The sequence below is a fragment of the Schistocerca americana genome, chromosome 2 (assembly GCF_021461395.2).
Source record: "Schistocerca americana isolate TAMUIC-IGC-003095 chromosome 2, iqSchAmer2.1, whole genome shotgun sequence".
NCBI classification, from domain to species: Eukaryota; Metazoa; Arthropoda; class Insecta; order Orthoptera; family Acrididae; genus Schistocerca; species Schistocerca americana.
The window spans coordinates 869874380-870011159 of NC_060120.1; the positions used below are offsets into that span (position 1 = coordinate 869874380).

Here is a 136780-nt window from a genome sequence, read left to right on the forward strand (position 1 = left end):
TCAGCTAATTGGAGATAATTTGCAGCCATTCATGGACTTCATGTTCTCAAACAACGATGGAATTTCTATGCATGACAATTAGCCATGACAACGGGCCACAATTGTGTCCGATTGGTTTGAAGAACATTCTGGACGATTTGAGCAAATGATTTGGCCAACCAGAACGCCCGATATGAATGCCATCGAACATATGCGGGACCTATGCGGGAGGTCAGTTCGTACACAAAATCCGGCACCAGCAACAGTTTCGCAATTATGGACGAAAAATGGTTCAAATGGCTCTGAGCACTATGGGACTTAACAGCTATGGTCATCAGTCCCCTAGAACTTAGAACTACTTAAACCTAACTAACCTGAGGACATCACTTACGTCCATGCCCGAGGAGGATTCGAACCTGCGACCGTAGCGGTTGCGCGGTTCCAGACTGAAGTGCCTAGAAGGGCTCGGCCATACCGGCCGGCCTCAATATTTCTGTAGGTGATTTCGAACGACTTGTTGAGTTCATGCCAAGACGGGTTGTTGCACTGCGCCGGGCAAAACGAGGCCCGACATGATATTGGGAGGTACCAGCGACTTTTGTCACCTGAATGTAGGCATTTAGACAGAAATAAAATGCAAATTTATAATGTATTTCCTTTCCATTATCCTTAATCATTTGGTGTTTTCAAAGTTACGGAGAGTAGTGTGCATGTAAAGAAAACACTTTCTGAGAATGTAAATCATTGAAATGGTTTCTGGTACCAGTATTCTTAAGTACAATGAACCAATTCAAAGTGTAAGCACTGCTTAGAATTATTTTTCTTCTGCTTCACGTTGTGCAGCAGAACAGAGTATATTTGAAATAACTGGGGGAACTGTTGAACTACACGATTTGCTGAAACAACTGAACCTGTACTTGCCAGGCCTGAATACTTACCATGTGACAACGTTGAAAATAAATACACGCTTTTTTAAAATACGATATCATGTGTTAACAAATGATGACGATGAAGGCGACGGTGAGGGCACGGGTTGATTTCACTTAAATTCGCTATCGATGATTTCACAGTGAGTTTTCCTAATTTTCCATGAAAAACAACCTCAGATATTTTTTCTGCAGTGCAACGTTGAACGTCATACGGTTCTCGTAGCTGCAGGCTAACAGCCCGCCAATAGACCTCAGCTGTTTTGTTTTTTCTTTTCTTTACATTTTTTGTGCAGCTGAAAGTAACGACTGTGGCATCTCGATTAATCTTTTCCTGAATGTAAGGCAATGAGTTTTCTTCTTCTGAGGTTCAGAAAACTGCAACTGTTTCTAATTTCTGTGCAAGGATTTGTAATGCCTGATTTCCGGCATCCATGTTGCAATACTGCTTCTCCCCACAAACTTCTGAAGTCCTTGTGTGGTTCCAAGAACTCCATAAAGACTTGTCGCTCTGTTGCAACAGTCACCATTATTACGCACAGGCGCACGACCTTCTGGCAATGAAGTGCAGAGCACAACTGACAAGCGTTATCATAGGACAGAGCTATGGTGCGGTCAGGCGGTCGGGTGGCGCGGCCGTTCGACAGTGACCCGACTAGATAGGGATGGCGGTTATCGCCGATACAACCAAACTGAATGTTAAAACCGCTCAAAATGACCAGTTTCTAAAGTAACGATCTTCGATTTTTTTATTTCTGCTATTTTCTGTAATAAATGTAGAAATCGAACAAACACTGAAAAATTTTGACTCGCTCAGTTTCAAGATACATAGAATCGAAATACTGAATTACTCGTAAATAGGCAATCAAAAGAAAACTTAGTCCGTCCACCGTTCACAGGTTTTCTGGAAAAGTAGTAAGTGACTGAATACTACAAATAATCACCGGTATTCTCCTACTGATTCTATTTTTTTTTAACTCTGCTCAAAAATCATGTTCTATTCGGGGATCTTATTAGTATCTGGGCATTACGAATAGTCAGCATTAAAGGGTGAAAACTGATTCTGAAGAACTATTTCTGGTGATCATATGTCCGTTTTCAAAGGCTACAAGCAGATAAAGCCATACTGTGTACACACACCAGTAGATTAGCTACTTTACATTTTTATTGTATACTGTGAATTAATTGTTGTCAAATTTTTAATGTATTATTGATACCATAATTTCCTTTCTCTTCCATTATTTTATAGAAATGGCAGACAAATCTAATATTTTCAAGCAAATGAAGCACTGTACTTAATTGATACGTTACTTCATAAAATATTTCCAGCCGAGGGTTGGTGCCATTCTACAACATAACGGATTTCCCGCGATGACCGTACAAAACTACCGTGCAGACTAGGTGTGGGCAGTCATGCACATTGCACGTACAAGCTTACCTTAATCCATGACACGCCGAAACATTGACATTATTGTCTGGGCAGTGTTGCACCGATTTCTACGTCGTGTTTTCGCTCGTTTCCGTCGCCCTTGTTATTAAAATAGAACGGATGGCTTTTCCCATTTTTTTTAACGCAATATATCAAACTAATGCAAGTTTTACGAATCAAAATCACTCATTTAAAAAAAATGGTTTATTTAAAAAAGAAAAATTTTAGAATGCAGCTATAGCTAGCTGATAATTCGATTTTTTACGCGGTTATTAGTAAAAAATAAAAAACATCTACTATAACCGAGGCCAAGCAAATACCTAAACATACCTGTTTTTTAGATTTAAAATGCCGGCATCAGCTTTAACTGGTTGGTTTTACCCATACCTACGACACAGCTACACACGACCCGACAATGCGTCTGACTTGACCAAATGTGCCAGACCGCCTGACCAAATCAGATCGTCTGTAGGAGGCTTAGTTTACTATAGATTAACTGAACGTGGCACTATTAGCGGCTGACCTGATACACAAGACTCCTCCATATGCTCTCTCTGCAGCATCACAAAAAAACCGGCCGCGGTGGCCGAGGGGTTTTAGGCGCTTCAGTCAGGAACCGCGAGACGGCTACGGTCGCACGTTCGAATCCTGCCACGGGCATGGTTGTGTGTGATGTCCTTGGGTTAGTTAGGTTTAAGTACACTACTGGCCATTAAAATTGCTATACCAAGAAGAAATGCAGATGATAAGCGGCTATTCATTGGACAAATATGTATACTAGAACTGACATGTGATTACATTTTCACGCAATTTGGATGCATAGATCCTGAGAAATCAGTACCCAGAACAACCACCTCTGGCCGTAATAACGGCCTTGATACGCCTGGGCATTGAGTCAAACAGAGCTTGGATGGCGTGTACAGGTACAGCTGCCCATGCAGTTTCAACACGACACCACAGTTCATCAAGAGTAGTGACTGGCGTATTGTGACGAGCCAGTTGCTCAGCCACCATTGACCAGACGTTTTCAATTGGTGAGAGATATGGAGAATGTACTGGCCAGGGCAGCAGTCGAACATTTTCTGTATCCAGAAAGGCCCGTACAGGACCTGCAACATGCGGTCGCGCATTATCCTGCTGAAATGTAGGGTTTCGCAAGGATCGAATGAAGGGTAGAGCCACGGGTCGTAACACATCTTAAAAGTAACGTCCACTGTTTAAAGTGCCGTCAATGCGAACAAGAGGTGACCGAGACGTGTAACCAATGGCACCCCATAACATCACGCCGGGTGATACGCCAGTATGGCGATGACGAATACACGCTTCCAATGTGCGTTCACCGCGATGTCGCCAAACACGGATGCGACCATCATGATGCTGTAAACAGCACCTGGATTCATCCGCAAAAATGACGTTTTGCCATTCGTGCATCCAGGTTCGTCATTGAGTACACCATCGCAGGGGCTCCTGTTTCTGATGCAGCGTCAAGGGTAACCACAGCCATGGTGTCCGAGCTGATAGTCCATGCTGCTGCAAACGTCGTCGAACTGTTCGTGCAGATGGTTGTTGTCTTGCATACGTCCCCATGTGTTGACTCAGCGATGGAGACGTGGCTGCACGATCCGTTACAGCCATGCGGATAAGATGCCTGTCATCTCGACTGCTAGTGATACGAGGCCGTTGCGATCCAGCACGGCGTTCCGTATTACCCTCCTGAACCCACCGATTCCATATTCTGCTAACAGTCATTGGATCTCGACCAACACGAGCAGCAATGTCGCGATGCGATAAACCACTATCGCGATAGGCTACAATCCTTACACGAAGCATCACAACAACGCTTCACCAGGCAACGCCGGTCAATTGCTGTTTGTGTATGAGTAGGCCTATTCGGTTGGAAACTTTCCTGATGTCAGCACGTTGTAGGTGTCACCACTGGCGCCAATCTTGTGTGAATGCTCTGAAATGCTAATCATTTGCATATCACAGCATCTTCATCCTGTTGGTTAAATTTCGCGTCTGTAGCACATCTTCATGGTGTAGCAATTTTGATGGCCAGTAGTGTAGTTCTAAGTTCTAGGGGACTGATGACCTCAGATGTCGCCATAGTGGTCAGAACCATCACAAAAAACCTGGGTGAATGTTGTCCCTAAGTCCTCTATCCAGCGTTTTACATGAGTGTGTGACAATTTTGGAAGAGGTGAGATCCAAATTTGACGTCGAGTGGCCAGACAATGGCAAACCGTCACGTTCGAAAACCCGTAAGTACTGCGGTTACTGCAGGAGGGCCTGGTTTCTAGGGCATCATTATGTGAAGGCCTTTCCTTTTCGTGTGAAGATGCGTCGAACACGATTCGCCATATCACGCTTTTGTGTTTCTCCGTTATTACTATTCGGTGAGGCTTATAGAAGGCGTCGGCTCAGTTCTGTGGTGGGCCAGTTCGATGTGTTCGTTTTGGATGTAGTTTGACATTTGAGCCTCGTATGCGACACTAAGGACGTCATTCTTCTCCAGACGTCACTGCAACGCAAGGAAACGTTTCTCGGTGTTACTGAGGTTATTTGGAAGAATGACTTTCGATTTTCGTGGAAGACAGACTATGTATTTCGTTGATCCTCGACAGAATAGAAAGCGTGAAATTTCTCGTTGGTGTTCTGAATCTTTCGCACTCATTTTGCGACCTTGATCGTCGCATATCGCTATTATCCCAAAAGACCCTGACTGTGTTGTTAAATGCTTGGTTGCGTGGCAGGTTGGCGAGGTTAACGGGCTTAACCGATTTCGCTAAGACTCCAAACGATTTTAGAAGATATTAAGGCTAGAGATATGCATGGCACTCCGTGGGAAGATTATCATATTCTTCTGCCAAGTCGGCCAGTTGAAAATTAGTAACGTGTTTCGTTTAAAATTCTTGAGGTACGGCGGATAGGTTGAAAAGGAATCAAAACTGTCAATCGCAGTAACATCATTATGAGCATGGCTCCATGAGCTTCTCAGGGTCAGTCAGACAAAACGCCAAGTGTGTGTGTGTGTGATGTAGCAAATGAAGACTCAAATGTATCGATGGTTAGTGGATGATTTCCAGTGACTTCTAGTTTTAAGTAATCGATCAACAATCTACTGATAAAACTAGACTGGTTGCCTCGTCTAGAATGCAGCATGTGAGTCTACATACTCTGGCGGGCCCTATTACTGCATGCATAAACAGATGAGTCATCATTTTGAACACAATAATATACTCACCTCCTCACAGTGTGGTTTCAGATCTAGCCTTTCTACAGTCAAAGCAGTTGAGAATATGATAGCAAAAATATACAATTGTTTTTAAAATAAAGATATTATCTGTGCAACATTGTTGGACCTCAGGAAAGCTTTTGATATGGTCTCCCACAATATCCTAAAAAAAAAAAAAAAAAAAAAAAAAAAAAAAAAACTCTACCGCTATGGAGTGAGAGAGAATGCTCTATGTATAATGCACTCACACTTGCACAATAGAAAACCGTTAGTTAAGGTAAATAATCAAGTGTCAGAATGTCTCCCAGTTGTAAAGGGTGTACCTCAAGGCTCTGTTCTTGGACCTATCCTTTTCATTATTTATATAAATGATTTACCTGCAGTTGTATCATGTGATGCAGTGCTATATGCTGATGACACAACACTCATCACATGTGTTATCAATCGTGAAAATGTGCAACACAGCATGGCAGTGGCATCGGAGAGGTGCACTACTTGGTTTGAGGCAAATGTACTGCAGAAGAATGATAGTAAAACTGAAGCTATTGTATTCAACCTGAATGCTCCCAGTCATTGTAACAAAACAGTAAAATTATTAGGATTTCATATAGATCATAAGCTCAGCTGGGATATTCACATGGGGAACATATGTGGCAAATTGGCAAGTGCCATATAACTACTGTGCGAGCTGAGGAGCAGTGTCAGTAAAGAACTTGTGTGGTACGCATATTTTGCATTCTTCCATTCGCACCTGAGTTATGGAACACTATTATGGGGCAATTCTGTAGGCTCAAAATTAGTGTTTCAATGGCAAAAGAAAGCCATAAGGTGCATAGTAGAACTTAGACCATACGAATAATGTTGGGATTATTTTAAGAAACTAAATATAATGACAGTGCCTGGCCTGTACATTTACAACTGCCTTGTCTTCGTCAAAGAGAATCTGAGTAAATTTGACTTAAGGAGAACAGTTCATGACCATAACATAAGAAGTGGACATACAATTAATATGTGATATGCTAGGCTTGCAAAGACACATAACAGCTACAAACATCTTGGTCCTGTCTACTTCAACAAATTACCTGAAAATGACTACACAGTGCCAGTAAATATATTTAAAACTAGTCTATCGAGGTGGATCAAAAGTAAAGTAATTTACACTGCTCAAGAGTTCCTTGTGTATGTGACAAATGACCCACTTTCCTTATGAGAATGAACTATAAATTAACTGCAAACTATACATATGCCACACTGTGCAACTATTTTGTTACTGTTTCATGTACTTATCGTTAATTATCTGTTTGATTATTTATTTCTCATTCACTGAACTATGTAGTTCATTCATCCTAAAATTGATCTATTAGGAAACTTTTTGTTGGTATTTACATTTGCACAAATATGTATTGCATCCAACCTGGATTATTATATTGTAGTTAATAACATTTGTCTTGTCGAAGTTTATATTGTTATTATTATTATTATTATGTAAACACTGACGACACCAATCGCATGTAAATATGCTCAACGGTGGAATACAACATTTGTATTTGTATTACATACAAGCAGCCTGCCTGACTTTATGTGTATCCTAGATAACCAATGTTCACATTGCCGACAGAAATTTTTTCGGATGCAATAACTGGCGAAATAGAATGTTCGGTATTTGTACAGACTGACGTTTGATAACGTTTCTTGCAAAAGAGACAAAGCGATTTTCCTTTCTTTCTCTAGTCTTTTGCTGTACAGCCCTCATCAAGGAAAAGAAAACACCTATTAATGAATGTCAAAATTTTGAGGCGGTCCTGAACAAGCTTGACTGCCTCCCAGTGACCACACTGCTTGGAAAATACACAGTAGGTTCCTACCTCCAAAACTGACTTACATATTGTATCTCCTGACTTAGAGTGAGCATTGGGGCTTGCGTATCACGTGAAGTACCCTGGGAGATTCCCTTCAAATGCTTTATACCATCAGCCCTCCATTCACCTCATCTGACAAGAAATTCATTAGTTTCAGAATGTTTCCTTCAGACAATAGTATGCTTTTGATATGGATTGTCCAGCGCGAACATTTATCCTCTGGAAGGCACGAAGTATTTTAAAGTCTAGCTCTCGACCATAAGATTCTACGCTCTCCCCTGGCGCCTATAGGGTTCAGATGCACCAGTTACATTCAATAAATGATAAGTTCAGAGCTTTCAGGGAATCGGATGTTACCGGATGTTTCACGCATGTTGGCTTCCAGGTAATCAAGATGTACCTGAATAATTCTGGCCTTGCACCATAAAGTGTGAACAAAATTTCATTAGTGCACTTGTACTCAGCTGTAGTTCACAAATTACTTCTATCAAACTCTTGGGTTCCTCCTCAAGAGAGCCTCGAAGAAACACCTGATTATTGACAACTGTCAAGTTTGAGTCTGCCTCAATGGAAGATTCAGACTGTTCCCAGAAGCGAGCTCAATGCTGAAGTTCTGGAGAATGACTCTAGTTAATCTGTAGTAGTCAAACACTGTTCAATGACTGTGCAGAAACCCCCAACATCGCCCTGACAGCCGTGACATCTGAAATTGCCCTTAGGATAGCTCGTTTTTCTGAGTTTGTGTAATCTTCCTACGGTGTCTCCTGCAACCAATTGCTAACATGTTCCACCTCATTGACAAAGGGGTAATGTCGGAATGATGTGTTCCTCATCTACATTTTAGCTTGGAGAGACAATCTGCTGTTTCAGTATTCATGGTCATGATCCGTTACAGTACTCTGCAGGCTTCTGTGTTGACCTTCTCACTAGAGATAAGCTATGCTTGTCACAAATCAATTATCTCCTATGTTCTACTCTACTTCAACTACTAGCATGTGGGCAGTAATGTAGTATGTTTCAGTAATCAATAAAGGCAAACAGAATGCCACAATACGTGAATGACTTAGCTGGAGGAAAGCACTGCACATTACGTGAGAAGAGATGCTGCTGTGTAGTAAAACGTGTAGTCACTTGGAACTGGTGCATGCTCGCTCAGTATATCTTCGACATCCTCGTGATTCTGAAAATTCTCTCTTTGTTGTGGCCTTCCTATGTGTGACCACCAGAAAATGTTCAGGAACAGTTAACGAATTTAAACATCAGATACATGTACCTTTATTTGCACAAAGCATCTGTATCACAGAGATTACATAACATGTAATTGACAATTCACAGACATGAGGCAATGTGTAAGCATCATTTCAATGATTCTCCATATGGGGAAAGAGGACGTACAGTTTAACATGGAATCTGAATCATGTGCAGTTTCTAGTAACTCCTCTCATCACTGGGAGGTGAAAGATTGGTTAAAATGAAGACTGAAAAGTCTGTAGTCTGGCCAAGATTCAATCTCGCAACCTCTTGGTTTCCATGTACATGCTTTACTGCTTGTACACCAGGACCAATAAATATATACATAATTCAACTACAGGTTTTGATGAGTAAGTTTGCAAGTAACAAAATATGTGACATAAATGGCCATATCTTTTGATTGCATTGCTTTAGGCTTAAATTATTTGCACCCCCAAGGTACCCTAGATCTTATTATTTGACAGATTTCAATTTCATACCTCTATCCATTCTTGCCAAAAAGGGGTCTTCTGATTGTATTGACTTTGAAGCTTAAATTTTTTACACTGCCAAGGTCCATATAACTCAGTATTTCACATAAATTTCAGCTTGATACCTCTACCCATTTAGGGGGAAAGGGGGTCTGAACAGACGGGTAGACAGAGGGAGACAGAGAACAAATGGTAAAAAATGTGATACAAACACAATTTTCAGATTTTTCCTTTACTTTTACCATGAAACCTTACTTCTTGCCAAATCTTCTGATTCTAGGTCAACAGGAAGTACCCTATAGGTTTTAATGAGTGTCTTTGTGAGTATCAAAATATGTGACATACATGGCCACATCTTTTGATTGCATTGACTAAGAAGCTAAAATTTTTGACACCATCAAGGGATTATATACCTTAGAATGTAACACAAATTCCAACTTCATTCCTCTACCCATTCAAAATGGAATCTTAACAATTGGACTGACAGACAAACAGACAGAAGGACAAGAAAGTGATCCTATAAGGGTTCCATTTTTGTTGAATAAGGTATGGAACCCAAAAAGAGAACAACAGTATACACAGTGTGAAATACTATTTGTAAAATTGTATCTTCACTTTATCAATGAATTCAACTAAAGTGGAGAGACACTATAAGCAGAATTTCATATTAATTTTTTACATTCAGTTGTATATTTCCAGTTTTGTGGCTTCTTGTTGGTTATCAGTTCTATGAATGATCCTAAGTTTTGTTTTAATTCTTCACTGTGACTCAATTATTCTTCCCTGTCCAACATGCTGTATTACCAACATAGGAACCTAGAAAATAAGAATATAAAATATAGAACAAAATAGATAACTAATCAGTGACAGCACAGTAAAAATGCTCAAAATTGAAAAAATAACTATTAAAACTGTTTCTGAAACAAGAAAGGGCAGGCAATAACAATATACTAAATAGTACAGTACATTAGCCCTTTCTAGAAATGTTTGAATTATATACTCCTTGACTTCATTCTGGCTGAGCAGACTGATTACAGAATGTGTACAGAATACCATTATCACTTATGGTCTTCCAAATTACTGTTTACTTAAATAAGAGATGCTGGATCATGAAAGATACCTTACCTCCAAAATAGCAGGCTGTGAGAGTACATACACAACAGCATCTGCAATATGTTCTGGTTGAAGATAGGAAAGTTTGGAATAAATCCTTTTCTTGTCAAGTATCTTGAGGTTATCCATTATCTCAGTTTTCACTAATCCAGGACATATTGACTGAAATAATGACAAATTAATTGCTCTCATATAATTAATCATCAGTTTACTAAGGCAGCAAAGGTCTTATAAAAACAGTTATTATTTGAATGTATCTAACAAAGAAATAAAAATAAAACCAGAGGTTGCCATTGGTGGGGAGGCTTGCATACCTCAGCAATGCAGATATTTGTACCATAGGTGCAGCCACAACAGATGGGTTCTGTTGAGAGGCCAGACAAGCATAGGGTATCTGAAGTTGTTACAGAGCCAAAACTCTGGATGACTGACTGATCTGGCCTTCTAACATCGACCAAAATGGCCTTGCTGTGCTTGTACTGTGAACAGCTGAAAAAGAGGGGAAACTACAGCCGTAATTTTTCCCGAGGGCATGCAGCACTACTGTATAGTTCAAAGATGGTGGCATACTCTTGAATAACATATTCTGGAGGTAAAATAGTCCCCCATTTGGATCTCTTGGTGGAGACTACTTAGGAGGACATCATCATCAGGAAAAATAAAACTGATGTTCTACAAATCAGAGGGTGGAATGTCAAATCCTTAATTGGGCAGGTAGGCAGAAAATTTAAAAAGAGAAATGGATAGGTTAAAGTCAGATTTAGTCAGATTTTGTGAATTTTGGTGGCAGGAGGAATGGGACTTCTGATCAGTTGAATACAGGGTTATAAACACAAAATCAAATAGGGATAATGCAGGAGTAGGTTTAATAATGAGTAAAAAATTAGGAGCATGGATAAACTACTATGAACAGCATAGTGAATGCATTATTGTAGCCAAGATAGACAAGTAGCCCACACCCACCACAGTAGTACAAGTTTATATGCCAACTAGCTCTGCAGATGAGGAGGAGATTAGTAAATGTATGATGAGGTAAAAGAATTTATTCAGATAGTTAAGGGAGCCAAAAATTTAATAGTCGTGGGGGCTGGAATTCATTAGTAGGAAAAGGAAGAGAAGGAAAACTAGTAGGTGAATATGGACTGGGGGAAAGGAATGAAAGAGGAAGTTGCCTGGTACAATTTTGCACAGAGCATAATTTAATCACAGCTAATACTTGGTTTAAGAATCATGAGAGAGGGTTGTATATGTGGAAGAGACTTGGAGACACCGGAAGGTTTCAGATTGATTATATAATGGCTAGACAGAGATTTAGGAATGAGATTTTAAATTGTAAGGCATTTCTAGGGGCAGATGTGGACTCTGACCACAAGTTATTCATTATGAACTGCAGATAAAAACTGAAGAAAATGAATAAAGGAAAAAAATTTCAGGAGATTGGATGTGGATAAACTGAAAGAACCAGAGGTTGTAGAGCATTTCAGAGGAAGTATTAGGGAACAATTGCCAAGAACAGAGAAAAGGAATACAATAGAAGAGGAATGGGTAGCTTTGAGAGATGAACTTGTAAAGGCAGCAGAGGATCAAGTCAGAAAAAATCCGAGGGTTAGTAGAAACAGTTGGGTAACACAAGAGGTATGGAATTTAATTGATGAAAGGAGAAAATATAAAAATGTAATAAATAAATTGGGCGAAAGGAATATAAATGTCTAAAAAATGAGATTGACAGGAAGTGCAAAATGGCTAAGCAAGGATGGCTAAAGGACAAATGTAAGGATGTAGAAGCATATATCACTAGAGTTGAGATAGACACTGGCTACAGAAAAATTAAAGAGACCTTTAGAGAAAAGACAACCACCTGTATGAATATCAAGAGCTCAGATGGAAAACTAGTCCTAAGCAAAGAAGGGAAAGCAGAAAGTTGGAAGGAGTATACAGAGGGTCTATACAAGGGAGATGCACTTAGGGCTGTATTATAGAAATGGAAGAGGATGTAGAGAAAAACTGGGAGATATGATACTGAATGAAGAATTTGACAAAACACTGAAAGACTTAAGTTGAAACAAGGCCCCGAGAGTAGACAATATCCCATTAGAGCTACTGATAGCCTTGGGAGAGCCAGCTATGACAAAACTCTTCCATCGGGTGAGAAAGATGTATGAGACAGGTAAAATACCCTCAGACTTCAAGGAGAATATAATAACCTCAATTCCAAAGAAAGCAAGTGCTGACAGGAGTGTAAATTACTCAACTATCAGTTTAATAAGTCACAGCTGCAAAATACTAACACGAATCCTTTACAGAAGAATGGAAAAACTCATAGAAGCCAACCTCAGGGAAGATCAGTTTGGATTTCAGAGAAATGTAGGAACATGCAAGGCAATGCTGACCCTATGACTTTTCATAGAAGGCAAACCTATATTTATAGCATTTGTAGACTCACATAAAGCTTGCGACATTGTTGACTGGAATATTCTTTTTCAAATTATAAAGATGGCAGTGGTGAAATACAGGGAGCAAAAGGATATTTACAATTTGTACAGAAACCAGATGGCAAGTCATAAGAATTGAGGGGCACAAAAGAGGAGCAGTGATGGGGAAGGAAGTGAGACAGGGTTGTAGCCTATCCCCAATGTTATTCAATCTGTATACTGAGCAAGCAGTAAAGGAAACAAAAGAAAAATTTGGAGTAGGAATTGAAGTCCAGGGAGAAGAAATAAAATTTTGAGGTTTTCCTATGACATTGCAAATTCGTCAGAGACAGCAAAGGACTTGGAAAAGCAGTTGAACAGAACGGACAATAACTTGAAAGAAGGATATAAGATGAATATCTACAATAGCAAAACAAGGATAATGGAATGTAGTCGAATTAAATCTGGTGATGCGGAGTGATTTAGATTAGGAAATGAGACACTTGAAATAGTAAATAAGTTTTGTTATTTGGGGAGCAAAATAACTGATGATGATCAAAGTATGGAGGATATAAAATGTAGACTGGCAATGGAAAGAAAAGTATTTATGAGGAAGAGAAATTTGTTAATGCTGACGATAGATTTAAGTGTCAGGAAGTCCTTTCTGAAAGTATTTGTATGGATTGTAGCCATGTATGGAAGTGAAACATAGATGATAAACAATTTAGACAGGAAGAAAATTGAAGCTTTTGAAATGTGGTGCTACAAATGAATAACGAAGATTAGATGGATAGACCACATAACTAATGAGTAGGTACTGAATAGAGTTGGGAAGAAGAGAAATTTGTGGTACAACCTGACCAAAGGAAGGGATCAGTTGGTAGGACATGCTCTGAGGCATCAAGGGATCACTAATTTAGTACTTGAGGCAGGCTTTTGGGGAAATATCATAGAGGGAGACAAAGAGATGAATACGGCAAGCAGATTCAGAGGGATGTAGGTTGCAGTAGTTACTCGGAGATGAAGAACCTGCACAGGATAGAGTAGCATGGAGAGCTGCAACGAACCAGTGTCTGGACTGAAGACCACAACAACAATAACAACAACATTATAATGGTTGTCCTACTTTTACAACCACTTCACCCTTTATAAAAACTATATCAACTTATATCCTACTAAATACAAAGTCAGCTTTATACATAATTGACTTCTGTGAATTTGGAAACTGTATTCCCATGCATTTAAAAGGTAACAGTAGATTTTAAACCATTTTCTTTCTGTTCCAGCATATCCACAAATGCCAAAATGAAAAGCCGGCATGCAAGAGCAGAGAAGGCAGTGAAGAAAGGGCAGCCAATGGTGCACGGATTTGTACTGCTCTGCACCAGACATGTCCCTTGCAGCAAGTGAATATATACGCAGCTCCTGCTAGCCTCAGCCACTTAGATCAGTCCAAGTCTGCAGCGTATTTAGTGCTTCACTATCAGACTGTATTGTTTTCATGTCACCTTTCACTAGCAACATTTGCTATAGTCAAGTTAAGAATTGTTAATTTGCTTTTTGAAAATAAAGCTACTAATTTTAAACATGGCTGCAGCAGCAACTGTTAAAATTCTTCACAATAAAGGATGGCAGCCAAAAACAGTTGCAGGATAGAATTTTTTTTATTAATTTTTATTAATAAAAAAAAATTCTATCCTGCAACTGTTTTTGGCTGCCATCCTTTATTGTGAAAGCTACTAATGTTATTTGATTGAATTGTTGCATAGCATTCCGAGAACACTGCATCCCGTAAGCACCCTATTAGCAACGTGTGGGCAAGACACCACACTTTCCTGCCATTCTCTTCCCTCTGAAGCACACATAAGCTAATTTCTAATGATTTCTGTATCTAAATGCATTAAAAACATGTGAAGGAAGCAGAGGCTCCATCCACCTATTTGAACTTCCTGTGTTCCACATTTAGCTGGAAGAAGGCAGAGACCCTGAATAAACTGGTGCAGAAACTCTGCCCATCTGCCTATGTGACCAGGTCTATTGCAGAAGTACTATGGCCTGATATACTGTAAGAAGTAATGGGAGTAATGTATAAAATCCAGTCATTCAGCCAATGACAAAATGGCAGTAAGTTATAATTAGTATAGAGCTATTTCATAATAAACATTCCAGTCATGGTCATAGATGGAGAAGACTGTTAAGACTTTTTATTAACAAAAAGTTAAATACAATTTACATCTGTCTTCATGCAGCAAATATACTCAGAATATCAAACTGGCTATTATACACTCATGTATGGTTATTGTTAAGAACCCTCTTGACACTGTCAGTACTATTGATATAAATGTACCACATTCCAACATGCCTCCTTACATTTATATTGCAATCAAATTACATCCAACATTTCTCAAAATTTTACAGATTTACCCATGCACATGAATTTTGTTAAAGTGTCTGCTACATTGTTTACTAAATCCACTGTGCTAATGTCAGTAATTCTGTTCCTGTAACATTCATTCTAAAAATGGTAGTGTACTTCAACACATTTCAGCTTTTTGTAAAGTTACCATATTTAGCAATACCAACTGCCCCTGAGTTGTCTTCATATAATTTTAAAGATTCATCAGACTTTGCATCAAAATATCCAGAATCAACTTAATCTCAGTGACAGCTTCTGTCAGTGCTACTTACTCAGCAAAAGTAGAAGATTTTGTAACACTTCCCTGTTTCTTACATTTCCAAAATATTACATTTTCAAAAATCTAATTACATGGCCTGGTGTATACTTATACTATATAACTCCCCAATTTGCATCTACAAAACAATCTTTGATGAATATTTTCAGTTCTTCCATATGTTAATTTCAGACCTTTTGGTAGATACAAATATTTGGCTGCTCACAAAGCATTGTAACAATTTTGAAATATACTCAAATGGTTTTTTTGTCAGTAATCTCTGTCTTGCTTATTACCCTATCTCCCACCTTTAAGATCTCAGGTTTTCAAATCTCATCCAATGCATTCTCCAACAATCAGCCTTTACTTCTCATCCTATCTGGTAAGTCTCCCCTGACCAGAATTCTGGGCAACTTTTCTGAACTCTACCTATTTCCTAAACCTTTCCAGTCGTTTTCTTTCATCCCCCATCCTTTCCCTTCAATTCTTCTGCCAGAAGAAGAAGCCACTGGCTAAGAAAGCTTGAACATTTCTCTAACCTTCATATATATTTTCTCCTGCCATCACGTGGTGAATAGATTTTTTAGCTATTCAGTTGCATTATATTTTCTAATAGTTAGACATTTAGAATCTGTACTAACTCAAAATAAAATTTTTGTTGCCACTGCTAACATACAAAATTGCAAATTATCTGGCTTCGAGAACTGAATGCTCCTGTTAGCTGCATGTTAAGTTGCAATGTTTATTATAAACAGGCACCTTTGTTAAAAATGATGATAGTTCTTATTCTCTTTTTTGATATCAAATTAATTGTCTCTTGTCAATGTACATGCTAACTTGATCTGCAGCCCTGAAGTTCTCCTTTATGGTGGAATCTATGGAACATGATAAATGATTTAAATCAAACTAGCCCACATTATGAATGTCACCAGATTGAACTGCTGTGAACAATAATGTATTGAGGACAAAGGTCACAATCAACTATCATAGATTTTTAACACTGATACAATACTATAAAGTATTGGATGGAATGTAAATAGTGAAAGTAGTAAATGTATTCACTTACTGTATAGTTTAGACTTTACTAAATAAACACTGCCTTAAATTTAATAGAAATAAACTTTTCTCTTGTAACTAGTGATACACAGATATTTAACACATATTTTTCTTTTTGAGCTCACATGTTACAAATTTTTAATTAAAAATTCATCTGCAGAATAGGAGTTGCTCAAAAGAAATGAGTTTAGTTTTCCCATGACACCCCTGGCCTCAGCATTCACTAGCCTATACAGCTACATAGCCTTTTTCTCTTCTCTCCTCTCTCAATCTCCCTCCCCCCCCCCCCCCCCCCCCTTTTCCCAGCACACAGCACAGCAACCCAATGATTCACCTCCCTATCCTGCCCCCACCATACTCCTGCACACTTCCTCAGGCAGCACTAGCATGTTCCCTCATGTCTACACTGCTATCAGTCTCCCTCTCGACCTCATGCCTCTTACTCGCCCAGCTACCCAGCTAGATTTCTGCTCATGTTAGATGCAGTTGCAGTCTGGCCTTAGTGCCTGGTAACAGTGGCTATATGTGTGCCAGTTGTTGGTGTGTGAATGTGTGTGTTTTTTCTACTTCTGAAGAAGGATTTTGTCCAAGAGCTGAAATACAGTATTTCTGTTACCTTTCTTCATTGTGACTCTTTGAGACTCAACTTCTCCTCTATGTGGTGAGTTGCAATCTAACCTATCCATGTTGTTGTTAGAAATTAGTTTTATATTACAATATGATTTAATATTATTAAAAATTAATATTATTGGGCAACTGATCAAAGAGTTCTGTGACTATATTCTTTTCTAAGCCACTGACAACTACAGCAATGAGTAATAAATGTTATTTTTTATTTTACTGTTGTATTACAGGATATTAATATTCTTGCCAAGTTTTGATGGATTATTCATGATGAATTCCAGAAGCAAAGATGTCTATTGTGAAGGACCAGTTAAAATACATAACTCCTTGGTTAGATGACGATTTTCAGTGAACATCACACGTTATTCTGACTGCTCCCTTTTGTCTAATCAGTACTTTCATTCCACAAAATATTTGATCAAGTGTACATCACCAATTGAGGAAAGTATTTGTAGAATAAAAATCCACTTCAGTTGCTTCTAATTTTCTAAATTTAAGCCACAAGCAGTTTCAAAGCTTGAAGCTTCACCTTCAGGTGCCACGAAATAATTATGAAAACATAAATGTGGGGCATTTGGGCCAGTCAGTCATTGGGGATCACACTCACATCAAACAAATGCATGGAGCACAGGACCAGGAACCATAGCACTCACTTGACATCATATCAAATCTACTGCAGTCAAACAGTTCTGTCATGCCAGAAGACCATTTGATATCGCAACAAACATAATCCAAGATGCAGTGCATATACACAACATTTTTGTTTGAAGAATGCACTGACATGCAACCTTCACAGCTTTTCCAGCACCTCTGTGCCCTTACAGAGTCCATCACAATGCCCAAACAACTATTATTCCCAAACTAGCCCATGCACCTGGCCACCACAATCTGCATGGCACCTGGCCACATATGATTTCATAAACACTGTGGGTTAGGTCAACAGATCAGGTGTGGGTAGAGTAGGTGGTGATAACTGAGCCATTAGCTGCAGTGAGGAATAAAGAGAAAGTAGCGGTGCCTACTGCTGGTCACCACTAATGTTTGGAGCCCATGAGCACAGTGCTCAACAGTGCGTGGCATTGCTACTGAAATGTTTGTGGTATCAGTAGAGCAGAGAATAGCAGAGACCACAATGGTCACAAATGTCTTGGTAGACACCACTTCATTGGCGGGGGTGGGGAAGGATTGGGGGGAGGGAAGGGTGTGCCTTTTGCAGGCATGTGCACTGGGGGCTATCAGGCAGACAACCATCATGGGTGTAGGCATCAAGAAAGCTGTACATACCAAGCTCACAATGCTTGTGGATGATGGTTTGCTGAATTGGCATGGCACACAGGCGATCATGTTGAAGGGCTAGGCAATAGCTGACTTTCTGTGCTTCGCAGCCTTCAAGGAACTCCATCGGTTCCTCAGCATGACAAATTTTTCCTACTGTCATGTACAAAATGCTGCAAGTGTACAAGAGCCCCTCACTGCCACTACCAAGCAAAAGAGAATAAGCCTGTGCTTTGGAGTGTCCAATGATGGACAGTTTTGTGTGAATGAAGTGTGACCTGTTTGATATCACCCTTCTGACCCACCCCCACCCTACCTGCAGTCATCACTGATGCCTGATAATCTACCTTAGGCGCCATCCTCGAGCAACACATGGGTAAACCTGGCAGTTGGTGGCCATCTTTTCAGTGAAGTTGTCCAAGCTACAGCAAAAATGGGCCATATATGACTGCAAGCTACTCATAGTTTATGAGGTGGTCAAATACTTCTGTCCCTAAGTTGAAGGATGCCCCTTCACAGTCTTCACTGACCCCCACCATCTTATGATAGGATTTTGTCAGAAGGAAAGTCCCCAGACATCCCCCAGATTGTTGCACCAGTAAGAGTACATGGTGCAGTTCATGACAGACATCCAGCACATAGTAGGCATTGAAAATACTGCTGCTGACTGCCTCAGCCCCTCCTGTCTCCTTATCTCCCACCTAAACTATCCTGGCCTCCTCCAAATCTTCTGACCCTGAGTTGCACAAGTTACAATGTGACCTGAACATTGGCCTTGTCTTCCAACCACAAGAAGTTGCTACCACCAACCTCCATATATGATACGACTTCCTTACAAACCTTGATCAGTCAGATGGCTCAGCAGACCAGATCATAACCGTCCTTACTCCCCCCCCCCCCCCATTCTGACTTGTGCAAACTTGCCTATGACTATCTCTATGACCTGTCACACTGCAGTGTCTGTCTGTCAGTGGCTTTCATGCTGAACCACTTCTTCAGGCCTGAGATTCAGCAGGATTGCGGTAACTGGGCTTGTGACTGTTACTGTGCCAGTGCACCAGAGTTAGCATCATATGCATGCTCTGATTAGGCTGGTTTTCCCCCAATGGAATAATGTTTCTTGCATGTAAATGTTGACAACATGGGCCCACTTCGATGGTCTAATGGCTACCGATACACGCTCACCATAGTCGACAGGTTCGCTTACTGGCTGGAGGCTGAGCCAGTGCTGGGCATCTCATAAGATATCATTGCTAGGTCTTCGTTGAGACATGTGTCTTGCTTTTCGGTTTTCACCTGTCACTTAACTGCAGACTGCAGTCGACACTTTATGTCCTGTATTTTCAAACCACTGAGACTTGTGACACTTTAGTTCACTTAACTTCAATCTACTACAACGCCACAGATGAACTGGTGGAGTGGTTTCACATGACTTCAAAAGCTGTCCTCACCTGCCAGACTGTCACATGATCTGCCACCCTGTCACTGGTTCTCCTTGGTTTGCTTGTGGACCACAAGGGCAAATTGAGGACATCCACCACTAATTTTGTATTTGGGCATCTGCTTCCTCTGCCAGGTGGTTTTGTCAAGGCACAGCCCTTGTCTATGGCCACCTGTGCTTATGCCCAATGACCCCACAGCACCATGGTGAACACAGTCTGATTGTACAGCAGAGTAGTTGTACTTGCATGTCACGCTCCCCACAGATGCCTATCAGCCACAAGCAACTCACAGTACTTGGGCCCTCACTCATTCTCAAGCATCGAGAAAAGACCCATTTTCTGCATTTCAGTGGTCTCCATTGACTGGTTTAAGCTGGTGTATACTCCCAGTCTCCCCAGCCTCTCTGCACCTCCAGTCAAGGTCAAGTTGGCACCATACAAAGACAATGCCACCACCAATGCCACCAGCCCTGCTGGTAGCACTGACCCGAGTATCAAAGCCACCCTACCATTCAGTCTGCCACTACCTGTCCCGGAGGAGCTGCCTGCAGTATCTACCACCTCACCCCACCACCTGACCTGACCCCAGATGCCCCCACCCACAGTGTGTCATGCTGCCCCTGCACCTTCAGCACCAGTGTACCAATCACCTTCTCTGCGGTGCCAGTTGAACCCATTGTCACACTAAACCCAATATCAGCACACAACACCCACAGTGACATGGGAAGAGATCATCCAACTATATGCAAAACAGCAGCTACCCATGGCACAAGTATGCACCAATACACATTTAGCACACACACACCAGTGCACTGCTGCCCATGCACAACCTGCGCAGGTACTAGCTTACCAGCCTACAACCCCCACATGACTCCGTGACTGTGTTGCCATGGGCCTGCCCATTCCCCTGGCCACAGGACAACATCAACCCCTGCCACAGTTGGCAGTGTAGAGTGGCACCGCTCCACACCATCCTGCACTTTCTCCGCACTGCACCCATGCCATTAACCAAGCTTGCTGTGTGAGGTATACAAGCTCACCACATATGACATCACCACCTCCTCTGTTGCAGTACTGGGCCACCAGCCTACACCACTGGCCCTGACCTGACAGTGCTGTTGTTATCATATGCCCCAGTACACTGCCATGAACTCTACTTAAACCTACACCCCACCATTTCCTTCTCACAGGGAGAGAGGAAAGGAATGTGTGGTGGCATGCACCCTCCAACATTCACACCTGCCACTCGTTTTCCCTTCAGATGAAGCAAACACTTCAGCAGAAGATGCATGGGTATGTGACAAATATGTAACCAGCACCGTGGCATCATAGACTCTCTCCCTGGCTGCCTTTTTGCCATGGGCAGGTTTTTCTTGGGCTAGTTGTGGCTGTAAGCTTTTTCCCCACTGCTGGCACTCTTTCTTGTGGACACCGATCAAGTGAGTTCAGACACCACTGCTGAATGATGTACAGTGTTTCACCATATGACAACAGAACTTACAGGCTTGCTGTATAGTGCTACCAGATAAGTGTACGAGCAGCCAGAAGGCTACATACTAGTAAGTTGGGCTTGTGTGACTACATTGTGCGAGCATTGCAGGCTACTTGTACAATCAGTGAGAGCCACTGGGCCTACCCCTCTTAAATGCAAGCAAGCACCTGCAGCCACTCTTTCCAGAAAGTTATTCCAGGTGCAACTCCAGGAATCGCTTCTCGATTACTGCCACATTAACATTAGCCGGGACGGAAGATCAGTGTTCCAAGACCTGCCAAATGGCACAGCTTACAGGCCCATGCAAGTATGTTTGAGAGTCCTCACATATTTTTGACAAGTCAAATATGTACCTGTATGTGGGCTATGAACATGTGAAATAACATTATTGTATTAACCCTTTCACACAAAGTTATAGCTAGAATAATTCACTATCTAATGTGTTTATGGCTGAACAGTGTGTCCTTTTGCTCTGTGTAAATTAAATTCATGTAGAGATGACCCCCCAAAAACATTGTGAGTGAAATATTGTATATAGTGTTTTCAATGTCTAAACGCAAGTCATGTAGGAGGTCTCATTCATTGCACCAGTTTTGTTCTCTGCCCTGCAAGAGTGAACTTGTGACTGTGCCTTTATTTCAGCTCTTTAGTGATTTTGTTTCAGGCCAAGACATGGTAGTTCAACCATTGTACATGTGTCTTTCCTTACACTTTGTATAATCTCTTGATGACATCATGAGTAGCATGCCTGCATGTTAATTCATTTTATATCCCCTGTAGTAGCTATCTCTTATTCAATAAATACTGTTTACATGTCAGTGCAGTTTAATTGTATTTCCTCTTTCCCTACCCAGAAACTTGCCCTTGAGGAATCCAACTGTGATGGCAAGTAGAAAATCAATTCCTATAGTTTGTATCAAAGTTTTTAATATGTCAATGTTCCTCTAGGTACTGATGGAGTATCCAATTAACCTTATTGTCTAATTTGTTTGTTAGGCTAGCTACAATATCATGACAGGTGATCTGTGCCTTCAGTAAGAAAAGACTCCACCCCATCTTGCCCAGATTACTTAAGAATAATTTGAAGAACAGTCCACAGGCTTGTATGGTCCCTCTGGTTACCTAGTCTCAGTCGCATTGAGCACATCTGTAATGAGATGGAGCAAAATCTGTGAATACTGGTCCCAGCTCTGACCAACACTGTGAATTTTGAGGATGCAAGTCGTATTAAATGGTCTTCATTTTCATTTTCATAGAAATTTTATTGCTTTAAAATAATTATTTTATTTTTAGAATATATGTACTTTACTGAATAATTTATTTGCTATGAGTTTACAAATTGTTAGGTGCACACATTAATTAACTCATTGTGCCACACAATAACAACAACAATAAGCTCTTTGATTACAGCAACAATAAATTGGGATAAAAGATACATTTGATGAAAGATAAGAAGTCCTATTGGAAATAATACTGAGAAATGAGTACAGTAGCATAATCTTATTTACTAACCAGACTCATTTTTCCACTCTTTTTCATAAGTTTTTTTTTTTGAAAAAGTATCCTCAAATAGAGTGTAGAGCTTCTTTATGGTTAATAACTTGTAAATAACATCTTTATCCATGATAGTTTGAACTTAACAGTGATAAAAAAAATACAGCAGCTATGTACAATTTCATGATTTACTTTCCTTTAAATAATTTTCCAGTCTTGTTCCATCCCAAAATGGCAGCCAAAATGTAAAAGTTGTATAACAAAAATATGACACACTCTGAAGATGCTATTAGACCTGAAAGAAGTTACCAGAAAAAAATCATTCATATAGAAAAATTATAGTCAATTGTTAGGTCATTTTTAATTGTTATATAATTTTCTAACATTTTCCATTCGTTTGTTCAATGTGTTCCATTGGTCTGATCAAGTAGAAGAACTTTCCCAGATGTGCAAGAAATAAAGGCAAGGTAGAAGCGACACTTGATAGCCAATTGGGAGAATATCAGAGTGGATTTAGAAAGGGAAGATCTTTCTCAGAACAGACTTCAATCTGAAGTCCATAATTCATCACAGACTTACAAACTCCAAAGATATAGTTGTAACTTTTATAGATTTTCAAAAGGCATTTGACTCAGTTGATAGATCAAGTGATCAGAGAATTTGGCCTCAAATCTAAATTAGCAAACCATATTCATGAAATGCTCACAGACACCAAATCAAAAGTAAAGTTTCAGGGCGAAATATTGAAGCTAATCAACATAAATCCAGGTGTAAGGCAAGGTGATGGCCTGTCTCCACTCCTCTTTAACTGTGTACTAGAGAAAATAGTAAGAGAATGGAAACAAAAATTAAAAGAACAGAAGCTATCACCAATCAGACTGGGAATTAAAAACAAAGGTACTGAAATTCACTGTTTAGCACTTGCAGATGATTTTGCCATTCTTTCTGAAAACTTAACAAATGCTGGAATACAGATCAATCTCTTAAAAGAAATAGCCAACAAAGCAGGTTTAAGAATATACGTAGAAAAACAAAATTTATGACAAATATAAAAAATGCTCCCGAATCCCTAGCAACAGATATTGGCCAGATAAAGAGAGTAAATAAATTTAAATATTTGGGAGAAATTATCAAAGAAAATGGCTTCAAAGAACTTGCTGTAGAAGAAAGAGTGCATAAAATGGAGAGAGCTTATGGAATAACTGAGAATGTCTACAACAAAAGGTATCTGTCTAAAAATTTTAAAAAACAGCACTACAACACAGTAGTAAAACCAGAATGACTCTATGCAAGTGAATGTTTAGTACTGAACCACAAATTACACAAACTTGAAGTCCTAGAAAAAAATAATCATTCAAAAAGTACTTGGGCCACCAAAAAATACAGAGGTATGGAAATTAAGAAGCAATGAAGAAGTAGTTATCACAACATAGGAAACATAAATGAAATACTAAGAAAGAATTGACTGCTATTTTTTGGACACTTATACAGAATGAACAGCAACAGGTTAACCAAACAGATTTTTAAATATCTCTGGGACAGTAAGCCAACAATATCCTGGATTCAAGAAGTTAGGAAAGATTTGGAAAGAAACAACATAAGTTAAAAACATGTAACAGAAAGAGAGATTTTCAAGAGGAAAATGTTAAAAATGAAAGGATTACAAGGCAGGAGGGAGAAGAAGACAGGGTCAGAATGAACCGAAGAGAGAAAAAGGATACATAGTAGAAAAGATGAAAGAATACTGAAGGAAAAAGGAAGAAGAACAACAAAGAAGGAAGCATTGAAATTGGTGCATGGTCATTAGATGACCCAAACAAAGAAAGCAGAAGAAAGGCATAAATTTACAAAAGACAAGAAAACCCTAGTAGTTTAATTTGTATGCCGTATTTACAAGAAACTGTCACCATATTGCCTAATGTTATTCATGCTTATGATATCTAAATACAATCAAGTGAAGTACAAATAAAGCTGCCATTTTACAAAAAGCTGCTGATTCCTTAGGTACACTCTACAGCTGCTGTTTAATTGCCATCATTGGGTTTCATATTTACTTGCTTATATAAAACCCACTCTATGGAAGAAACCATATTTGACCCCAGAATAAGAAAAATTATCGCAATGACACATTCTGTTACATTCTGTATATCTGTCCTGTGACAATTTACACAAACCTCTCAAACAAGTACACAAAGGCTTGTCCAACATCGCAGTAGCAAAAAATGAAGCCTGTACTAACAATTTTCAATTAGAACTAATATTTTAATTTAGAATATGAACTTCCCGTTATGATGCTGATAACAAAAAATTCATGCATGTCTAAATAGTGGTGCCTATGACCTGTGATTTGAGCAGCTAAGTGATGTAGACATTGTGAAAAAAGTGTGAGAGCAAATACAAGACAGTTGAAAAATTCATTATAATGAACCCTGAGGTACTGAAATTCATTGATCTGTTATGAGTACATGCAGGACAAAATTAATTTGACAATACTGATACTTTGACTCACTGATGAATGAGAACTGTCTCGTCAGAGAAAAGGTGAAATAAAAACAAAAAGAAAGAAAACTACAATTTTCCCAAATGTGGATCAAAAGCAAGAGATATGAAATACATTGTGCATTAAGTGTAATTTTCTAATTAAGTTGTTTGTTTCTGGCAAGTAACCTGTCAGTAACACAGTGGGCTTTCAAATGTGACTTGTAGCTTGTTTTGGAAATGCAGTAAATAGCAGCTTCCAGTAAACACATGTATGTTTGGAATTATCCGTTTTTTTTTTTTTTTTTTTTTTTTGGGGATGTCTTGGGTCCACCTTAAGCTGGATAATCTGGAGTGTGCTGTAACATTTATAATTTATGGAGCAAAAACAAAAACCCACTTAATAGTTGAGGCACTGGGTCTTTGGTAGATACATAAATAAGACTGAGGGCTTTGTTATCTTTTGGATGACACACACACACTCACACACACACACACACACACACACACACACACACACACATTATAGTGCAACACACAGTATTAAAAGATACTGGCCAAATTCCTTATCTCAGCAGCCTGATCTGTAATAACAGGGGTGTAGATGATGCAGACATCACCAGTAGAATTGGAAAAGCTTCAGCAGTCCTCCAACAAATGTGATTAACATGGCACTAAGACTCTACAAGTATGTGCACAACATTTTGGCTGTACACCTCTATCATCCTACTGATAACCATTTATGCATATAAGACCTGGAAAATGCCACAAAATCAGTAAATAAACACGTTTTTCACCAAATATGCTTGAGATAAATTTTGGATGTCAACTGTCATGACTACATTTCTCATGAAGTTCTGAAAATAAGTGCTCTATGCAGCCTGCATAAAAGCATTGCTGAAAGAAGACTGGAGCTTAAGAGGCATGTTATATGCATGGAAGAAGAAAGAATCCCCAAAACAGCACTGTTTTGGAAACCAACAGATGGATACAGGTGTACAGAAAGACCTCACAACACCTGGAAATAAACTTTTGCAAAAGCAGCTGATCAGGTTTGCAGAAGGAAACTTGTTGCTCAATATGCTACCTCGCATTGGAGGAACTAAGTAACTGTCTAGCTTGATAATAAGTAATATTGTATATATAATTAATTTAAATATTTATCTTTTATCATTTTCTGGATTATTTTCTGTATTTACATTTTATACCAAAAGGATGAATGTCTAGTTCCAAAAGTTTAAAACTGCATTGCCATTTCACTAACCACATTCATTAATCATAGTGTTGTCTCCTGTGCTATGACACTTTGTCTTAAAGTCTTTAATTTTCCATTATACACAAATGTGTGCTTTCAAATTCTACACAAGGGTTGTATCAAAGACATTTGTACTGTTTATGGACTCCCAATGTAATAAATGTTGCTGAGGATTTTCAGGTATTGCATTTAATGATGTTTCTCAAGCTTTGCAATATTTTGACGTAACATTTGGTCAGAATCCCCAGATGGTGGTGTCAGTAGTTGTAGTTTTATTAACAATTAATAACACCACCCACTTAAGCACAGGTGCCCCATTGAAATATAGCAATCTCTCAGAATTTCATATATTATACTGCCTCAGTATATTCCAAATATCAATAAAGCTGCAAAACCAAACCAAAAAGGCTTCACTACTTACTTCATGATGTGACATTACTATGTGGAGCTACAACCCTTGGTATTCTTTCCCCTACTTTGCTCTGAAAAGAATTCAACTCATAAGTAAAGAACGTTTGAAGCTCTAAAGCTGATATCATACCGTGACTCTGATTCCAGATTTTTTGTCAGCCAAGTCTTTTCTGAGGCCTTCAGTGAGCACCTGAACAGCATGTTTACTTGCACTATACATACAAAGGCTTGGAGTAGATGGTGAACGAAGACCACCAGTGCTAAAAAATTACACAAATCTTGGTACTACAGGTTAAATATTAAGTGCATGAAAATTACAGTGGGCTATAGAAACTAGATTAAGACACTTACAACACTGAACATTTCAGGACAGAAACAAGAAACAATTATGAAAATTCTACATTGGATACAACAAACATTAATAGAAATTACATGATGGAAACAATAAACAATATTGGATATTCCTACATGGAAAAAGTAAGCAAAATTAAAAACTTTAAAATAGAAACTATAAGTCATGTTGGAAATACCCAGATAAAACCAATAAACTGCAATAAAAATTTCAAGAAGAAAACAGTCAGCTGTAATATAAATCTCAAATGGAAACAATAAACAATAATGGAAGGCGCAGAAAGGTTACAATAAATAATAAAGGAAATTCCACAATAAACGCAATGGTCACTTTTCTGAAACCCCATCATTTTCTTCCATGGCAATGCGGAAGTGTGAAATTTGTCTCAAAGGTGCCTAAAACCTCCCTCTATATTGTGCAAAAGCATGGTGCTCTGTGCTTTTACCCTCGGGCTCAGCAAGGTGTTGGGACATGTGGAAAGAAAGCTAGAGCTCAAAAGTTCACATGAGGTGTAAGGGTTGTTGATCACATTACATTGGCATCAAATTCCACCACAATTCTTCCCAATGTCACCATGGATATGTCACATGATGGGAACATCATCACACCCCTCCCCTTACCCACACCCACCCCTTCTCTTGGCACCTCTGTGATGGAGGTCATAACTGTGATGCCCAGCACTGAAAAGGTGGTTTTTTAATGGGTGACTGAGGAAAACATTTCAGAAACACTGCTGCTCAGAATCAACACAAATAGGCCCCAGGAGGGAGCATAAAGGGTGTCAATGAAACCACCCCTTCCTTGGAACCAAGCAAGGTAGCACAGTGCTTAGCACACAGGACTTGCATTCGGGAGGATGATGGTTCAAACCCACTTGCAGCATCCAGAGTTAGGTTTTCCATTATTTCCCTTAATTTCTTCAGGCAAATGCCAGGATGGTTCCTTTGACAGGACAGGGCTGGTTACCTTCCCCATCTTTCCCTAATCTGAGCTTGTGCTCCATCTCTAATGACCTCATTGTCAACAGGGTGTTAAACACTAATCTCCTCCTCCTCTTCCTTCCTTGGATTATTCTTTTAAACATATTTTGTGATAAAAAAATGACAGCTTACAGTACCATGTGCACAGAACACTTTTCTTGAAATCCTTTGGTGCTGTTGATGCCCCTGAATGATTCAACCCTTCTTCAAGCACATTGTGAGGCTGCAACACCACTGAATATGATCTGCCCCTTTAATGTGTATTGCTCTGGTATACAGTGTGGAACCACTAGGGACTGTTCAGAACCACTTGACAAAATCTGAATATGATCCAAAGCAGCAAAGAGTACTTACACTTTTTCAGCCATCCTGTTTTGCACTCTCCTGTGGCATGATCACAGTGGGATGTGACACTGACATGTGCAAAGAGTCTCTCTAAGACTTTCCGGTTTGGCAATGTCCTCAGTGCCTTGTATGCTCCTTTGTTGAGAACTTTACAAATTTGTCTATACAGAGACAACCTGTGACCAATTGTTAGGCACCTGCAGGCAGGGAATCCCTTGAAACTCTTCCTTCAAGTGGTACTATGCTGTTGCTCTAGTGCCTCCTTGCAGATATACAGAATCTGAGTGGTGTGAAAGAGATTGTCTGTTTGCAGGTGCATAGCAATCGATCAACAGTTGTCTGCGTGCAAGGATGTTATTTAAAATGCTTGACAAAAGTGTATGGGTTGTTCTGAGGGTGATAATGAATTGAGGGGTCTTAGAGTGACCTTTTTCTGTTTTATTCCTGCAGTGATTATGTCACAGGAAGGTCTGAAACAGGAAGCTTCAAAAGCATACTCATCTTTGCTGCTTCAGATCACATTCAAAGTTTAATGTATGGTATTGTAAAGTCCACAGTGATTCCACCCTGTATACCAGAGCAAAAATTGTGGGCATACGACACCTCAAAGGAGTCAGATCACATTCAATGTGGTTGCAGCCCCGCAGTGTAAGGGTGGATATAATGACCTTCCCATCATGTGACACATTGTGGTGGCATTTGGCAGAATTATAGTGTGACATCATTAACTCACTTAACACTTCACATGAACTTTTGAGCTATGCCCTTTTTTCGCAAGTGTTGACATATTGTTGTTTGAAGCACCACTGAGCCCAAGGATACAATGCACAAATTTCAGGCTACTGCATAACAGCTGAAGATAATAACTGCATTTCGAAAAAGTGATTCAACAAGTCTTTTGCACAGTGTAATAAGTTAATAACTTTCAGTACCAAAAGTAGAGATTTTGAATATCTTGTAAATGGTATGTGTTCCAACAATACTGAAAGCATACAGTACAAAATATAGTCATTACTTTGAGAGCCCTAGTCAAATGCTGAGCATCTCAGGGAACTAGGTCATTTGTGGCTGCGTTCATGTTTAAGGAATTCAGAGAACATGAGCTGGGATCTTTTGGCTGTTGAGGTAGCAGTCTTTCTTCAGATTAGCATCCTTCTCTCTAATTTGTGTGATTAAGTTCAGCCTGCATGAGTGTGACTAGTTTTAAGTGGTGTAGTGGAAGTTTCCTGTTAATATGTAATATATCTTACGGTTTTATTATTTCCTTGGCTTTTGTTAAGTATACATTGACTTGTTGCACATCCCTGGACATCCCCCTTCTTGATGGGTTTTGTGAAACATGATGAATGAACATGTAACGCTCAACTGATGACAAACCTCTAAAATTTTAAGCTTTGAATATGCTTTTTGACCCCTTGTGCCACAACAGTGAATTGCTTGTCACAGAGTACATGTTGCATGAATCAATGGAAAACAAACTATGTTCATTGAAACTGACTGTCCAACCAGGACACACAGTTCCTTCCAGTGACTGAGAATGGTGACTGAAGTCCAGTTATTTCACCTTTCAAGACAACATTGCATGGTTTCCTCCTCTGGTGAGATGATCCTTCAATGTTTCATGCCTGCGTGGGAGGGGTACACATTAATGGGAGAATGAACTGGAAGGGAGGGAATGTATTTCAGTTTTACATTTTACAAATATATTAACCAAATTTATATGGAAATATTTTAGTAACATCATCAAAAATCAGCTACTGAGCCACAAGTAATACCCTGATATGTGGAAGCTCTTGTGTCTGCAGAGCATCTCCAACCAACACAACTGATAAAACTAGTTACAAGGTTCCAAAAGTTACATTCCATAGCATTCTCAGGAGCAGGGTACAAAGATTTGTTTGCTGATGGAGACAGTTTCTATACTGGCTTTCATCCTGATTGACAGCTTGGTAGTGATCATACCAATACAAAATTTTAGATAAAATATTTATGTCTTGTCAAAGATTATATCTACATTTTAAACAGGTGCCAAATGCCTGACTCTTTATGTTTTGTCAGTGCTGTGAGGGAATATGTGGTACTGATGTACTACATATAATTAGGTTTTGGGATGGATTCAAGACTTACAGGCTGTAGCTAAAATGAAATAACTCTGTGATTCACAGATTACAGTTGTGGGAGGCAGTGTTCTCATGTACATTCAGACAAGCTTGGCCAAGTCTGAATTTACCTGTAAATCTGGAAACACAGTGAGCTTATGCCTCTAAAGAAAGAACTATGACTGACTGGTGGTTGGCCCCTACCACTCCACTCTCTAAAATGTCAATTACAACATCATTTTAACTTAAGAATAAGAAGACACGATCATGAGTGTGGTATGGCATAACAAATCTGCCACAGGTGAAAGCATATTTATGTGCCTCTGAGACTGCTGATAAAATACATATAGCAAATAAAGATTTGTTTCTTCAGCAGCTGTTGTCAGAGCATAAACATGCTGTGGTACACCACTTGTGCAAAATGTATTACAATGATTTGAAGGATAGTGATAATTAATTATGCAGAGTGTTATAAGGATGTTTTGTATAGTTGACTTCATCTCAGAAAATTATTTGAATGTAACTAACTTGATATGTGCTCTGATTATTTTATTGTATGTTTAGAACAGTGTATATTTACAAATATTTATGGAAGTTCATTTATAAGCTTTATAAGCACAGACATACTTCAGAAATTTCTCTTCAACAATATATACCTGTTAGAATACAGTACTTAAATTGTTTCTGATAGATCTCTGTCTCTGAATATTTTGACCTATTCACTTTCTTAAAGGTTGTTCTCTTTGGTAATATCTACATACTATGATGTTTTATTGATGAATGAAAAGAATCTACTTTATAACAGAGGTCTACACTTGTGCTAGTTATTGGCAAGGTTAAAATAATTAATAAAGAGGGTTTTGTGATATTTGCACTTCAAAGCTGATGATTGTACTCAGTAACCTAAATTGCTTACCTACTTATGTTTATAATGAAACCATCATTAACACCCCTCTGCAACATTCCTTGTACAGCCTCCCTTGTACAAATGCTTAGTCCGAGGACATTAATTTCAAAAGTTTTTCTCCACTCTTCTGTTGGTGCAGCTGAAAATAAATATTATTCTACAAAAAGAACATGCCAACCAGCACTTTCAGGAATAAATAGAAATTAATTTAATGTTTACTATGAAAGAACTGCATTCTAAAATAATTTTACTTGAATATTTTAATGAAGAAGAATTTAGGACCATTTTTACAAAACTCGCTTTACACATTTTTCAATTTTTTTTCTTAACAAATACTGTTGAACTTTCTCTACAAGCCTATGCAGCAGATTTTGGCAAAACATGTTTTATTCCACACTTACAGAACACAAAACACCACCTGTTTTTGCAAGGGACTGATGACCCTTTAGTTTGGTCCCATTACACACCAAATCAACCAATCAAGAGGTATAATCATACATTACAGGTTCAACATAAGAAGTCATGTATTAAAGTTTGACACTGAAGTTTCTTGCAGATCAACCAACCAGGTTTTTGCAAGTCTCACCTCATGCGTATGTAATGGTACTTCCAAAACTCACTTTATGCTACTTAGTTTGCCAAATCCATTACAGGTATTCCTGAATATATACTCTGAAGACACTGAAGGTTTCTTTGACATACAACAAATTGATCTCTGCCACAGATCTCTGTTGGAGAAGTCTTTTACACATGACAGGTATGGTTCTATAACCTTACTGAGTTGATACATGAACCAAAACAAGGTACTCATAACATTTCTCAGTATATTTGGTGTGAAACAGAAGCTGTAACAGGTGCAAATGAAATCGCATCTCTGCTACAAAATTTTCTCCTAGATTATTTGGAACAGGGGATTAGAGGTATTGGTAAGAGAGAGCTGAAACCTGAGCTGTTTTCAGGCTTGTGCACCAACCAGAACAAGAATTCTGTAATGCTCTTTATGCTGCCACATTTTATGGAACACACTATAGTCTTCTCCAAATTTACTCACTACTTTTCTATTCGCAGATATAGTTTCATGCTATTGGATCATACATTTGGTACAGTTTGGATTGACTATTGGAAAAAAGAAGAGATCAAATCACATTGTAAAGCTTGGAAAGTCACTGGTGTGGAGAAAAGACTGATTTTCCTACAACTTCTAATTGAATCTCTAAGGAATTATTGAAGTCTACCTTGCCTTTTAAAATGATGGATGTACAATCAATAACTTACAGAGAATGTTAAGATTCAATGTGCTGTTAAAATTACATATTTATCTGGAGCAGAAGTATGCTGTGATGTTTCAAGAAGAACTTTCATTCATTCAAAACCATGAAATGTGCTGTGATTATTCCCAAGATAAATACTTGAGTGCAGAAAAGGATATAATGAACCTCATGCATTTCTTTACCATTTCTAAGGATGCAGCAGTTTCTACAGTGATACACTCTCTGCAGGTGGTGAAGAGTATGACGATCATAACAGCTCATAGGGAATTTGAGGATGAAGGGTCCACTGAAGTGGTGCAGAAGAGAAAAAAGAAATATTATTTAAAAACTTTAATGTAAAAAACAGGCATTTAATATTCATACATCACTGATCTAGTTTGATCATAAAGTGAGTTTTGAAAAAGAAAACTGTTTTTCTACACCCAGCCACTGATAAGCTATAAAAATTTTGTATATTTTCAAAGACTATCTTAAAACATATTCGAAACTACACAAAATTTGCTAATTGTAAAAAAAAATTCTTCTCAACTTGCTTCTTAATTAAATAAATGTGTCTCCCATAAAATATTTATTTCTTGCATAAAGCAAGTGTTGCAAAAGTGGTCCTCAATTTTTCTGTTGAACAGAACACCAGGTCTTTCTACTTCCACAGTTTTTATGCATTAGTAATGGGACTGTATTACCTGTGTTAGGAGCACATTATAATTTGTCACTTAGTTTACTATCATTACAAAGAAGAACAAAATATATCCTGCAGAATAAGATGAAAAAGCCATCTCTTAATTTTACAAAAAGCTTATCCAAAGCAATTTCTGACACAAAAAAATGATTTAAATCTGCCATGAGTAGATATAAATAGGCATACACTACAAAAAACTCTGATAATGAAATTCCTAAGCATCCAAAATAATAAAAGTCTATGTTGGCACCAGCATGTAGATAAGACAACCAAAGAACGTAGTTCTTCCTGCTTTGCATTTACAGTTCTCTCTTACTGAGATGAATTGTAGACAAAGTGGCTAATGTGATTTTACTTGGCACTATTTTATTCTGTTTGAATGTAGGTAATGCCACAAAAGCATTTATTTTTACAGAATCTTGTGATAAGAATATTGTGCTAACATCTTGTGGAACCCTCTTCAGGAACCTTGGAATTCTTACTACCATATCACATGGCAATATGTTAAGTTCCTAATGATATTTGTCATTAATAATTTTAGTGAATTTAAAAAGAAATGTGAAATTCACAAACACAATATTAGAAGAAAAGTTGTGTAGTGGCAGTTGAGGAGCCCAACGGATGTGACTGGCGCAGTAGTAGAGTTTTCCGTTTTATACAAACGAATTTACTTTAGCTTCTGTTTTTCACAAACTTCTGTAGAGAAGTGAATTGTTTGAGTGTATTTTTTTACATAGACTAGTATTTACTAACTTACTATATGCTATCTGCATAAACTTCAGTGCATTATCTTTGTGTGAGCTGACTTTGGAGTGTGGTTAAAAATAAAAGTAGTGTAGTAGCTAACTTAGATTGTAGTCAGTGATTTCTTGGGCTAGTGTTACATTACTTGTGGTACAGACAAAAATCAATTAAAGATGGGTAGTACTACACCTGTTGTGTACAGACTCAAGGGGAAATGGCCATGGTCTGTAAACAACTGAATGCTATGTGGGCCACAGTTAACAGGCTTCCGGCTGCTACCCTGGGCTACAGTGGAATTGGGGCACCTGAGATAAATGCTTTGACACCTCCATCACCTATAGCATAGCCTGGGATCTCTGATGTCTTCACATATCCCGACCAGTCAACACTTACCTGACGACAATTGGTGAACAGTGGGTACTGGCCATATGACTGTCTCCTTGCTTCTTAAACACAGGTTTGAGATATTGCCTACTGCTGAAAGTACATCTGAGCCAGGATGGGATGCACTGCCTGTTGGAATGGTTCGATTTTCTTGAGAGGTCCGGACAAGCACAGAGAGTAGGCTGCCTGTCACTGGGATCTCCATTGTCAGGTGTGTGATGAAGATTGTCACAAAAATTGTGGGCAGTTTGGTAAAGAAGGCCAGTGTTCATTCTGTTTACTTGCTGGAGAAGAGGGGGGAGGTTAATTTCATCCAATTTGGTCGAAGTTGTGGAGAAGACTCTGTTGGCAATGATTGAGCACACTGGGTGCACCCAGCTGCAAACTGTGGCTTGTGTAGGTATGAATGATGTCAGGCACGTGGGTACAGAGACCATCCTCAATTCTTACAGGCTGCTGGCTGATTTGGTGATGACAGGTGGGGTGGAAGTAGAACTATCATTTTGTATCACAATCCCCAGAACTGATCATGATCTTTTGATTTGGAGCCAAGTGGAAGGCCTAAACTAGAGGCTCAGATGACTCTACGATTATCTTGGATGTGGATTCTAGACCTCCACTGTTGGGCAGAGAACTGTAGAATCCCACTTAACAGGTCACACATTCATTACACATAGGAAGTGGCTAACAAGTGGATCTTTTAGGACTGTGATTCCTCTGCAGGCCCAGTGAGATAAGTTCTGATTTCAGACAGGATAGCATTCATCACAGCAATTTGGAAAACGAAAATGCTAGTACAGTATTACTTAACTGCAGGAACATTTTTGGAAAGGTCCCAGACTAGTCTTGCTTACAAAAAGTGACAATGCCCACATAGTACTATGGACAGAAAGCTGGCTCAAACCAGACATTAACAGTAATTAAATTTTAAACACTGGCAGGAATGTATATCACAAAGATAGGATGGACCCTGGTGGTGTAGGTGTGTTTACAGTCAAAAAAATATGATATCTAATGAGAGATTAGCACAGATTCTGAATGTGAAATAATTTGGGTGAAAACAAGTATTAAAGGTGGCTCATAGATGTGTTACAAATGCTTTTATAGATCCCCGTCTCAAGAGCAGTAGTAGCAAAACATTTGAGGGGAAACTTGAATTTTTCATGTAAATTTCTCACTCATGTTGTAGTATTAGATGGGAATTCGACTTAGCAGATATAGATTAGGAGACTCAAGCAATTATGGCAGGTAGTAGCCACAGGAAATGAGGTGAAATTGTTCTGTAGGCCTTATCTGAAAATTACTTTGAGTAGTTAATCAGAGAACAGATCTTAGATCCGCTGGTGACAAACAACATGAACTTTGCAACTCAGTTAGCATAGAACAGGGTATCAGTGACCATAAGACCATTACAGCATCACTGAATTTGACCATATATAGGAATACAAGAAAAGGTAGGAAAATCACTCTGCTTAGCAAGAGTGACAAGAAACAGATTTCGGATTACATGAGTAGCCAGAAAAAAAAAAAAAAAAAAAAAAAAAAAAAAAAAAAAAAAAAAAAAAAAAAAAAAAAAAAAATGTCCAGCTGTAACAATATTCAAACGAAAGTGCTGGCAGGTCGACAGACACACAAACAAACACAAACATGCACATAAAATTCAAGCTTTCGCAACAAACGGTTGCTTCATCAGGAAAGAGGGAAGGAGAGGGAAAGACGAAAGGATGTGAGTTTTAAGGGAGAGGGTAAGGAGTCATTCCAATCCCAGGAGAAAAAGACTTACCTCTGGGGGAAAAAAGGACAGGTATACACTCGCACACACACCCATATCCAACTGCACATACACAGACACAAGCAGACATTTGTAAAGGCAAAGAGTTTCGGCAGAGATGTCAGTCGAGGCAGAAGTACAGAGGCATCTCTGCCGAAACTCTTTGCCTTTACAAATGTCTGCTTGTGTCTGTGTATGTGCAGTTGGATATGGGTCTGTGTGCGAGTGTATACCTGTCATTTTTTCCCCCTAAGGTAAGTCTTTCCACTCCCGGGATTGGAATGACTCCTTACCCTCTCCCTTAAAACCCACATCCTTTCGTCTTTTCCTCTCCTCCCCTCTTTCCTGATGAAGCAACCGTTTGTTGCGAAAGCTTGAATTTTGTGTGCATGTTTGTAACAATATTCAGTATCATCAGAAAAAGATGAAGAGCATTGTAAAATAAGGTATACTTTAGCCAGGTATTGATGAGCAAAGTTGTGAGGCATGGCAAAGACTGGCCATGGTTTGACAGCTGTGTTAGAAAGCTGTTATGAAAGCAAAGAAAGCTGCACTCCAAATTTAAACATAGCCAAAGCCTCACAGACAAATAAAAACTAAATGAGGCCAAAATCAGCATAAGGAGAGTCTAAGCTCTCTCCTCATAATTTTAAGAGAAGCACCATCTTATATTTTGCTCACTATTTTGTCAGTAACTCCCCAAACAGCACATGCATTGAGTATAATTTCTGATAAACCCTGAGCAGTTCTGTCTCTACAATCATTGTGAAAACCAATAAATCTTTCTACCAGACTGTCCTGTGTACAAAACTTGAGAATAATACTCATTTGTGACTTACAAGGAACAGCCAGTCTTTCATCTACCTGCACGCTAACAAACTCTTATGACTATAACTTCTTTTAATGTTATCATTAATAACATTGGTAGCCAATTCAGTTAATTCTTCTGAATTGTGCTTGACATTCCTTTAAAGCCAGAAGTGCAATGCAAATGAACACATAAAAACTGTTCCTGTCGAGACAAAAGTTCCACTAATTCAAGATAATTGTCTTTGTTGTTGGAACTTCCATATTCAAAGTATCCCCTGAATGCAAGCTCTTGCTTGCCCAAGAAACAATTAAAATCAATTGTCTCTCAATTAGGAATCTATTTTGTTTCATATTTGCATTATGTTTTATGGCTGTAGGTCTGGCTCCTTCAGAAATTGAATGTTCAGTATGTCCATGACACAACAACTGAGAACTGTCTTGATTCTTAAGGTGCCTTTTGAGTTTTGGATTAAATCACAGACAGGCAAAAATTCTCAAATCGTTGGACCGCAAGGCAATCCAAGGCCCAGATACAGACTCAGATCACAACTTAGTTATGATGAAGAGTAGACTGAACATCAAGAGGATTGTCAGGACAAATCAATGTCGAAAGAAGTGAGATACTCAAGTACTGAGACATGTTTGATGTTCTGTAAGGCTGTAGGAACTGTGATAAAAGATACCACGGTTAGCAGTTCAGTTGAAGGAGAGTGGGCATCTCAAAACAGGACAGTTACAGAAATAGGACTAACTACCAGGAAAGACAGAAATACAGCAGTCTAAGTCACTTAGGAATGAAATAAATAGGAAGTGCAGTAAAGTCAAGGTGAAATGACTGTAGGAAAAATGTGAAGAAACTGAAAAAAGAAAAGGGATGTTGGGTGGGCTCATTCAGCATATGGAAAAATCAAAGAAACTTTTGAGAAAATTAAAAGCAAATGTATCAACATTAAGAGTGTGAGATTAATTTGACTGTTAAAAGCAGAGCAGAGAGTGGAAAGAGTTCACTGAAGGTCTCTAGAGAAAGAAGGAACTGTCTGATGATGTGAAAGATGAAAAAATGTGTGTTGGTATGAAAGGCATGGGGAATCCAGAATTAGGGCCAGAGTTTAAGAAGATCTGGAACACTTGCAACAAATAAGGCAGGAAGTATAGATAATATTCCTTTATAATTCCTAAAATCATGGGAGATGTGGCAACCAAATGACTGTTCATGTTGGCATGCAGAATGTGTGAGACTGGAGCCATACCATCAGACTTTTGGAAAAATATCATCCACACTATTCCGAAGATACTGATGACAGATAAGTGCAAGAACTATCATACAATCAGCTTAACTGTTCATGCATGGAAATTTATGATAAGAATAATATACAGGAAAATGGAGAACAAAGTTGAGGTGTTGTTAGGTGATGATTGTTTGGCTTTCAAAAAGCTAAAAGCACCAGAAAGACAGCCCTGACATTGTGCTTGATAATGAAAGCAAGGCTTAAGAAAAATCAAGACATGTCCATAAGATTTGTCAACCTAGAAAAAGCATTCAACGGTGTAAAATGGTGCAAGACATTGGCAATTCTGAGAACCAGAGGAGAATGCCATATGGAAACACAGGTAATATACAATATGTAGAAGAACCAAGAGGGAACAATAAGAATGGGGGCCAAAACAAAGTGATCGAGTTAGAAAGGGTGTAACATAGGGATGCAATCTTTAATCCCTCCTGTTCAATCTACAAACTGAAGAAGGAATAACAGAAATTAAAGTTGCAAGAATGGTGAAAGGATATCACATTTTAAGAGTGATGAAAAAGTAGCAGTGCAAAGATCTGCTGGTAACCCTCAGTGAAAGTGAAGAAGAATTACAGAGCACACTGAATGGAATGAAGAGTCTATGAGCACACTCTACAGATTGAGAGCAAACCTGAGAAAGATTGAAGCAATCAGGAGTAGCATAAATGAGGTTAATGATAAATTTCAAAATTGTTGACCAAGAAGTAGATGAAGTAAAGGAATTTAGACCGTGAGGGAACTAAAAAAGTAGAAAATTAAAGTGTTTGGTGAGTGGTGCTCTAGAAGGATGTTGAAAATTAGGTGGAATGATAAGGTAAAGAATGAGGATGTTCTCCACAGAATGGGAGAAAGGAACACATGGGAAACACAGGCAAGAAGAAGGGTCATGATGACAGGATGTATGTTAAGATATCAGGGAATAACTTTCATGGTACTAGAGAAAACTGTAGAGTGTGAAAATTGTAGGGAAAGACAGAGAATGAAATACATCCAACAAATAATTGAGGACATAGGGAGCAAGTGCTACCCTGACTTGACACAGGAGAGGAATTCATGGCAGGCTGCCTCAAACTAGTCACAAGACTGAGAACTTCAGAAAAGAAGGAATTGGTCAGCTGATACAAATACCTGGGCTTAACAACCTTAGGGGTAAGAAATAAAATGATCACATGGCTCAGCCGTAGATAAAGTGATTGACAAACTTGTTCATTGGTAGCATGATACATAAATGCAATCAGTCTATAAAGAAGATAGCTTACAAGACACTGGCATGGCCTATCCTAGAGTATTGCTTGTGGAGTGCATGGGTGCCACATCAAATAGGACTAACAATGGATACTGAACACTTACAAAGAAGAGTGCCATGAATGGTTACAAGTTTGTTTGACATATGGGATAGCATAATGGAGATGCTGAAAAAACTTAATTGGCATGAGTCAACTAACTACAGCATGCTTGGAGACATTTTAGCAATCATTCTACCTGCTCTCCATTTGTCAATGGAATGGAAAGATGCCCTGATATCTGGGAATTACCTTTTGCTATGAACTTGACATTTTTTTGCAGAATATGGATGTAGATGCAGGTGTAGAATATTAGGTTATGGGCCTAGTTCTGTAACTGTTCTCAGGTAGATACTAACTTATTACATTCTTTTTGTAGTGTATTAATTTTGTAACATTTATATAATATGTAAATATACTTTACACATACCTGTAAAATTTCTAATCTCCATGTTGAGTCAGATGCAACTGAATGATGTTCATTGCATGTTGCACTGATCTATCCACATCCTATGCTTTCACTGTAATATAACTGACATTTAGCCACAGCTATCTATTTCCAGTTCAAGGATTTCTTGGGATTTTAAACATAAACAGTTTCCTGGACACATTCAAAGGAATGTGTATTTTATAGAGTGATGTAAGGGGTAGGCAGACTATTACCTGTAAGGTCTGAATCTTGAGCAACACCAGCATTATTAACCAGGATATCAACACCACCAAGGTGGTCATTTATCCATTTGAAAGCACTGAGAATCTGTTCTTCATTTCTTACATCACCCTCTAAGGCATACAGTTTCCCAGGTGCTTCATTACTTTCCAGAGCCTACAACAGACATTTACTGTAAATTAGTGTCTACATATGTGCAAAAAATAATTTAATATGAGCTTTTAATTCTGAATATATTACAGTGGTTGCTCTTCACCTCTGGATACAAGAAAGGTTCATGGAGAGTCATGGTAGGATAATCACTTCAGGCATACATAAAAATAATACAATTAACTCTGATTACCATAAAAAATTGTATACCAGTTCTAACCCAAGAATGCTGTAACTTATTGCTCTAACAGTAGGTCCTATACACACATGGAAGAGAAGGTACAACACATTTAGTGATACACAAGTTGGTAGCTGAGCATTCTACGATGGCCTATATAGTAATTAGTTCCAACAGGGGCTGCAACCAGCAGGCTGTGCATGCAACTGCTGTCATATTAGCAGGCTGAATGGCTTCTAGTGATCAAATTAAGCACAAACTTCACATGTGAACTATGAAGTGGCACACACACCAAATTGGTAGTTACGGCACTCCTCTTCCTTTTCATGGGAGTGAGCACTGTGCTTCTGTCCATTTGTTTTGTGGTTGATGTAGGCTGAAAAGTCATGCAACACACTACCATCGATATGTAGGGTCCGAAGCAGGGTGAGCACAGACAAGTGCGGTGCCTGCCCCCACATGAGAGGTCATGTGGTAGGACAGGCAATGTTGGTGCAGCTTCCAGTTCCACATCTGAGTCAAATCCCAGGGAAGGAGGTTGTGACAAAGATGGTGGAACAGGCAGCACCAGCTGTGATGGAGCCAGCAGTGGTGGAGCATTGCTGTGACATTGTGGGAGCCAGGGTCCTGCTGTGGCCCACAACAGCTGAAGGAGGCAATTACAGCAGAGGAGACTGTTGTGAAGACATTGGCAGCAGTGGTGGAACAAGGTCACTGGCTGCAACATAGGAGATGGCCAGGCAGACAGAGGACGCAGGGGTGGCAGAGGTGCACCCGGTGTGCAGTTGCTCATGCGAGGTCATAGCTAGTCAATATGTTGTCACGCCTTCCCCTCAGCCATGCAAATAAAGCAGAGGGGTCAGCCATGGTTACTCTCAGTTACCACCAGCATCTACACTCCTGGAAATGGAAAAAAGAACACATTGACACCGGTGTGTCAGACCCACCATACTTGCTCCGGACACTGCGAGAGGGCTGTACAAGCAATGATCACACGCACGGCACAGCGGACACACCAGGAACCGCGGTGTTGGCCGTCGAATGGCGCTAGCTGCGCAGCATTTGTGCACCGCCGCCGTCAGTGTCAGCCAGTTTGCCGTGGCATACGGAGCTCCATCGCAGTCTTTAACACTGGTAGCATGCCGCGACAGCGTGGACGTGAACCGTATGTGCAGTTGACGGACTTTGAGCAAGGGCGTATAGTGTGCATGCGGGAGGCCGGGTGGACGTACCGCCGAATTGCTCAACACGTGGGGCGTGAGGTCTCCACAGTACATCGATGTTGTCGCCAGTGGTCGGCGGAAGGTGCACGTGCCCGTCGACCTGGGACCGGACCGCAGCGACGCACGGATGCACGCCAAGACCGTAGGATCCTACGCAGTGCCGTAGGGGACCGCACCGCCACTTCCCAGCAAATTAGGGACACTGTTGCTCCTGGGGTATCGGCGAGGACCATTCGCAACCGTCTCCATGAAGCTGGGCTACGGTCCCGCACACCGTTAGGCCATCTTCTGCTCATGCCCCAACATTGTGCAGCCAGCCTCCAGTGGTGTCACGACAGGCGTGAATGGAGGGACGAATGGAGACGTGTCGTATTCAGCGATGAGAGTCGCTTCTGCCTTGGTGCCAATGATGGTCGTATGCGTGTTTGGTGCCGTGCAGGTGAGCGCCACAATCAGGACTGCATACGACCGAGGCACACAGGGCCAACACCCGGCATCATGGTGTGGGGAACGATCTTCTACACTGGCCGTACACCACTGGTGATCGTCGAGGGGACACTGAATAGTGCACGGTACATCCAAACCGTCATCGAACCCATCGTTCTACCATTCCTAGACCGGCAAGGGAACTTGCTGTTCCAACAGGACAATGCACGTCCGCATGTATCCCGTGCCACCCAACGTGCTCTAGAAGGTGTAAGTCAACTACCCTGGCCAGCAAGATCTCCGGATCTGTCCCCCATTGAGCATGTTTGGGACTGGATGAAGCGTCGTCTCACGTGGTCTGCACGTCCAGCACGAACGCTGGTCCAACTGAGGCGCCAGGTGGAAATGGCATGGCAAGCCGTTCCACAGGACTACATCCAGCATCTCTACGATCGTCTCCATGGGAGAATAGCAGCCTGCATTGCTGCGAAAGGTGGATATACACTGTACTAGTGTCGACATTGTGCATGCTCTGTTGCCTGTGTCTATGTGCCTGTGGTTCTATCAGTGTGATCATGTGATGTATCTGACCCCAGGAATGTGTCAATAAAGTTTCCCCTTCCTGGGACAATGAATTCACGGTGTTCTTATTTCAATTTCCAGGAGTGTATTTTGCCCAGCTGCCAAACCCATGAGCACAAACTGCTGTGCCAGGCCAGAACCATTGTGGTGCCCATGCCATTAGATGGCCTGGCATTGGCTGAAGCAGATGGAGCGGAGTCCAGGGCTGACAGCAGTGCAACAACTCTGCTGGTCTCTTATCACCAATAGGGGTGAACCTAATAGAACTGAGGAACTGGTCAAGAGCTACTTCTGGTGACACACCCAAATGTATTTTTTCATCTGAGTCTTAAATGTTTGTAGTAGATGTTCTGCTTCCCAATTTAATTGAGGGTGGAAGGCTGGAGCTGTGACATGATGAACACAATTTTTTTGCAAAAATCTTCAAGTTCCTGAGATATGAAATGGGGGCCATTGTCTGTAACTAACATATACAGAAGACCCTCCATTGCAAAAATTGATGAAGCTGAAAAGGTAGTAGCCTCAGAAGTAGACAGACAATGCATCATATATGGAAACTTAGAATAAGCATCAATTACAACAAACCAGTAGAAATTCAAAAATGGTCTCACAAAATCTACATGAATGCATTCCCAAGGCTGCTGCAGATCTGACCATGGTGACAGAGACACACGGGGAGCCACCTGATGGGTAGCACACTGTAGGCATGCTGTAACACCTTGTGTTACTTCCCAATAAGTACCTAGCCAAAAAACATGTCTGCATGCTAATGCTTTTGTATGTGATGTACCCCACTAGTCCACATGTAATAAACACACTACCTCATGCTGAAGGGCAGAAGGGACTACAACCGGGGAGTGGTGTACTCTACAGTAAACAGCAGCACTTCACCCCAAACAGGAAGACAATTTTGTAATGCAAAATAATTTATCAAAGGATCAGAAGTATGGCCCAGAGGTTTGTCAAGCCAGCTGTGTTGCACAAAGGAAACATCATTACTTAAAAGAGAACCTGCAGCTACCACAGCTGCAATTTTAATGCTAGTAATAGTAAAATCTACAATGATATTTTGAGCTTCCATGTCTAAATGAAAACAGAACAATTCTTCCTTATGAAACTCTGGATTTGGACCAGTCAGCAAATGCAATAAGGTGTCAGCATTTGTATGTTGGACTGTATGTTGGAAATGTATCTCAGAATTGTATCATGACAGGAAAAGAGCTCATCACTGCCAGCAGTATGTGGCTTTGTCCATCAAGGATGCCAAAGGGTTAAAAACAGATAAAAGTGGTTTGTGGTATGTGATCAGATGAAACATAGACCTATTTTTATAGATCATACATGATCACGAAAGCCTCTTTCTCTATTTGAGAATAACACTGTTGCACTGAATTTAAGGATTCAGAGGCACATGCAGTAGCACATTCAGATCAGTCTGCATTGAGCAAAGACATCACCAAGGCCAAACCAAGACATGTCTGCTGCTAACACAATGTGGTGGCCCAGCTAGAAAGTGACCAAACAAGCAGCCAACTGTAGCATAAATTTCACCAACTTGAATACCCTATTGCAAGCCAGGGAGCAGTGGAAATGAAGACCTTTACATAATAATGCATCGAGTGGTTGTGCCACAGTAGCACCGTCTAATATGAATTTGTGGTAGTATGTAATTTTGTCTAAAACTTCCTGTAATTCCTTGATGGATGTGCAGTGCAACACTGCATCAATATGCTGGTGCATGCCAATACATGACACTTCAAAACTCAAATAAGTAATAGATGGTTGAAAATCTGTCTTGTCTAAACTGCATTTTAACCCTGTAGACTGTAGAACAGAAAATAGAACCTGAAAGTTCGACAAATGTTCCACTGTAGAGGCACCAGACACTACTATGTCATCTAAATGGTTGATGCAGCCTGGGACTTATGCAATAAGTTGCTCAATATTGAAAAATAGCGGTTGCATAAGCCACACCAAAAGGCAAATGCATGTACTGATGAAGCCCAAATGGGGTATAGCTGACTATATAGAATTGGTTTAGATTTCTTGTCGAGCAGCAGATGTAAATATACCTCTGCCAAGTCGGTCTTTGAAAAATAATGGCCCCCAAATAATTTTGCTAACAGTTCATTAGGCCACAGCAAAGGATGGTTATCAATGATTGACTGTGCATTAACAGTTTTTTTTAAAATCATCCCTGACATAATTTACTGGTAGGGTTTTTGACTATTACCTGTGGTGCTGACAATTCACTGGAAGAAATGAGTCAAATAACATCAAGGGATTGAAGACAATCTAATTCTGCTTGTATTTGATCCTATAAAGTCACCAGTACCAGGTGGACCCAGAGAAAACAGTGACAGGCAGCTGTTTCATCATAATATGTGCCTTAAATTCTGTGGGACATCCCAGTCCTGGAGAAATTAAGAGATGAAAATTTAGCACAGAGAGCATTTAATTGTTGATATGGAAATTGATCAGAAACCAAATGCACTTCATCATTTAAGAGAATCCATGCAGTTTAAGAACATCCAAACCAAACAGATTTTCAGTGTAAGCATTGTCCACAACTAGGAACGTTAATGAACAAACCACAGTATTGCAAGTCACAGGCGCAGGAACTGTCTGAGAATGGGAATGTGCTTTATGTTATAACTCACCAGCCGCCATGGCATTAGCGTCAAGGGGGAGGACCCAAATCCACATGTGTCTGAGAATTCACCAATGTTGCTGCTGCACCAATGTCCACCTGCATTCTCTATGGTTTGTTAAACACATGCACTTCAATATACAGGGTGTACATAAAGTCCAGGAACATTTTCAATTATTTATTGCACAACAACTAAACATTGTACAGGTGTCATACGTATTGCATTTTGAAGAGAAACTTCAAAAGTTAATTTTACAAACATTCGATATGGGAACCATGAGGGACCTGGCAGATGTTAATACAGTAATCAGCATTTACCTTTTGGGAATCATGCTCAAATTCAATGCATTGGTGTGGTTGCTTTGTACCCCGGATTCGACAATTATGCCTCTACGCATTCCCATTAGTGGATGCTTTGTACCCTAGAGTCGACAATTATGCCTGTTCACTTTCCCATTAGTGTGAAAAGTGGCTGTGTCACTAAAAATTAAGCGATCAGCAATGCCATGCAACACCCAGAAAGCTCACACCATGCCTGAACTCGCCATGTTTGCGACTAGCGCTGACTATCAGTCAATTACCAAACTATGCTGTGGCAGTGTACATGAAACAAAACTTTCAGGGTTTCTCTTCAAAATTTCATATGTATGATATCTGTACAATATTTGGTTCTTGTGCAATAAATAATTGAAAGTATTCCTGGACTCTATGTACACCCTGTATAACTCGCTTTGAGACATCGTCACTGCTGACACACTGTTCACATCCATGTTCATGTCATCCTCACTCAGGTTTGGAAAGGATTTACACAGCAAAGCAATGTGTCCTTTCTTATGGCACCTATTACACATTGTCCAGTGCTTGGGACATGTGGTCCAATTATATTGAATGAAGCAGTATGGGCATGAAGGCAGTGGAGCACAAGGCTGTTGCTGTTGTGACATGGGCTGTTGTTGTCATGAACTATGATTACCTGTGTCATGCTGAGATGCCTTCTGGACTGCTACAATAGTGTCCACATTCTCTTGCAAACTGACTGATGGCTGGGAGGAGTGAGAGGAACTGATTTCTGAAACTTCAGACCAGGCTTCTATCTAGCTGCCTGCAACTTGTGAAACTTCAAATGACTGAGCTATGTGCAACACTTTCGTAAGCATAGGATTCCTTATGAACATTTGTCACAAAATTACAACAATGGCTAAGTCCATGTGGTTCTGCTGCCCATTATCTGAATGACTGTTTCAGCTGCTTTTGGCATTGGTAAAACCCCACACAAGCAGCAATAATGTGAGTTCATTTACAATGATGGGTAGAAAGTAACTCACACGTCTTATCAAAATGAAGACTCGAAGATTCTTGTAAGGGAGCAAGCTGACACTACAATTGATACCTAAGGTGAAATCCATGACAAAAACAGGACATTGCACAAGTTAACATCTGTTAATCAAAATGCCTGGAAATGCTGCCACAGGTATTCTTTGTAAGTGTCCCAGTCTTCTGTGGATACATTGTTGGTGGGGCCACAGGTCATGCAAATGTAGTTAAACTAGAAATAGCAACTGTCAGTTCCTACTACTGCTCAAGAAGAGATTTAAACACTGCCTCCATGGAAATTAAACTTAAAGAACAAATGACTGAAGTCAAACATTTGGAGTAAAAAAAAAAAAAAAAAAAAAAAAATGTTCTAACCCAATAATACTGTACTTTAATTCTTGAACAGTACACACACATGGAAGGCAAAGCACAACACAACCAGCAATACACAAGTGGCTGGCAGAGCCTTGAGCTCTAACCTAAATAGCAATTACATGCAGCTGATGACAGGCTTGGTGGCCTCTGGTAACTGAATCAAGCACTAAACTTCATGTGTGAACTATGAAGAATTGCATACAAAATTGTTAATTACAGCAGTACCTTAAATAAATACAACAAAAATTTACATGAGCTAAATATTAAAACTAAGTTCCATTAGAAGAGTGCAGTGGTAGTGATGTCTGTATATGTATGATATTCAGCAAATTTGGGCATCAGCACTTATATAGTCCATTATACTGCATATTAACTGTGATTCCATATCAACAGCAACCACAATAAAGGTAAATTATCCCCTCAGAATCTGACACTTCCTGTGGCTAAATCCACTGAGACTATCTCATTGGGTAACATAACAGGAACACTGTAGCTCAGCTTTCCAAATGCTCACAACATTTATTTTCAGATGCTCTGCACAATTATTAACAATAGTATCCCAAATTATTGGAGACAAGATTCAAATTTTGGTTTTCATGAAACACACTGATAAGTCAAAGTTTGTAAATTGAGATTACTCTTCTTCATTACTGAAAAATTTACAAATTGGCTTGCTGTTCTAATAGCAATTTTTAATTTGACAGCTTGATCTTTGTGTGAATCTCTCTCTCGAAACCTACATCCAACCAGAAGTGAGAAGCCCTCATGTAGCAACTAAATTATCTTTACCATAATTGGTAGCAGCATTGGCCATGAAAGACAAGGTTCCAAGTTTGAGTTCAAGCCCATGCACAATTTTAATCTGTTAGGAAGCTTCAGAACAGCAAACATTTTGCTGTAGATTAAATGTTTTATTTTGGTAACAATTCACAAGGTTGTGGCTAAGCTATTTCTTTGCAATATTCTTTTTTACTCAGGTACTAGTCCCGCATAGTATATGCCAGAGAACTCCTATTGAGTTTAGCAAGAAGCAGAGAGATGCTAGCAGAAGTGAAGGTGTGTGGACGGTTCACAAGTCACATCTGGATAATTCAGTCGGTGAGAACATTGCCCATTAAAGACAAGGTTCTGGGCTTAAGTTCCAGACTGAAATACAGTTTTAGCCTGCTTGGAAGTTTGGAAACAGCACACTCTCCACTGCAGAGTCATAATTTCAGTCTGGAAACAATCTCTGGGCTTTCGTATTTCATCACATCCTTTCTTCCAGGAGTGCTAGTTTTGCAATGTATGAGGAAGAGCTTCTGTGAACTAGCATGGCTCAATAGCAGTTTACTGTAGCTAACATGGAGCCTGTGGCCTCACGCACTACTCTCACATCATAAAGTAACAGTGTTCAAAGAATCTGTTACTAAGGTGCAATGTACCACATGAAGTTGATAAATGTGCCGAGCATGTATTGTAGCAGTGCTGAGAGGTCAATTCAAGTTTCTTTCCATACTTTTTAAATTGTTGTGATAATCTGTAATTAAAATGTCAAGAAATATAGTTTTAATCCAAAAGCATAATCAAATATTGACAATAGTGAAAATTATATTTATAAAAATTCATTATTTCCATTTCAGTCATTGAAAAGAATACAATAGATTTGGTAATTAAAAAAATATTCAATTCTGTAAATTATATATTATTATGAAACCACATTTTCTGTGTTTTAGCAATGTTAATGATACTCACTTGTTTCTTATTCTGGAATGTTAGTAACGATTTATCCATCTAAATTTTGCAATTTATCCTAAAAAACTGCACAAATTGTAACTGAATTCATCAAAATTAATATGTTAAACAATGTAAATAGCTATGGTCTGGTGGCTAGAATCTATATAAATCTGGACACCAATAGCCGGAGTCTATCAATTTCATTCTTGATTGTATAAGGCTCAGTTGTGTGTGATGTCCTCTTGAGATGTAATAATAGTGTTAGAAAACAGATTTACATGTTTTGGCTACATCATTTCTATAGAATTTGATTAACTAAGGCATAAACTTCCTGACAGTGTTGGGGAATCCAGGAACTAATAGTCAGGTGGAGCAAACTGCTGTGAACCCAGTATTTCAACATCAAGAACTGAAGTAAAATAACAATTGTCAACCTAAGAAGGTGGTTACATTATAATGTTTCATTGGTCTCACTTCTATGTAATTACTTGTTGACAAAGGCCGTGACTTTTCTCACTGTTGGCTAGAAGCTGAAGGTGCTTGTTGCAAGAGGATAAGGCCCTCTATCAGTGTGATTTTTCTTTCTTAGAGCTATGGTAGTAGGCTGACTGTTGACAGACTGAGTAACATCTGAATAAAAACAGACCGTTTTTTTAAAAATGCCCCGTTCACACAGGAGAGAAACTTTAATTTATAGTAAAGTTAGTGACACTATAACATTATTTTTTCCTTTTCCATGAATGTGATTTTTTAAATTTCCTTACTATGTATGATAGTTCCACTGTTGTGTGAATGTGTAAACTAAATATGAAAAATGTGTTTGTCATAAATGGAATATTGCGTGAAACAGTTAGAAGCAGTTTTGTAAATTTTTTAAGTCAGGGACTGTTTTACGTAGAGGTCAAAGAAACTCTCTGAGTGGTTCAAATGAAAACTTTGGCCTGTATATGGTTTCTGACAGCAGTGGACCATAAGAGAGAAGTTGTGCAGCTGCAAGTAATGAAGGACCTAGGAGGTTAGAATCTATGGAGACCCCTAACTCCTTAAATGTGAGGTCAGTGGCTTATGCACCCCACCATAGTTTGAGGACCCAAACACGTGAGTAGTGTGCATTTGTATTGCTGTGTTATTCACCAAAATGATAACACAAATTTGTGAAAAAATCATTACTTGTGTTGCTTGCGGGTCCATCAGAAGTGGAAAATCAGCTGCATGTAAATGCCTTGGTTATGTGGTGGTTATCGACTGCAAGAGCCGACTGCCTCATCTTTGAGAATGAACTTCTTTGAAAACTGTTGATCTCAGTGTGTTCCGAACTCTGTATTCAAGTGGATGTGCTTGTACCGACATGATCAAAATAAAGTTAATTCATTATAAACAAGCGAATACTTAATGTTGGGTTCAGTATTACCGTATGTAACATCTCAATCCCCTCACTGGTGACCCCGACGCTCACGAACGCTTACAACGCCAGAAATGTGTACTGGAACATCGCCATGAACAAACAATGCAGCAACCCTTTGTCGGATTTCTACGTCCATCGACTTCGCATCGCGCCGCATCTGGATGCAGTGTACAGGAAGTGTAATTAGTGTGTAAATTCCCGACTCTTGTGTGAGTCGTGGTTTTTGGTAACTTTCGTCGCCTTCTCACACATCAACAGTGCGACCGAGGCGCAAATGTCATCCGTCAAAACCCGCTCGACGAGTCGGTAATTTCACTTCCGGACAGTGCAGTGCTCCTTCGCCAATTAATTTGGACTATTTTGACTTGCTTTTGTGTAATGAATTAACTTTGTGCAGTGCTTCAATACCGGACAATCATGCCAAACAATGGACTGCAACAAACAGGGACTATGTTGCAAATCCCAGTTCGCACGAACTCCAAACTACGGCTAAATCACATGCCTGGTCGAATTCACAGGAACAATATCATCAAGGCCATCATACCGATCAACGATAATGCATCAATTACACCGATGACAATTCCAGCTGTTTCTCAGTGCAACACTGGACATGCCACGCCTCCCTCTACACAGCACCTGAGCCACACCAACTCTGCTCAACCGCTACCGACAGCGACATCATGGCCGCCGCCTGCTGGCTCACTGACCTCGACCCAGTCAAAACAAACAGCTGCATGACATACAATCCCACCATGGCTACCGCACCCACATCTTGTCAACGAGTCGCCGACACTATGCACGCTTACAGCCCGGCAGTTCACTACTCGATCGTCCCTGCAGCTTGTTCACCTGCCCCAGAAGACAATTTCAGCCGTATCAATGCTTCATACAGCAGTGAACGTGTTCTCACTCCACCACCACCGAATACTGAGTTTCACATTCATGATCGCACACACGATCTCTTCTACTCGAACTGTTACGTCAATACTGTGTCGCCGACCTTGTCTTGTATGCCAGGTTACCCTACGATAGAGACAGATTCTGATTTCGACTCCAACTTACTCAGTGATACACAGCAGACTGCTTCATGACATACATTTTCGCCTGAACAACTGCGACAGCTACATGAGCAAATTGCGACATACAGCTTGTTGGTACAAGATCAGTTACACATGCTGCAGCTGACACTGATCAAGCACGACATGCAACGAGATGCTCCTGTCATTGTTCCACCTCCGACTACTGACGATCCTTTGCCGTTACTACCAGCTACAACTAATACCCTGACGATCATGCTACATGGATCTATGTCCAAGATGTCACAACTGTCATCATCACGCTGCCTCAAGTGGAAATTCTACGTTACTGATGTGATACAAGCAACTTATTTACGCCGCTGCCAGCTTTCCTTGGTAGTTCCAGACACTTCGTTTCTGTACCACAGCATAAACAGCCGCATTCCAGTGCCACTTGTTTTGCCGCCCTCTCCACTACCTCAGCATTGTACGACCAACACATGTGCCATTTCTGCTTCGACGAGTGAGCATCTTTCCACTCTGACACATGACTGTGAAGCAGTTTTGCGCAAGCAGCTTGCAGCCTTACGACTCGACCGCAGCGCTGACAGTGACAGCACACACGCAGCTACAGTTCCATCGAACTGTGTGACCTCTCCGCCACGGACCAGTAGTTCATCCGCCGATTCGGCTTCTTCACATTCACATTACGTCTCATCGCCTTCCTGCTCCGACCACGGTTTCGCCGACCACGTCCACTTTCCATCACCTCTCGCCTTCGCCATGCCTCATGCACAGGGCTCATGGCCACGCCCCCAAACCTTCAATCACGGCTGTTTTGCACATCAAAACACCGACACTGTCAACTCTGCTCGGAACATCCAGCCATCTACTGCTGTAACACACTCACTGTCCATGGACTCTGAGGTGACACTTCCGTCTACACTGAAGTCATCCACCGCCAAGGTCAGTCATGTACAGCTTGCTGTTTTCTCCACTGCTGTGACATCAAGCGCCTCTATAACACCATCATTACTGCGAGTGTTGCTCATCCGGCATCTCTTATGCAACCTGTTAAGCCACAGCATGCTTGCTCCTTTATGTCATACGGCCAATAACAAACTGCTACCGGACACGTTGCACTCGGGGGGCAAATACTTTGCCAATACTTCGCATTGCATATTCGATGCACTCCGCACCTTTGATCGGATCAAAACCCCGCTGCACTGCACAGCCTTGGCACGAAGATGTTCTCCCCATTGGCATCTTCTGCTTCCACTGTGCCATCAGCAGCATGGCACGGTCAACCTGTGGACTCTTTCCGTGCCTCCTTTCCTCCACTGGCTGTGCCTACCAAGACATAGAGAAATGGTCTGATCGCACCTTGCACTAGCGCCTGCCACGGCACAATCGGTCATGTGCACCTGCGCCATCAGCCGGCCGGGTGCACACACGCCTCTCATCATCCTTACCGTGCTCCGCACTACCGTCGGGGGCTCTGTGGCGGTTATCGACTGCAAGAGTCGACCACCTCATCTTTGAGAACGATCTTCTTCAAAAACTGTTGATCTCAGTGTGTCCCGAACTCTGTATTTGAGCGGATGTGTTTGTACTGACATGATCGAAATGAAGTTAATTCATTATAAACGAACGAATACTTAATGTTGGGTTCGATATTACCGTATGTAACAAATTGATCCCCTCACTTAAATTAAAATTTTTGATTTAAAAATGGACTGCTTGTGTTGATGTTTAAATCCAGTGACTTTCAACCTTAATGTTTACAATATGTAAGTTAATGAAGGACAGTGAAATGAAAAGATTGAGAACTAAGCATTATGATAAAATATAGCACACCAATGGAATATAGCTCAAAATGTTCCAAGCGTATCTGCAAAGTTGATGTATATCTAACTTCAATATCAAGCATTTGCATCAGAGACAGCACAATGCCTTGCATTTTTCATTGTTCCTGTCATACATGCAGAGTGTAAGTTGCACAAGTGGTTTCATAAATAAGTGGAATATTTTATTCTATGGCTGGTACCTGTTTGACAAGATTGGCTGTTGACAGCTGGTGTCACAGCAGGTTTCCATGAACTGTATAGTTTTACCTCAGTATTTACATGTGAGACAATCCAGAGAGTGTGTGTTGTATTCAGGCGACAACCCATTAATTTAAAAATTTCAGTATATAAATTCTTTTTTTGAGTGTGTATGACTATTGTGCAATATGTTCATTGTTATGTTGGAAGATTTTTTTCTATCTTTTGGGAATTGTTGCTCTGGAGAGTAGTCATAATTTCTGTACTTCAAAAATGTGTCATGTTATGCTGATTTTGTTATTTTATGCATCTCTTTGATTTCTAGAGTGGTCAAAAGATGTTTCCCTTAATCCACAGAGCCCACCTCCTGACACATTTTGAGAGAAATTTGTAAGCCGTGTGCGTAGTAAACTTTCAATGCAAAGAGAAAATCAAAATTCTTAAGCAGACAAACTATTACCTCAATTGAATGTTATAATAATGGCCTTGAAAATAACATCCACAGACAAAGAGAATATTTCAAGGCTTAAGAGTGTATTCTCTGTAAACAAAGATTTGTTGTCACATTAGTTTCACAAGAGTAGGCCTACAGGTCCTGTGATTTTTACAGAATGTGGCTCGCCTTTGAGGTCTTTAACTTTAACAGTTAACTATTATTTTACAGGAGTGTATGTTTGTGTCTGAGGTATACTTGATAGTGGTTTTCCACATCTTGTAACAATAGGTTAATGTTATCAAAGTGTTCTGGTTTCACAGGTGATGCAATGTATATGTCCGCAGAACTGTATATGTCAGCAGAACTCCATTCATTTACAGATTACTAAAGTTATGAGTATGTATGTAAATAAGTTGTGGTGACACAACAACCTGTATTTTAAAACAATAACTGAAGTGTTCAGTATCATTCCTTTTATTAATTTTATTGTGTCTACCTTCCTGGGCTTCTAGCACGCTTTGATGCAGGGAGGGGGGGGGGGGGGGGGGGGGAGGGGGGCATAGTGGATAAGGAAAGAAGTAAAGAAGTAAAAAGATGAGGTGCAGTGGTGGAATGAGGGCTATGTAGTGCTACAATGGGAACAGAGATGGAGCTGGATGGGTGAAGACAGTGACTAACGAAGGTTGAGGCCAGGAGGGTTATGGGAACATAGGATGTATTACAGGGAAAGTTCAAAACTGTGCAGTTCAGAAAAGCTGGTGTTGGTAGGAAGGATCCACAGGCTGTAAAGCAGTCATTGAAATGAAGGATGTTATGTTTGGCAGAATGATCAGCAACAAGGTGATCCACTTGTTTCTTGGCCATAGTTTGTTGGTGGCCATTCATGCAAACAGAGAGATTGTTGGTTGTCATGCCCACATAGAATGCAGCACAGTATTTGCAGTTTACCTTGTGGATCTCACGACTGGTTTCACAGGTAGTGGCCTTTGAGGGAATATGTGACGTTTGTGACCAGACGGGAGTAGGTTGTGGTGGGAGGATGTAAGGGACAGGTTTTGCACTCACATGTATTACAGGGGTATGAGCCATGAGATAACGGGTTCAGAGCAAGGGTTGTGTAGGGATGGATGAGTATATTGTGTAGGTTTGGTAGGCAGTGGAATACCACTGTGGAAGGGGTGGGAAGGATAGTGAACAGGACATTTCTCATTTCAGGGCACTACAACAGGTAGTGCATTATATGTTTTGCAAACTTGAATAGTGTAAGGTTATGCATAGTTTTTCATTTACATATACGAGGGTAAGTCAATTATTAACCGCAAACTAGTTATAAATTTTCATTCTAATCAAATAGGAAACTTACAAGAACATCATTTTTCGACATAGTCTCCTTGCATTTCAATGCACTTAGTCCATCGTTGTACAAGCTTCCTGATGCCCTCACAAAAAAAGGTTCTTAGTTGAGCTGCTTCATCTGAGGCAAATCGATGGCCCCTTAATGCCTGTTTGAGTGGACCAAACAAGCGATAGTCAGAAGGGGCAACATCTGGACTATATGGAGGATGATCCAGTACTTCAAATTTGAGTTTCTGGAGCGTTTCAGCGGTGTGGTCAGCAGCATGCAGACAGGCATTGTCGTGCAACAACACAACACCTCTTTACAGCAATCCTCGGCATTTGCTTCGAAGTGCAGGCTTTAGCCTGGCAGTAAGCATCTCACTGTAACTTACACTGTTTATTGTTGTGCCCCTTTCCCCATAATGTTCCAGTACTGGACCTTGTGCATCCCAAAAAACTGTACCCATCAGTTTTCCTGCGGATAGTTGTGTCTTGAAATTTTTCTTGCACAGCGAATTTGGATGTTTCCATTCCATACTCTGCTGTTTACTCTCCGGCTCGTAATGATGGATCCATGTTTCATCACCAGTAATGATTGTGTCTAAGAAGTTGCCCCCTTCATTACCATCGCGATCCAAATGTATTTTGCACATGTCCAAGTGCATTTGTTTATGCAGCGGTGTGAGTTGATTTGGGACCCATCTTGAACAAACTTTATGAAACCCAAGTCTGTTGTGGATGATTTCGTAGGCAGAACCGTGACTAAATTGTAGACAATATGCCACTTGGTCAATAGTTAATCGTCTGTCTAAGACAATCATTTCACATGAACACTCAATGGTTTCTTCATTTGTGGCAGTAAACGCACGTCCGTCTCCTTCATCGTGCTTAACACTTGTGTGACCATTTCGAAATTTTTCAATCCATTCATAGACACTCCGGTGTGGAAAAACACTGTTTCCGCACTGTACCAAAAATCTTCTATGAATATCGGCCCCTGATACGCCTTCTGACCACAAAAAGTGGATCACTGAACGTTGCTCTTCTTTGGTGCAAATAGACAGTGGAGCAGCCATGGTTAACAGCAGAGCAGCGATAATGAAACTAACCTAGCAGCTTGAAAATTGCAGAGATATAATAACAAATAAACAAAGCATGTGTCACCAACATAAAACGACAGTACTACCAAAATAAACAAAAATATAACTAAATTGCGGATAATAATTGACTTAACCTCATATTTAGCTATAGACTGGATATTTGATTTAATCTCAGTGTAATTTGCATGAGGAGAAACCATTATTGGATCTATCATAATGGAGATCACAAAAATGTTTTATGATGTATGTCAGTATCAACAAGAGGAGACTGGAGAAAGATTGCGGATGTTTTTATCACTTGAGGAATCTTATAAACTGTATTGATCCAGTGGATGTGAAATGTGTCAGAACTGAATAATTGGTGAATATTGGTTCAATATATATCACTTAAAATCATACAACTCTGCTGTGTCAGTGGCATGTTAGAAAACTGATGAATTATTTTCTACTGTGGAGAATGGCTATAGTGGATGAAATAGTTCTTGCTTCAACAATCTAACACTGGATATTGTATCCAGGTCTCAATTTTCCAAGCCCATAGAGTTTAATGTACTATAAGACTGATAGCACTTTTCCCTATGATCTTGTAACATATGGAGTGTTCCCTTCATCAAGCAACTTAATGGAAGAAAGGTAAATTGGATAATGTGAAACGAATTTTTAACTGCAACTTAAGCAGAGGAAGAAAACAAATGAACGTGCACTATTCAATTCATAAATAAATTCGTTCACTCATTATCACAAAAACGTACTTTATCTCTCAGACACTGCGAGCCACCTGGAAATGGCACAGTGTGCGGCATCCCACTGAATCACACAGGAGGTGAATGGCAAGCGATCCGTTGTCAACTTGCATGATGAATGAGACTGTTTTGAGCATACAGACATCTGAATATATGCATCGTCTTGTGAATTGTCCTTTAAGGTTCAGTGTAAAGTGAATCGCCTGAGCTTCGTGTTTGGCGAGGTACAGGCACCTGGGTTAGGGTGTGGATGGAGAGGTGCTCACGTCCTTGATGATTCATCAACATCATCTTTATGTTGCTGACGTTATGTGACGTCTAAAGATGAAAACTTGGCTCAAGAATTGAGATAGCTACATGCAGCGTTAAGAAGAAACAGCCATGGACGTATGTAGCAGAACTCTATCGTCATTCAGATAATGAACTGAGACATTTGCTCTGTTTAATAAATACCGGTGGAATTTCTTTCTTCTTTCCTCTTTGTCGATGAATAATAGATAAACAGGATCCTGAAGCGAATTAATAATAATTCAATCTTCAAGGCTGCATTTGAAATGCAGCACCTTTGATAACAGCCTACAGTGAGGCTGTATGATCGTTATTCTTTTAATATTTCGACATCTTAATCTGCATGTACATATGCCGTCCGTGGTGGCCAAGTCTTCAACAGAGTGGGTATAGGTTAGGAACCGGATTCCTAGTAGAGAGGGAATGGGTTGGGTCACGTTCCCGACCCAAACCTCACCTGCAAGTCACACATGAAAAATAAATCAGTAGTACAGCAGATACAAGAATATGGTGACAAACATCTGGTTTCTGATATAAAGGAAGATCTTGAACTCACTATTGATGTGTTTAGAAGGCTGTAACTGACAAAAATAACAAGGCAGTGAAGTATTTTGCGATGTCGCAGTTCGGGACTGCTCTTCTGTCCATGTAATTTACCCTGGAAGGAACACACATCAAGGGTTTACTGAATGATTAATTTGGGTCTGGAAAATGATGATGAGGAACCAGCTGCAGAAGAAGAAAATGTGCATGCTGATCTGACGCCAGTTGAAGGTGACAGTGAAGGTGCTAAATTGTGCTAGTGCTAATGACTCATTTTTTGAATGCTGTAATTTATGACTGCAATTATCTGTCACCTATTTATGTCATTTCATTGAAGCCATTTTTGTTACTGTTTTCGTGGAATTTAAAAAAAAAACTTCCATGCTACCTGTGACAGCAACTGTTTAAGACCCTGTGCAGGATTTTTGTTTCAAATGCTGTCACAGATTATGTGGCTGTACATAGCACAGTTTACCCAAAGACTTAAAATAAGAGTGTTATGGATGATGCAACAGTCTTGTACACTGTGAGTGCATTTATAATACTGCATGTGATCTGAAGATGGTAGTCCAGCTACAGAAACTGGTCATCACTCTGTAAAATAAAAAAAAGAATGTGTTAAACGTGTCCATAGGATATATCTTTGGTGTGACGTCATAAGGGAGTGACTGCATGTGAGATTGCTCTTCAAGTTTTTATATATTTTTAGGTTTCAGATACATATTTTAACGGTTTTTGTGATAATATTTACTATATAAGTGACTTATTAGTGGTTTCTTCATTCACCTCTGCCTTTCTTGTGTTGTGACCTGATACTTGTGAGTGTTTCGTATCGAGCAACGTAACCTCTTACCTGTGTTTACATTCCACGCTGACCAGTTGCAGCTGTAGCGGCGCATTGAAAGCTAAGTACTAGTTAATTGTTTATGTATAGTGGTTTATTTAGGAACTTTAATAGTCTTCAACCGGTGTTTTTTGTGTTTTCTGGTGAAATAATTTCAGAAGAACCTTTTGGGAACTGTTTTCAGCGTTACTGTGTCATTAGACGTTTGATTCGCTTTCTGTATTAGTCTTTTGTTATATTCACATTTGTTGTTTATTAATACTGTTAATAATAGTAATTACTTCCCTTATAGAGTAAGTTTGTAATTATTGTAGTCAGGTTTTTAACATCTTCTTATTGTAGTAGCGGAAATTAGAAAAAGTAAAATTTTACCATGAGTGAGAAGTGTGGGCTTTGCCGTAGGTTCGTGAGTAGTGGATTGTGGTGTGAGACTTGTTCGAAGTATTTTCAGTGGGGGAAATGCAGTGGGCAAGCCAGTGGGCATTCTGGTGAGATCCTCTCCTGGAACTGCAGGTTACGTAGCAAGAGTAAGTTGATAGAAGAGCAGGAGCGTAAGATCTGTGCCCTTCAAGTGCAGTTGAAAAACACACAGGAGGAGCTAGATAGGATGAGGAGGGAGAAGGGGGTTGGGGAATGCGAGCTGGCTGTTGGCAAGAGATCTGCTAGGAGAAGAAGATTTACAGAAAGTTTTACTATTGGTGTTCACAATAGATATGACCAACTGTCAGAGTCTAGTGGAGAGGAATCTCTAGTAGCTGTAGATGTAGAAAGTATGCAGCAGACCTCAGTTGTTACGGGGGATAGAACAGTTGTAAAGTCGAAGAGGAAGAAGAAGGTTCTGCTGTTAGGTAGTTCTCATGGCAGAGGTGTAGGGCAGCAGTTGCAGGAAGTGCTGGGGGGTAAGTACCAGGTCACCAGTATTGTGAAGCCTAATGCAGGATTGGCTCTGGTGACTGTTAACATAGGGGGGTTATGTAGGGATTTTACTAAAGAGGATCAGGTAGTGATTGTGGGTGGGGCTGGTAATAGTATTGAAAGGGAATGGGAGTATGACATAGATGGTGACCTGGAAAAGATAGCCACTCAGACTGGCAACACGAATGTGCATTTCGTGGAACTGTTTCAGCGTCACAATCAGCCTCATCTTAATACAGCCATCAGGCGTAATAACATGAGACTTGGGGGTGTGCTGATGACAGAAAGCATGGGTCACATTTCAGGGGTGTCGGTGGAGTCTATCAGCAGGACGGGTTTCACTAGACATGGCCTGCACCTCAACAGGTATGGGAAGGGGAGGTTGGCAAAGCTTATAGGTGACAGCATAGGTGGGGTTGGTGGGATCACTCATGGGAAAATTCCTGCAGTAGTGGGTGTTAGAGCTGCACCTTTTTTAGATTGAAGTCAGCTGATAGGTATTCCTGCTTAAGGGAAGTCTCTCTAACAAAGGAACCACTTTTGACAAAGCTTAGGTATCCGCATAATGAGGGAATTAGTATATTTCATCAAAATATACAAGGTATTAGAGATAAAGTTAGTGAACTGCTTATAGATGTTGACTCTGAAATTATTGGTTTATCTGAACACTTCTTAAATAAGGAGATAATTCAGAGGCTTCCTTTACCAGGATACAGGTTGGCTGGCAGCTTTTCGAGGAGCTCTTTGTGGTGTGGAGGAGTAGCCATGTATGTGAAAAAGGCATCCCTTTTGAGTCAATTGATGTTTAGAAGTACTGCACTGAAAAGGTGTTTGAACATTGTGCAGGTGTGGTTAAATTTAATGGAGCTAAACTTCTAACTGTTGTTATTTATAGATCCCCAGACTCCGCTTTCACAACATTTTTGCTAAAGCTAGAGGAGGTTCTTGGTTCACTATATAGGAAATACAAAAAGTTAGTTATATGTGGTGACTTCAATATTAATTGTATAAGTGATTGTGCAAGGAAGAGGATGCTGGTAGACCTCCTTAATTCATATAATCTTAGGCAAACTGTATTCTTTCCAACGAGAGTGCAAGGGAACAGTAGAACAACCATAGACAACATTTTTGTTCATTCCTCATTACTAGAAGGGCATTCTGTTAGCAAAAAGGTGAATAGCCTTTCAGATCATGATGCACAAATTTTAACTCTAAAAGATTTTTGTGCTGCAACACGTGTTAAATACAGTCATCAGCTGTTTAGGAAAGCTGATCCAGTTGCTGTAGAGACCTTTGTAAACCTTGTCAAGGAACAAGAGTGGCAAGATGTTTATAGCGATGATACAGGAGATGATAAATATAATGCTTTTCTCAAGACTTTTCTCGTGCTCTTTGAAAGTTGTTTTCCGTTAGAACGTTGAAAACAGGGTACTGGCACAAACAGGCAGCCTGGGTGGCTGACTAAAGGGATAAGAATATCTTGTAGAACAAAGTGGCAATTATATCAAAACGTTAGAAACAGTCAAAATCTAAATGCGCAGCCCATTACAAACAGTATTGTAAGGTGCTTAAAAATGTTATTAGGAAGGCAAAAAGTACGTGGTATGCAGATAGAATAGCTAAGTCTCAGGATAAAATTAAAACCATATGGTCAGTCGTTAAGGAAGTGGCTGGTCTGCAGAGACAGGTCGAGGATACTTAATCAGTGCGTAGTGGGAATGTCCGTGTAACTGATAAGTTGCATGCATGTACAGTATATAATAATCACTTTCTGAATATAGCAGGTGAACTAAACAGAAACCTAGTCCCAACAGGGAGTCATATAGCGCTCTTAGAAAAGAGTGTTCCGAGACTGTTACCTGAAATGCTCCTCCATGATACTGACAAGAGGGAGATTGAGTTAATAATTAAATCACTAAAGACCAAGAACTCTCATGGATATGACGGGGTATCTAGCAGAATACTGAAGTATTGTTCTATGTATGTTAGCCCAGTACTTTGCCATATCTGTAACTTTTCCTTTAGGAGTGGTCGGTTTCCTGACCGATTAAAGTACTCGGTAGTGACGCCACTTTATAAAAAGGGAGACATTGATAATGTTGACAATTTTAGACCTATTTCTATGCCATCGGTGTTTGCTAAAATTATCGAGAAAGTTGTATATACAAGGTTACTGGAGCATTTAAATTCACATAATTTACTGTCAAATGTTCAGTTTGGTTTTAGAAATGGTTTAACAATTGAAAATGCTATATTCTCTTTTCTCTGTGAGGTTTTGGATGGATTAAATAAAACGTTAGGTGTTTTCCTTGATTTAACGAAGGCTTTTGACTGTATTGACCACAAAATATTACTGCAGACGTTGGACCATTATGGAGTAAGGGGAGTAGCTTACAATTGGTTCGCCTCTTACTTTAAGAACAGAAAGCAGAAGGTTATTCTTCGCAATATTGAGAGTAGTTGTGATGTTCAGTCCCAATGGGGCACTGTTAAGTGGAGCGTTCCCCAAGGGTCGGTGCTGGGGCCACTGCTGTTTCTTATTTATATAAATGATATGGCTTCTAGTATTTTCTGTTTGCTGATGACACCAGCTTGATAGTGAAGGATCTTGTGTGTAATATTGAAACAGTATCAAAGTATAAGTTCATGGCTTGTGGAAAATAATTTGATGCTAAATCACAGTAAGACTCAGTTTTTACAATTTCTAACTCACAATTCAACAAGAACCGATATTTTGATCAGACAGAATGGGCATATTATAAGCGAGACGGAACAGTTCAAGTTCCTAGGCGTTCGGATAGATAGTAAGCTGTTGTGGAAAGCCCATGTCCAGGATCTTGTTCAGAAACTAAATGCTGCTCTATTTACCATTAGAACAGTATCTGAAATAAGTGACACTTCAACACGAAAAGTAGTCTACTTCGCATATTTTCATACGCTTATGTCGTATGGTATTATTTTTTGGGGTAATTCTTCTGATTCAAAAAGGGTATTTTTGGCTCAAAAACGCGCTGTTCGAGCTGTATGTGGTGTAAGTTCGAAAACCTCTTGTCGACCCCTATTCAATAGTCTGGGAATTCTGACATTGCCCTCACAGTATATAGTTTCTTTAATGTCGTTTCTTGTTAGCAATATTAGCCTATTCCCAAGAGTTAGCAGCTTTCACTCAGTTAATACTAGGCAGAAATTCAATCTGCATATGGATTGCACTTCCTTGACTCTTGTGCAGAAAGGAGTGCAGTATTCCGCTGCATCCATTTTCAATAAGCTACCACAAGAACTCAAAAATCTTAGCAGTAGCCCAAACTCTTTTAAGTCTAAACTGAATAGTTTCTTCATGGCTCACTCCTTCTATTCTGTCGAGGAGCTCCTGGAAGAGCTAAAAAATTAAGCAAATTCCAGTGTTACATTGTTGATTTTCTTTATCTAAACTTATGACTTGTCACCTGAATATGTTTTTTTATATTTCATTTTATCTGTTTCTAATATCGTGTTATAATTTTATGTATTGACTCGTTCCATGACCATGGAGACTTCTCCTTAATTTGGTCCCACGGAACAATAAATAAATAAAAAAGTAAAAAAAGGCGGTTCTAGGCGCTTCAGTCCGGAACCGCGCGACTGCTACGGTCGCAGGTTCGAATCCTGCCTCGGACATGGATGTGTGTGATGTCCTTTGGTTAGTTAGGTTTAAGTAGCTCTAAGTTCTAGGGGAATTATGACGTCAGCCGTTAAGTCCCATAGTGCTTAGAGCCATTTGAACCATTTTTTTGCATGCACATATAGACATATGGCAGGCCAACTGCTATACGTATATCTAGAATTAGTCAATAGATGGAGGTGATGTTTCAGCTAATTTGTATTGGACAACGTGGCAGATTTTTTAACGGTTATAGGTGTCGAATTGTGACACAGAGGTTTTGTTATTGGAACTACTATATAGCCTACGTTCCTGTTGCTTTGAAAGAGTCTTTGAACAGCACCTCAAAGACGTAACATGTATGGAAACTGATTAAATAGTAACGAGATAATGGTTCAAATGGCTCTGAGCACTATGGGACTCAACATCTATGGTCATAAGTCCCCTAGAACTTAGAACTACTTAAACCTAATTAAACTAAGGACATCACACAACACCCAGTCATCACGAGGCAGAGAAAATCCCTGACCCCGCCGGGAATAGTAACGAAATAACAGCGTCGCAAACCACTGTCCTGCCGTCAGAAGAGGTCCACAAACCCCCTTTACATAGAAGCGAACACTAGCGAACATGCAACAGCGAACGAAAATTATTCCCTCTGGTGCAAGCGCTATGGGCGCGTTTGCAAACGGTATTCAGTCGTGTGTTCTCTTCGCATTCGCTTGAGTTTGCTCGAGGTTCGCTGGTTTTCGATCTTTAAGCGAACGATCAAAGGATATTTGTGTGCTTTACGCTTCGGTCCCGACAGTGCAGAAAGCTTTCGTCTGCCGACTACTCCTCTATGGTTGTTGTTGTTGACACGAATTGCGCCATCGATGGAGTGGTCTGAAGAGAGTGTAATCTTGCTTCTAGAAGAATAGACGAGGGCTATTCGGAAAGTAAGGTTCGATTGCTCGCGAAATGGCAACACAGTGAATATCAAAAATGTTTTATTTGCAACAGTTAGCTATAACTTCCAGTTAGTTCTCTGCATACTCGCCGCTCCGACTGAGACATTTGTCTTAGCATTGTACCCACTTTCCAATACCCTCATCATAGAAGGCAGCCGCCTGTGCTTTTTGCCATTTCTCTACGATGATCTGCAGCTTGTTGTCTGTTTCAAAATCTAGCCACCGGTTCTTGTGAGCAGTGATAAAATTCAGAGGGAGCCAAGTACGGTCTGTATGGTGGGTGACGAAACACTTGCCACCAAAAACGCTGCAGGTGCGTCCTCACTGCCTGCGCTGTGTCTGGCCCTGAAATGTCATGAAGAAGGAAATGCATGGCAGTTACGTTATGTGGGCTGCACAAAATCGGGTGAAACCTCTCACAGGCACTCTTACTTGGCGAGAGATACGATTTTCTAGGCATCTTTACGTCTCATTGTGCGCTCTGTACGCGATCGGCGGGAGTATTAGAAACGCTGTTCAACACATCTATGCAAAGTTTCGTCAGAAGTTCACAGTAGTTTCCATATCTCTGGGGTTCAACAGATCCACAGTAAAAAAGGCGAAGCAAAAGAAATACGATTGGCAGAAAATTAATGAAGCGCTCTAAGGTCCTACTGGGTATGCACAAGAAAGAAAATAAATTCATGGGTGCTTGCACCAAGCGGGGACGTAATGGAGAAGCACAAGCTTATTCATTTTACTAAAAAGAAAGGCACATTAAAATTCCTTGATAATGGAAAGGATGTAATATGTTGATTACAATTGAAAATATACGAAGGGCATGATATTTCTCGTTGCTGACCTTCATGGTATCTTTAATTACTCGACTTATGTATCACTATTATGTTAGAAATTTTTGATGATGCATAAAAATGGGTTACTCGGAATTATGCTGTCTGCCCTCTAACAATTAATATAGCGGAATTTATAGAGTGACAGATCATATTTATATTTCTTATTTCATTAATCATATTTTATTGACATTATCTTCCTTTACTGTACATCAGGTGATTGATGATAATTCTGAGTCAACACCTAAGTCTACTGCCTTCTTGCCTTACGTAGGAAACACGTCCAATAAGATCGGTCGTATTTTACGGAAATACGATGTGAAATGTGTTTTCCGACCTCCATCTAAAATTAGAGCACTTTTGAGTTCCGTTAAGGATGATCTTGGACTGCGTAAGGCGGGTGTATATCGTGTCCCTTGTAGCTGCGGCATGGCATATATTGGTCAAACTATCAGGACCGTGGAGGACAGATGTACTGAGCATAAACGGCACACACGATTACAGCAGCCAAATAGATCTGCTATTGCCGAACATTGCTTGGATACTGGTCACTCCATGTTATATAATAACACCGAGATATTGGCATGCACGTCCAGCTATTGGGACAGTGTGATTCGGGAGGCAGTTGAGATTAAATTAGCGAGCAACCTTGTTAACAGGGATGGAGGTTTCTGTTTAAACTCTGTTTGGAATCCGGCTCTCTCCCTTGTCAAGAAACAGAGGGACAGACTCAATGCTACCTCACCTGCGAATTCATAGTCTCACTATCGATAGCTCTGACTTTGGCCATCTTTGGTGGCACTAGTGTTCAGTGTGTGTGTGTTATCTTTCCTGCTTGGGTCCGAGAACCGAGGTATTAAATTTGCATGTACGTCGCCTGTCCGTTGCAGTTTGCCTTGAAAATGGCGGTCGCTGAAAGTGTTACCTGGCTGAATTCCCGGAAGTTATTTGAAAATTCCTTTACGTGATTTAATAAAATCTTTGAAGTGCTTAGAGTACATCATCATGTTACCTTCCATTAGGAAAGTGGGTGCACTCAGCGACTGTGATATAATTTATAAATTATAGAGCACAGAAATCAGTCGTCCTTTTCTTTGCAGGTTTTATTTGGCAAATCCAGATTTCGGCTAGTGCCTAGGCATTATCAATGCTCTATTTTCTAGTCTCGATGCATGCCAGAACTCTGTTGTTCGGGCGTCAGTCACAGTTCTTTGAATACAGTAGACTAGAAAATACTGCATTGATAATGGCTAGGCACTAAATCTGGATTTTCCAAATAAAACCTACAAAAAAAAGAAGTCGACTGATTGCTGCATAGTATAAATTACTGCAGATATCAGAAAGCAACTGATAGACTCATATAGCGGCTACTGGAATGCAACATAACCACTAACGAAAATGTCTCCGGTTGCTAATAATCAGAGTGTAAATGTTGCCCTTGCTTCAGGTTATGTTGGTCGTCGGTAATTTAGTGTTCCTTCCGGCCGAAGTGGCCGTGTGGTTCTAGGCGCTGCAGTCTGGAACCGCGAGACCGTTACGGTCGCAGGTTCTAATCCTGCCTCGGGCATGGATGTGTGTCATGTCCTTAGGTTAGTTAGGTTTAACTAGTTCTAAGTTCTAGGGGACTAATGACCTCAGAAGTTGAGTCCCGCCGTGCTCAGAGGCACTTGAACCATTTAGTGTTCAGCTTTTAAATTTCCCGCTCATTTGTAATGAGAAGCAATCGGAAAGCGTCAGCTGACATCTGTGCAGAGGAAATACGGAGCTGCAACTCAGTGTTAGATGCACTACCTACTACGCCATTTGGCTTGTTTCGTCAAAAAGGGCTGTCACCTTGCAAAATAATCCTCTCCGAACATCAAAATTTTGCATCGTGGCGCTAGCCGTATAGTGTTGTATCATGTGTGCCGATTATTAGTGCCAAAAAATATAACGCAGCGTCCATAGGCCATGTCCGTTATATCTCGTGTTATTTTGCTTTCCGTCCAGTGTAAACGCTAGTTCACACGTGCAAGCGAATGGTACTGAACATTCGCGAATTTTCTGCGAAAGCACGTATGCTTGTGATCGCTTTCATTCGCCCTGGTGTAAAGGGGGCTTCAGTGTAACAATAATGTAAGCAAACCCTTAAGTTCGTCTGCCTACCCGTGCGCCTGAAGGCTATCAGTCTGTGCTCTGCTATTGTACCGATCAGGCCACTTACTCTTGAAGCTATACAGATTTCCACAATGTCAGTCGAAAAAGTGTATACGGTTCTGCTTTACGGAGAATTTCGCCAAACCGTTAGAGCACTGGTGCCGTTGTATGTTGAACGATGCTTATCGTGCCAATCCTTTACTGTTACCCTTTCGTATGTTGATTTATTAGCCGTTCAGCATGTTTACCATGCAATTGGCTTCGTCAAAATACATTTTACATATTCATAAAAGAATAGTTGTTACATTTGCAAACATTACTAAAGAAAAAGAAAAATCAGGAAACTGGAACTGTGGAGCATAAAATACGCGAACTAAAAGAGCTGCAACTGATGAGGGAAATGCAACAATCATTTTAGCAAGGGTCGCACACTATCTACATGTCACTACGAGAAATCTTGAATCTGCGAGTGGGATCAGTTAACGGAGTGTTCTGCGAACACTACATTCGCACATGTTTCATCCTTTCCACATTTCACTCCCTCAACAGCTTTATGGCATTTAATATCAAAATCAGTTACAGATTTAGAAACTATGGGCAAATCAATCTTCGCAATATGCTATAGATCTCAATCCACGCTGGCTGAGAGATATGTATAAACAACGATTTTTTTGTGGTGATGGTGTTTACAGCTCCTAACGCATATGTGTGACTGGAAGACAACCTGCTGGGAATAAGACAATTCATGCAGTAATAACTCGAAGGATGTTCAATCATTCCGCGCAGATAATTACAGACCTTATCTACACCGACCGTAAAAAAATCGCAATTCCAAAACATAATCACTGTAGAATAAAGAAATTTCGGGAATACATATGTGTAGGAAAAGATATTTAAGTGATTAACATTGCAAGATCACAGGTTAATGTAAGTGCGACATAAACCATTGCAAATGTGAAATGCAGGTACATTAATAACCGGAGTAAACACCAGAATGTTGAATGTAAACATGCAGAAGTGCATTCATTGTGTTTGCCGGATGCCAGTTTGTGGGATAGAGTTCCATGCCTGTTGCACTTGGTCCGTCAATACAGGGATGGTTACTGCTGTGCTGGAGTTGTACGATTATGTCCTATACGTGTGTGATGTCCTTAGGCTAAGTTAGGTTTAAGTAGTTCTAAGTCTAGCTGACTGATGACCTCAGATGTTAAGTCCCATAGTGCTTAAAGCCATTTGAAGCATTTAATACAAGTTTGCCTCTTAATGAGATGATTATGACAGCATTTTAAATTTATAAATTCGGGCAATACTTATATGAAATATTGAAAACCAAATATTTGTTATGTCTGGAAGCCGTTAGGTAGGGAGCCTGCAACTAGGGCTGTACGCCATGAACGGGATTAGCCATTTAGAGATATACATAGATAATCCCTACATATGTAAACTACGATCTCAGATAACCTTGCAGTCGGATATTGTCGGGTATATTCTTTTTGTAATAGATGTTATATTGCATTGTTGCAAATTGGATAGTGCTATCTTTCATCAGATCATGTCGAAATTTTGTCCAAGTCATTCCACATTTCCTTATGTGTGTAAGATAACAGGATCATCAGGGAACAGTCTGATAGTGCTGCTGACTCCATGTGATAAGTCGTATAGTTATTGCGAACATCTTTCTACTACAATTACTTGAGGGGCATCCAATGTTAACTTGGTTTCTGTTGAACATACGCTTTGCAGTATAACACACTGAATTATATTGTTAAAAAATTTCGCGGAGAGAATCGCAAAACTGCGAATATTCTCCGTATGACTGCATGTTGGCTATTAATCGACGATGTGGTGGCACAGCGTCAAACGCCTTTCGGAGCTGTACCCCTTTGTCCTGCATTGACTGTTTGCACAAAAAACAGTTTGTAACCTCCCAACAGTTTATTTACGTAACCTCGCAATAAAAATGTGACTAACCTCTCAATAAAATTGTGACTCATATATAACCTGTCAATAATTAACTGACTGAATCTAAACTGGTAATCTGGACGTCAGCAATGCTGCGTCGTGGCTCTGAAAAGTCATTCTGCATAGACTGAAAATTCTTACCTCAATTATGTCACCGGATAACGCGTATATATCTGCTCCTAAAAAAAAAATTTCTGGCACAGCCCAGTGCAATGCTGGCCGCTAGATTTGTCATCTATAAAAGGAAACAACTGATTTTTCTTTACGATAATTGGGATAACCATGGATAGGAGAAATTTGTAAAATCTTTAAATTCAGATGAATGATTGTCAAAAGTTAGTTTTCTAAGAAAGATTATTATTAAAAGATTTTTTAAAAACATTTACATGGGAATTGATATAACAAAAGTACAAAATCAGTTGTTACAAATTGTTATAAATAGTAATTTTTGGTTTTATCTTATACTACATCGCACAGGCACCACCATTGCTCTTCACGACCGGCCCCCGCAACTCCATACAAGACACAAGTGCTCTCTGTGACCTATACAACTAGACAACTGCTCTCTAAGAGCGATCTGACCCAACCGCCCAACTACGAGCTACTACTACTACTACTACTACTGCTGCTGCTGCTGCCGACACTGCCCTCTGGTCTGCGATTCTATTGTAGCTTACATATCGCAGGCTGCGCGTGAGCATTCCATTGAAGTTACATCTGCTCGAGTGCGCTAGCAATAAATTCCTCATTCATGGACTTCTTACAAGTGAATCAGTAATTGTAAAAACAACAGTAGTCCAAAAAAGTAAATTTTTCAGGAGAAGCAAAAAACTGTATACAGGCTAAATAATGGACAGTAGGATAAATCCATTAATTTTAATATTGACTGTGTATGTTAGGTATGCTTTAACAATAAAACAAAGTACTTTAAATGTAATAACTTTGCATGAACGATTTTTTTTAATTGTACGGACTTATGTTGTTATTGCAGGATGGACATTTTTGACTGACATTTTAACACCAACATTTGTTTATGTTATCAAAAATTACTTTATTGTACAAATTTAATATACAATATTATTTGTACAATGTCTAATATTGTTTAACAGAGAAATTGAAAAATATTGTTAATGTATGCACACACTGTACGGAAAGACTAAAGATATGACGATGTAAATCGTGACATTAGGAATTAAATTTCTTATTTCACGTCACAGGACAACGAAGGATTAACACTATACTATACAGGTTATTTTACACAAAAAAATTATTATGAATCATCTTCAGGAGTGTCCACAGAAGGCCACTCAGTCAATTCCAGATAAAAGGCTTTGTGCTCATCAGGAATATATTGCATTAATTGTACCACATCTTTCAATTTTTTGACATTGATTGCAACTTTGTTATTACACTCCTGGAAATGGAAAAAAGAACACATTGACACCGGTGTGTCAGACCCACCATACTTGCTCCGGACACTGCGAGAGGGCTGTACAAGCAATGATCACACGCACGGCACAGCGGACACACCAGGAACCGCGGTGTTGGCCGTCGAATGGCGCTAGCTGCGCAGCATTTGTGCACCGCCGCCGTCAGTGCGGCATACGGAGCTCTATCGCAGTCTTTAACACTGGTAGCATGCCGCGACAGCGTGGACGTGAACCGTATGTGCAGTTGACGGACTTTGAGCGAGGGCGTATAGTGGGCATGCGGGAGGCCGGGTGGACGTACCGCCGAATTGCTCAACACGTGGGGCGTGAGGTCTCCACAGTACATCGATGTTGTCGCCAGTGGTCGGCGGAAGGTGCACGTGCCCGTCGACCTGGGACCGGACCGCAGCGACGCACGGATGCACGCCAAGACCGTAGGATCCTACGCAATGCCGTAGGGGACAGCACCGCCACTTCCCAGCAAATTAGGGACACTGTTGCTCCTGGGGTATCGGGGAGGACCATTCGCAACCGTCTCCATGAAGCTGGGCTACGGTCCCGCACACCGTTAGACCGTCTTCCGCTCACGCTCCAACATCGTGCAGCCCGCCTCCAGTGGTGTCGCGACAGGCGTGAATGGAGGGACGAATGGAGACGTGTCGTCTTCAGCGATGAGAGTCGCTTCTGCCTTGGTGCCAATGATGGTCGTATGCGTGTTTGGCGCCGTGCAGGTGAGCGCCACAATCAGGACTGCATACGACCGAGGCACACAGGGCCAACACCCGGCATCATGGTGTGGGGAGCGATCTCCTACACTGGCCGTACACCACTGGTGATCGTCGAGGGGACACTGAATAGTGCACGGTACATCCAAACCGTCATCGAACCCATCGTTCTACTATTCCTAGACCGGCAAGGGAACTTGCTGTTCCAACAGGACAATGCACGTCCGCGTGTATCCCGTGCCACCCAACGTGCTCTAGAAGGTGTAAGTCAACTACCCTGGCCAGCAAGATCTCCGGATCTGTCCCCCATTGAGCATGTTTGGGACTGGATGAAGCGTCGTCTCACGCGGTCTGCACGTCCAGCACGAACGCTGGTCCAACTGAGGCGCCAGGTGGAAATGGCATGGCAAGCCGTTCCACAGGACTACATCCAGCATCTCTACGATCGTCTCCATGGGAGAATAGCAGCCTGCATTGCTGCGAAAGGTGGATATACACTGTACTAGTGCCGACATTGTGCATGCTCTGTTGCCTGTGTCTATGTGCCTGTGGTTCTGTCAGTGTGATCATGTGATGTATCTGACCACAGGAATGTGTCAATAAAGTTTCCCCTTCCTGGGACAATGAATTCACGGTGTTCTTATTTCAATTTCCAGGAGTGTATATGCAATTTCTGCAGGCAACTTTGGTTCTGTCTGTAATGAATGTCGCAATGAAAAGCGGTGTTTTACGAGACCGTCAATGTGATAGTAACAGTCAACTTTACCTGGAAACATTTCACTATGATGGAAGCTCATAAATGAGGACACTGTGAATTTCACTTTACTGCTTTTGTCCACATTCGTCCCATAACTGTCGTCAGACAAACAGGATCGATTATAAAATTTGGGCTACCATTTTTTGTAACCCAAAATCTCTTCCATGGTAACAAGCTTTACATTAATATTTTGTTTTTTGGATGATGTCACCATACATTGAACGTACTCATACAATGAATATATCCTGTCTTTTCTTCTTATCACCCGCTTTATGGAAGCAAATGTACGATCACATGGTAAAAATGAATGACCATGCACAGTAAAATGCTGGAATACACCTTTGAATCTGCCAGAACTTACAAGGCAGTTCATTACCCTAACCACTGTGTTGTTCTTATTTTGCGCTGGGCGCTCATCTGAGAACAGGTGTAATTCAGTAACACTATCAGGTATCTCCATGTTGATGTAATCAACCAAAAACGAACATACTTTGTTAGGTCCTTTGTGGGCAGTACCTTCATGGTACAGATATACCTTGTATTTGTTGCTCTTTAGGTCTGTAATACAGAATGCATTAACGTTTATTTGCCGTAAATAAAAAGCTTCCTGTACTGGGAGCTTAGGCAACTGCAGATTTTGCATATAATCGAAACACAATGCTACCACATGGTCATTTTCTGCACACTTCTCCTTAACAGCACCCATCTTTAAATAGAATTTTTTGCTTATTCTTTTATGTACCATGGGTTCCGCTACGGCCACACGCTTTGCAGTATCGTTCAATGATGGACTCTTAGTCTTCACTGAAAGTGACTCACAACAGCAGCAAGTATCGATTTGCGGCCGCCCAAAGCGTAAGTTAAAACGCTCATTGAAAACCCTTAAATAAATTCCATATGACACTCTGGTATGAGGATATAACTTCATGAACAGTTCGTACATACTTTTTACAGATAATTCAGGATTTAAGTAGTACATTTCTTTGCTTGAATAATGAGAGATTTTAGTTGGGAATGTTTTAATATGATCCTCAATTATCGATAGGACTGTATGTGGTGTTGCAATGGTTGAAGCAGTACATCCTTTTCTGTCACATGGGCGAACATTATTTTTCACACAGTTACAAATTCGTCGCACACGTTCATTTCTAATGTCAAAAAGGCTACAAAATGCCTTTTTGCACACTTCGACCCGCCCAGCATCTCCAGTTACCACGTGATATCGATAATTTAGTGCTCTTGGCTTAGGCTGGCCATCACTTTTCCGGGATCTTCTGCGTACCACGTCTTCTTTTTTGATCAGCCCTGCAAGGTAACCATCTTGTGTGTTCTTACTCTCAAAATCGTGAAATTTAGTGAATATATCTATCTGTTCATGTTCAGAGATCCTCTTGAAACACAGTTTCTTATATCTGAAACATATTAATACACGAATACCATTGTCAGAAAATGTAAAAGAGTTGCAAAAAAATTACGTAAAATCAATTATTTTTTATGGATAGAGTAAATTATCCATATGATATTTACGTACCATAAAACTTAGAACATATGGGAACCTCTAAGAAGTAAAAGTACACAGACAAGAGATTAATTCACATAGCCTTTGAACTTACCCACAGTCAGGTCCTATTTTTACAGCATTAATTTCTCTTCCACTGTGATTCACGTAACCAATTCCCTTCGTTCTGGCAGCTTTTATAACATTTCTTTTATATAGTTCCAGTTGCGCACCGCTCTTCTTCGACATTGTGCATAGATAATCCAAAGAAACGTGTTCTATAAACAAAACTAAACGACAATGTATACGCAGCTGCTACAACAATGCACACAGGTAACAAGATCACAGGCGTCAGATTTACTGCCATCTGGCATGCATTCTATTCACTACATGAAACAAGATCCGAGTATGTTCGTTTGGTGCTGCCATCTGCCATTTCTTGCAATAATAAGTCCTGGACTCATGTTGTTACTGCAAAGAACACGAAAAACTGTATGCCTGTAAAAGCACTAATATGTGTAAGATAAGTGTGATTTTTGCATAGATACTGCACCTAAGTATACTGACGGCTTCTCTGCATACATCTAATTTTTGCCAAAAAGTGGACATGTTTGCGTGGTAGAGTAATTATTGAGTACGATTACGTGGAGACAGAGTTTGTACAGCCATCGACGACATAGTGTAACTGAGGCGGAATAAAGGGAACCAGCCCACATTCGCCGAGGCAGATGGAAAACCGCCTGAAAAACCATCCACAGTCTGGCCGGCACACCGGACCTCGACGCTAATCAGCCGGGCGGATTCGTGCCGGGGACCGACACGCCTTCCCGCTCAGGAAACAGTGCGTCAGACCGCGCGGCTAGCCGGGCGGGCTCCCGTAATACATAGTTGAATGAAACGAGTGCTAATTCAGATATACGTGCAGGAGAACGCCTGTAAAGTTTTAAAAGCAGAAGAGAGGTTGAACGAACGTGACTTTTCCCACTAATGCCGTAGTGTTTATTAACACTTCTTCTTAGTCACACAGATAGTTCCAGCCCACACAAAATTTCTGATATAGTTTATAAAGCATCACGAATAGCAGCGCACTGTGTCAATTTAGTGACGTTTTCAGACCTGTGGCACCTTGCTTTGGGTAAACATTCGAAATCAGGTGTATAACTCATTGTAAGAAGAGGTTTCAACAAATGATACAGCCTCACTGGAAAAATGTCACCGTCATTCAACGTATTTATGACTGCGATGCCCGTTGTGAAGAAGATGTAGGAGAGAGGTACTGGCAGAAATCAAACTATGGAGCGGGGTTGTCGGTCGTGCCTGGACACAGGTGATAAAAACATTGCTACGCAAGGCAGTGTTTCGGGTTTCATTCCCAGGTCCTAACAACAGCTTTAATTTGCCAAGAATGTCACTTCATCATGTAGTCCAGTCAAAATGCAGATACACCTTGCAAAGGGTGGGGTAGAAGATTTTATTTTTTTTAACTCGTTCATATTGCTGGAAAGGTTAGAAAACCAAGTTTTGCCAACAAAATTTCTCTTGGGAAAACTTTCTGCAGTCAAAAAACTTCGAAAATTACGGACATTTTTCAGTTTTTTCAAAATATCTGTTTCATTTGCTCCTATCGCTTTAACGTCTATTTTCTTTTTTAAAGAGCACAAAATTCTCTACAAATTTGATTCTTACCATTTTTTTCTACTCCCAGTGTCTAAGGCGCTACAGCGCGTCAAAAAACACCAATTTTTCAAATTTTGAGCATAGTGGCAAGATACCTTATTTTTGAACACTATTTTTTCAGTTTCTGTTTGTGTAGTATAAATACATTATACATCATGCTATATGTTGGAATTTACCACCTCACTTTCAGGTATTCAATTTCTCTGTATGCAACATGAGGATTGCTGGGCACCCAACTACTGTGATTCTTACATCACTATCTGAAGTTCACTATGGGCCACCTCAGCCTTGGTATTTGTAAAACTATAAATATAAAAATACATCATTAAGAGACATACACACACACAAAATAAATTGTCTCAGGAAACTGAACTGTTATTAGTGCAATAGGCAACCTAATTAGGTAGGTAATTATTCTTGTGTATGAAGGCCACACAGTTGACATTAAAAATAAGTAGCTTTATTACAATTAAAATGCATTGCCAGTTACTAAAAAATGTTGACAGTTCTGGGTGTGTAATACTTGTAATATCGCAATTTAGCGCACTTGAGACAGGTATGAGCATCACTTCCAACGTTTTGATGGGCCAGGTTCCTCAGTGTCACCAGAAATACCTTGAGTTACGGATTCAGGGTCTGTACATAGAGTTGATCCCAGATTGACCTTTTCTTTAAACAGCGAGTCAGCCTCAGCAAGTTCGTTGATTTCGTCAGCGGTTCCTCAACATCCTCCATAACATCTTCTTCACTGTCTTCATATAAAAATTTTGGCACGTTTTCACTGTTGACCCCAATACATTTCTTGCAAATTGAAGAACATTTCAAACCCGCTTTTCTGCAGGAGCACGCTCCGCCACAGTTCAGCTTACATGAGCGTGGAACAATGTGAAGAAGTGCTTCGGGTGCTGGATGTTGGCTCATTATAACGAATATTGGACCGTGGTCACTATGATTTCAGCCCCATTTCTCAGGAGGTTTCCAGTTTCCCATCCAACTTTGGACTTGTTGGTAAGTCCGCAATGAATGATGTGCAGCATCTTGTGTAGGTGGCAACCGTGCAAGATTCAGTTTGCTTTTTGTGGCAGACTTGGCGAATAGCTGGTACCGCAAATGGTCTAGTGTGTGGGAACTGATGACACCTCCACTATACAATGCGATAGTAAACTGTTCTCCTGTTGTTATTATTTCTTCAGGGATAGCATGTGGTTTATTGAACGTGCAAAGCGCTGAGGTTAGGTGTTAATTTTTCGCAACAATATTGCAGCACTTAATTTTTCCTTGATCAAAAAAAGCGGATGTTGCATCACATCCGCTAAAGGCGTGAGTGAACAGAATATATTCACTGTCATACTTGTAAGATGCAGTGGAAAACCACTTGTCTTCTGCTTTTCCTCTTCCTGGCTTTAAGAAAAATACGTTTTCAATGCCTTGCCCCAAACCGGTCATGAGCTAAAGCAGATCAACATCTTCTCCTACAATGACAACACTTCCAAAATCTTTGGTTCTTGAAACGGCAGATGTTACAATCATAACGTCAGCATCTTCTTGTGCCTGGCTTTGAAGCTGTTTCGGCTATCACCACATCGTCACCATATTTCTGGAAAAGGCGAGCCTTGACAGTTCGAATATCAGGACGAGGTGATATGGGTATTTGCGCTAACAGATCGCCCATAGAAAACTGACATTCTTCCGTATTGGTTTCCAGGTAGGCAAATATAGCCTCCATGCCTTCATTCACTTGTGTTGCAGGTCGGTAACCTCGATTCTGTCCAGTAACTGAAACACGGTGAAAGAACTTTCTGTAGCAAAATCTGTAGTATCACCCATCTGCAGCAACCAAATCATTTACATTTTGAATCCGCTCTATCACTTGTTGACCAAATTCATCACCACGCCGTTTAGCCTGTTCTAATACTGTCGATTGCACTTCCAGTTTCATTACTTTGTAAACAAAATTTCGTTTGCCATATGGCAATCTTAACTGCTTGGTTAAAAAGTCATCAGAATTCCCTTTTGCAAATAAGAAGCATTTCTCTTTGAAATTGAACTGACCTTTTTCCTACGACCGACGTAGCACGCCTGTTGGTTCCTGAGGCTGTCGAAGGCTAGCTGCTATCATTCTCTCATTAATGTACTTCTTGTAGCATGCTTCATGCAACATCACTCCACTGAGCGTTTTCAAAAAACGGGTGTGGGCAGACTCCCTGCGTTTAGCACTACAATCGATAAGTGTGCTCTGAGCACTATGTGACTTAACATCTATGGTCATCAGTCCCCTAGAACTTAGAACTACTTAAATCTAACTAACCTAAGGGCACCACACACATCCATGCCCGAGGCAGGATTCGAACCTGCGACCATAGCGGTCACGCGGTTCCAGACTGAAGTGCCTAGAACTGCACGGCCACACTGGCCGACTTCTTTTTCACATTGCGTCCACCACTCACCACAGTTTTTTTCGCAAATGAAACACAAATTCATGTCAGACATACTCATTTTCAGCACCACAACATATACTGAATGGAAGCGACTCCAAACTGTAGGACCCTTATTGTTGTGTGCTAATAGCTGTCAGCGCGCTGTGAACAATCACCAGAGGTAATCGCCTTCCGCCCGCCAAAGAATAAATACGCTTTTGTCCGCTAAAGAACAATTCCTACATACTTTTTCTTATAACTGATCATTAACGTCAATCAACTGTAGAAAATGTACGGCACCAGCATGCAATCGTATTACATATTAACACGAATAAACTTCACGCAATCCGACGTGGCTGTGTTCGTAGTTACTGAATATGATGCTGTTTGTCCTGGCCCTGCAGCAGAGAGAGATGGTAAACGCCAATGAATAACATGATGAGTAATATGTTTATACTATACAAATAGAAACTGAAATAACAGTGTTCAAAAATTAGGTAATTTGCCACTTTGCTCGAAATTTGAAAAATTGGAATTTTTTGACTCGCTGTAGTGCCTTAGATACTGGGAGTAGAAAAAAATGGTAAGAATCAAATTTGTAGAGAATTTTGTGCTCTTTAAAAAAGAAAATAGACGTTAAAGCGATAGGAGCAAATGAAACTGAGATATTTTGAAAAAACTGAAAAAAGTCCGAAATTTTCGAAGTTTTTTGACTGCAGAAAGTTTTCCCAAGAGAAATTTTGTTGGCAAAACTTGGTTTTCCAACCTTTCCAACAATATGAACGAGTTAAAAAAATAAAATCTTCTACCCCCCTTTTGCAAGGTACAGGCTTTTTTTCTGACAGTTTCACTGGACTAATGAGTCATTCAACATTTTCGTATCTTGCTCTTCACGTTATGTTACGAATTGCATCTAAAAAGCGTCATTATTTATTTTACACAGTTTGCCCTTTCCTATACCTGGCTATGTTACTTCTCGAGTTGCATGGAGGCAAGGGTTTACCGCCAGTATCAGAAAAACTTCAAGATGAAAATGGTGAAACCATCATTTGGGTTGTAGCTGCATTACTTTTTAAAGAAGAATGAACACTCAGAACGAGTCGACTGCACTTAGGCCCTACAAGTTGGAGTCAAAATAGTGGCGCAAAGTTGGGATCTTTCACTCAACTCTCTCGTGCATTTACATAAAGATACTACCATTTTTCACGTACAACTACAGTGCATTTCTTATTTCTTGAAGTTGAGTAGATGTGAGTTCTATTTAAATACGTACATTTAAGCTCTGAAAGGGGTACACCCAAGTCTCCCAAAAACAGAGAACGAAAATGTCAACCAAAAAAGACTGCCCATATATCACTGTCCACGCACCAGATATTTTCGTAAACCTAGTGTAGTTTTATTGCCGTTGCCTTGTAAGTAGTGCTCTATTATGACACGGCGTTCCAGTAATTTTTATTTAGAGTACATGCCGGCACGGTAACTCTGCGTGTTCGGTCAGAGGGTTAACTGCCCTCTGTAATAAAAAAAACTGAGTTAATGGATCAACGACGGCCGGTCGTCTGTGGCCGAGCGGTTCTAGGCGCTTCAGTCCGGAACCGCGCGCCTGCTACGGTCGCAGGTTCGAATCCTGCCTCGGGCATGGATGTGTGTGATGCCCTTAGGTTAGTTAGGTTTAAGTAGTTCTAAGTTCTAGGGGACTGATGACCTCAGATGTTAAGTCCCATAGTGCTCAGAGCCATTTGAACCCTTTGATCAACGACGAACTGAACGGGTGTTTTGCGACGTCCGCCCCGAACGAAAACGAACAAAATGAGATTAAAAAAAAAGATAGCTGAGTGGTCTGCTTGAGGATTGCCGTCCTACGGGCCCGGATTCGATTTCCGGCTGGGTCGGGGATTTTCTCCGCTCAGGGACTGGATGTTGTGTTGTCTTCATCATCATTTCATCCACATCCGGCTCGCAGGTCGCCCAATGTGGCGTCGAATGTAATAAGACCTGCACCCTGGCGGCCGGACCTGCCCCGCAAGGGGCCTCCCGGCCAATGGCGCCAAACGCTCATTTCCATTTTCCACGAAGAGATAAAAAAAAGCAACAGACAGCATAGACCGAAATGTCGTAGATTGTTAAAAAAAAATTGGGAAAAAAATCGAAGCGAGGGTAAACCACAAGTATCTGAAAGTAAAACCGAAAATTTTTTTCGTGGTATAAAATGCAAATGCTCACAGAATAGTGAAAAATAGAAACAGAACAATCGCGGATGATGATTCTTTTAAATTTCTGTAAAATAAGAAACTAGCGTTGCCGGAGTATCTGGATAGTCTGTTATAAAGATTTACTTTATCACATACTACTGCTTTCGGCACCTCACGCACTAGGCAAGACCGCAACATGAGACGTTGATGAGGTTGATGTGCTGTGAGAGTTTGTATGTACAAATGCTGGACGAAAAGCTCACAAATACGACCCATAACCAAGGAGGCACGCTTTTGCTTGTTTCGGATAGCATTAACAATGGCCTACCTTTACCCTGTCGACTCTTCTTGCGAGGCCTACCACAGTGACGCCATGCCGGAGCAGAGCTTGCGTTATGGCAGCGCCTATGCCCGCGCTGGCGCCGGTAACCAGTGCAACGCGACCTGTGTACCTCTCCATAGCGCTATCGCAGCTCGTCTGGTACGACTCTGCAAAACACACTCGACTTGTCGCTCTCCGTATTCCGAAATAGCTGACCTTGCATGCACACTGGCAACTTTCTGGTTCGTCGCTGCTTATGCAGCGTGAAATCCTAATAGAATTATGTAGCACACTTCCCTCACTTGTTCGGTATATGGGATCCTGTTAGCTCACCAAATACTAGTAGTCTTGGTATCGCGGGAACGTTCTATGTTATTTCATGCCGTCCTATATTTGACGTCTGCTACTTAGAAAAAAATTGCTACCAAAGCTGGGTCATCCCATTCCCTTTCCTCTATCGGAACATGACTTGATTTTATTGCATCTCATAATGCAGCTAAAATGCTGCGAAACCGGTCGTGCCTATAAATAAAAAATGGAAATGAGCGTTTGGCGTCATTGACCGGGAGGCCCCTTACGGGGCAGGTCCGCCCGCCTTGGTGCGGGTCTTATTACATTCGACGCCACATTTTTCTTATCTCATTTTGTTCTATCTTGTGCGTTGAATTTGTTCGTGGCGGACGTCCGATGTCACTCGTTCAGGTTGTTCGTTGATTCGTTCACTCAGGATTTTTTTTTTTTTAATTGTATAGGGTAGCTAAACCCTCTGACCGAACACGCTGAGCTACCGTGGCGGCTATATTGGGTGACTTGCGCGCCGGATGGGGATGAAATGATGATGAAGACTACACGACACCCAGCCCCTGAGCGGAGAAAATCCCCGACACAGCCGGGAATCGAACCCGGGCCCCTTAGGACGGCAGTCCGTTAGGCTGACCATTTTTTTTAATCCTATTTTGTTCTGTATTGTTGGTTGAATTTGTTCGTGGCGGACGTCCGATGAACCCGTTCAGGTTCTTCGTTGATCTGTTCACTCAGTTTTTTAATCACAGAGCGTAGCTAAACCCTCTGACCGAACACGCAGAGCTACCGTGCCGGCGACCATTCAGCTATCGGGACGGACGTGCCTATAAATAGAGGACTTACAACTGAAATGGTCTTGTCTTCAAAAAGATAGAACTATGGTGCAATAGCATTCGAGATTTAGAGCTTTCTCTGATAGAACCGAGTCTAGGTAATATAAAAGAAAGGATAAATTTTAACAAAACAGTCGCCGGATTCTGTGACGACTCTATCTTCAATACAACATGTGTTAGTAGCACAGTGATGAGTGTCACAACACTTGAACTGCTCTGCGGAAATACTACATTCTGCTTGAATACAATAGTGAAGTTCAAGGACATGTAGTATGCAGTAGTTATACACAGATGAAGAAGTTTACACAGGAGAAACTAGCGTGAGAGCTGTATCAAACTAAACTTCGTCCTGAAGACCACAAACAACAATATAATATAGCAATGCAATTATACAAGGAAGTGCCAAATAAACTGGTATAGGCATGGGTATTCAAATACAGAGATTTGTAAACAGGCAGAATACGGCGCTGCGGTCGGCAACGCATATATAAGACAACAAGTGTCTGTCTTCAACGTGACAGAAGTGCAACCCTTCCACAGATTGCTGCAGATTTCAATGTTGGGCAGTGTCAGCGTGCGAAACATTCAACAAAAGATAACTGATATGGGCTTTCACAGCCGAAGGTCCACTCGTGTACACTTGATGACTGCACGACACAAAGCTTTACGCCTCGCCTGGGCCCGTCAACACCGGCGTTGGACTGTTTGTAATTGGAAACATGTTGTCTGGTCGGACGGGCCTCGTTTCAAATTGTATCGAGCGGGTGGACGTGTACGGGTACTCAAGCAACTTCATGAATCAATGGACCTGCATGTCAGCAGGGGACTGTTCAAGTTGGTGGAGGCTCTGTAATGGTGTGATGCGTGTGCAGTTGGGGTGATATGGGACTCCTGATACATCTAGATACGACTCTGACAGGTAACAAGTACGTAAGCATCCTGTCTGATCACCTGCATCCATTCATGTCCATTGTGCATTCCGACGGACTTGGGCAACTCCAGCAGGACAATGCGACACACCACACGTCCAGAATTGTTGCAGAGTGGCTCCAGAAATAATCTTCGGGTTTGAAACACTTCCGCTGGCCACCAGACTCCCCCGACTTGAACATTATTGCAACGTGCTTTTCAGAAGAGATCTCCACCGTCTCGTACTCTTCCGGATTTACGGACAGCCCTGCTCGATTCATGGTGTCAATTCCTTCCAGCACTACTTCAGACATTAGTCGAGTGCATGCCACGTCGTGTTGCGGCACTACTGCGTGCTCACGGAGGCCCTACACGATATTAGGCAGGTGTATCAGTTTCTTTGGCTCTTCAGTGTATTAGAGATTGAGAGGTCGGCATTCGGCATTTATGGTCAATACACGCTAGAAAGCTAGACAGTAAGCTATTTATTGTGTTCCTAGAAGAAGAATTGTTTCTTGAAAATACTGTGGAAAACTATTTCTGGTTATTCACGGTTATGTGCTAGAATGGTGGAAGTAGGGGATTGCACTACCTGGCCTTAGCTCAGGACCTTTAGGTGTATGTAGTTTGTCCCTGATCAGTTGGGCAACGCAGGTAGTAAGATGGGGTACTAAAGATAGTGAATGCGTAGTTCATGCGCAACATAACAGTGAGGCAACAGCAAAGTGCAAGAAGGAAGAAATAAAAAATACTGAAAAAAACGAAAGGTCAAATGTTTTGTAGAATGAGTCGTCTAAAAGTAAGAAATGAAGCAGAGTAGAGGAACATTTGGCACTCATTGGAGTGATGCTCGAAATCAAGTACAGCAATAGGATAATTGTTAGTCTATCCTACAGTGAACTTTAATTTCTGTCACCGCCTCATTTGCTGTATGATTTAGAACGTCATTCAAAGCCACATAAATGTTTCTCTCGTCTGCTTGATTTCTAACCTTTAGGTAAATCATTTCACAACACATTCGACAGGTATTTTTTCAGTTTTTTTTTAATTTTCACGTTTCGTTCAGAAAGCATGAAATACATAATATTTTATTTAATTTTTAAAAATTTAGCATCTGATTCAAAGGAACTCATTTCAAAAATCAAATAACACACCAAAGCAACCTTTTGCAGGCAAAATAACTAGCCTTGGACAGGTGAACGCATGACACCATTTGCTTTCCTGGCATCTTCTGTTCTAGAAATATCCTGAATGTAGTACGAACTTGATTCGAAGAAAGCCGTTTGGATAGTTAAATACCACACTAATGTAACTTCTTATGCGGAAAATAACTGGTCCTTGAGGAGAAAAACTTGTTGACACATCGTCACACTAGCAGCACCCGTTCGTGAAATATTTTTCCCTCTAATCACTAATTAAATCTTTCTTAATTACTCTGAATACTTTCAACCAACTTTTTTTGTTTAAAACCAGACTTCACGATAGCCTAGTCTGATACCCCAAGTGTCCACTCCCCACTCTTAGCTTGGATACGAAAATTCGGACAATAATCTACAGGGCAGTTTCTTGGGAGTCTTGATCCGCTGCGTTCAAACATTTGACAAAAAATGATACTTCATCTTCCAAGTAGCACACAACAACCACTGCTTAGCAGAACAAGATAAGGTTGCAGTGTATGTATACACAGACGGGAACGTTGTGTAACGTGGACTCAAACGAACTCTCTCTCTCTCTAGCCAAGGCCGTTATGCATCCAATTGCTGTGGCGCACGCTCCAGAATCTGCACATACATCTAACACCGCAAGGCACCTTACAGTGTACCAGTTTCACGATCCCTTGATGCCTCAGAGTGTGTCCTTTCAACCGATCTCTTCTTTAGTCAAGTTCTGGCAAAAATTTCTTTTTTCTCCCAAAATCGATTCAGTAGCTCCTCAGTAATTGCTCAGTCTGTCCACCTAGTCTTCACCAGTCTTCTATAGCAGCAGATATCAGAAGCTCCTATTCTCTTCTTGTATGAACTACTTATCGTTCAGGTTTCACTTCCAAACAAGGCTACACTCCAGCAAATACCTGCACAAAAGAATTCCTGATATTTAACTTAATATTAGTCGTTAACAAACTCCTCTTTTTCAAAAATGCTTTTCGTGATATAGCCATTTTGCGTTTGATGTCTTTCTTTTACCATGCTCACTTATTCTCCAGTCTAAATAGCAAAACTGATTTACTACTTTTGGTGTTTCGTTACCTAATTGATATCCTTCACCTTCGTCTGATTTATTTCGCCTACATTCCGTTACTCTTGTTTCCATTTTGTTTATTTTCATTTTATAATATCTTTTCAGGCACTTTCCATTCCGTACTGCAGCTCACAGTCCTTTGCCGCCGTTGACAGAATTACAATGTTATCGGCTAACTAAAAAATGATTATTTCCGTTCGCTGAACTATTATTCCCTCTCCAAATTCCTCGTCGGTTTTCTTTACTCTCTATAACCTACAATTTTTTCCGTTTTTTTCCATTGTGATCTTTTCACTAGATACACGAGGGACGTTCATTAAGTAAAGCTACACTTTTTTTTCTGAGAGCAGGTTGGTTTTATTCACCATTCCAGTACATCATATTATTACATCTCTTTAGGCTACAAAACCTTATTTTTCAACATAATCTCCGTTCAATGCGACGACTTTACCCCACTTTACTGGTAGGGACCGTACTGGTGGACGTCAGAACCAACGTCTTGCTACATTAGTAATCTCCCCATCATCCACATAAAGCTTCCTGAAGAGTGCATCCTTCATTGGGCCGAAAAGATGGAAATCGAAAGGTGCGAGGCCATCAAACAGAATAACCTCTTCAGAGTCCCAGAAGACGGTCGCTATGACTTTACAAGCTGAAGCTGCAGCTTTCAACTTTTTCTTTGACTGGAAAGTTGCACGGGTCACACCAATATTCGAGAAAGGTAGTAGGAGTAATCCACTAAATTACAGGCCCATAACGTTAACGCCGATATGCAGCAGGATTTTGGAACATATATCGTGTTCGAACATTATGAATTACCTCGAAGAAAACGGTCTATTGACACACAGTCAACATGGGTTTAGAAAACATCGTTCCTGTCAAACACAACTAACTCTTTATTCACATGAAGTGTTGAGTGCTACTGACAGATCGATTCCGTATTTCTGGATTTCCGGAAGGCTTTCGACACTGTTCCACACAAGCGGCTCGTAGTGAAATGCGTGGTTATGGAATATCGTCTCAGTTATGTGATTGGATTTGTGATTTCCTGTCAGAGAGGTCACAGATGTAGCTGACGAAAGTCATAGAGTAAAACAGAAGTGATTTCTAGCGTTCCCCAAGGTAGTGTTATAGACCCTTTGCTGTTCCTTATCTACATAAACGATTTGGGAGACAATCTGAGCAGCCGTCTTCGGTTGTTTGCAGATGACGCTGTCGTTTATCGACTAATAAAGTCATCAGAAGATCGAAAAAAAACTGCAAAACGATTTAGGAAAGATATCTGAATGGTGCTAAAAGTGGCAGTTTACACTAAATAACGAAAAGTGTGAGGTCATCCACATGAGTGCTAAAAGGAACTCGTTAAACTTCGGTTACACGATAAATCAGTCTAATCTAAAAGCCGTAAATTCAACTAAATACCTAGGTATTACAATTACGAACAACTTAAATTGGAAGGAACACACAGAAAATGTTGTGCGGAAGGCTAACCAAAGACTGCGTTTTATTGGCAGGACACTTAGAAAATGTAACAGACCTACTAAAGGAGACTGCTTACACTACGCTTGTCCGTCCTCTTTTAGAATACTGCTGCGCGGTGTGGGATCCTTACCAGATAGGACTGACGGAGTACATAGAAAAAGTTCAAAGAAAGGCAGCACGTTTTATATTATTGCGAAACATGGGAGAGAATGTCACAGAAATGATACAGGATTTGGGCTGGACGTCATTAAAAGAAAGGCGGTTTTCGTTGCAACGGAATCTTCTCACGAAATTCCAATCACCAGCTTTCTCCTTCGAATGAGAAAATATTTTGTTGACGCCGACCTACATAGGGAGGAACGATCACCATGATAAAATAAGGGAAATCAGAGCTCGTACGGAAAGATATACGCGCGCTATACGAGATTGGAATAATAGAGAATTGTGAAGGTGGTTCGATGAACCCTCTGCCAGACACTTAAATGTGATTTCCAGAGTATCGATGTAGATGCAGATGTAGATGTAGAGAGTGGGTGTGGCGTCACTCCATGGACTGCCGTTTTTGTCCAGTTCGAAGTGATGAACCCATATTTCATAGCCTGTACGACATTCGACAAAAAAATTGCCACGATCAGACTCGTAATGCGCAAGCAATTCCACACAGATGTTCCTTCTTTGCTCTTTATGGTCTCCTGATGCGCAGCGAGGATCCCAGCCGGCACACATCTTTGAGTACCCCCTCTGGTGGACGAATGTGTCACCTCTTCGAACAGAGGCGCCCAGTTGAGCAGCGAGATGTTTGAGTCTGATCCGTTGTTCACCTCGAATGAGAGGGTCCGCAAATTGCAACACTGCAGGAGTCACAACTGAAGGGCTTATTTCAATAGTGGTACAAGTCCATTTTTGTTCATATTGAGATACAGAGTCCTAAATGACCGCTGAAAAAATCTCCAGTTGAGATAGCCTACCATAAATATTCAAGCATATGGTTTCTAGCTAGAGATGAACCTTTCTCTCTGTTTGTTTGGCTCATTAATTTCAGAAGCATTATAGACAGAAAGGTGGAGGTAATTGACTTGTACCACTATTGAAATAAGCCCTTCAACTGTTACGACCGGCTGGCACGTCAGAGATCGGTTATATTTACGCGGCGGCCTTGTGGCAATGATGAAAGATGCCTCTCCCAACGACTCACCGTGCTTTTGTTCAATAACCGGTCTCCAAAGGAATTCTGCAAGAGCCTATGAATATCTGTGGTGCTCTGGTTTTCCGGCAGAAGAAACTCAATCACAACTTTCTGCTTGGAACGCACCGCCGTTACAGACGTCATTTTGAAAGCTATGTGTAGCGCCAGCAGCTATCGGAACTTCGTGAAACTGTAGGGGCTGAAGCGGAAATATTCCACGATGTGTTGCTTTACATATTGAACGCCCCTCGTATGTGGGATAGATGTTGCCTGGCTCTTCTTAGGCGTCAGCTCTCGTAATTTTTTTGAGATACATCAGTCTGACGTACAATACGTAACTGGTAAGATTCCCACACTGACTAACAAACTAATTCCACCTGGTAAAGTTGCCACAGTGATAAACAATACCCAACAATTGGTCAAACGAGGGTTTTGTCGTGGGTCATTAAAATTTTCTTAGGATTCTTCCAATGAATCTCGGTCTGGAATATGATTTTCCTGTAATTATTTTTATGTGGTCATTCGGCTTTAGGTCCCTCTGTATGGCTAGTGCCAGATATTTTACAGTTGTTAGCTACTACAAACAGCATAGTGAACACATTATTGTGGCCAAGATAGACACGAAGCCCACACCTACTACAGTAATACAAGTTTATATGCCAACTAGCTCTGCAGATGACGAAGAAATTGAACAAATGTATGACGAAATAAAAGAAATTATTCAGATAGTGAAGGGAGATAAAAATTTAATAGTCATTGGTGACTGGAATTCAAGCGTAGGAAAAGGGAGGGAAGGAAACGTAGTAGGTGAATATAGATTGGGGCTAAGAAATGAAAGAGGAAGCCGCCTGGTAGAATTTTGCACAGAGCACAGCTTAATCATAGCTAACACTTGGTTCAAGAATCATAAAAGATGGTTGTATACATGGAAGAAGCCTGGAGATACTGACAGATTTCAGATAGATTATATAATGGTAAGACAGAGATTTAGGAATCAGGTTTTAAATTGTAAGACATTTCCAGTGGCAGATGTGGACTCTGACCACACTCTATTGGTTATGAACTGTGGATTAAAACTGAAGAAACTGCAAAAACGTGGGAATTTAAGGAGATGGGACCAGGATAAACTGACTAAACCAGAGGTTGTACAGAGTTTCAGGGAGAGCGTAAGGGAACAAATGGCAGGAATTGGGGAAAGAAATACAGTAGAAGAAGAATGGGTAGCTTTGAGGGATGAAGTAGTGAAGGCAGCAGAGGATCAAGTAGGTAAAAAGACGAGGGCTAGTATAAATCCTTGGGTAACAGAAGAAATATTGAATTTAATTGATGAAAGGAGAAAATATAAAAATGCAGTAAATGAAGCAGGCAAAAAGGAATACAAACGTCTCAAAAATGAGATCGACAGGAAATGCAAAATGCATAAGCAGAGATGGCTAGAGGATAAATGTAAGGATGTAGAGGCCTATCTCACTAGGGGTAAGATAGATACTGCCTACAGGAAAATTAAAGAGACCTTTGGAGAAAAGAGAACCACTTGTATGAATATTAAGAGCTCAGATGGAAACCCAGTTCTAAGCAAAGAAGGGAAAGCAGAAAGGTGGAAGGAGTATGTAGGGGGTCTATACAAGGGCGATGTACTTGAGGACAATATTATGGAAATGGAAGAGGATGTAGATGAAGATGAAATGGGAGATATGATACTGCGTGAAGAGTTTGACAGAGCAGTGAAAGACCTGAGTCGAAACAAGGCCCCGGGAGTAGACAACATTCCATTAGAACTACTGACGGCCTTGGGAGAGCCAGTCCTGACAAAACTCTACCATCTGGTGAGCAAGATGTATGCGACAGGCGAAATAACCTCAGACTTCAAGAAGAATATAATAATTCCAATCCCAAAGAAAGCAGGTGTTGACAGATGTGAAAATTACCGAACTATCAGTTTAGTAAGTCACAGCTGCAAAATACTAACGCGAATTCTTTACAGACGAATGGAAACACCGGTAGAAGTCGACCTCGGGGAAGATCAGTTTGGATTCCGCAGAAATGTTGGAACACGTGACGCAGTACTGACCTTACGACTTATCTTAGAAGAAAGATCAAGGAAAGGCGAACCTACGTTTCTACCATTTGTAGACTTAGAGAAAGCTTTTGACAATGTTGACTGGAATACTCTCTTTCACATTCTAAAGGTGGCAGGGGTAAAATACAGGGAGCGAAAGGCTATTTACAATTTGTACAGAAACCAGGTGGCAGTTATAAGAGTCGAGGGACATGAAAGGGAAGCAGTGGTTGGGAAGGGAGTGAGACAGGGTTGTAGCCTCTCCCCAATGTTATTCAATCTGTATATTGAGCAAGCAGAAAAGGAAACAAAAGAAAAATTTGGTGTGGGTATTAAAACCCATGGAGAAGAAATAAAAACTTTGAGGTTTGCCGATGACATTGTAATTCTGTCAGAGACAGCAAAGGACTTGTAAGAGCAGTTGAACGGAATGGACAGTGTCTTGAAAGGAGGATATAAGATGAACATCAACAAAAGCAAAACGAGGATAATGGAATGTAGTCGAATTAAGTCGGGTGATGCTGAGGGAATTAAATTAGGAAATGACACACTTAAAGTAGTAAAGGAGTTTTGCTATTTGGGGAGCAAAATAACTGATGATGGTCGAAGTAGAGAGGATATAAAATGTAGACTAGCAACGGCAAGGAAAGCGTTTCTGAAGAAGAGAAATTTGTTAACATCGAGTATAGATTTAAGTGTCAGGAAGTCGTTTCTGAAAGTATTTGTATGGAGTGTAGCCATGTATGGAAGTGAAACATGGACGATAAATAGTTTGGACAAGAAGAGAATAGAAGCTTTCGAAATGTGGTGCTACAGAAGAATGCTGAAAATTAGATGGGTAGATCACATAACTAAGGAGGAGGTGTTGAATGGGATTGAGGAGAAGAGATGTTTGTGGCACAACTTGACTAGAAGAAGGGATCGGTTGGTAGGACATGTTCTGAGGCATCAGGGGATCACAAATTTAGCATTGGAGGGCAGTGTGGAGGGTAAAAATCGTAGAGGGAGACCAAGAGATGAATACACTAAGCAGATTCAGAAGGATGTAGGTTGCAGTAAGTACTGGGAGATGAAGAAGCTTGCACAGGATAGAGTAGCATGGAGAGCTGCATCAAACCAGCCTCAGGACTGAGGACCACAACAACAACCGCAGTCTTAGGCGTGAGCGACCGCCGTGAGAAATACTATGGCTCTACCAATTGGGGCACAACTTACGTTTGATTGCTTGTTACAATGTTCACGGGAAATCGCGCCAATTTCTTCGACACAACCGCGTCTTTGGGCTGACCTTAGCAACTGGTAGATGCCAATCTTTGAAAGACAGAGCTACACGTCTTGTAAAAGGTAACTGTTTACAATGTACCACACTTTTATAGGTGAAATCGAGACGAATGAACTGCTATAGGACCCTTTTGGTCTATGAAGCAGGAAAACAGCCTCAAACTGACCTACATAAGCTACAATGCATGCACATTGCACGAGTTTTTGGGTAAAACCGTCCCAGATTTTTCTATGAGGATATCAGCTGAAGTAATGAATTAAAATTTGTGCTAACGCCGTGATTTGACCCATGTCTCCTGCTTGCTTGGCACATGTGCTATCTACTAAACCACCCTGACGTAATGGCTAGCACAGCAACACGAACTGCCGACCGTTGTGGCCGAGCGGTTCTAGACGCTTCAGTTTGGAACCGCGCGACCGCTAGGGTCGCAGATTCTAATCCTGCCTCGGGCATGGATGTGTGTGATGTCCTTAGGTTAGTGAGGTTTATGTAATTCTAAGTTCTAAGGGACTGATGACCTCAGATGTTAAGTCCCATAGTGCTCAGAGCCATTATAACCATTTTTGAGCAACACGAACTACTCTAGTTTCGATTCCTCCCTAACACAAACGTCAATTGATACCTCAGCTCATCTTCATTTTCCCCTTCTTAAATCGTCAGTATTACTGAGATTCGCTGATACTGGAATAGCACCCCAGCTTTGTACATAATGGGGAAATCCTGCCTGTACATCAGGCCTCGGTGATCTGATCTGATGGAATTACATCTTCCTAGAGACATTTGAGTCTCAACTTTATCTTTGATAAGGAGAGAAGCTAGGGCGCTTTTCGAATATTGGAGAGCCTCGGTAATACTGAAGATTTGAACAGGGGAAAATCAAGATGGCCTGAGGTGTGAATTGAAGTTCATGTTAGGGGGGGCGTTGGACTACAGTGTTCTGTGCAGCTGTGTGAACCACAGAGCCGGAATGGTGTAGTGGAAGGCGCATCGGCTTACTAAGCAGGAAGCCTGCGTTCAAGTCCTGGCTTTGACACAAATCTTAATTCATAACTTCAGCTTCAATCCTTAGCAGTAATAAACTTGAGACTCAAATGTCTCGATGAAAATGTAATTCGGTTGTTGAGTATTAAAAGCTCCTGGTTATTGCACTTACAACATGTAAAATTAAAGTTAGTGTAAATTTTACCTCAGAAATTGGGCTTTTTATCGACATAAGCTTGGGAATTCAATCGCTTCACTTATCTGTCCTCATTACAAAAAACTACCGTGGTTGAAAGGGTTACGCATAGATCGAATTGATTTATGCTTAATGTTTACGAAAGTATGATTTCTTTCATTATCTTCTCAGGAAGTTTAAATTGTGGCCGCGCGGTTCTGGCGCTGCAGTCTGGAACCGCGAGACCGCTACGGTCGCAGGTTCGAATCCTGCCTCGGGCATGGATGTGTGTGATGTCCTTAGGTTAGTTAGGTTTAACTAGTTCTAAGTTCTAGGGGACTAATGACCTCAGCAGTTGAGTCCCACAGTGCTCAGATCCATTTGAACCATTTTGAAGTTTAAATTAATTAATGAAATAGCCGACTATGGCGGTAGCGTAAGAGACTGAGACGGTAATGGAAACTCATGCGACGTGCATGATTTGTAGCTTGGGTCGCTTTTGAAGACCACTTTGAGGTTATTTCCAACTTGATAACCGCAAGTGTCATATACCAAACTGTTCGCCTCGACTTCCTCTACACGATGTGGTACATTCTAAACAGTTATCGTTTATACACTGTAGATGCGTACAGACACGGTGCGTGAAACTGTCCATTTTTACAAGGCATATCGGCCGCCAAAGAGACCACCAAAGAGCAAGGTCGCGTAATACAATACGTGTGATTGTTCCGCTCGCGACAAGCCCTTCATTGCAAAAAAATGGTTCAAATGGCTCTGAGCACTACGGGATTTAACATCTGAGGTCATCAGTCCCCTAGAACTTAGAACTACTTAAACCTAACTAACCTAAGGACACTACACACATCGATGCCCGAGGCAGGATTCGGACCTGCGACCGTAGCAATCGCGTGGTTCCGGACTGAAGCGCCTAGAACCGCTCGGCCACAGCGGCTGGCCTTCATTGCAAAAAAAGTCAGACATCTGAAGGGTAAGTCGTTTTCTAAAATATCAATACACATGTCCCCAACTCGCGCGTGTTCCATACTATAGATGTAGTACAAAAACATTAAATTTTCTATGTAGTCACCCATGACGTCACGAGTGGCACCTCTAGCTACCAGATGTTAACGGTGCACTGTGTGTTACAGGCACTGCATTAGCCGTCGGGAATCAGTGGCGCCACTGACCCACTAGCTGCCGGGCCCGACAGCAGCTGTCCACTTGCAGTTACAGTCAAGAGGCCTTGCGGTATACCTATTAGACATTAGTGGCGCCACTTTTCGCCCAACGGACCTACACGCACGTACGACACGTCACACGACCACATGCTCTCAGTGCCACAGTCCTTCAGTAACTTGTTGCTACAATACAGTGAGTGTTGTGTTTGCTGCAGTGAGTCACAACATGACTACTGTTGTAATAATGAAACAAATATGCAAACACCATGTAAGGTAGACTGAGAAATGAGGGAGGGAATAAATTTCTGAGACTGACAGTAGCATACTTTGACATTTGGAAACTTCAAAAGAAAAAAGAAAAACATTAAAAAAACGAAGATGGTGAACTTAATGTGGTGTAAAAAAGATCACCATGGGAGCACATTCCAGGAGGAAGCGAATGAGGCACTTCCTTCTGTCAAATATTCACGAAGTGAGTCCTGAAAGAAAATTGACATTATGTTCCGACATAGTTATGGCAGTAGTGCAGGCGGATAACCAATAGAGGCCATATCATGTTGGGGCACCTATGCCATACGCAATTCATTATCCCACACAATTTCCTCCTTCAACTTCTCTTCAAGTACCCCCTCTGCAAGTGCATCCATTAGCAGATTATCCATTGGCTACTAGCATATCACAAACAAGTAAATATGTTCATTTTCAGTAAGTTTGTTTGCATCTAAATAGTTACTGTTTCACGTTTTATAAATAAATACTCATGTTCAAAGATTTACTTGGTTCTTTATTTACCATAAATTTCCTGTTGTTATTAGTCCCAAAAACTATTTTTCAAAATCATAGAAAATTATTAAAGATGTATTGCGAGAAATAAAGTAACGACTACGGCATTATTTAGCTCAGTGCGAGGACCAATTTCTCTTCTGCTGAAAAATGATTGTTTAGTTCTGCGTTGAAAATAGTTATATTTTCTTTTATGTAGCGAAGCAGCTCGTAAAACGTCGATTTCGACATTCGAAGACAGATGGAAAATTTAACATCGTCCGCATTTAGACGGTCGAACGATGTACGAGGGGCGTTTGAAAAAATCGTGCAAAAATAAAAACTACTTACGTGTTTGGTGTAAAGCTTTTTTATTTTTCAACATTGTCTCCTTTTATAATTATACACTTCGTCCAACGCTGTTCTAATTTGTTGATCCCTTCCAAAGTCTGCAAAATAGCTATTAGTTGCGGCAATCACCTCCTCATCTGAATAAAATCTTTGTCCCGCCAGCCATTTCCTCAAATTGGGGAATAAATAGTAGTCCAAGGGAGCCAAGTCTGGAGAATAAGGGGATGTGAAACGAGTTGGAATCCTATTTCCATAAATTTTGCGACCACAACTGCTGAGTTGTGTGCTGGTGCATTGCCGTGAGGGAGAAGGACTTTTTTGCGGTCCAAACGCCGGCGTTTTTCTTGCAGCTCGGTTTCCAAACGGTCCAATAACGATGAATAATGTGCACCTGTAATAGTTTTACCCTTTTTGAGATAGTCGATTAGGATTATCCCTTGCGAATCCCAAAAGACAGTCGCCATAACCTTTCTGGCAGAAGGAATGATCTTCGCCTTTTTTGGTGCAGATTCTCCCTTGGTAACCCATTGTTTAGATTGTTGTCTGGTCTCAGGAGTATAGTAATGTGTCCATGTTTCATCTACAGTGACGAAACGGCACTTAAAGTCCTGCGGATTCTTTCTGAACAGCTGCAAACCATCCTTGCAACACTTCACACGATTCCGTTTTTGGTCAAGCTTGAGCAACCACGGAACCCACCTTGCGGATAGCTTTATCATGTCCAAATGTTTATGCAAAATATTATGTACCCACTCATTAGAAATGCCCACAGCACTAGCAATCTCACGCACCTTTAACTCTTCTGTCATCTGTCACCATATCATGGATTTTATCAATGATTTCTGGAGTCGTAAGCTCCACGGGGAGTCCAGAACGTTCAGCATCACTTGTGCCCATATGACCACTCCGAAAATTTTGAAACCACTTATAAACTGCTCTAATTGAAAGTGCAAAGTCACTGTAATGCTTATCAAGCTTTTCTTTAGTCTCCTCAGGCGTTTTGTCTTTCATAAAGTAATATTTAATCACTACACTTAATTCCTTTTCGTCCATTTTTTGACAATCATTCGACTTCCTTGATTCACACGAACGCCAAACACAAAGAAATAGACCAATATGGCTGAAACATGGTGTGTGTTCTATCCAAAGATGCTACTAACTAAATATGACCTCGATACTTGCTGCCATCTCTTGGACTTTGCACGGACTTTTCGAACGCCCCTCTTATAATACAGTCCTCTGGTCAATCAAGCAATATACATTGGATGTTTCTTCCTTTTCCTACTGTGTAGGCTTTTCTTTTTTAAAGGAGAAATAGTTCTTCATATGACGCCATTCTCTCAACTATTCCCTGAAGAGAATTGAGCTGTTATTAAAAAGTGGTACCACAAGTTGCCCAGTTCAAAAACCTCTGGCAACTAGTGACGCCACTCATGATGTTACGAGTGGCGTCACTAGTGTACCTCTGCTAAAGGGCGGCCTAAGATTTCTGCATAGGACACACCACAAATGGAAGTAGCACCAGCTTGGCTCACCAAGCTGCGAGGGACAGCAGGGGTGCCTCAATGCAACATTTGCATACAGTGCCTATGACAGTTCACGGGGAGAGTGTACGCGGGAAAAGAGAGGAGGATTTGGGGGGGGGGGGAGGGGTAGTGGCGCCAAATGATAAGTCTCCTGTGTGGAAATATGTTCTCAGACCAAGCAACTGTATTCAGAGAAATCCGTCGTTTAAAATTTGTTCTATGTTTTACAGTTTTCTAGATATATTTCTCTTTCTTAAAAGCTTAATCAGCTGGCCTTGCGCTTTATGTGGCCATCAACACAGGCCGTTGAGAGCCAGGATGCGCTGGGGTAGGTATTATGGTGCTCTCTGACTAAACTACAAAAATGGCATACGTTGATGAGCCAAAGCATTATGACCATCTGCTTGGTAGTGTGTCAGTCTACCTTTGGAACAAAATGCAATGACCATTCTGCATGCCATGGATCTGACAAGTCCTTTTTAGCTCTCTGGAGGTATGTGGCACCAGATGTCTACGTACATGTCACAAAAATTATAGATTGGTGTTTTGTGGCTGTGGATCTGGCGTTCCAGATGTGTTCCATTGGGTTCGTGTGTGTGTGGTTTGAGGTTTTCGCTCGCTAAACAAGATGGTCATCAGCGCCCAAACACATAGAAACAGGAACACATGCGGTGAAGGGACTAAGACGGACAGCGAACAAGGAGAACGGCTACAAGACACAGACCTGACGCTGTTCCAAATCCTCACATACAGAGGCAAAACAAGAGGAAAAGAAACGCACTAAAAAAGGAAAGGAAACACAAGGAAAAGAGAACAGAAATCGAAGTGAAGCAAGTAGGTAATCGTGACTGGCAGACCTCTTACCTAAAAACTGGGTGAGCCAGTCACCCAGCAGCACATTAAAATCCTCTCCCTAAAATCCGAGGCAACAAATTGGACAGGACACAAAACCGTAAGACCTTAACCACAGTCGTTGCGTCGTCTCGCAAAATAGAGGGCAAATCCGGTGGCAAGGAAACCACCGCCCTCTGGTCAGAGAATAAAAGACAGTCAAGTAAAATATGGCGGACAGTAATCTGGACGCCACAAGCACTGCAGATTGGGGGGGGGGGGGGGGGGGGGGGTCCTCCCGCCGGAGTAAAAAACCATGCGTTAAGGGACTGTACCCGATGCGGAGGCGAGTGAGGAGAACCTCATCCCGGTTGCATGACTGGTAGGACGTACGCCATTGCCACGTGGTGGCCTTGACCAGACGCAGCTTATTTTCACCGACTGCCAGCCACTTCTCTTCCCATTGATGCATAACACGAAAACGCAAAAGGGAGGTAACAGCATGGAGGGAGACGGCACATTCAACAACGTGAGGGAGGGAACATGCATCTTTGGCAGCCACATCCGCCAGTTCGTTTCCCCTAATACCTACGTGCCCCGGCACCCAGCAGAAATAAACCTCTTTCCCCTGACATTGCAGGTAGAGTAGGGCATCATGGATGTTCTGGACGACAGTATCCGCTGGGTACGAGTGTTGCATGGTCTGAAGGGCACTCAGGGAGTCAGAACAGATGAGAAACTTAAGACTGGGAACACATCTCATCTGCTCCAATGCCCGCAAGATCGCAAACAATTCGGTATCAAAGATGGTAAACGCCGCAGGAAGCCGTAACTTGACGACTCGATCAGGGAAAACAACAGCACAACCAACAGAGTCCCCCTGTTTAGAGCCATCCGTAAATGCTGGTACATGGTCGGGATGCTGGTTTAAAATATCGTAAAATAAGGAGGTAAAAACAAACACAGGAGTGCAGCTCCTCCGGTACTCTGACAAGTCTAAAAGGACGCTGGGCCTCTGGAGCAACCAGGGAGGCAGGAGGGTAAAACCCTGGAGTTGGGGTGTCACACGCTCCACATCAAGGGACTCTAGCAAATGCTTGACACGAATCCCAAATGGTCTCGTTGCCCTGGGACGACTGGAAAAAGAGACGTTCCAAAGGCGGTCGGGCAACGGTAACGTACGCAGGGGAGGTAGGACAGGCAAGGAATTGACACACCCGTCCCACCATGAGGAGTTTCCGCCGGATGACGAGCGGCGGTTCCCCTGCCTCAGCACACAGGCTGGGGATGGGACTGGTACGGAAGGCACCAGTGGCCAGCCTAATAACCTCATGGTGTACTGCGTCAAGAATCTTCAGATACGAAGGCCTCGCTGACCCATACACAGTGCATCCATAGTCAAGACGCGACCGGACGAAAGCCCTATAAAACTGCAGCAGATGCGTCCGATCTGTTCCCCAGGACCGATGGGTCAGAAACTTCAAAATATTCAGTGCCTTCAAGGCCCGCACCTTGAGGTCTTTAAGATGCGGCAACCACGACAACTTGGAATCAGAAGTGAGGCCCAGGACCCTCACAGAGTCGCTAAAAGGAAGAATGGTGTCCCTCAGACGCAATTAAGGGGAGGTAAAAAGACATGGAGAACGATTAAAATGAACACACACACATTTGTCTGCAGAAAAGGTAAAACCCGTCTTCGCAGTCCATGCCTCTAATCGCTTTATCGTAAGCTGCAACTGCCGACTAGCAGTGACAAGACCGGAAGAAGAACAGAAAACAGCAAAATCGTCCACAAACAAGGAGCACTGGGCAGGACTCCGGATAGTGGACGTGATACTGTTAATGGCGACGGCAAAGTGGGTGACACTTAAAACACTTCCCTGAGGAACACCATTCTCCTGCACGTACAAATCAGATAGCACATTACCAACCCGATATCGAAACAGGCGGTGAGAAAGAAAGGACCGAATGAAGATGGGGGAGATGGCCACGAAAGCCCCACTGATGGAGTTGATTGAGGATAAGGCGGAGCCAAGTAGTGTCATACGCCTTATTAATGTCAAAGAATACACCTAGACTATGCTGGTTATGTAGGACGGCCTGCTGGATGGCCGCCTCAAGCAGGGTCAAATTGTCTATAGTTGAACGACATCTCCAAAAGCCACACTGAGAGTGGCTAAGGAGCTGCCTGGTCTCGAGCAGCCAAACCAGGCGACGGTTAACCGTGTGTTCCAACGTCTTCCCGACAAAGCTCATCAAAGCAATACTTCGATAACTACTGGGATGCGTTCGGTCCTTCCTCAGTTTGAGGAGGGGATTCAAAATCGCCTCCCTCCACGAGTCAGGGAACGTGCCGGATAACCATATCATATTAAAACAATTCAGGAGAACTTCCTTGGATGGCAGCAACAAGTGCTGCAGCATGCTGTAACGGATTTGATCATGACTGGGTGCAGTATCATGAGCCACAGACAGTGCCGAATCCAGTTCCCACATTGTGAAGGGGCAGTTGTAGGGTTCAGAATTTGGAGACCGGAAGTCCAAGTGACCCCTCTCGATGACAGTGTGGTAGCGGCAAAAATCTGGATCACAGTTAATAGTGGCGGTAGATTCCGCAAAATGCATGGCCAGTGTCTGGGCAATGTCTCTCGGCGCCGTGAGGAGACATGCCTGGTGCAACAATGCCGTGACAGGTAGTTGGCTGCATTTCCCGGAAATCCTCCTGATGGCTTCCCATACTTTCGTAGAACTAGTGGAGCGGGAGATGGAGTTCAAGAACGATTGCCATGACCGTCGTTTGTTCTCTTTAATCACTCGCCGCGCCTTGGCCCTTGCCACCCGAAAGGCCGCAAGATTGTCAGCTGAGGGGCGGCACTTGAAGCGGCGCAGAGTTGCACGGCAGGCTCGCATGGCTTAGCGGCACTCAGTGGTCCACCAAGGGACAGGACGCCTCTTGGGATGACCTGAGAACCGTGGGATCGACAATTCAGGAGCATGGGAGATCACGGCTGTAACATGGTCGAACCATGCGTGGACGCTGGCACTGTGTTCCAAAACAGCCAGATGGCTGAAAAGTGTCCAGTCAGCTCTGCAGAGGTGCCACCTGGGCGGCACTGGTAATGCCACAGCCTCATCCAGGAGGCCAGTCCAAAGGGGGAAGTGGTCACTAGACTGGAGGTCAGCAGCAACCTCCCACAGAGCAGAATCCACGAGTGCTGGAGAACAATAGGAAAGGTCAATAGCTGACGACGACCCAGAAGCAGTATAGAAATGAGTGGGAGCACCAGAGTTGAGGATACACAGTTCTTCGGACGTCATGAGGCTTTCCAGAATGCGACCCCTGGGGCAAGTAGTCGTAGAGCCCCATAAGACATTATTAGCATGGAAGTCCTCCAGAAGGAGAAATGGGTGGGGGAGTTGGATAATAAGGTCTGTGAGAGCCTCAGTGTCTATTGCATCCTGAGGCGGTAAGTAAACGGAACAGATTGTGAGCCTCTGCCCCACAAGAAGGTCAACTGCAACTGCTTGCAAGTCCGTAACGAGAGGGAGCTCAGATGAGTGGTGCATGTCACGGACAAAAACCGCAACACCACCCTTTGCCCTTTCCCCCATCAGATCATCTTTTCGATACACGGTATAGCCCCGTAAAGAAGGAGCATCAGTGGCCTGAAAATGTGTCTCTTGGAGACATAAGCACGAGGGGCGCTCTCGTACAAGGAGTTGTAATTCGGCCACATGCGTCCTGAACCCATTCAGGTTCCACTGTAATGTGGGAGCCAGTGATCAGGGTGGCTGAACTTTCACCCTGCCTCTGTGGTTTGGAGGAGAGCCCGTACTGGCCGGAGATTTATTCCTGGGGCGAGAAGATCGCCCCTGGTCGACATCAATGTCCATCACCTCCGATGGCGATCCAATGGAGATGTCAGACAATACGATGGCCTCGGCATCGGACTGACCCTGACTAGTCTCCTCAGGTGGCAAAACCTTCACCTTCGGCGTCTTTGTCTTGGGGGCTTAGAATGCAGAACCTTGTCAACAGTTGGAGCTTTACTCGCCTGGGCAGAAGGCGCCACATGGGGAGGGGCAGGAAGTACCCCAATGTCAGCAACCATGGTCTTGTCCGACGTTGTGGGGAGAGTTTTTAATATTTTTTTGTGGGATCTGAAATTTAGAAACCTCTCTCACACCGGCCTGATCAGGATAGTAAAAAACATGCGTATATTAAGGGAATTTTCATTCACAAAGCAGGCTTATCACATTCACACAGTTCAATACTGTTCTATCCTGATCAAATTGAGCTTAACTTAAATTCCATAAGGCAGTGAAGCAATTTCGAAGTCTCGGTGCGACGAAAATTGTCAGTCGATCTCCTGAAAACATTTGTAATAATTATTAACTTTCGGCGATCACATGGGGAAGAGCGGAGATCTGCTGGTAAGACCGTGTTAGCCTATTTGTTGGATATCTTGGGCATACAAAACGGCAGGTCCGTCCAGTGTAAATCAGACGTTCCCCACTGATCCCGTGCAACACAGCGTAGTAAGCAGACCCTGTCTATAATAATCAGTTAAATAATACGCGAAGACACTTACTTTAGTTTAGCTCATGTATTAAATTCCTTCTCATACAGAATCTCATCAAGATGGCGACTAGCTCAACAATACATACTATACATCTTCGTTCTTTCACGGCTAATCGGCAAGATCTCCTTCATTCTTTTCATAAGAGAAAACATAGATAGCAGAGAAGCTATTCCATGGAGTAAATGGACGCTCCAGGGAATAATAGGGCTTGAAACTGCTTTGCACTGATAATCATCGTATATTAAAGTTTAGGAATCGGTAAGATAAGAAGAGATATTTCGAGATATGTACTGAGTTGTATAATTTATAAAATTTCTGAAAATATCGCGGAGAGACCGCTGCAAGAGACATTACAAGCTCCAGGTTGCAAAACAACCGCAGCAGCACCGTCAGATCAGTAAAATCAACGTGAGTTCACTATTATACTCCTCAAACCTTTTAGCATTATTCTTGCCTCATGACAGTGACAATTATCATACTGGAAGATGCCATTGCCGTCACGGAAGACATTAAGCATGGATGTAAATTGAACATGGAGAAGGAGAGAAAGGAAAAGAAAGGGAAGGAATTCATGACATCAGTTGCGTTTGGACTTCATGTGGATTCAGCGGCGATGAGTGAAAATGTGTGCTGGATCAGGGTTCGAATCTGAGTTCTGCTGCTTACTAAGCAGTTGCGTAAACCACTGCACCACTCGGACACAGTGTTTATCGCAATTGCGTAGACAATCTCTATACACTCGTTGGCCGACTCATATTCCCACCCAGCGCCACCTATCCGCAGTCCCCATCCATGTGTTCCTTGCTCGCTGCTTTGCTTGAAAGTCATTGTCCATTCGCACTGAAGGTGGCGGATTCATAGCCCTTCAACCAAATCAGTTATATGAATGCGTGGCGTCTGTGCTTTCGTACATGTCCAAAGGAACACACACCACGTGGAATCCATAGCTGTGATACATACGACGTGGAAGGTGGAAGGGGTGGGGGGGGGGGGGGGGGAGGTAAGGAAAGGAATTCATGATGTCTCCTGCATAGGGACGTTATGCAAAGTCAGTGGCGACAATTGAAAATGTGCACATTTTCACTCGTTGCCGCTGACTTCGCATAAGGTCCCGTTGCAGCTGCCATCACGGATTCCTTTCCTTTCCTTTCTCCCGTCTCCACCTTCAATTTACGTAATACGTGTCACAGCTGCAGATTCCGCGTCGTGTCTGTTCTTTCAGACGTGTCCGAAAGAAGAGACATCACGGATTCACATTTTTAAGCATGACGATATGCAGGTGGTCTGCAATAATGTTCTCGTAGTCACAGCTTTCGTGATACCTTTGATTACAACCACGGTAGTGCTGGAGATAATAGAATGAAAACAATCAATTCATTCGGTTGTTGTAATACAATCGATTTATTTGGTTGTATTTTTATTTCTCAGTTGAATTATTCATTCACACTTTTGAGTAACACCAGTCTGTACGAGCAACCGAATGAAAACAATCGCTTAGTTGGTCGGTCTAATCACTCATTATTTTGAATATAACCAATCCGTAGTAGCAACTGAATGGAAACAATCGTTCAGTTGGTCAGTTAAACATTCATTGTTTTGAATTAAACCAGTTTACGGGAGGAAGAGAATGAAAACAATCGAGTTAGTCAATTGTAGTTTTGTGTGTAGTTTATTCTTTTTTTATCTGCGTGTGGAAGAAGCCTGTGGGAGTAATCGAATGAAAGCATTCAACTCCGTTGTAGTTGGTTGGTTTGGGGAGTAAAGAAACCAAACTACAGGGCCATCAGCCCCACACCCTTGTAGCTTTGCATATTAATTGAATTATTCATTCTTCCTTCTCAAACGGAAACAGTTAGTAGCTTTTCTGGCGGTTGAACATCGTATACATTCTCTTAGTGGAAACCACTCTTTAATGTTTTATTGGACTGAGCTGTGCACTCATTTTTGTGGGTGAAGCCAGCCTGCACTAATTTCCTCAGTTGAACCCTCCCCCCCCCCCCCCCCCACCACCCCCACTCACGCGATATGCGAAGGCATATCCCAGGGGGTAGGCCAAAGTTAAAATAAACATTATACGTGTTTATTTAATTATGTATTAAAAGAAGCAATTTTTTTCATCGTTTAAAACTGATCCACATATTGTTGTGGATTAAGTTTTTCCAGGAGCCATTAACACGTAACTGATTATGCTCACGTATCGCTGAGATCGACCTGCCATCACTTAAATTCCTAACCTCAGACAAAAACTTCAAAAACACCGGACATGTGGGCCATATTTGGCTAATTAGTTATACTGCTAAAGACCAAATAAAATAAAATCTAAGCCAATCGGATTATTTTCGCGGACACACAGTTTTCGACGATAATTTGGCCAATGGTCATTACGTTCCGTCAGGAGCGTGGACGTGAGAGGGGAAATGTTTCCTCGCTTGCGTTTCTGTGGTAACAACAGGAGCAGACGCGTGCCTCCTACCCATCAGCAGATATAAATTACACACAAGAGTAACAAGGATTTGTGAAAGCGCTTTATAGAGACGTTCGTGTTCTAACGTAGTACTCATTTAACAAGCATTTGTGTAAGTGCTTAAGAGGCATTCATATTCAACAGTAGTACTCATTTGAAATAAGGAATATAATGTAAATTGAATCAATTATAATACAGCTCAATGAGTAGAAGGCAAATGCCATTTAAATTATTGTTACCTGGCTGGCGGGACCGCGTCGCAGAGCACGCGATCGCCGTTTGTTGGATTCTCAGTGTCTCAATGGAGAAATATGGAAAATACAGGATGTTCCAAAATTATCTTTACAACCTTGAATACTTATATTTGAGAAATGGGGAGATGTAGAAACGTGTGGTTCATACACACCTAGGGTTCTAGCAGCCGTTTAACCACAATTAACCACAATTCGGGACACGTAAAAATTTTTTGATATTGTAAAAAAGAATTTAATTAAATGTAATAGATTTAAACTATCACTTTACTTTGTTGCAAGAATTACATTAATTTATATTTTATTAGTACCTTCTGAGATGCGGGAGTGCTAGAAGACAACAATTTTCGTCAGCACTATAATTTTTTTTTCAGCATGTCTATATTCTTCAACGGCATGTGAAAATATTCAACTCAAGTTTGAACATAATTCATTATAGTCGCTTACACTGCTTTCGTAGTATCGACAACAAACTATGTTTTTTTCATTTCTCCATGCATTACTTAGTGGGGAAAATACCCTATCAGGTGTCCTGAATTACTTTTGAAAAATTCTGGACAGAGCTAGAAAAATCATGAATGTCATGAAACGGAAATGGGGGAGGGAGGGGGGTGTAACGGATTGGTCACCTTAAATGTGTGTGCTATCTATAGCACACAAATATGAAAGCAATATTCCAGTTCCACTTTCGGCCTGGTGTGTCCTCGCTAACGTGTGCTGTTGCTGCCCTGACACAAATTCACAGTTCCTGCAAGTCTGAACATTATGCTGCAAACCGCACATCTCTACATATTCCCATATCTGAAATCTACGTGAACGAAGTTGTACCTATCATTTAGGAACATCCTATATGTGTGTAGCAGTGCTTCCCTCTTTTTAATAGACTAAAACGAAGAAACTACCAATGGGGCGGTACTTATGTAATGAATTTTTAGCTAAGATTTGTTACAATCTATTTATTTTCAATCAATCGAATTTCCCCAGACACGAAAAAAGGTAGGGGGTTTACCCCAGACAGTTGCATAAAAATGCTTCCAGTACACCTCTGGACGCCCTCAAAACTAGGGCCAATCCAGGGAAACTCAATGCTGCAAATTATAAATTTCCCCTACGCTAACTGAAATACAAGGTGTACCAAAAAAATCATTTGATTTAAAAAATTCATAACTAGAGACCGGATTATATGCATCATATAACCTTAAAATATGCGTGCAAATATGCAAGAAAAATTCTTAAAAATGCTTATAAAGTGTCGAAATGTGCAAGATCAAATAATAAAAAAGAACATGGTAGTTACTACGTGCATTATATCTCAACGTCGAACTTGTGCAAATCCATTACGAGGGAGAGTACCGGCCACGTGAAAAATCGGTACATTTAGACCGCTGATATCATTTTCTGAATACTTTATGATAGAGATTACGAACTGGGCCTTTCCGGGATTATTTTCTAAAAATTTGCAAAATGGGGATATATACCGTGTATCAAGAATTATTCCTTCTTTGCTATTGTTGTCAGTAGCAAGCGGATGCGATGCAGGTGAGTCGCACCGAAGCAATCGATACGTACGGGACCAACTTCGAGATATATTGCACGCGGAGGGGCACGCTCAAAAACTGTAATATTATATTTAAAAACCACATAGAATCATGAATGTTTTTGAACAGCATTAACTATTAATTAACACTATTGGACCAAAGCATCATTTACAATTTATTTTACATTTTCATACTATTGTAACATAAACGACCAGGTACTGTTTCAAATGTTCGTTAGTAAGATTGCGTCTTCGATCACTCAAAACATTTTTATAAGCAGAAAACGACTGTTCTACATCAACTGAGGTAACTGCACAGTATTTGAAGTTGGGTGCTATGTTGGCATTTACTGTTTCTGTTGAAAGTTCACCCTTCCCATTAATAAAACTATCAAATTAGCACAAGCGTTCAAAGACTGGGTTATTGTTTGGAATGTTATCAAATTTTTCTTTGTGTTTTCTTTGGAATACCTCCAGCAAAGAGAAGTTCACTACAATAATTTTATTCGTTAACTGAATAGATTAATTCAACGCCAAACCTTGAGTTTCAAGCTTTTTAATGCTTGCAAGTATATGGGAAAAACGAGTGCTAATCACAGTAATGTCTTTTTTAATATCGGAATCATTAAAAGCTTCCTTGTACTGGCAAACTGCCAAAGCCTCTGGACTATCGAAGTCGTTTACTACCACTCTAATGGCCTCGAAATGTTCATTGTAAAGCGACACAGCTTCGACCCACGTACCCCAACGAGTTACTACTGGTTCGGGAGGAAAAGGCACATTTGGTAGTTTTTCTTTGTAGGGCTTGACGCAAGCAGGAGCCTTTAAAAACACTTTCTTTGTCGATGAATGCGATGTAATTGATGAGCAAAGCACGTCACCATATCAAATTGGGATAAAATACTAGGAGGGCTTTTCTTGCTTTATCATATAGGGAGCAGCATCTGAAATAAACACAAACACCCTTTCATCTGCAGAAGGTTCTGGAAATATTTTTCTAATACCCTCATCCACAAATCTGGCAATCGTAGAATGTTTTACTTTTTCAAGTTATTTGCAGGCCGCTAAATGGGAAGAAGAAGGCTCTTCTCTTAAAGCACAAACAATTAAATTTGCAATGTAATGGCCACTAGTGGTTGTAATTTCATCAACTGAAATCCATATAATGCTGTCCGTAAGTTCATTGCGTAATCTTTCCAGAACATTTACGAAAATTGTCGGTATGTAATTTTTGCGCAATATTGATTCATCTGGTATACTTTGATTTAAGCAATATTTGCGCAGGAAGCCTTTGAGGGTTGGGTTTGTAAGTTTGTGGAGAGGAATATAGCTTGCAATGAATGCTTCACATACACTCCTGGAAATTGAAATAAGAATACCGTGAATTCATTGTCCCAGGAAGGGGAAACTTTATTGACACATTCCTGGGGTCAGATACATCACATGATCACACTGACAGAACCACAGGCACATAGACACAGGCAACAGAGCATGCACAATGTCGCCACTAGTACAGTGTATATCCACCTTTCGCAGCAATGCAGGCTGCTATTCTCCCATGGAGACGATCGTAGAGATGCTGGATGTAGTCCTGTGGAACGGCTTGCCATGCCATTTCCACCTGGCGCCTCAGTTGGACCAGCGTTCGTGCTGGACGTGCAGACCGCGTGAGACGACGCTTCATCCAGTCCCAAACATGCTCAATGGGGGACAGATCCGGAGATCTTGCTGGCCAGGGTAGTTGACTTACACCTTCTAGAGCACGTTGGGTGGCACGGGATACATGCGGACGTGCATTGTCCTGTTGGAACAGCAAGTTCCCTTGCTGGTCTAGGAATGGTAGAACGATGGGTTCGATGACGGTTTGGATGTACCGTGCACTATTCAGTGTCCCCTCGACGATCACCAGTGGTGTACGGCCAGTGTAGGAGATCGCTCCCCACACCATGATGCCGGGTGTTGGCCCTGTGTGCCTCGGTCGTATGCAGTCCTGATTGTGGCGCTCACCTGCACGGCGCCAAACACGCATACGACCATCATTGGCACCAAGGCAGAAGCGACTCTCATCGCTGAAGACGACACGTCTCCATTCGTCCCTCCATTCACGCCTGTCGCGACACCACTGGAGGCGGGCTGCACGATGTTGGGGCGTGAGCGGAAGACGGCCTAACGGTGTGCGGGACCGTAGCCCAGCTTCATGGAGACGGTTGCGAATAGTCCTCGCCGATACCCCAGGAGCAACAGTGTCCCAAATTTGCTGGGAAATGGCGGTGCGGTCCCCTACGGCACTGCGTAGGATCCTACGGTCTTGGCGTGCATCCGTGCGTCGCTGCAGTCCGGTCCCAGGTCGACGGGCACGTGCACCTTCCGCCGACCACTGGCGACAACATCAATGTACTGTGGAGACCTCACGCCCCACGTGTTGAGCAATTCGGCGGTACGTCCACCCGGCCTCCCGCATGCCCACTATACGCCCTCGCTCAAAGTCCGTCAACTGCACATACGGTTCACGTCCACGCTGTCGCGGCATGCTACCAGTGTTAAAGACTGCGATGGAGCTCCGTATGCCACGGCAAACTGGCTGACACTGACGGCGGCGGTGCACAAATGCTGCATAGCTAGCGCCATTCGACGGCCAACACCGCGGTTCCTGGTGTGTCCGCTGTGCCGTGCGTGTGATCATTGCTTGTACAGCCCTCTCGCAGTGTCCGGAGCAAGTGTGGTGGGTCTGACACACCGGTGTCAATGTGTTCTTTTTTCCATTTCCAGGAGTGTAGATCCATGTTAAACCGATTTTTTTGGTTACCTTTGGACAAATGCCTGCTACTGCAACTTGGTGTTGTCAGAAGTTGTTGTCGTGGTCCTTTCTTCTGCATTCCTGCGATTAGAAGGCTTGTCTTGACATGCTGGTCTCTTGAAACTTGTTTTTTGCATGAAACGTTTTTCTCGAAAACTCTATAGTATAAAACAATTCCGTCATATTTAAATGTTCCAGGATGGTCAGCTATGCACGAAACGAGGTTTCTTTTTTTCGGGTGGCATGGCGCCCAACACGTTACGTACGACACGTCGTAAATAATTTCGACTGTGAACAAGTAAATAGAAAGCTAAACTGAAACAATGGATGTGCGACTAAAAGCTAGCGTAGTTCAATTTTTACTGACGCGGACGGTATGACAGCAGAGGGGATTAACTGTGGGCGCGGGCGCAGAAGCATTGACTCTGTCTGCCTGATCCTGTTCCTCTTATGAAATGATTTCGCTCGGCAGCGCCTCTCGGTTAGCGATCGCTCGCAGTTGTAGGTTGCGGTCAATCAGTGAGACATCAAAACTAGATCGAGCTAGAGACCTCCCGTCTAAATTTTTAAAATATTGTAAACATAGAGCGAAAACACGCATCGTCACTAATTTTTAGTTATAATATTCATTTACCGGTGAAAAGGAGCCAAATACGCAAATGCATGTGCAACATGCAAATGCATGTAATCCAGTCTCTAATGACAACTATTATGTTATTTGAGAAATGTGCTTGAACAACGTACTGTTGGAAAGAGTAAACTCTCGAGTTTTACATGCTTCATTCTAGGTAGCAGCAGTGTGCGCCCATTTTAGTTCTGGTAAAAATGGTGCCAGGACAACAGAAAGCATTTTGTGTTCTACAGTGTGGGTCAGTAAAAACTGTTCAACGTGACCTTCGTACTAGGTGTGGTATGGATCCTCCTACAGCACAGAGAATTAGACGATGGCATGAACAATTCCGAGAAACAGGTTGTTTGTGTAATGGCAAATCGCCAGGCGGTCCCCAAGTGTCTGACACAGATGTCGAACGCATCCGTCATAGTTTCACAAGGAATCTGCAGAAATCTGTTCGCCGTGCAGGCCAACTGCTCAACGTGCCACCTATGCCCATCTGACGTTTGTTGCGTCGACGTTTACGCGTGAAACCATACAAAATTCAGGTACTGCAAGCTCTTCATGAAGATGTGAAACAACAGCCTGTGGAGTTCTGTAATTTCGTTCTTGGCAAGATGGAGGATGATAGTTTGTAAGCACGCTTGGTGTTTAGTGACGAGCCAACATTCCATTTAAATGGAAAGGTGAACCGCCATAATGTGAGAATATGGAGTACAGAACAACTACATGAAGTTGCACAACATAAGAGGAACTCTGCAAAATTTAATGTGTTTTGTGCAGTTTCACAGGAAAAGGTGAATGGTCCATTTTTCTTTGCTGAGAACACTGTTACAGGAAGCACATATCTCGATATGATTGAGAACTTTCTTTTCCCACAATTGGAGACTGATTCGAACGACTTCATTTACCAACAGGATGGGGCAGTGCCACACTGGCATCTGGAAGTGTGGGAATTTTTAAATCAAAGTATTACTGAACGATGGATCGGTCGCACTGGACCAAATGATTCAGCCTTACAATACTGGCCTCCAAGGTCACCAGATCTGACTGTATCTGATTATTTCTTGTAGGGGCTTATAAAAGACTGTTTATGTCTCTCTGTTACCGACAACAATGAACGAACTGAGACATCGCATAACAGCAGCTGTGGAAGCTGTAACTCAAGACATGCTCGCTGCTGTGTGGGTACAATCTGAATACCGCATTGACATATGACGCTGGTCTCAAGGGGGGCATATTGAACACCTATGAAAAGGTATAAAAAAAACTTTTTGAGTTTCCTGTCCATCAAAAAACAAAATTCATTGTATATGTTTATTAGTTTCGGAAATATGGGCATGCCAAATCGGATGATTCTTATTGATACAGAATCAGAATTTTTATTATCCCCTAACATACAAAGTCAAATCACAGATCTGATGCACTGGGGACACCCTGTATATTTGTGCTCATAGTAACATTGAGCAAGAACGCTCACAGCTTATTTGAAAATTGGTGCTAGATGTTATAATGTAATTCAGTTGAGCGGTTTTAAGGTGTGTTTCTTTCAAAAATGTGTCTGTTTGCTGTGTAGCAGACTTGGAAATGCAAGAGCCATTTCAGTTTGATTCCTCGACGCTTCGAATAACTGCTTTTGCCAGCCAGCCAGAGTGCAGTTTATTACGCAGTTTCTTCACACTCGTCTAGGCGAATGCTGAGCTGGTTAAGCATTTTAGCTTCATTTACACGATACTCAAATGCTTCCAACAGGAAAAACAAATCTATATTTAACACTATTACGCAAGACACATATCAACACATGTAAGACTACCATTAGGTGTACCTTGAGTTGCATCGTCAAGATTATTGTGTTTCGATTATTGTACGAAGCTGCAAAGTTTGAAATTTATAAATGTCTTTTGTTCGTTTGTACCACTTAAATGGAAACAAATAATACTGCAGGTGAGTTTGATGTACCAAAAGCCTGATGAAAACAAAGACGCAGTAACCATTACTTACAAACATGCCCATATGAATCGAAGAAATATATACGAATGGGAGAAATCATTTGACTAGGTAAGATGTCACCGTCAAAATAAATTCAATGCGGTAAACAATGTCTGCAAGGATGATTCGTATTGTGAAACTATATTTAGCACTGCAATTCAAAGGAAGTTAACGAATGATGACAAATATTTTTCGTGAAAAAATACTCTACACAAGAGGCCGTATTTGCTTATGAATTTAAATAAAAAATAATTATTTAAGTAAAAAACTTTTTAACATAACACTTTTTTTTAACTAGACTAAAATGTATTAAATAATTTCTCCAAAGCACCTTACAGATTCCTAATGCCATACAAGTAGCCATGGAAAATTTTTCCGTGTGAATTTTCAATAGCTATGACAATACTTGTAAAATTTAAGACGAAAAACGTTGGAAGCGTGCATGCTTGAACAGTGCATCTAAGTCGTTAACAATTTTATTGCACTTCAAATGATGTGAACTTCTCTGTGATTTTTCTCAACAACATTTACTCTCTACACTCCTTTCCTTACTACACTGAAGAGCCAAAGAAACTGGTACACCTGCATAATATCATGTAGGGCTCCCATAAGCACACAGAAGTGCCACAATGTGATGTGGAATGGACTCGACTAATGTCTGAAGTAGTGCTGGAGTGAATTGACACCCATGAATCCTTCTTGGCTGTCCATAAATCTGTAAGAGTACAAGGGACTGGAGATCTCTTCTGAACAGCACATTGCAAGGCACCACAGATATGCTCAATAATGTTCATGTCTGGGGAGTTTGGTGGCCACCGGAAGTGTTCAATCTCAGAAGAGTGTCCCTGCAGCCACCCTGTAGCGATTCTGGACATGTGGGGTGTCGCATTGTTCTGCTGGAATTGTCCAAGTCAGTTGGAATGCACAATGGACGTGAATGGATGCAGGTGATCAGACAGGATGCTTACGTACGTGTCACCCATCAGAGTTATATCTTGATGTATCAGGGGTCCCATATAATTCCAACAGCACACACCCAAACCATTACAGAACCTCCACCAGCTTGTACAGTCCCCTGCTGGCATGCAGGGTCCATGGATTCATGAGGTTGCCTCCATCTGCTTGATACAATTCGAAGTAAGACTCATCCGACCAGGCAACAGCTTTCCCGTCATCAACAGTCCAATGTCGGTGTTGAAGGGCACTGGCGGGGTGTTAATCTTAGTGTCATGCAGTCATCAAGGGTACACGAGCAGGCCTTCAGGTCGAAAAGCTCATATCAATGATGTTTCACTGAATAGTGTGAACTCTGACACTTCTTGATGGCCCAGCTTTGAAATCTGCAACAATTTCACGGAAGGGTTGCACTTCTGTCACGTTGAACGATTCTCTTCAGTTGTCGTTGGTCCCATTCTTGCAGGATCTTTTTCTGGCCCCATTGATGTTAGAGATTTGATGTTTTGCTGGATTTCTGTTATTCATGGTACACTCGTGAAATGATCACACAGGAAAATCGCCATTTCATCATTACTTTAGAGGTGCTGAGTTATATCGCTCATGTGCCGACTATAACACCAAGTTCAAACTCATTTAAATCTTGTTAACCTGCCATTGTAGCAGCAGTAACTGATCTCACAACTGCGCCAGACACTTGTCTTATATAGACATTTCTGACCGCAGCGCCATATTCTGCCTGTTTACCTACCTTTGTATTTGAATATGAATGCCTATACCAGTTTCTTTGGCGCTTTAGTGTATAAGGGAAGGATAATGTTGTCAATGACATTTCATCACGGCTACCACAAGCAGTAACTGAGCTTTCTGATCTCACTGAACAAATCACAGACCACAGAAAACTTTTGACAAAAGACACCCATGACATGCAGTACTATATAGACATATGAAATAGCATGGCAAAATTGCAGGATTCAGATCCAAGGTGGCATAAGTTAAGAACACTTCTATCAGACAACCCATCTGACAGAATTCAGCATCTGTACAAGTTACACAATGATGTACTGTTCTACCGACACAATGTCAATAGTAATAACTGGTGTGTATGTCTCCCTAGTACATGTAGAGCATCTTTACTCTTTGGCATACTCTCTTTGTTTGGGGTAACTGTGGTGCTAATAAATGCTTGAGAAACTGAATTTATACTGCTTAAAATCATTAGTATACTTAATCCTGGCAGTTATCTTTTGGCTTTTCCAAGATCAGGGAAAATTAAAGGTTTATATGCCCACCAGGATCTGACGATATATTTACAGTTAGCCACAAAATGTTCAAGCTCAGAATTATCATAAAATATATATGTTTACTACTAGCAGATTATGAAATGTTGTGATGGATCCAACTTTTTGTACATGTAACTACATTCTATGAATAGTAATTTAATGTCAGTATACTGTGTGCACTCAACTGATGTATCTCCTGTATGAATGACTAAAGAGTAATCTGATGTCACATACATTCCATATGGCCATTATTTTGTTTAGCATAGAAAGACATGCACTTATGTTCTGAGATGGTAATTTAATTTTAACTGTTTGTTTGTGTCACCAAGAAACTACCAGTGGCCACCAGCAAGATCTATGTGTGAAAATGATTTATTGTTTCCATGATACTAATGTAAAACCAATGCGAACACTTTGAGCAAACAATTTATCTGAATAATAGATAACCACTGTGCTCTATGAAAGAGTAAGAGGCGTGAACTATACTATCTTTAGTGGTTATTATGACTTTATGTTGAAGAATAATATGAATTTAATTGTACGTATTAGTTTATACGTTTTTCTATGGACCATAATGCCAACTAAACTGCTGTAAGTCCATGAATACAAATGATATGAATTTTTATGGGCAGCACTGAAGAGGTTTTCGTTATGTAAACATTTTACATTGAAACCATATTTTTAATGTACAGGCTAGCTTGAAGGGGGAAACCAGATGGCGTTATGGTTGGCCCGCTAGATGGCGCTGCCATAGGTCATACGGATATGAACTGCGTTATTTTTTTTTTTTTAAATAGGAACCCCCATTTTTATTACATATTTGTGTAGTACATAAAGAAATACGAATGTTTTAGTTGGACTACTTTTTTCGCTTTGTGATAGATGGCACTGTAATAGTCACAAACACATGGCTCACAATTTTAGATGAACAGTTGGTAACAGGTAGGTTTTTTAAATTAAAATACAGAACGTAGGTACATTTGAACATTTTATTTCGGTTGTTCCAATGTGATACATGTACTTTTGTGAACTTATCATTTCTGAGAACGCATGCTGTTACAACGTGATTACATGTAAATACAACATTAATGCAATAAATGTCGTGTCACCGCAAGACACCACACTTGCTAGGTGGTAGCCTTTAAATCGGCCGCGGTCCGTTAGTATACGTCGGACCCGCGTGTCGCCACTACCAGTGATTGCAGACCGAGCGCCGCCACACGGCAGGTCTAGAGACTTCCTAGCACTCGCCCCAGTTGTACAACCGACTTTGCTAGCGATGGTTCACTGACAAAATACGCTCTCATTTGCCGAGACAATAGTTAGCATAGCCTTCAGCTATGTCATTTGCTACGACCTAGCAAGGCGCCATGTTCAGTTACTATTGATATTGTGAATAATGTACAGTCAAGAGCGACATTCACCATTTATGGATTAAAGTTAAGTATTCCACCAGCTACGACCATTTTTCTAAATTCTAATTTCCTTGTCTTGTTCCAGACCTCACGCCAGCCTGCGTGAGCTAAAACACGCGCCTTTCGGCTTCCTCTAATAACCCGGTGTTGGCTCTCCTGCCAACCCACAACAATAAATACTCAAAATGATGTCAGTCAACCTCAGTGCATTTGGCAATACGTGCAACGACGTTCCTCTCAACAGCGAGTAGTTCGCCTTCCATAATGTTCGCACGTGTATTGACAATGCGCTGATGCATGTTGTCAGTGGATCACGATAGCAAATATCCTTTAACTTTCCCCACAAAAAGATCCGGGGACATCAGATCCGGTCAACGTGCGGGCCATGGTATGGTGCTTCGATGACCAATCCACCTGTCATGAAATATGCTATCCAATACCGCTTCAACTGCACGCAAGCTATGTGCCGGACATCCATCATGTTGGAAGTACATCGCCATTCTGTCATGCAGTGAAACTTTCTTGTATTAACATCGGTTGAACATTATGTAGGAAATCAGCATACATTGTGCCATTTAGATTGCCATCAATAAAATGGGGGGCCAATTATCCTTCCTCTCATAATGCCTTGCCATACTTTAACCCGCCAAGGTCACTCATGTTCCACTTGTCGCAACCATCGTGGGTTTTCCGTTGCCCAATAGTGCATATTATGCCGGTTTACGTTAACGCTGTTGGTGAATGACACTTTGTCGCTAAATAGAACGCGTGCAAAAAATCTGTCATCGCCCCGTAATTTCTCTTGTGCCCAGTGTCAGAACTGTACACGACGTTCAAAGTCGTCGCATTGCAGTTCCTGGTGCATAGAAATATGGTACGGGTGCAATCAATGTTGATGTACCATTCTCAACACTGACGTTTCTGAGATTGCCGACTCTCGCGCAATTTGTCTGCTACTAATGTGCGGATTAGCCATGATAGCAGCTAAAACACCTACTTGGTCATCATCATTTGTTGCAGGTCGTGGCTCACGTTTCACATGTGGCTGAACACTTCCTGTTTCCTTAAATAACGGCGAACGGTCCGGACACTTGGATGTCGTCGTCCAGGATACCGAGCAGCATACATAGCACACGCCCATTGGGCATTTTGATCACAATAGCCATACATTAACACGACATCGACCTTTTCTGCATTGGTAAACGGTCCATCTAAATATGGGTAACGTATCACGAAGCAAATACCGTCCACACTGGCGGAATGTTACGTGATACCATGTACTTATACGTTTGTGACTATTACAGCGTCATCTATCACAAAGCAAAAAAAGTGGTCCAACTAAAACATTCATATTTCTTTACGTACTACACGAATATGTAATAAAAAATGAGGGTTCCTATTTAAAAAAACGCAGTTGATATCCGTTTGACCTATGGCAGCGCCATCTAGCGGGCCAACCATAGCGCCATCTGGTTTCCTCTTTAAAGCTAGACGAGTTTCGTTCTTTGTAGTTTTTTTGTGAGGTATTTGGCCTGGTAACTATCAATGGACCACCCTGTATATATTTTGGTCTTCTGGTAATTCATGCAAGAATCTTCAAAGCCTTTTAAGGTCTTATTCTGTTAACTCTGTATAGAAAAAGAAACTACTTGTGACTAGTGGACAAATGTTTTAGTGTAGATAATTGTATGTATACAGTCTAGCGTTGCTCCATATTTGAGCTTTTCTTTGCTTTGACTTAGTTCACATGTGACTTGAACACATTTTCTGTTTTTCTTGCTCTGCCATGTGCAAATGTTTCCTACACGATATAGGATATGCCTTTTGTCAGCTATTGATGAATTTCATTCAAATAATGTAATATTTCAATGAATACAAAGAGAATGAATAACATGGAATCTAGTAAATAGTCTGTCTTATGAACATTTATAGTGAATTGTGATGATACAGACTGTGTGGTGTTGAATAGTAACTGCAGAACTTGCATGGTCATGCTGCAGTGAACAAGTAGAAAACAAAAAAGGCAAATAAACTTTACAAAAGGTCATGTCCCTTGACAGAAAACTTAACGGATCCCAAAAATAAATAAAAAAGCATTTTAACTGTATATCCCTGAACTTGATGTTGAGATCGACAATTCTGTATTTCTATGTCTGATGCTTTTCTTTCAGCACAACTATTGTGGACTACAACGATGTATCACTGATTCTATTGTGTGATTCTTCCACGATTTCTGAACCTGTTGAGCAACTAAGGCCTACCTGAACCATATCCTGGTCATCTTGCAATGCCATCTGTCAGTCCAGCCAGACAACTCTCTTTTTTTTGTTCTTACTTCCTAGTCTGATATCACTCATCATCTTGTGTCATCGCTCATCACACATGGTCTCTGTCTATTTATTTCGAATTCCATAGATGCACATTGTGTTGAATCACAAGGATGTGAAATGAATCAGGTTTACATTATTACATAGATACAATAAACAGTGACTTGCAAACTGTGGCAAGGTTCACCAACTCCAAAAGTATGCACTGTTATTGGGTCTCTAACTATATAATGAAAAAAAAATAATAATAATAATAATAAAAATACACTTTATCTGCCAACCTCTTTCTTTAATTTTTAATATGGGTTTAAAATCTGGAGTTTTCCACATGCTCTCAAAACTGCTTAAGTGATGCCAGTCTTTAAAAAGGGAGATAAGCATCTGCCCCAAAACTATTGACCAGTTTCTATTGTCCCAATTTTCTCTAAAGTTCTTGAATATCTAATGTACACGCAACTAAATAACTATTTTGAAAAGCATAATCTGCTCTCCAACAGACAGTTTGCATATCAACATGGTAAAAATACCATGCTGTCACTGAAGTTGTTAACGAGGTGTTAACTGCATTTGAAAATAAGGATCTGGTATCAGTTGTACTTGGTGATCTTAGCAAAGCCTTCAGTTACATACCATTTAACACCCTACTTGCAAAACTGGAATTTTATGGCATACACAAACCATCTTTAGAAGTAATCGAATCATACTTAAGTAACTGGAGACAGTTTGTATCAATTAAAAATAGATGCTCCTTGCTGAAGGAATTTTGGACTGGAGTGCCTCAGGGCTTGGTCCTAGGTCCTTTTCTGTTCATCATTGCAATTAATGACTTGCCTTACCATGTAGGAGCAAATTCAATTGTGTGTTATGCAGATGACACAACACTGCTCAATAATATACATTATTGAGCATTTCTTAAGATAAAAAAAGAAAAGTATATTTATAGATTGACCATCACATACCATGAAGACAAATAATGGCTAGCACATTAGAAATTGAAAGTCTCAAAACATAAATTCAAATCACAATACTAGTTTACAAAAACAATCACTGATTAATCTTCATATACTTATCAAGAGAGTTAAATAACTTATTCGTATTTCCTTCAATATTACGCAAAGGACAGTTGCTACTCACCATTTAGTGAAGAAGCTGAGTCACAGATAGGCACAACAAGAAGACTGTCACAAATAAAGCTTTCAGCACCATTGTGGCTTCAGTTGCCCGAGACTGCAGTCGTGTGTGAGTTGCGTTTGCGTGATTTAATGTGTGTGTGTGTGTGTGTGTGTGTGTGTGTGTGTGTGTGTGTGTGTGTCTGTCATCAATTTTTGACGATGGCGTTACTGGCCGAAAACTTTATTTCTGACAGTCTTTTTATTGTGCCTATCTGCAACTCAGTACCTCCGCTATATGGTGAGTAGCAACTTTCCTTTTCGTAATACCGTTACATTCCATCCTGGATTTTGCATCGTTTGATTCCATATTTTCTTCAAATGTTCAAATGTGTGTGAAGTCCTAAGGGACAAAACTGCTGAAGTCATTGGTCATATTTTCTTCATTTAGATTTAAACACAGGTTGGTCATTAATGTGGACTCCAATATCTGATGGAAGAGAACTGAAAACTTTTGTGGCAGAATAGTGAATGCCTTCTTGTGCAAGACTTAGATGTTTAGATCCTTATGTAAATCATTTTTAGATATTGTTCTACTGTTCTTGGTATGCACTGTTATATGTAAAGAGAGAATGGTTATTACAGACAAAAACCACCAGAGGAAATAAGTATTCAGAAGAGGTTGTTAATCTTTGGAGTTACGGAACAGGCTTCTGCAAGACTATCTCAGATGAACACCACTCATGATTCTAACTGCTTTCTTTTGTGGAATAAGGATTATTTTGGCTAAAGGATGATTACCCCAAAAGATTATACCATATGACATGACAGAGTGAAAATAGCCCAAATAAGCACTTTTGCTAGCACTCATTTCACTAACAGGGGTACACACAAGGCATAAATTGCCACGCTGAATCTTTTTTGAAGGTGTAGACTATGCCTTGAGCAATTTAACAATTTAACATGCCATCAATTAGGGACGGAAGTGTTTGATTCCACCCCTCTGCTCTGACGCATGACGTCATCAATGTGGCGGAAATTGCTATTCTAAGCGTCTCCATAATGGCGCCTATGATGTGACTACATACACACAGCAACAAACAAGAAAATATGTATAAATAAGAGGCCAACTGCAGCTGTTGAAACCAAATCAACGCCAACAGTAAAAACTACGGAAATTGGAATCGGACATTTCCCTTGACCACAGCTGACAATACCAAATACCAATATCTACATATAAAACTACGAAAATCTGAATTGGTCATTTCCCTTGATCTATATAGGTCAACCACAACTACTGACACGAAGAAACCAATGCCTACAACTACAAAGAACAAAAGCAAAACCACAAACCACAACACCTCAAAAATTCAAAAGTCAAACATCATAAACTTCAAGCCGCAATGACGTCACACACCACAACACCATTATGTCATGGGTCAGAGCAGGCGGGGGAATCAGACGCTTCTGTTGGCCCATCTAATCTACAGTTAATAAAGAAATTCGAAGAACAAATATTAAAATAAAGAAACTGTGCTCTGAATACGTAAATTGTGCTGCGGTCACACCAGACATGAGCACCACCTAAACTACGGAGGGATAAAGTTTGTGTGTGACCGTGTCAACAAAATAATTAAAGAAAGACTCACATGGAATAAAACAATCTACGAAAGCAGCGGTTTGAGTAATACCTGGAATGTACATCATTTTTTAGTATAAAAGTCAGTGAATTGGTGGGAAATAAACCTCCTGTACTTGAACTAGTTGCTGAAAGCAACATTCGAATGAGAGAGTGTTCACAGACAATAAACAATAAACATAAATCTGTTACTGTGATGCAAACTAACATTCACAGCATTAGGAACAAAGTATTACAATTAGAACATTTTTGCAGTATTGAAAACATTGATGTTGTTGGTGTCTCAGAACATTGGCTGACAGAAGATCAGGTAAAATATTTTGTTCCTCAAGGGTATGCTGTTGGAGACATTATGTGTAGAAGTGAAAGAAAGAATAGAGGTGTTCTAATATTTGTTAAAGATTCTATAATGTTTACCACAATAGATGTTAGCTCTTACTGTGCTGAACTAGATGGAGTATTTAGCTGTGTAAGACTAAAAGCAGAGAATACTATAATTGTTAGCTTATATAGACCACCAGGTTGAGATGTAAATACATTTTTCAAAAGATTTGAGCTGCTTATGAGGAAAATACTAAAATCTAAAACAAAACTAATTATCTGTGGCGATTTTAACATTGAAATGGCCAACAGTGATGAACATGTTACAAGAACATTTTTTAATATCTTAAGATCACTAAATTTACAATATACAAATTACACAGCAACACAGGGTAATGCATGCTTAGATAATATTGCAGTAAATTTTTATAGAGATATGTATGACATCACACTTGCCAGTGGAGCTAATCATGAACCGTTGATTTTAAAGGTCTGCTGTGATCAGTTGCCTATATCAGACACATCAGTCAGAATTAAGTCTAATGCCACATGTATAAGAGGGCAGAAAGATGAATATAATAATTTATTTATTGACAGATTATCTGATGTTAACTGGGACTTTGTATACGACACACAACCTGGGAAGGGTGCTGGTGAAATGGTGTTTAACAACTTCCTGAAAATACACACAGAGTTATGGTACTCCTGCTCACCATTAATCAAAAGTAGCCCTAAGCATAAACAGAGAAACAAACAGCTAAAATGGAAAGCAGATGAGCTAGCACTCACTAGGGAGGAGATGCTCAGACTGTACAGAATATATAAAAATTCTTGTAAACAAGGACTGAGCTAGATAATACTTCTTATAGAGCTTATCTAAAATGTAAAAACATCTACAAAGACAAACTGTCCTTGGCCAAAAATCATGCATGTGAACATTACATTGAAAGTGCTCCCAACAAATGTAAAGCAGCATGTGATATCATCAACCAATATAATTCACAAGCCCACACACAAGATGCAATGCAGGTCCCAGAAGAAGTAAATAATTACTTCCTAACCTAAGTGAGTGAGCTGAAAAACAAAATCAAGCAAAGTGGCACTTGTGCACTAAATCAACTTGGTGCTGTGCCCCATAGGAGGTATACTTTCCACTGGAATGTTGTCACCCCAGAGGATATTGTAAAAACTGTGGCAAGGTTCACCAACTACAAAAGTATGCACTGTTATTGGGTCTCTAACTATATAATGGAAAAAAAATAATAATAATAATAAAAATATGCAGATGACACAACACTGCTCAATACACACCATGATACAACAGAACTTCATCAGGCAATACAGGAAAAACTAGAACTAGTAATTGGTTTGCTTCTTATGAACTCCTATGTAATCCTGATAAAACACAAGAACTAATTCTGGGTTTAACTAGAGATCTTGAAAGAAAATCAGTAAAATTGTTAGAATTCCACGTTGATTCAAAATTAAACTGGGAAGGACATATTAGCTATATCTGCAAGAGAATAGCAAGAGTGTGTTATCTCATCTGGAGACTCATAGATGTAGTCACTGATGAGTATCTAAAGGTGGTATATTTTGCCCTGTTTCAATCGCACATTTCCTGTGGCATATTGTTATGGGGATATTCTTGCTTTATCATTGAAATTATGAAAATTAAAAAAAAGTAATCAGAATAATGAGTAAAGTTAAGCCTAAGGAACACTGCCTCCCCCTCTTTATCAAGCACATGATATTAACTGTTGTGAATCCATACATCTACAAAGCACTGCTTTATGTCAAAAGCAACTTAAATGAGTTCGAGACCAGGGAGAACATACATCCCCACAACACCAGAGGCAAACTGGTCTTTGACAGACCAAGAGACAGGCTCACAAAGACTGCAAAACTCACACAAAATAATGAGTTTAAAACTCTTCAATAAATTTCCAACATCTGCTCGGTCACTGACCAGTAATATTTTCAAACATAAGATTTATGACTGGTTACTCAAACACCCATTTTATGACAGAATATTTTGAAATAATCATTGACATTAGTATATAAGAATATTCCTAAAAGAAGTGGAATTAAATTGTAAAAACTTTACTGTAAAGTTATTGTTAATTTTATATTTAATGTTCAGAACTATTCCACTGTTAGTGGTCAGTGGTGAATAAACTGAATTACCTTTTTTCTATAGAAATAACTGATATTATTTATACTATCATTTCTTGGATAGGTGAACATTATCTCAGCTGTTTAACTGAATGAATTTCATATGGTTTTGGTATATGATGAATTATACTTCAGACTAAAATGTGTAAAAAGAAATTAATTTGTTAGTACTCTGTCCGTACAGTTAAAATTACTCTTCTTTTAAAAATATTTGAATTTACAAAATTTCTAGTATACTTAAAATTTACATTATTAATTGCACAATCTAATTCTAATTATTAAATTTATTTCTGCATTCATTTATAAAATAATGTTATATCTTGGTGATGATTCTTCTTTTGTTAAGAAAGTTTGTAAGCTCTTTTGCTTTGTAAACACTTTGGAATATTGTGAGTACCGCAGAATGTTAGTAGTGGGCATGTCTCTGATGGAAATGCATGTGTTTTGCCAATCTTGTCAACAACAATGTAATTGAAGGTTTTATGAGATGGAGATTGTAAAGTCGGTATGATTTGGAAGAATGGGACAAAATAAAAAGATATTCATAGCAACAGGCAAATCTTCATCAGTTATCAGGAACCCACTAAGTCAAAATTTTAGCCACAAGAATGTACTCCTAGACACAAGGCTTGAAGCCAACAACAACAAAAAGAGAAACTGAAGATAAGTAAAAGTTCTTCTTTTGTATATCTTATGCCTCTTCAAACTTTCAAAATTTTTATAGACAAAGAATTTTAATAGTGATGTGTGGGAACGTAAGATTACAACCTCAATTTCGAACTCACAAGAAGTGCCATTAACTGTTACCTTAACTGAACATACGCCTGCAGCCTTTATCACTTGGATCCAATAATGGTTATGTTTTAGCAGCCACTTGTCATCTGGAGAAAGAAAAACTAAGCTTTTCTGGGCACTCTTATCCACAAAAATTCGAGCCAGTTTTTCTTGCATCTCTCTTTTCACAATCACACTCGCCATCTTCTCCAAACAACTTTTCTTTTGGCACTCCTCTCTCCCCTCTTCCATTTTACATTTTCACCCACGTCAGTTTTCACTACAAAATGTGATGTATACTGTATACAAATCCTACACTTGGCACACCTCTCAGCTTGCCACCACAAGTGTCTGATACTAACTGTGATACATATTGTGTACAAATCATACAATTGTGGGGGTTTACGGAAGTGTCCGATTCCACCCCTCTGCTCTGACGCATGACGTCATCAATATGGTGAAAATTGCTATTCTAAGCGTCTCCATAATGGCGCCTATGATGTGACTACATACACACAGCAACAAACACGAAAATACGTATAAATAAGAGGCCAACCGCAGCTGTTGAAACCAAATCAATGCCAACAGTAAAAACTATGGAAATTGGAATTGGACATTTCCCTTGACCACAGCTGACAATACCAAAACACCAATATCTACATATAAAACTACGAAAATCTGAATTGGTCATTTCCCTTGACCTATATAGGTCAACCACAACTGTTGTTGTTGTGGTCTTCAGTCCTGAGACTGGTTTGATGCAGCTCTCCATGCTACTCTATCCTGTGCAAGCTTCTTCATCTCCCAGTACTTACTGCAGCCTACATCCTTCTGAATCTGCTTGGTGTATTCATCTCTTGGTCTCCCTCTACGATTTTTACCCTCCACGCTGCCCTCCAATACTAAATTGGTGATCCTCAGAACATGTCCTACCAACCGATCCCTTCTTCTAGTCAAGTTGTGCCACAAACTTCTCTTCTCCCCAATCCTATTCAACACCTCCTCATTAGTTATGTGATCTACCCATCTAATCTTCAGCATTCTTCTGTAGCATCACATTTTGAAAGCTTCTATTCTCTTCTTGTCTAAACTAATTATCGTCCATGTTTCACTTCCATACATGGCTACACTCCATACAAATACTTTCAGAAACAACTTCCTGGCACTTAAATCTATACTCGATGTTAACAAATTTCTCTTCTTCGGAAACACTTTCCTTGCCATTGCCAGTCTACATTTTGTATCCTCTCTACTTCGACCATCATCAGTTATTTTGCTCCCCAACTAGCAAAACTCCTTTACTACTTTAAGTGCCTCATTTCCTAATCTAATTCCCTCAGCATCATCTGACTTAATTCGACTACATTCCATTATCCTCGTTTTGCTTTTGTTGATGTTCATCTTATACCCTCTTTTCAAGACACTAGCCATTCCGTTCAAATGCTCTTCCAAATCCTTTGCTGTCTCTGACAGAATTACAATGTCATCAGTGAACCTCAAAGTTTTTATTTCTTCTCCACGGATTTTAATGCCTGCCCTGACTTTTTCTTTTGTTTCCTTCACTGCTTGCTCTATATACAGATTGAATAACATCGGGGAGAGGCTACAACCCTGTCTCACTCCCTTCCCAAACACTGCTTCCCTTTCATGCCCCTCAACTTTTATAACTGCCGTTTGGTTTCTATACAAATTGTAAATAGCCTTTTGCTCCCTATATTTTACCCCTGCCAACCACAACTATTGACACGAAAAAACCTACGCCTACAACTACAAAGAACAAAACCAAAACCACAAACCGCAACACCTCAAAAATTCAAAAGTCAAACACCATCTACATCTACATTTATACTCCGCAAGGTAAATTCCGCACCGTAATGACGTCACACACCACAACACCGTTATGTCATGGGTCAGAGCAGGCAGGGGAATCGGATGCTTCCATTGACCCTCAATTAGAATGGCCAGGAACCTTGTTGATTCACAAAGTAATATATTTTGGTTATCAGAGTTCAAGTAGGTTACTTCATTGCCTTTTGAGAAGTAAGAAATTTTATATATTGAGGTTTTTCAATATTTAGAGTAAATTCGTTTAACTTAAACCAGTGTATGATATTCACAAGTACAGTATTATATTTATTGTCTAGTTCACTGGTTGTTTGGATTTCAAGCAGAATAGTCTTATCATAAGCAAAAAGAGTAAATTTGCTCTCAGTGTTTGTAGAAAGTGGGAGACAATGGTTCTACATCTGTGCATAAAACATAATGTGATACAGAATCAGCAAAAAATCTACAACTGCTATCCTTATTCTTTATGTAAACCTTTACTTTGATAATGATGAAATGACTATGTGTTGAGAATGTTATGCTGAAACAAAAAGAACAATGTGACTCTAAAGTGACCAAAAGACAATACCCATGTAAATAAAGAAAAACTACCATTTGTTATCTTTGACCTTACATATTTGTCAAATGAAATTCTTTAACATGTCTTGTGAAGTAGATAATTGGAATGTAGTGTAAGTATGGGTTAGTGAGAAATGAGTATGTGTGTTACATAACCATTTCACTAGATGCTGAATGGCATCACAAAGTTGGGCAATAAACTGTGTCAATGCTGTTCAAGGGGGCTGTGTGACACCCCCCCCCCTCCTCCCCCCTTAAAAAATTAATTAGGCAGTCGACCAGTCCTCAGATGGAATACGATTTTGTAAAAGTTAAATGTAGTTTCTGAAACAAATGGTACTGGGTTCTTTAGTGAGGGATCTTGTCTCCTTTACTCACACACACACTCTCTTGTCTTCTTTTATTTTGTGGTAGACATCTGCTGTAATTAGGAAGTGTGGTATTTTTTCATGCTTGTACATTTTATGACTATATATTGGTTAAAATGAAATACTCATGTGTACTGAAATGTTTGTTATTGCCTTGTTCTACCCGTTTGTTATCAGCTTCACTTTAGCACGAGAGAACACAACAAGGAAGTCCTGATTTGGTAACATTATCAATTGGCTGATATTACAAAAAATTATATGCAAATTTGCAGAAGCATTCAAAGAACTTCTCTCCACTATTTTTTAATGATTTATGAAGTCTCACTGTAATTTGATGAATGCATTTTTATGCGTGCCAGCATTAGCTATTCAAATCTTTATTATTGATACACAATCTAGCATCACCCTATTAATGACTGCCCACAAAAACCAACTATGATGGTCATTTCATTTTCTTTATTTCAGAGACTCATCATTATAATAATACTTCTCTCTGAAAGACTTAAAGAAATTTTTTATTCTAAACCAGAAGGGGATTATTATATTTCCCATCTCTGAACTGAATTTCCCAGTCAGTTTTGACGGTGCAGTGACCTATGAAAGAAGCAATAAGCAAATCAAAAAAGTATTAAGACTGCTGAGAAAAGAATGGTTTTCACAGTCAGTGATTATGTAGAAGTTAGAAAAATTAACCAACCATGTTGGCATTTCCTCATTCCAAATTTTGTTTGGGTGTTTAGTGAAATATTACAGGGATTCTAGTGAGTAGTTGTTGAGAACACGTAATCATACTACTTACAGAGTGGTCCAATAATGCCAAATTCCTATCTGTTTGGCACGGAGAAAGAGCAATATTACACCCCAATAGTCTTGTCGTACCTTGTTGGAATATCAAGCATACATGAATTTCCAATTTTTTAAATATGAAGTTCCTTTACTTGACATGAACCAGAGTAATATGTGTGTGTGTGTAATTTCTTCAGCCCTCTTCTTTGGTTTATTTCTTGACTGTTGCACCACTAAACTCATCCATATTTTAACGTTATTGATTACCATATTTAGTACATATTGTAATGTCTTTATTATGCTAGCTAGAAAAACATTATCTTATCTTATAAAATCACCTAAAAGTGATTATTGTTAAAGGAAATCTGAAAAATGTTGCAAGAAGGATGACACACTGTTTTCCTCTATCCACACAATGGAGAGTATGTTAATTATCACTTTAAAGGTTTAACAGTAGGGAAGGCTGTTGTGCCACAGAACTTCTAACATATATGTAGTGACTTCAAGCATTTAAAAATGCTGTTGTTAGTTTCACATTAAGTAAATAGTATGGTAAACATTATGTTGGAACATGTCAATTGAACAAAATATTCTGGAGACATTCAAATTAAAAATTAAATGTTGTATGGCATTGTTCGCTGTATCTTCTGTGTTGGGCTCAACCATCTAGCAGAAAGGGTGTTTTTCCTCCATCTACAACAGCTCCTTTCCTTGAGGAAGTATGAGAGTCGTGTCATATGTATACAAGGAGATTCATCTAAAACTTGCACCACAAATATATCGGAAATGGAAAGCACAATCGACTTGTGGTTTTCACTGAATGGATTGGTACTCAGGGACTAGTATCATTAGCCAATCAATGGATTGTAATAATACTTAGAAAGTGATTTTTTGTGTAAACATATACTTTTTAAAATGGAACAATACCTATTGATTTAACAAACTAAAAGTAAGGTACATTAGAATGTCACTGGCATTTGTTGAAGGATTCTAGTGCGAGTTGTTTATGAGATATCATATTTTGAGGAGTTTCCATATCAACACTTCTTTGTGCCATTCAACCTGTACAGCTGTTAGGTACAATGTTGTTATGTTTGCTTACAGTGTGCCTGTGTGTTCCTTGAGTGCATTGCAGCTTGTTAGTCAGTTAGTGTGCGTTAGTGCAAGCAAATCATGAGGGGATGATGGGATCTACCAATGCGGAAAAAGCTAAAATGCTCATGGTGTATGGAGAGTGCAGGAAGTTTGTTCTTGTATGATGTACGCAGCAAGATATCCCAATAGACATCACCTATCTCTGCAATTATTTATCAACTTCTTCAACCACTTACGTGAAGCTGGCACTATAACACCTAGTCAAGGTAACAGCAGGAAACAAATGATGACAGAACAGGGGGAAATTAATGTTCTTGCTGCAGCTGCAGTTGACTAGCTTCTGCACAACTGCACGAGGCATTGGCGTGAATGAGTCAGGCAAGTGTCCACACATTCTCCATCGACATAGTTTCCACCCCTACCACATCTCTCTCCACGAAGAGCTGCATAGAAATGGTTATGATAACTGTGTTAACTTCTGTACATGGATATTTTATTTAGTGATGCCACTAAATTAACCAATCATGGCCACATAAAATGCTGAGAAATACACTCTTGGTCTGTTAACAATCCCTGTTGGCTTCATCAGATGGAACACCAGTGTCCATAGAGTGTAAATCACAGCCTTCTAATAGACCAACTTCCAGACACTAGAAGACATTCCTCTGCAGACTAGTTGGAACCTGTGGTACCAATATAATTGCTGTCCAGCCCATAGTGCACGAAGTACTACAGCATGTCTTTAAAAATCGTTGGAGGAGGAGAAGATTAGTGTTTAAAATCCCATCAACAACAAGGTCATCAGATACAAAACACAAGCTCAGATTAGGGAAGGAAATCGGCCATGCCCTTTCAAAGGAACCATCCCAGCATTTGCCTGAAGTGATTCTGGGAAATCACAGAAAAAGTAAATCTGAATGGCTGGGCACAGTTTTGAAATGCTGCCCGTCAAAAGCGGTCCAGTGAGCTAACCACTATGCCCCCGCTCAGTCCAAATCACTGGACTGGATGCAAAGGACCTGCACCTTGGCCAGCCCATTCCCTAGATTTGATGCCTATAGACCTTTCTGTGGGGATAGCAGAAAGACACTGGCTACAAAGACATACCCACTGCACCCGATGATATGGAATGACATATTACTGCAGCCTGCTCAGACATCTTCACTGAAATGCTTGCACATGTGCGGCAGTCTTTGCTTACCAGACCGGAAGCATGTACTGGCGCTGCAAGTGGTCATTTTGAAAACAGTCTGTGATGATCAATTGTCTCATTACTGGTCAGAATCCACATAATTAGTGTATGCACTTACATTGTTCTTTGGTGTGCCCTACCACAGGTATTACACAAGTGTTGGTGTGGAAACTTTTCAAAATATGATATCTCACAAACAATCACACTAGAATCCTGCAGAAACCACCACTGACATTCTAATTTGCCCTAGTTTTATTTTAGTTAGTTATGGCAACAAGTGTTGTTTCATTAAGTGTGTGTTTACACAAAAAATAAAATTTCTAGGCATTATTACAATCTGTTGATTGGCCAATAATATGAGGCCCTGATTACTGATCCATTCTGTGGATTATTACAATCTGTTGATTGGATAATAATATGAGCCCCTGATTACTGATCCATTCTGTGGAAACCACAAATACCACATTCCATTTCTGCAATACTTTTGGTGCTGATCGCCATCTGGTAGTTGATCAGTTTCATTCTAATCTTTAAATTTTAAGAATTGGTGGCACTGACATTTTTAAAAATATAGGAGAATATAAAGAACATATGTTGGCAAACCTGTCTCTTCTATTGTTACAAAATTTGAGGGAACTGATAGCTTCGAGACAATCTTTCCTTTCATGCTGCGTTGAGCAGTGGAGAGTCAGAGCATCTAGACTAACCGTAAGCTACAGGATACAAATATTTATCGACACAAGTACTAATTGCTGAAATATGACATGCTATTTTAATAGATAACTCATTATGAATGATTGATGGTATTGTTCATCACAAAGGAAGTATAAAATATTGCTTCACTGATTTATAAGAGGGGGTATATCAACTACTGGAGTGCATAAAAGCACGTTTTCCAGAAGTTTGTTCATATTGAACAATTACTGATCTTTTTAAAATGTTTTCATAAAGAGTTGCTTTTAACCATGAACCAAGTATGCATTTCTTTCTTCTGACCATACTGATGGAAATGTGAAATTTATGTGGCTCCCAGTAGTTGATCGGGTTAATCATCCACTGGTTTACTTATGATGAACCAACAATTATTTGTGACATGAAGATAACATTTTTATCAACCATTATTTTCATCCCTCTATTTGCAGAAGTGAAATCTATACACTGAATTAATAAATGGGTCTAAAAGAAGATACACTATGTGATCAAAAGTATCCGGACACCCCCAAAAACACATTTTTCACATTTAGTGCATTGTGCTGCCACCTGCTGCCAGGTACTCCATATCAGCGACCTCAGTAGTCATTAAATATTGTAAGAAAGCAGAATTAGGCACTCCACAGAACTCACAGACTTCAAAAGTGCTCAGGTGATTGGGTGTCACTTGTGTCATACATCTCTATGCGAGATTTCCACACTCCTAAACATCATTAGGTCCACTGTTACCAACGCGATAGTGAAGTGGAAACGTGAAGGGACACAAACAGCACAAAAGCGTACAGACCGACCTCATCTGTTGACTGACAGAGACCGCCGACGGTTGAAGAGGGTCGTATTGTGTAACAGGCAGACATCTACCCTGGCCATCACACAGGAATTCCAAACTGCATCAGATACATTGCAAGTACTATGACAGTTATGGGGGAGGTGAGAAAACTTGGACTTCATGGTTGAGTGGCTACTCATAAGCCACACATTATTCCAGTAAATGCCAAACAACACATTGCTTGGTGTCAGGAGCAAAAACATTGGATGATTGAACAGTCGAAATACATTGCGTGGAGTGAGAAATCACGGTACACAATGTGGCGATCTGATGGCTGGTTGTGGGTATGGCGAATGTCCAGTGAACGTCATGTGCCAGTGTGTGTAGTGCCAACAGCAAAATTCGGAGGCGATGGTGTTATGGTGTGGTCATGTTTTTCATGGAAGGGGCTTGCACCCCTTGTTGTTTTGCATGGCACTATCTCACCACAAGCCTAAATTGATGTTTTAAACACCTTCATGATTCCCACTGTTGAAGAACAATTTGGGGATGGCGATTGCATCTTTCCCAACATGATCAACCACCTGTTCCTAATGCACAGCCTGTGGCAGAGTGGTTACATGACAACAACTTCCCTGTAATGGACTGGCCTGCACAGAGGCCTGACCTGAATCCTATAGAACACCTTTGGGATGTTTTGGAACACCGACTTCGTGCCAGGCCTCCCTGACTGACATCAATACCTCTCCTTAGTAGAGCACCCCGTGAAGAATGGGCTGCCATTCCCCAAGAAACCTTCCAGCACATGATTGAAGGTATCCCTGCAAGAGTGGAAGCTGCCATCAAGGCTAAAGCCCGTCTCACACGGAGCAAGGTTCGCCGCAAGTTTGCGAGATGGCGTGCATGCCTGCCGGCTTGCAGGGAAGGGAGCCGGCTATCTTCCATGCCGAAGCTCTCCCACGGTGCAAGATCGGCAGCTAGTTGTGTTGTGATCGGCTGCGTGTTGTATCGAACGAAGATGGCTGCTTCAGGTACAGATGTTCAGAGCAAACTGGCATTATTAGCTCTTTTGGTGCTAAACGATGCAGAAATACATGCTACTGAGAGAAGAAGAAAGAAAGAATGGACGAAAAACTGGATTAAGAGGAGAAACGCTGGGAAAGGTGTGCTCTCCATGCTTCATAAAGAGTTGAGGTTAGTTCGCATAACACCTACTTTTGTTTGAAAAGTATCACCATTTCATTACTGTTTGACTTTATAAATATACCAATAATGACTGTTATACACAACTTTATTTTATAGGATAGAAGATCGCACATCCTTTGCAAATTTTATTCGAATGGATGTATCGGTATTTGAAGAACTGCTTCGTATGGTTTCGCCTTTGATTCAGAAGAAAGACACCGTGATGCGTCAGGCAATTACGGCGCGGGAAAGGTAAGTGCATTATTATATGTTCGAAACAGAAAGTTAATTTTTATTTATAATCCATTGTAATTTTACGATCAATCTGAGACATGTTTAATATGCGTCTCTAGGCTTGCTGTCACACTGCGTTTCCTAGCGACCGGAAACACTTACAAAGATTTGGCCTATTCTACATGAATAGCGAACAACACGCTCTCCCGTATGATACCAGAGACTTTGACGGCCATAGCAAGCGTGTTAGGAGATAATGCGATACAGGTAAGCTCGAGATAAATGCTATAAGTATTTGCTACGATTTTCTACTTGGTACGGCACGACTGTGAAGTAAAATGTAATTTGCAGTGTCCACGTGATCCTGCCGAGTGGAAAGTAATAGAAGATGGGTTCCACAGCCTCTAGCAATTCCCGCATTGCATTGGAGCACTTGATGGGAAACATGTCAAGTTTAGGTCTCTGCGCTCTGATGGTTCATCATTCAGAAACTACAAAGGTCACGCCAGCATAGTTCTTTTAGCTCTAGTAGATGCTAATTATAAATTTTTGTTTGTGGACATTGGCAGAAATGGAAGAATGAATGATGGTGCAATATTCAGAGAGAGTGCCTTGTTCGTGAAACTCATGGATGGTTCATTAAATTTGCCACCAAAGTCTCCACTTCCAGGTAGTGACATCTGTGTTCCCTACATGTTTGTGGCAGATGATGCTTTTGCGTTAAAGGAAAATTTAATGAAACCATATCCTGAACGTGACATGACACCTGAAAAAAGAATTTTTAACTACAGAATTTGTAGAGCACGTAGAGTTGTGGAAAATGCCTTTGGCATAATGTCAAACAAATTCAGAATTTTGCTGCAGACTATTCCACTATCTGTTTCCAAAGTAGAGCTCATTACAAAAGTGTGTTGCTTGCTACATAATTTTGTACTTGCCAGAAACTCTCAAGGATATATCCCGCCAAATGTAGATGAATTACCATGTCTTCCTGGCATTGCTACTCAGGGTGCAAATCATAGTGCAGCCAGTGCAAGAGAAGTGAGACAACATCTGACATGGTATTTCAATACTGTTGGCAGAGTTCCATGGCAGGAAAGGTGTGTTCAGGAAGGTAACAGATAATGGTTTACTATGTTTCTGAAACATTACCTTATTCATTGTTTCATTTTCAGTCCTTTGGCATATTGACAGTGTGTGTGTGTGTGTGTGTGTGTGTGTGTGTGTGTGTGTGAGAGAGAGAGAGAGAGGGGGGGGGGGGGAGAGATAGAGATAAATATAAATTTATATGTATCTAGAGGGAGAGAGAGAGAGAGAGATAAATATAAATTTATATGTATCTCAAGCAATGATTGGAACCTGTGCAAGACCTTGCAAAAATCTGATCTTATTTTGTATAACAGCTCCACAATTAATTACCTGGGACATGTAGAGAGCCACTATTATGAAATAATATTTTTCTTTGATGGTTATGAAGAAGGTATGGAAAGACCTACTACACATTTATGTATCCCAAATTAACAGTTTTGGAAGATAATTTTGTGGTGACTGTATTTGTGGTAGTAAGGTACTGCACAATATTTTTTTCTGATTGATAGCACTTGGATTTATATGCTTATTTTTATTTTACTTATTTATTCATTCATCGAAGGATCATCTAACAATTATCTGATATTTGTCACCATAATACAATGGAAAGACATAGTTTGTAAATATACATATATGTGTACATATAAGTATGCTTTTGGGATAGGACAGCTGGTTGGTTGTGGCCTTGACAGAACCTTGATGAGGGGTAACATAAATCAGGATGGCCAAATAGGGCCTGCTCCAACCTCTAAAATATGAGGTTACTATTTTAACAGTTGGATTGGCTCATCTGTTTAGCCCCTATTGTACAGTGTTCTTTGATTTAAGTACTGTCTGTTCCAGGTAACTTATAATACAAATGTGGTTTTACTGTTCACTTTTGGACACGGAACAGCATTTAGTGATAACTCTGGATCACAAATTGCCGCTTTACACCGTGCTCTAACTTTAGTCTGCTTGGAAAACTGGCTCCACACTGGTAGACATACTTCTATTCCCACCTTTGTCCTGAGTCTTCATCCCCTGTTATTCACTTCAGATATTGGCACAGGATTACAGTATTTTACGGTGTCGGGATGATGATGTTATCCCATATTACTATTAACCACTTCCATTAACACTGTATCAGTGATTCCCAACCTTTGTGAAACAATGTTTCTGCATGGAGTCAGATATTAGCTACTACCCTTGGACACCAATTTTTGTTGCTACTACTTTTTGATAACCTCTTTTTTTTTATAGAATGATGTTGGTAGTCTCAGAACAACATGTTAAAATTGGTTCATTGTACTCCTGTTTGTAAACCAGTTGATTTTTAGACTCCTTGCGTTTGAAATACCAGTAACTAGAAGACACCACTTTGCTACTGTTCTGCGTGAGAACTGAATAACAATAATAATAATAATAATAATTTGTGTGGCACAATGGCAAAGTGCCTTTCTTTTGATGTGATGCCACTTCAGCAACTTGCACATTCCTAATCTAATCCTGTTATCAAGATGGGACATGTCATTTTTGGCAGCTCCTCACATCACTGAAAGGGGAATGCTACACTGAAGGCAAACTGAAAATTTTTGTGGTCTGAACAGCCTTAAATTTTGCTTCCTGTTTTCAGGCACACTATCACTAGCCTCCTTTAGCAGTGTAAGAACTATTACCTACTTTCTATTAATTTTGATGTATGTTTGAAACTGCAAAGAGAATAATGAAGCAATATATGGTTAAGAGAACTATGTACAACTCTGAGAATATATTTAGGCATTTATGAGGTCTCAATGTTGTCATAGATGGCTGCTACAAAGTATGTGCATTTTTTTATCAGTTGCATAAAACTTTCTTAATCAGTATGCATGTATTCAAGAATATTGTCTATATTTCTATTCAGACAATAGGTGTCTGGTTTTGTGTGTAAGAGATTTTCTGCTGTTCGTTTCTGATTTTCTGTTCCAGATGCAGCTACCGATACACCAACTACATGATAAGATTCACGTTCAAGAATGCTTGTGAAGTGTTCTGAAGGAAATACTGTTGCAGTTCATGTGTCCATATTTAAAAAGTGTACAGAACAAAGCAGCGATGTAAAGACATTTTTACTGTGTGTGTGTGTGGGGGGGGGGGGGGGGGGTGATAGAGCTAACTGTAGCCATTATATATGTTATGGGATTATTTGTTTATTAAGTAAATATCAAGCCATCCTGACTTGGGTTTTCGTGGTTTCCCCTTGTCGCTAAGGTGAATACCGGGATGATGTGTCTAAAATGCCACGGCTGACTTCATTCACGAGTGTGTCACATTATGTATTTCTCTGATACAGTTGTTAAATTTTAATAGGCAAATACAATGCATAAACAGAATTGGTTAAAAATGTTACTGCTTATTTTACTCCTGTTTCCTATCATGTTAAATTCCTATTGTAATTACTTATCATGCAGACGACTTGTATCCCTGTGTATTATTTAAATATCCCAGGATATTTTAACTGTATTCAATTTCTTAAATACAATTATATCATTAGATATCACAAGATTCCAGCTGCTTTTATTTGTCACATAAGTACATGCTTCTTTTGAAATTCATACTATGATTGGCTACATATCTCAACTACTGCATTTATTGGTGATACTCTTGAAGTAATTTACCTACTCAGAGATTTAGAAATCCTTACTATCGACTGGATTCAAAACGGCATATTTTAATTTGTTCTCGTGAAACAGCCTGATCTAAATGTACAGTTGAGTGCAAAGCTTTCATGCAGGCTATGTTACTACATAGGCAAGTCTGCATAATGTTGTTACCAAATATCTCAAAGTACTTGGGTAATTTGCTTCAAATTTTTACACTGTCTAATGAACATCTGGATAGATAGGGGGTGGGGTGTTACCAAAAGTCTATAGCAAGATCTTTACCAATATGTTTTGTATTTTTATCTGATACTCTCATTCATATTGACATAGGCTATTTTTCCTCTTTTTTTATAAATGTCTTAAGGTTTTCTGCATAAAGTTACTGCAAGAAAGAAATTGCTATGCTGTGAAAATGTACAGCTTAACCTATTCACACAGTGTTTCAACCAACATAGTCTGGCATGTCTACCATTATGCAAGTTGTTTCCCCTATCATAAATCTTCCTACTTATGTACAATCAAATTATATACTAAATGTGCTGCTAAGTTTTCATCATAGCAATCATATTTACAGGAAAGAGGCCAGTGGCACTTGTGGGTTATGATTAGAAAACTTTGTAATTCTATTCGTATGCAGATTAAAATTGTGAAATGTCATTGAAATTATTGTCCTCAAAAACTCAGTAGCAGAAGTCTTTAGAATACCCTGTATACCAGTTATCTCAATGGATGCACTTACTCATATTGAGACATTCCAATCAAGGCTCAAGATCATACAGTGGTAAGATAAGGATGGGGAGAGAGGGGTGCTAAAGATGTGTATCCAATTCCCACACATATTATACAATTGTCCAGCATTTCTGGGTTTGCTAGTATATAATTATGTTACAGGGATTTTACTTTAGTCATTCCTTTCAGACAATGAGAAAGTTCTATTTCACTGAATGTCCTCTTTCCTGCATCAGTGTAATGTTTTACTTACTCTTTGAACTATTTTACAATTCTCCTTACTAGACATAGCTTATATGGTTTATTTGGCAGTCTCTTATGTTGACTGCAATGTGGCCACTAGCAGAAATAGCCAAGGCTCTGCCTCGGCTAGTGGAACCCCATGGCAGTGAATGTAACAATATTAGCGGTTTAATTTCGAAATTGGTATTGATAATTGTTCTAGCTATTTCTTATACATCACTTTCTTATTGTGAAGATGCTGATACTTCATGAACAAAGGTTTCTTTGATATCTTAGTATTGCATTTAATTTACCTTCCTGGAAAATTGCTTTCAAAACTGAAAAAATGGTTTAATATGAAATATGTTGGTAGTACAGCTACCATTAGGATTATTAGAAACTTCACGAGTCAACACTACAGCTTTCTTTATCTACGTTTCCCTTTTTGCATCTGTCATTAGACTTTTACCATTAATTTCCATTAAATGTTTGAGAGTGCATTTACTGTTGGTAAAGTTGCTGTTCAGCTCCATGAGGATATGCACATAAATTATAAAAATGATCTTGCTAAACAACTGATTTCTGATTCAATTAGCAGAAATATTACCTTTAAATTTGAAGCTCCATTTTCATGTTAAGTGCAGTAAGTGGACAAAGGATCTTATAACACTTCTCGCATTTGTTTCTGGTTACCCTTAAAACAGACTTCTCAAAGCAGTTCAACAAAGCATTGTAAACATATGTACATATTAAATCTCAGAAGAACT

At 40.6% G+C, this 136780-nt stretch overlaps 1 protein-coding gene across 1 annotated transcript; it reads right to left on the reverse strand.

The window, feature by feature from the left end:
* Positions 1–8740: 8740 nt before the first annotated feature.
* Positions 8741–80417, reverse strand: LOC124595893 (dehydrogenase/reductase SDR family member 11-like). Its single transcript, XM_047134800.1, has 6 exons — positions 80286–80417; positions 40450–40612; positions 31565–31694; positions 27003–27132; positions 10275–10424; positions 8741–9965 (listed from the first exon to the last, which is right to left on the reverse strand). Exons 1-6 carry the CDS (start codon positions 80415–80417, stop codon positions 9909–9911), a joined length of 762 nt encoding a protein of 253 aa, XP_046990756.1. The 3' UTR covers positions 8741–9908.
* Between the last annotated feature and the right edge of the window lie 56363 nt (positions 80418–136780).

What these genes read in the sequence shown, in the direction of transcription:
- LOC124595893 (XM_047134800.1), bottom strand. Translation starts at nt 80,417, where the DNA reads ATGGAGAGGTACACAGGTCGCGTTGCACTGGTTACCGGCGCCAGCGCG. An exon ending in AATCTGGAATCAGAGTCACG is followed by an intron (nt 10,425 to 27,002) that starts GTATGATATCAG and finishes TCATTATTTCAG; the next exon opens with TCAATATGTCCTGGATTAGT. An exon ending in CACAGCCTGCTATTTTGGAG is followed by an intron (nt 9,966 to 10,274) that starts GTAAGGTATCTT and finishes CTTATTTTCTAG; the next exon opens with GTTCCTATGTTGGTAATACA.